Source organism: Lepeophtheirus salmonis, chromosome 1 (assembly GCF_016086655.4).
Source record: "Lepeophtheirus salmonis chromosome 1, UVic_Lsal_1.4, whole genome shotgun sequence".
Lineage (NCBI taxonomy): Eukaryota > Metazoa > Arthropoda > Copepoda > Siphonostomatoida > Caligidae > Lepeophtheirus > Lepeophtheirus salmonis.
In genome coordinates this window covers 16,662,779-16,806,922 of record NC_052131.2, presented here as the reverse complement: position 1 = coordinate 16,806,922, position 144,144 = coordinate 16,662,779, and the positions used below count along the sequence as shown (strand labels likewise).

The 144,144-nt window shown below is 31.6% G+C and overlaps 4 protein-coding genes and 1 long non-coding RNA gene across 8 annotated transcripts; 3 read left to right on the top strand and 2 right to left on the bottom strand.

Annotated features, from left to right (window-relative positions):
- Positions 1-34,273: 34,273 nt before the first annotated feature.
- On the bottom strand, positions 34,274-38,149 carry LOC121119112 (uncharacterized). The gene is made up of 3 exons (XM_071888547.1): positions 37,954-38,149; positions 37,833-37,892; positions 34,274-37,765 (listed from the first exon to the last, which is right to left on the bottom strand). Exons 1-3 carry the CDS (start codon positions 37,987-37,989, stop codon positions 34,439-34,441), a joined length of 3,423 nt encoding a protein of 1,140 aa, XP_071744648.1. The 5' UTR covers positions 37,990-38,149; the 3' UTR covers positions 34,274-34,438.
- Positions 38,150-43,092: 4,943 nt separating this feature from the next.
- On the top strand, positions 43,093-94,697 carry LOC121119098 (mite allergen Der p 3). Of its 2 annotated transcripts, none has more exons than XM_040713725.2 (6): positions 43,093-43,252; positions 93,331-93,537; positions 93,604-93,847; positions 93,899-94,167; positions 94,236-94,390; positions 94,444-94,697. In XM_040713725.2, exons 1-6 carry the CDS (start codon positions 43,186-43,188, stop codon positions 94,621-94,623), a joined length of 1,122 nt encoding a protein of 373 aa, XP_040569659.1. In that variant the 5' UTR covers positions 43,093-43,185; the 3' UTR covers positions 94,624-94,697. The 2 variants fall into 2 exon arrangements, with proteins under 2 accessions (XP_040569659.1, XP_040569653.1); XM_040713719.2 differs by lacking the exon at positions 43,093-43,252 and adding an exon at positions 91,545-91,857.
- Positions 45,341-47,418, top strand: LOC121119111 (uncharacterized). Its single transcript, XR_005864680.1, has 2 exons — positions 45,341-45,441; positions 46,379-47,418. It is a non-coding gene; the product is annotated as an uncharacterized lncRNA (long non-coding RNA).
- An 11,243-nt stretch (positions 94,698-105,940) lies between the features above and the next one.
- Positions 105,941-112,851, top strand: LOC121119088 (uncharacterized). Of its 3 annotated transcripts, XM_071888539.1 has the most exons (5): positions 105,941-109,159; positions 109,220-109,740; positions 110,359-111,047; positions 111,100-111,516; positions 112,007-112,851. In XM_071888539.1, the coding sequence occupies exons 4-5, from the start codon at positions 111,132-111,134 to the stop codon at positions 112,630-112,632; spliced, it is 1,011 nt and encodes a 336-aa protein (XP_071744640.1). In that variant the 5' UTR covers positions 105,941-109,159; positions 109,220-109,740; positions 110,359-111,047; positions 111,100-111,131; the 3' UTR covers positions 112,633-112,851. The 3 variants fall into 3 exon arrangements, with proteins under 3 accessions (XP_071744640.1, XP_071744638.1, XP_040569643.1); XM_071888537.1 differs by having other exon boundaries at positions 110,359-111,516; XM_040713709.2 differs by lacking the exons at positions 105,941-109,159; positions 109,220-109,740 and having other exon boundaries at positions 109,789-111,516.
- A 9,166-nt stretch (positions 112,852-122,017) lies between these two features.
- Positions 122,018-128,038, bottom strand: LOC121124174 (uncharacterized). The gene is made up of 2 exons (XM_040719340.2): positions 127,550-128,038; positions 122,018-122,491 (listed from the first exon to the last, which is right to left on the bottom strand). Exons 1-2 carry the CDS (start codon positions 127,847-127,849, stop codon positions 122,222-122,224), a joined length of 570 nt encoding a protein of 189 aa, XP_040575274.1. The 5' UTR covers positions 127,850-128,038; the 3' UTR covers positions 122,018-122,221.
- Between the last annotated feature and the right edge of the window lie 16,106 nt (positions 128,039-144,144).

Sequence of the window (144,144 nt, the reverse complement as noted above, 5' to 3'; positions counted from 1 at the left end):
ATAAATAAGAAAGAAATAGCAATAAATGTCTCTTGTAGACGTTGATAGGGTTTGCATGGAGAGAATATGTTGGAGAATGGATGATGATGATGATATTTGGAATGCATTGTGTTCCCATGAAATTTAAGTTCATTATATAGGTACTTATAAAATTATAAAAAAAAACCTTCTCTATTAATCCATAATGATACATTTGTTTACTTACACAACTACAATTCTAAATCTTGGCACTTTTACGACTCAGCTGATGGAAAATCAGCCTCTTATCGATGGATTATAATATAATAATCATTATGTATTTCAATTATATATCATCAATCTATAGTACAATATGATAAAGCCTACAAAAATGGTTATATCAAACAACAAAGTTGTTTCACGTGTTCAAAGTCATTGATCCCTAATATCATGTGACAGTTGAATCATGTCAATCATCGACTATATACAGAGTAGTGCACTACAATTGTAACAAACTTTGACCTCATCCAGATCCTGAAAAACAATTAAATTGGGATGAATTATGTTGGTTTTATTTAATAGCATTGATAGTAATACAACAATATTAAATCTCAATATGACCTCCATGGGCATCAACTCTCCCACAGAGTAACCATTTTTCTTCATAAAGAAAAAAAAGTCATTTTGCATAAACGGTATCAGAGTTGGTAATATTGATTTTACAGTCAAATTATGGTTTTAGCATTAGTAAATATTTTCAATACACACAGTTTTGAATAAAAAAGGTTTGCATTATCTTGCCTTGCTTGACAGTTTTCTCTTTGCTGCACTTTTTTAAAGGAATATACGCTTAGTAAAAACTTTTCTGAATTTCAAAACTTTTTTAGACTATGTGGGACCGATGGTATTACAAATATTCTAACTCTTACATGTAAATATTTTATTTTATATGAATTATGAATTTTAATCTTCCATAAACGGTCCCAGAGTTGATTTCAATTACCTGATCTGGATTAACAGCACCAATTTAAAGAAATTAAATGACGGGAAATCAAATGACAAATCACAACATTCTACTCTAATTAATTCTGGAGTTATTTGTGTTCAAGGAATTTTGAAAATTGCAAATGAGCAAAACACTACTTGATGAGTGATCGTGTTTCTCCATCATCCTGGCAACTGATTAAAAATGGAAAAAAACCCTGGAAATTTATTTTATTAGTCACGTAATCTCTTGTTTGGGGAGGAAAAACTCGATGCACTCTTCTGACTGAGGTAAAAGTTTTCCAATTGTAATGCACGATCCTGTTCACTAAAAACCTGTATGTCGAAGATTGAATATGAGAATCATGTTGACATTCAGTTCAAGAATTCAGTAAGTAGAAGGTACTATAGTAGATCAAATAAACTACTCCTCTATCCATAAATTTGATTAAAAATTGCTATACATGCATTTTTGTATGATAATCATAAAATACCCTTCATATTATGTTTTGATGTCTTTTGTAATATGCATATTTAAAATAAACAAATGTCAAATATTGAATTCTTTTTTGATGATTGACTTCCAGGTCAGTTCATTCTCCTCCTCTCGTTTGAAAACTCAAACCTAAGGCTTTAAAACAACCCCACTTTGAGCTTGAGTAGATGCCTTGTTGAATTAATATTTTTTCATTCACGCTAGATATCGATTTTTATGATACTACAAAGGGCGTCACTATATAAGTAGCTGTAATTGTCCGAGCACAGACACTTTTTCGAACAAAATTATGAATATATTTGAGGATGCTTCAACAGTTGGTTCAGACAGCTAATAAAAACTGTTGCATGAAAAATAATGACAACCTCTCAATAAATAAATTAAAAAGATGAAAAATGTTGAAAGAAGAGAGTTCTCCTCTTTATAATAGATATTTATTTTCTCCCCCCTCCAAATCATATAACAGGCAGCTGATATTAACAAGGATCTTAATTTAGTAATCCCATATGTATCACTCCCTCCTTCTTCCGTGCTTATTTTTTCTTTATATTAATGAGCAAATAGGAAGAAAATCCACACGAAAGAACAGTCTTTTCTTTTCTAATGTCTAAACTTAGTTATTTCATTAGAAAAATGGCATCTTTGCCTATAACTAGTGTTGTTGGAATCGTGGTTACAGAGAAAATTTGATTGGTTGAATGAGATTATAAAAAAAAAAAAAAAGAACATTGTTACCCTTGCATTTTGTAGACAACTTCTCCTCAGTACTTATGAGTCTCTAACAATGGAGGTACTGACGTGTGGAATTATGATTTGGCGATTAAGAGTATGTCTTGCCATTTTTGCGGGTTTTTTTGTGCCCATCTCCTTATTTACGGAAAGTAATCTGCCACTCTAAAAGCTCCCATCGCATCAACAACTTAAAAGTCTTCAAAAATTGCAAGATTCAAGTAGATGAAGATATAAAGTGTTATCACTGATACCTCCTCGTATTGTCTCATGCGGGAGAAGATCTTCGAAAAAAATTCCCGGAATTGATTTACATTACATGTGTTGATCATGAATTACATAGGATTTCAGATATGGTTCGACAAAAGTTTCCTCAAACAAACAAAATAATAAAAAAGATATTTTTGAATTCTGGAAGAAGAAAGAGAGTATTTACTACTTCATACGAAATTTCCCTTCCTCCATCACCAATTATAACAAGATAGGGGACTTGGTTAAAAGCAGTAGAGTACTACTACAATCACTTCGACTTCTTCAGAGATTATTTAAACAGACTTGATGAAGATTTGGGACCTAACATAAGAGCACAAGAAGTAATCAACAATGATTCCATACGAGAAGAAATCGTATTTATAATTTTTTTTTTTGGCAAATACCTTTTTCAATAACTACACTTGAGGAAAGATTCCCTTCCTTAGCTGCTTGACCATTGGAGAAAATCTGCGCAAAATACGATTCCCACAACCCTACCTATAACTCATGGCTGAGATACAGCAGTAAAGGCAAAGTTCGATTTTATTTTACAAAATTCATGTACAGACAATAAGTTAGATGTCAAATTTACTAACAAAAAAAATCCAGGCCTATTGATCGGTGTTTTTTCTGTTCAGCAATCAATTGTGATATGGTGATATTGTATCGCTGATCGCAGTATCGCAATCAGTCCTGATCTTTATATTGATATATCGCGACAGAACTAGTAAAAAAATAGTGATCCGATCAATTTGTACAAAATTAAATATTAGCTTATTTCCCTCTCTTCCTGAGGATACTCAAGAAAAAGCAAAACACTTCCTCCTAGAGGAGACCATCTTATTTTAAGATCAACCCTCTAGCCAGCTGTCTCATGATATACAGAAAGAGATTAATATCTTCACAAAAGTCCCAAAAGATGGATACGGTAAAGCAGGAAGTGGAAAGATACCTGGCTGATGATTAAGAAGGTCTGGAAATGATCTTGGCCTATCAAAACGGTATTTCAAAGATACAATGTCGTGCTTCCAAGTAGTGCCAGCAACGATTGTTTGTTATCCAAGGTCAAACAGATCCTAAGGAGGACTAAGCAGAGGCTGCGAGACGACAGCTTTGAGAAGTAGCTCCTCTGAATGTCAAATAAAGAGCTAGAAGAGAAATTATTTATATTACTCGCCGGCAGACTATGTTTTAGTTATTTTCTAGATATATTTTATTTTTGTATTATAATAAAATATTGTAATCAAATACATTTGAAAAGGCTTATAAATCGTTTATTTAAGTTAAAAAGGTATACATATATATATATTTAGGTTTAGTAATAGTGTTAAAAGAAGTTAAATATTTGAATATGCGCGAAATTAAATTGATCGGATCGCTGATCACAAATGGCTTTGATCGTGATATCACTATATTGCAGTGAATTTCAGATCGGATCGTAATTTTTTTCCAGAAAAAATGTACTCGTCAAATTTACTCACCACGAAAATTTTCAAGTTTATATGCGTATATTAAAAAGTTCCCTCTGCAATAACAGTGCCATCAATCAATTTATACCTATGTATATATGTTCAAACTACATTGTTATAACTACATTTAATATTTGGAATATTTTGAAACAAATTTCTTTAATTGTTTGGCTATAATAGATGTAAAAATATATTATAATTGTACAATGAAAGCAAATCAAAATGATTATCTCAAAATATAGTCTAGGCTACATTTCGTATTCATCGACATTATTCTGATAAATACTTTGGAGGCCCTGCAAATTTAAAATAAAGTAGGCTAAATTCATCGTCTCATTATAAGAATTAGAGATTGATGTATTTTATTTGAAAGACCATATCCGAGACATATTAAATCTCATAAATCAAATGAAGGCTCTGAACTATGGCTATCACTCTTGAATTTTCAAATTATCCCAGAAAATTGAATACACAGACTATTCAAAGACTTAAATAAGTTTATGAAATTTGTGGTGCAAAAGTTTTGAGACAATTATTGTGTCTGGTGGTAAGTGGAGTCATAGGGCTTCAGAATCAGAAACCCAAATGGTGAGACCTTCAAGAACTCTGTCAATGAGCAATGGGCTGTCATGTCAGAGCCCTACATTAAAATCACCCGAAACAAATTCCGTCGACGCCTGGAAGCCGTTATTGCTGCCAAAGGTTATCATATTAAATATGAAAGACCCTGAATATAATTATTATAAATTATATTAATAAAATGGTTTTGCATATTAAATGTATACAAAATTTTACATCATTTTTTTTTTACCATTTATTTCGGTACAACTTTAACAAAAAAAAAAAAAACATTCTACATCATTGTTCAATTCGTTCATTTTAATGGTATAATAACTTTTGCACGACCCGGTTTGTATATGTGATGTAAAAAATAATTTGGGCATTTCTTCTTTCTTGATTTTTGTTCAAGATTGTTTTTCCCTTAAATAATATATTCGATAAAAACTCGTGAATATATTTTTAATCTAGGTAAGAGCATATTTGTTGTGTAACATGCTTGAACATAAATAATCAATGTTGACCTTTTCAACAGTTTTTTATTTATTTAATCTATGTATATCATATTTTGGTTCACATCTTCTTCATTTTTCAAGCATATAATTCGATGATAATGAATTTTATTTTTATGAGTAACACGAGGATTTTTGCTCTTACTTAATCAATCCAAATAGTATTTAATATTGATTCATTCGTGGTATTTTTCCGTGAGGAGGCCCAAAAGGAATCACTTTAAACAAACCACCTTAATGAAATATTTGAGGTATTCCATTTCATTTATTGTTTATACTTTATAGTGCTTGTTATGGATATCATTATATTTTATATGTGCTGGGAATACAAAAAAAAAAAGTATGTAGGTATGTATTCGCCTTAAGAGTTCGACGCAAACGCCATCCCATAGAAATTGACTTGAACCTACAAATATCATCCTAGTTATCAGCCAGTAACTTCATCAACGATCCAATGATAGATTACGGTGTTACTTCGGGTTCATAAAAAGATACCATGTATTTTGTTGTTAGCTGTTGACGTTTCTGCTTCTTTCCTCCGAATCAGTGTTTTGAACCTTGATGGGTTGTGTTAAAGTTATCTCTTTTTAGGCTGTAAACACTTATCAACAGTGATAAATGAATAATCTTTGCATAGTTAGTTCTGTATCCCATTCTCATCAAAACTATCCACCCATTGTATTGATCTCTTGATTATCGCCTCCCTCCCTTGAAATATTGCCTTTTTATTCGTTCTTTCCGCTTACATGACTGTCAGTATTTTTAAGATCTTTTTTGGGCGATTTGACGCCGTTGCCACTAACCAATCACCCTTAGTGATTTTGTAGTCCCATTGCTGTTATACCATCTCCTCCACTCTGTTAAGTTATTTTTGTACGGACGGACAGAGGAAGAAGAGGCGCTCTGAAAGTGCAATATTTATTTTCCTTTGTTGAGTTGTTAGTGTCGAGTGAGGAGGATGTATCCATTCGATACGCAAACCACCATTGTCCATAAGAAGTGAAAGGGTTCCTAAACGCTGTTTTATGATTTTCGTTAAAGCTCAATATCCCAAGTCTACTGCAGCTCCTTTTAAAAATCGATCTACCACTGTCCGACCTCTAAGCATTTGCCATGTTTGCTAAAATGTTCATCATTGTTACCAGCCAGTAATGTGATCATCAATCAATCTTGACCATCAAGGATCCAATGCTAGGGGAAATAAATATATCGCGTCGACAACATGCTTGAATGATTCTCCTTCCGTCAAAAGAAAAAACCCTCAAAAACCATGACTTGAGTTGGATGTTTTGTCACATACATACCAGCAACATCACCTGATGATTATACTAGATTTCTATTATTAAACCTCTTATAGACTTGCTCAATAGTAAATATCTCTTTGTGCATATATTTAAAAAAAAGTAAATAATTTAATTGCATTGTGTGACCCGTTCCTCCATAAGAGTTTGTTGTCAACATTTGTCTCAGGACACGTACAAATTAATTCAAAGCAAGCTCCTTGAGCTGTTTTTATCCTCCAAACTTCAATTTTTCTCCCCATTTTTCTTATGATCATTGTTGGATCCTCTTTGATGGTCTCTGGACATATTTATGAAGAATATAAGTACTTCTTGAATGGATTACTAGAGTTGAGCAGTTTGTAATGAAAAAAAAGAGTAAGAGGAGAAAAGAAAAGAAGACATAAAGTACACCTGAATTAAGATCCTTGGTAATATTAGCTGCCTGTTATATTATTTTGGGAGAAGGAAATGAATTACTACTTTAAAGAGGAGAACCTCCTCCAGTTAAAATTGCATTATTTTAGGGGAAAATATTATTATCATTATTTAAATTCATGAATATTATTTTATTATACATTTTTAAAACAATTTATATCAAAGATAGGCAATAATGCATACTTCAGAGGAAAAGTTAAAACCACGACGACCTAGAGGTAGTTTTTTAATTTCAAACTAGGCTATTATCATCCACTACCTTGTTTTCTAATTATTTAACTCTAAGAACGACAACCTCTTCATGCTTTTCTCTACTTTTTATGCACTTTTTGGTAAGCTGACGGCCTAGATATCTACTTTTAAAATTTCAGCAATCTTTTTATTTGATCATTGTGCTACGATTAAATCAACTGTCGTCTTTGTTATGTTTGTGTCATCAGCTTGACTTAATTCAGGACAGGTCATTTGAAGACTGATAGCATAAGAATTTCAGTGGTATCAGCCAATTTTATAAATTTGTAGATAACATATAATTCAAAGCTAAAAAAAAAGTGACAATTAATATGTGTCACTCTGTAGATGTAATGACAAAAAAGCAGTTAATATTGACTCAATATCCTGTTGATTAAATGACCTTTTGGGTAGCTATCTTGACAATTACTTTACAGGACGTAAAATGTCCACTTAGTTAAATGTCAATCGATGAACTACTTTGTATAGAGGTGTACAAGTCATTTATAAAATTGGATATTCACTATCTTATAAAATTAACTTATCAAAAAGATTATTTAAAAGAAAAAAAAGAATCGGAAAGAAAAGAAAAAAACAACAACGTGGAGCATCCACAGAGATAAAAAAACATAGATTGATGATGTGAAGATGAAGTCGACACCGTTGTATTTGACCAAAACATTCAAATTGTAGTAGTAATAAATATGTTTGTTAACAGAATAGAGGGCGCTTCAAATATTTTTATGTTCAATATAAAATATTTTATAGAAGTATTGGATGATTCCATAAAAGATCATGACTGATTGATGTTTAATAATTATATTCTCTATTGTTTTGGTCAACTAAATTTCGGCTTCAAAAAATTTCCCTTGCTGTTGCTCATACTACAAAGCTCATATATGAAATCCGCGCCTCTCTGGTATTTACAAAAAACAATATAAAATCTGTAATTTTTCATATTTTTATTTCAAATAAAAAAACGAAGTCATTGGATGTTATGTTTCTTGAGGCTTAATCGATATAATTGCCGTCAGCCTCGATACGACCTCTGAAGCGGGAGGTGGTCTGAATGTCGAGGTTTCTTGGAACGGATGTGAAGTGTTTCTCGATAAAGGACACCAGATATGATTTAGTTGTATGGGAACGTCTATTGGTGCCTCAAGGTAGCTTCACACAAAATAATCCATCAGATTAAAATTGGGGGTTCTAGGAGACACATTTACTTGGTCACAAGGTCGCAGCAGATCTCTTCAAACCAGGTAATAAGCATGTCGGCGACATTTCCTGGTAAATATTCCTGATGCCACACCTAGGGGAAACCCCTAGACACCGGGGAGATCCAGAGGATTGCAGTCTGCTCCATCACTTGCTGGTAGATGTTGGTGTACACATAACTACGGTGCATCTTTGTTCCTCCTTAGTGAATCTCCGGCAGCTCCAAGTATATTTCTTCCATTGTGACGAAGTTAGATTGAATGAATGTGTTTTGCCTGTATATTACACGGGATTTAAAAAGAAAGTGATATGACGACGACATTTGATTCCAGGGTGACCCAAAGAGGGTGCAGATTTCATCTTCGAGCCCTTTATGTATTTTTGGTCTATGAGAACACCTCACTAAAAAAAATACAGTTCCTTTTGTAATGGCGTGATAAAAAGAGAAAAATCGAAAGATCATACTAAACAATTGAGGCATTGATATTAGTGCTGTGTTGGTCCTTATATACTCGGTCCAGTACAATCCAGTCCTAGAACTAGTCCTATTGGTTCTTAAGACTGTCGGTCCCTAGGTCTGTCCGAGGTGTATGAGATTTAGGACTGACATCCATTACTGAACTGGACCACCGAGACTGAACTAACACTAATTGATATATCTATATAACTCATTTTCAAAAAATGAAATTCTCATAATTACACATTTTAGACAGTCTTTCTATTGGATAACGCCTTAGCATAGTATTTGAAAACCTGTATAATAAACCCATTTATGACCCTTGTTATTTGATCACATAGAAATTAAATTCCTATATAAAAAAGATAAATTTGTACCAACAACCTAAGAAATAAATTACAAATATTATTTTGTAACTTTGAAAGGACTCTGGTTCTTCAAAAAGATGGGGCACTGACAAGAATAAATCAAAGAACAATAAGGATTAAATGTACTAGAATAAATGGTAATTGAGTACGTGCTTATAAATATATTTTGATTATATAAGGCATAGAATCGTAAAAAATAACAAAGCTCAATTATCAGATATCAATGGACAATAAATAATAATACAGTATTAAAATTATTATGAGCAAAGAGGTTTTGTGAGATTGAAGATTAATGTTGTTACGTAGATATTATTTGGCCTGAAAAATTATAGATTATGTAAAACGTACGTAACTGCAACATAAATTAATTAATTATCTTATATACTGATCATTCGGTATCTAAGGCTTCTTGATGAAATATCAATATATGAATGTATTTAAGATTAATAAATACGTTATATCAATGTTTGATCAAATTCCTCAATAAAATGGCTACCTAGGTATAGTATTTTAATGCTGGGAATTGATTTTTTTTTCATATATACAAATACAAGTAGTTAGTTATTAATCTTTCAAATAAAGGGTTGAATCTTTTTTTATAATGCTCATTAAACGACACATAAATGTTGATTTATTGTGTTGTTTAATATATTATGGGTACTTATTATGTGAAGATGACTGAAACCCTTTGTACCTAGTTTTTATCTATGTTTATTTTTTTTTTTTAAAGTGAGAAAGGGTTGTTCTTATTCTGCGATAATTATGCTTTTTAGTTCTAATTCTACTCGTTTTTGCAATACAAATATATTATACATTTATAATATGACTTTACGTGCCGTTGCTAATTTTATTTTTACCTACCCTGACTGTTTTTATAAGAACTAAAAGATATACCTAAATATAATGTTTAAAAATAGATATCAACATCTCAACTCTATTAATAGAACCAACACATTGTATTAGGTGGGTTTATACACTCTCCTTATCTCTTTGTCACTGTCCTAAAGTGAAAAAAGTTATAACATAAAGGTATTCAATGTTTGTATACCTAATACCAAAGCTAAACTGTCTCAGAATTTTAGCCACAATGGAACTTCAATTGAAAGACAGCATTTTCCCTGTATTTGTGTCAATTTGAGCTAATGTAGATAAATAAAATAGATGAGATGTTGAATTTGACAGAGTTTCATTGGGATTAAAGATTTTGATATTGGAAGGTAAGAAAATTCATTCATATTTCATATATTTGTGTACCGATTATTAAAATTAGAAATTGAGTATAAACAAGCTGTAGTTTAAGCTGGATCATTGATATTTAATAACAAACTGAATGAAACAAATACATTTACGGTAAAAATATCTATAAAATTTAGCTTATCGTAAATTACCAGCGATATTGTGAGGGTTGTTAGAGGAAAATACGAATGTACTAATTTGGTCGACCAATTAGTATTAAAATTCAAATTGGAGTAAAAACCTTAATTCATACATTAGCTTAAATTGACCCAAATACTGATAAAATACTGTTCCTCCACTAAAATTCGGTTTTGACTACATTCTGGAACACTCTAATTAACGTGGATAAATATAACTAACAAAAATAATCATTTTAGAATCTTGATGTCGTAAATTTCTATGAAGAAATTAAAATTTCTTTACCTTTTTGAACATATAGTGGTTTATATATAGAGGGCAAATAAGTTTGTTTTTGCACTGGTATGAATGACCTGAGTCCTCTATCTTTAAGATATTTTGATAATATATAAAAGAATCATAAAATAAATTGTTGGGGGGGAGCGGTGGAAATTATAAAAAGACTTCTAATGACTTATAGGCTTTGGAATGTTTTCCTTCTCCTCGGAGATATTCCAAATGTTTGGAAATGCTTATTATAAGTAATATTTATTTTTTTACTTTTCATAAAAACATGGTTTATCTATAACCCCCCCTAAAGATACACACCTAATAACTAGTGTTTGAATATTATAGGGGCTTTTTTTGTCATTAGATATTGTAGGATCTGAGAAATAGGGTAATTGTCTATTTGAAGTTCAAATTGAATCTGAATATATTTAGTTCTCCAATATAACATTAGATATACATACGTGGTAATTGGAAGACATCGTAGATGTTATGACCCCAATAAATATAAATTATGACACTGTTGTTATTTAAATACAAGTATTATTTTAGGAATATTCTATTTGAAATGTGATGTTGCTTTTAGACGATTTCCAATCCATATATTTTATGCATACGTCTAACTAAAGTACTTACAATTAAATATAGGATTTAATCGTATTTTACTTATTTCAAATGTAATATAATAATGTCGTGCTTTCGTCCGACACATAATATTCCTATTATCCACGCCCACGGGACACTTTTTTTTTTTTTAAATAAAAGAAATTGTATATGTTCTTTTCAGCTGTTTGATTAATTATTATAAGTTGACTCTTGTAGTGGGACATGAGTTGTGATGAAAATTGTGTGTATAATGGGCATGTTAAAAAAAAGAAACCAAAAATCAACATGGTAACCCTAACAATTTGAAGAATATTTTGGCCGATTTTGACAAAACACGCAACCAAACATATTCTATGACGTCACTATTACTAGAATTTTCAATTTGATGTATCTTACTGACTGATGGACAAGACAGTCACATTTTAATAAAAAAGGATACCAATCATATTCTATGATATCAATATTAAAACATCCGTCGTACACGCATTATGGTATAACCTTGTATATCTATTAATCTTGAGTTACAATCATCAGTGAGAAGGAAGGAGTGTGAGAAGGAAATAAACAAGGACATTGACAATAATTACTCCGATGTCGATCTCCTATTCTATTCTGAGTCCAACAAGGACTTACAATAATAACTCTGCAACAAATCCTCAAGGCTACTCTCCGTCTTTTATGAACACTCACATAAGTTCCATCATTGAAAATTATTTTGATAAAATTATAAATTCAATGTATATAATAATTTATAACTATTCTATAAATAATAATTATTAACAGTTGCTTATAGTAAACATACAGAATATGTTTTTGTAAATTTTTCCATTCTCTTTTGACAGTCGAGCTTGGGATTGGATAAAAAAGCTAGCCGCTCCTAAGATATCTCCCGAATAACTATCATAAAGTAGGTAACCAGGGCCATCACCACGGGAGAGTGTGGGTATGTGCAACATCCTCTCAGGGATACTTCATTCGGGAAATTTGATCGAAGTAAGCAAAGAAACATATCATTGTAAATATATTGTAGAAAAGACGGTGTTTATCGTGAAAATTTAAAATTAAAAAAAAATATATTTTCTAAAAAAGTTTAAATTTCTAACTCTCTCAAAGAAAAATCTTATGGAAGATAACTTACGTTAATTATGGAGACTGAATGGACGGATTCCATAACTGGGGGACACTAGAGTATCATTTTCCAGTTGATGATTAGAACTAGTGATTTGACATTCAAACATTTCGCTTAAAAAATTATGTAGATTTGTGATTTGCTCTTGTCAACCAATCATGGAATGTAATAACACCTTTAATATTTATAGAACCGAGTGATTAAGCATTTCCTCTTGATCATCATCATGGCGAACATGAACTCGATGACTCAGTTTGAGTGCTGGGGAGCTATTTTAGCTCTTTCTCAGTGTGGCAAAATATTGAGAAAAAATCAACCGTGACCTTGCTGTTTCCAGGTAGACTGTCTACCAGAAATTGGAGAAGGGGACTGCTAAATCTCTGAGAGCGTTAAACAACGCCCACCAAGGCCAGATGAGACTGTGGAGGGTGTGAAAGTTGCTATTGAGGAAAAAGAAGGGAAGACCACCATCAAGGGACTCTCACACGAGTTTGACAGGGATTGGATCACCATGATGAGATAGTTCAAGAGGATCTTTGCCTAAAGGTTGGATCGGATATACAAAAGTGCGATCTCGTCTTCTTTGAACCTGGTGAGAGGTTGACTTCAGCCAACTACATTACTTATTTGAGAAAAGTGTTATTCTTCTTGGCTAGGAGGATATACAGAGAAAACAGATAGTTGCAGAAGGACGGCTCCAGCTATTTTACATCAAAAATCACGCAAGAGTGTTGATGAAGGACGGCTCCAGCTATTATACATCAAAAATCACGCAAGAGTGTTGATGAAGGACGCTTCTGGCTTCTTCCCAAAGGAGTGTTGGCCTCCCCACAAAGCTGGTGCTGGACCAAAGGACTACGCCATATTTGGGCATTTAAGGGAATTTTGAGTGGGATCCATTTCAGGAGCAAAGCCCCCCTTAAAGGCTAGCATAGTTGCAACTTGAAAATGATCGGTTAGAAAATCAATCATTTGAACACAAGAATGTCTCATATACACCATAATAGCAGCACAAAATATATTTTGAAATGAGTATATATATATTAAATTGTATATATAAGTATTACGTTCAGTAAAAAGTTCTGAGCGTTCTTTGCTAGATGTTTTTAGTGAGCTATATTTTACAATTAATAAATTGCATAAAAAGAGATTTAAGTATGCTTAAAGGTTAAGTTCATTTACAGTTTTGTGTTTGGTGAAGTCAGTGTGTATTACAAATGGAAGTAAAAAAAAAGAGAAAATTCGATACATTCTTCAGTATCACTACGACTAAGGTGAAAAGACACAGCAGGCGGCCAAATAAATTTTGCTGTTTATGGACCCACTACAGTATCAAATAGAACAGCAAAGTGGTGGTTCAAACGACTCTGTTCTGATAGTATAGATATCGAAGATCAGGCACGCTCTGGTAAACCAATCATCGAATAATGGAAACCCTCGAGTTCTTAAGAAGAAACTTGATGTATAGGTCCCACACAAATTAATGCAAAAGAAACTTTGGGATCGAATTGATGTTTGCTACTCTTTGCTGAAACGTAACGAAGTCGATCCATTTTTGAAGTATCTAGTGATAAGAGATTAAAATGGGTCACATACATGAGCAACAGTCGAAAAAGATTGTGGTCAAAGAACGGCGAAGTGGCTCAAACGATCGCCAAGCCCAGATTAACAACCAAGAAGGTTATACTTTGTGTTTGGTGGGATTGGAATGAAGTCCTATACTATGGGCTGCTTCCATCATGCAATACATTCATTACGGACTCATATTGTAAAGAACTGAGCAGATTGAAGCAGGTGATCGATCAGAGGAGGCCAAAATTGGTCAATAGAAAGAGTATTTTATTACATCAAGACAACGCCAGGCCACACACATCTTTAACGACATGCCAGAAGCTCCAAGAGCTTGGATGGGAGGTTTAAACCCCTTTTGAAGCATTTATAAAATTTCCTTGATGTTACAAAACTGGCCACATGAGAGGCTTGTGAAAACTAGCTGTTCAAGTTTTTTATCAATAGGGAGGAAGACTTCTTTTATTGCGGAATTATAAAGTGGCTTTCAAAATAAACAAAATTTATCTAACAAAACAGCATATATTTGACCTAAATCGGACAATCCTAACAATGTTAATTTTATGGTCAAAATAAAGCGAAAAACGCTCAGAACTTCTTAGTTCACATATTACCTTTATTTAATAGTGTATGTTAAAAAAATTATATTATTATATGCTTCTCTATGTACTTTAATACAATCTTTTTCTATGTTTTAGCAATAGTCTGTCCCACCTTCCTCCACAACATTTTTTATTGAATTTTTTAACCTATTAACTTACAATATAGTTGCTGTAGAGGATTTTCAATGTGGTAAATTTTATATCTATTAATAAGTGATAATTATCGGAAATTTTTCAGGAAAACCAAAATAATCCTCGTACAAGAGTAGAGTCAACTCCTTCCTTGAGAGGAAATCTTCCTATCTATATGTAAAAATAGCACAATTCAACAAAACAAAATAAACTGAATTTCATTTCTTGACGCGCTGATCACAAATCTGTAATTAATTTTTCCGTATCAAATCTAGTTATTAAGAGCTTTCAATATGAATTTTTGGAGTATTATTACTAGTGTTGTGTCAGGCCTTATTTATTCAGTTCATCCTTAGGAGCTGATTTTATAAAAATAAATAAAGTTGAGTGACGTTAATTTACGACATTTATAAGTTTTTAGGATGATATGCATGATTCAGCTGGGTGGGACTGCAGCCTTCAATCCTAAATCCTAAGGAACGAGACGACATTAACTGTTACTCTTTTTATAGGTTTGAAACAACTTTTGAGCAAGAAAAAAATCCAAAACCCCCATTAAAATTAGTTATCTGCTAATTTCATTTATGTCCATATATTTTATATGCGATCATCAAATCTTGAGAAAATGTTATATAAATGTTAGAAAACCACTGTATTTTATGATTTTGGCTGTAGAAAATGAATTACTGAAAATGGATCCTTAACTTTTTCCGTAATCTTTCTTTCATACTGACAAAAAAACGGAGCTTATTATTTAATCAATAATACTAATCAGCAGTATTTTTTTTAGGTCGCCCGTTTTTTCTTGGAATTGGAAAACTGAAGAGTGTTCCTTGTAAGCCCTTGTTGGACTCAGAGTAGAGTTCAGGATTGACACTGGAGTTATATTTGCCTTTTGTATTTCCTTCTCACTCTCCCCCTTATCAAAGCTGCTTGTATCTGTTTTGTAGATAATTGTTCAAGCTTTAATATATCGAAATATGAATTAATTTAAACCACTTTTTATTTATTATTGAATAAATAACTGTTCAGATTTTAATGGACCACGATTACACACGATTTTTATTACTAGATATAGGAAACCTAAAATTTCAAAGTTCAATCAAATGATTTTTAGTAATTGAAGATTTAAAAATCAACAATTTTTTTGTCTATCATCTCTCATAGTTGTAGAAAATGATATTTTTTGGGAAACGATTTTAATTTTACACAAATAATTATGAACAATAGCTACATAGTCCAATACAATATTAAAAACCTATTTTTGTATATCGAAATGACATTTTTACATCGCTCAACGAAGCTGAACCTTAAATACCTCTTAATGTGTTCGCATTGGTTTGTTTATTCATAAGCCTTATTACTGAAAAATTAAAAAACGATTTCTGTAAAACTTTGTTGGAAGATTATATATCTTAACAATAAGAGGTCATTAAACTCGAGAGTTCAAAATCAAAGGTCAAAGTAACACAAAACGTTTAAACACATAATTCACAATAACTTTGGAACAAACTAAGATACTTAAATCAAGATTAAAACAATTTTAGGGGGAGGTTTTGCACGATAAACGGCGTTGACGTGTTCCGTTCATTTTTGAATGAATGAACGATGAATAGAAAAAAAAATATTGAACGGGGAAAAAAACGGCGTTCATTTTCTCTTTCATATTTATTTTTCCAAAGATTACTACAAATTTGTTTTTTGGTTATAGACAAGGTTAATAGAAATACAAGGTCATATTATAATGTTTTTCTGACTCATGTTTGACTTTCCAATATTGACGTCAAAGAGTATATACTTTTATAGTTAATCATATAATTTGTAGTATTATATGCTGATAATATCAATGTTACTATTGGTTAATATACTGTTGTTTTACTCTATGACGTCAAACTCTGTCTTTCTTGTCCAGAAATCGGTACGGTATATCAAATTGAAAATTCTGGCAAGTCCAATTACATGATGGTATATATGATTGTAATTCTATTAACCTTAGATTATGTCTATAATTATTATTATCTTTGAGGGTTCCTAAAATAAAATCCATATATATTGAAAAATTATAACTTTGTGTACAACTATATGTAAATTGATTACTTTTATTAAATATTTCACAACAGACCATTTGCAAATAAACGGACTAAAGAATTGTCGTGTATGAAATAGGTATTCTATTAACCTCATATTTCTAGTAATCTCTTCTAATGTGCGATATTTTATTATTATAATACAGTTCTGTTTTAACCCTTTAACATATTGTTTCTTTCTTTCCTTCAATCTCCTTTAAAATATTGTTATAGATTATTTTTGGTTCCTTTCTTCCGATCTTACAAAGCGGGCTGATAAAAGGGCTGAAAAATAAAGGACCCCGAATCTGTTAAAAATTAGAGGTTATAGCAAACATTTATCTTTAGTAATTATAATTTTTGGTATTTACAAAAGTGCTATATTATCAAGGCATTAATACCATTTCATATAAAGTTAAACTATAGCGTGTTACTCATTATGTAGAGGACCCCCGCCTTCCGAGGCCCTAAAATGCAAATATATATATTTATGTGACAGTAGAGATTGAAATCCAGTAGAATTATTTATTCTCCTGGTAGAGATTATGATCGTAATCTGTCATAGGATAGATTACGATCATGATTTCTCCTTAGAGAATCCATATTTCTACTAGTAGTTTTTTAGGGCTGTAGAGGGAGTCTTGCCTCTGGGCAGTCAGCCTTGGAGATGAGTGATGAATGATGACTAGTGATGGGGGAGAGACGGATGTGAATGACTTATGGTGTTTATGTATTAGAAATGACGTCATGATAAATAGTGAGTAGAAATTGAATTCAGTTCTTTTGATGATTCAGTTCTTTTAGTGAATCAGTTCTTTTGTTGGGTTGGTGACTTAAAAATTGTTCGTGTGTGTGTAAATTAGAGTGCACTCAAAGTAGCAAGCTAATGAACTACCGTGCAATTGACAAATATGTGCTTCTTCACTTGAATGTTTTGATAATAAATTAATAAACAAGTCAAAGCGGAACGAAATATTTGATTGAGGTTAAGTGATATATTCTATATATAGAAAACTTATGGTATAAACCAATGGATCATTCATGCAACTGAGTTGGTTCAGTACGTACAATAAAAAGAGTCGTTCAAAAGTACAAATTGATTGCGAACGACACAGTACTAGTCAAGGACTACTAGAAGAAATGTACTAGTACACAAACTCAAAGAGGCAAATATTATTTAAATGATTAACTATTACTAGCACGAATACGCTATCTTAAAAATGAAAAAGATTTTATTTATATTTAGCTTATTTCTGTTAACATTCTAAGCCTAAATAATTTACTAATAACTGTAATTATATAATAGGTAAATTAGAGGGTATGACTTTGCGTCATATTTTCAAAAACACAAAACTTCTTCAAATATTCAATGCTACTACCTCCCTCAGTAAAATTGTAATTTGTCCGAGAAGAGAATAAGAATATAATCTCTACTAGTAGAATTATTATCTGTCCTATGACAGATTACAATCATAATTTCTACTAGGAGAATCAACTGGATTTCAATCTCTACTGTGACATATATATATATTTAGAGAAAAATTTTAACAAGGGATCTATGTTTAATTTTAATACTATCTATGTAAATTAAAATTAAGAAAAGTTTGTGATTCTCTCTGACTGTTGAGTGTGGAGGACACATTTAGACGAATATGTGTTGTTAAAGCTCAGCGCCTCATATTAAAAAGAAAAGGAGATTACATTTTTGATCGTTAACCTAAAACTAATCTTGGAGAAAAAATCTAAAAAAAGAAAAAAATACCCATTTATTTTTTTAGTTCATATACAATACACACAGCCCAATATTTGATTGACATAGATAAATCAATTATAAGCATTATATTCAAATTTGGGGAATGAGTTAAAATACCCTAGAATTAGAACTACGTAGACTGCTATATATGCATATTTATACCCTTTTGCATGCGCTCAAACCAATTGTCGAAGCTCTTTTTCCACTCTGATTGAGACACCTCCAGAACATGGTTTTTAAACGCTCCAATAGCATCTTCTGGCGACGAAAATCGTTGACCATGCCTTTTTTTCTTGATAAAATACTTATATTGGTCCTGATATGGGCTTTCAAATAAATTTTGTTGGGATTGGTTTTTAGGATCCCTCTGGAGGAGAAGGGAACATCGAGATATTTGATGGTGTCATTTGGTTGATTTCAGTGCCTTTAATATAGATTTTATTTTCAAGGTTCATCAAGAATCTTTATAGATACTGGCGCCATGCATCTGCAGTCAAGTTAAATGCAACATAGTGAATAGGAATTAAGGTAATAAAGGCTATAAAAAGAGGTAGATAAGTAAAAAGTCTAAGGAAGGGGTTATTAGAAAGAGCTAAAAGTGTTTTTAGCTAAAAAGGATGATAAAAAAATAATTTAAAATTATAAGTTTATTCATAATAAGTTGGTTTTAATTAGAAGTTTAATTATAAGTGTATTAATTGGTGTGATGAGAAGGAGATTTGTTTTTGTTTTTGGCCATAATAGAGTTGCACACTATTACATTTATTATCATACTGTGATTAGATAAAAGCAAAAGGTCTGAGTTAGAGGTTATATAGTTTTATTTAATTCAGGGGTTTAGGTCTTGTTAAACAGTCCCTAAAGTACCGTTTTAAATGCACATGATTTGTCTCATCAACTACTCACGCTTTTTCGTTTTTAATGAAACTCAATAATGGTTCAAGATTTATATTTTCTCTAATACAGAGTGCGTCAGCGTAACTTCCTATATTATTATGCATGGAAATCAGGCTGTAGATGGATGGGAATAGTTTCATTCTAGGTGCAAGATTCTAAAGTCTTATAATACAGTAAGTCACTGTTATGCGTTTGAATATTGAGGAACGTGTGTTTATCGTCGAAAATAAATAATACCCAAAAATTGTTTTCCATAATATTTATAAAATTAAACTAATTACAATTTAGCTCCTGAGTTTTTATTCGTATTAATTGCTTCAATTTATATTATCCAAAAATTATTTTTTTCAATTTGTATTCATAATTTGATATTTTTGTAATTCTTTGAACGCAAAAAACTCTATGTATAGCAATGCTAAAAAGCTAAAATTGCTATCATCAGACTTTGTGTTATTCAAGAATTTTAAATATGTGTGTTTGGTCTAACTTAAGTAATATGAACTTGATTTATTCCTGAAAAACCCACCATTCTAAAGCTTTTGTACATAGAATTGACATTAACTAATTGTACATTCAACAACTAGTCAGTCACAATTTTATAATAAGATTTGTTTCCAATTAAATTTTGCATCTTTTGGTACTAATAAATAACCATTTACAACCTCTCAATGAAAAGTTATTTAAAGATTTAAAAAAAATCACAGGGTATTGAAATACAAAAGTTCGGTATATTCTATGGGGAACGTCATCTATCTGATATGAATCTCATAACTGTCAAAATAAAGCTTTTCTAATTTATAAAACTTGTTTTATTGCCTATTGGAAAAAGGAAGTTATGTTGCTACACCCTGTATTATATTTTCAATATTATATCAAATAATCAAATAGATGGGTATAAGCAACATTCATCTGTTCAATTTCTTGTTGCCTGTTTTTGTTACTTTAAAAAAATTCTTATTATTGCACGAGAATGTTGAAAATTCCAGTTATTTTTAGAAGAAGATAAACAAAATATTGGTAAACAATATATGTTCCACAAATTAATTTTAAATTAGGACTGATAAAGAATGTTTGAGCAATAGATGCAATAACAATAACATTTGAATAATAACAATAAATATATGCAACATAAGATTAAAATAAATACCTCACTTACAAGGGGGTTACCTCGTTAGAACAAAAATATTGAGTGTATTTCGTTGTAAGCTGCAATTTTATTAGAACAAGATGAGTCAACAATCAAATCGTATCGATTTATTAAATCTGTATTTATAATGACGTCATTAACAAAGCAAAAATAACTAACTAAAATACGACAACATACATAATTGGGAAGACACATACAAGCATATAACAAGAACCGAAACAAGAGCAAATAAGAATAAATTATAAGAAGCAATCCACCATTAAAAGTACAAACAGTCTCCATAGTTATGAAGACTTGGTTAACTACCCACTGATTTGGGGCCTACATTTCTGTTTCCTTGCGGAGTAAAAGTTGCGTAGTACAATGAAGATAACAACTTGTTACATCTTGTTGAAAACATAAGATATACTAACAAGGGATGGAACAACAAAAATAATTTCATACATTAGTCGTCAAAGCTACATGCACTAAATCAATCATAATTTTTTATTTCGAAATTTTGATATTCTGAAATTTTTTCCAGAAGTTAGGTCAATAATAAGGTTGGGAATAATTTGTAACCAATAAACATATATAAATGAGCCAATAAACTAGAAAATATATCGTTTAATAACATTAGACTTATTTTCAACATACTAAAAAATATTTATAATGTATCATTCAATTTTGTATTTACTTTCTAATCAAGTTTTTCCGCTTATTACTTGGCCTAAATTTTTCATGAATTCAGAGAATATATTCCGAGCAACCTGTTTGGCTTGTTACTGAAACTATGAACAAATATGCACTTTTATTTAATTTTATATTTATTATGTCTTCCCCTTCCATTTGCTGATTACTGGCAGCACCAAATAAAGATTGATTTCTTTCTGAAATTTTACTTAATTTTCAAAGGATATAGAAATTGCTTTTGAATAAAAATAAAATTTTGACACTATCCTATATAAGTCCTTTAAAACCAAAAATTAAAACCTCCTTCTTATAGGCTTACAACTATACATATTGACTAAATAATTTGTTTCTTTTGCAGGATGAAATCTTAGAATGAGCAGAAGAAATACAACTATTCCAAAATCGTCCCAAGCAGGAAAAACCCCCATCGAAATATGTACATATTTGAAGTATCGTATTAGCAGGTCTGCTATTTATAAGGCTAAAAAAAAGCCAACAAAGGGTTATCCATGTAAAGGTGCGAAGTACTCCATATTGTAAAGTAGGAATGCCAAAACTGATCAGAAAAACAAAGGAAAAACTCAGAAGAAATCACAAAAAAAGGAATAAAAAAACTGGCTTCAGCGGCCGGAGTAAGCTATAGTGTGATGCAAAATGCGATAAAAATGATCTGAACCTAATACCCAACAAGAAAAACAAGGCTGCAGAGACCGAAAGCCTGGAGAAAGGGAAACTAATTTTGGAGAAACTTAGAGATGGGAATCAGCCACCAATACTACGGACAGATGAAAAGTATTTCTCTGAAAAGGTTAGAACGTCGTTCTCTCTAGCACTAGGTACTGGACAAGGGAATAAGTATTAAATGGGGTTTTACCTTGACGTTGTATATTTCATGTATTCATTATTAGTCAATGATATAATATAATATAGTTGTGTAAATAAGATAATAATCAGTCGTCATCATTATTGGATTGGTTAAAACATAACCCTGTCCAGGCCGTGCATATATGCCAGGCCGTGCATATATGTAGTCCAGGCCGTGCCAGGACTACATATATGCCGTGAATAAAGACAACATCCCATTGACAGAGTTGTTGGAATCGTTGGAAAAGAGCGAATTTGAATGGTTGTAAGGGAATATTTAAAAAAAGGAATAAAAAACGTTGGTACCCTTGTATCTTCTAAACAACTTTTCTTCAGTAATGTACTGATCATAAACAAAGCAACTTCCCCTTACTGCTCTCTCACGATCATCCTGCCGAAGAAAACGTGCCTTTTTTATGGGTTTCTAACAAAGGAGGTACTGATGTGTGTCTTACCGTTTTTGCAGTTTCTCACGCACATCTCCTTATTTATGGCAAGTAATTCGCCACTTCAAAACCTCCCATCATTGTGTGGTCAATTTACAGATAAGTTGTAATCTTAAAAAATCACAATTGAGAAATCTTATAAGTATATTCGAAATTACCCGTTGGCCATCAAGTATGGTTTATGAATAAAGGTTTGTGTATGTCTGAAAGAAAACAGAGGAACCAGAAAGTTGAAGTTGTATTTGCGGGCGTGCTTGCGCAAAACACGATTCCCACAACCCCACCCATTGAATTGAAGGATGATATTTCAGAGATAGAAACCAGGTTCTGTGATGGTTTGGGGTTGGGTAACTTAATCTTTTGAAAAGGGTATTCTCTTCTTCATTGAAGAGCCAATCAATACGTTTATCTGAAGATACTGAAGAAAAAATTAGTAGTCTGGAGTGATGCCCCAATGGGAGAAGACGGAATAACTCTCCAACAAAATGGAGCCAAGTAGTATTATGTCAATCTTGTTCAGGAATGGTGTTAGAAGAATATGGGAGGGTATTGGCCAAAGGGATTCTAATCTCCTTTCCCTCCTGATTTAAACACAATGGGCATTGCAATATGTAGTATCTTGGAGAGTGAGGCTAGTTTTTCAGATAATACAAGTATTGAATCTCTAAAGGTAAAATTACTTATTTGTTGAAAAGAAATATCTTCAGAAACCATACGTACCTCAGGCTGTAAAGTTCATGTCAGATTAAGGCGTTTAGTGAATACAATAGGATGATATATTGAAAAACGAAATATAAATTATATTTCATTGCACTTTTCTTTATTTTTTTTCTCTGAATGCCTCATTTTTGGCAGTATTTACTGTCTTGTTATTTCAATAAGTATATGTTTACACATGGCTTGATCACCCTGTATAACATTTCCAAGGATGCAGAGATGTCAGCCACCTCTATTACATATATTATGGTATTCAGCATTAGAGGGTTTTTTTATTTTTGAAAGATAAGTAATCTTTTCGTTGGGCTATTTATCTTATTTTGTGTTTGATTGAAACTTACGTGAACATGCGTTGTTCTCCATTTTTTCATAACAAGATTACCTGTAGAAACCTGGCATTTTCACAAAAATTAAAATCACAAGGTTTAGTAAGTTTTTATTAGTGAAAAGCTCTTAAAGTTATATATTTGATATATTCAGGAGATCTCCTTTTATCAAGAAAACCCTGCAAGATCCATAATCACTTCTTATAATCAATTAAAACTCATGATCATTTCATTAAATACTAAGCAACGTACCAAAAGTGTAGAGTTTGACAAAAATAGCCCTTTTCTAAAATAACTATTTTGTTCCTAACGAATAAAATAATTTTGAACATGATTTATGATTGAACAAATATAAAATTTCCATTTCATATTTTCTCTGTATAGAGAATAATTTTCATATATATATTTTGTTTTGATAATAATTGATCTTTGATAAATTAAAATAATGAACTCCTTATATTTTTTTCTTTTCAAATATAACCCTTAAGGCTTTGATGTAAAAATTGTTTCCAACTTCATAGAGTTATATAACAAGTAGTTGCTATTCCATTATTAAGGAGATTGTTCTTGGTATTTGGGCCTAAGCCTATCAATAATCCTTTATTTCAATATGGTATAAAGTATGTTAACTGTTCCTTATAATATATAGATATATCAATATGTAATGTTGTAATTTGTTGATGAAATAAAAGTTTATTTGTATAATTAATCTTTTTTCAAACTCCCGAATGATCATTTTTGTTTCCACATAACTCATAACATGTTTTGAGCAAAGCTAGAAAATAAGTTAAGGAAATATGTTGTGTAAAAATGTGAAACATTTGAAATAAAAGATTTACAGAACTCGGGATGAGGATAATGCAAAATATGGAATATTCCATTGACGATGGATATATAAAGGGTATCATTTTTAGATTTTTTAATATAAATTACTAAAATATATATATAAAGATAGGACGGATCTTTAGTCGTAGATATTCCAGTATATTTCGTGTAGCCGAACTTTTGGTCCGACACCAAAATTAGACAAATACTTGTTTCAAATTTTATGAGTATTTTACCCAACGTTCGAACCTAAATAAAATATGATCTGTATTTAGGTTACGTTTTTTAAGATACCAAAACAATGACTAACTAAAGAACATAATTTTTAGTTATTATTATAACAAAATTGGATACGTCATTATGTTGATTGTATCACGCAGCCTATCCTCCTAAAATAAACAGAAAGTGGTCCAAAATCAGTTTGTAGTTAGTCAATTCTTCCTACTATTAAATTATTATTCAATATTAGTTGATAGTTTGGTCACATCATAATAAAAACTCATTTGGACCTAACACATCATTTACCTTTGTTGTATCATGTAATCTTTCATCCAAAAAGAAACCAAAAAAGGCCCGAAATCACCTGGTAGCTAGCCAAATAAATCAACCCTACAAACTATCTTTTAAGTATTCCAAGACTATTATTGTAATATTGTTTCTCCACAATTTTTAAGATGAATTAAATTTCTGTATTCCATATTAATATCATATATAGTATTTTATGTGATACTGTATTATAATATTGTATGGATGTGTTAAAAATTTGAAAAGGGGTTGTTAGATTGTTTATAGAGTGTCTCTTACCATAAATAACTCAATTATTAAAATTCATTAGCTATTCACTCGGAAATCCGGAGATTCCAGGTCGAAAATTGAATCTGTCTTCTCCTTGAATCGCACGTACTAAGAACTGGTTTCTTAAGACTGGCGTATTATATATGACGCACAGAGTTTGTTGATTATTTTCTCACTCAAATAGTGTCTTTCTACATTTAGGACTGTAGAGCTTGAATCACAGAACCTACACTTTCCTAGATGTGAATTGTACGAGGTTTATTGACCGGAAAGGAATGAGCATAACACACACATGACACTCTTTTCATAATTTATTAGCGACAATAAATTTTTTCCTCACATAAATATTGATTCCGTGAATCATTTGTACTATTTTTTCCAATAATGAATAGAAAAAAGTTCCACCTTCCTTAGAAGTTTTTAAAAATTTTCTTTGTCATCTGAAAGTGGGGATTTCTTACCCAAACTACTATACAAGTCGGCAGTTCATTACATCTTCTATTCATTAGGGGCTACAAATACTTAATTTCATAGAAACTAATAATATTTGTCAATTTATATATTTTTTCACTAATCAATAGAAAAATGTTCAAGCTTCCTTAAGTTTAGAAATTTTTTCCTTTATTAATTAGAATGGTCAATTTTGGCCCAAAATGTCGAAACCAATTCCAGGGTCATTTTAAGTTATTAAATAAAGCTGTATAATGCAAAATTTTTAAAAATTGTTGCAATGCCCATATAGTTTAAACTCTCTGAAACATAATTAGGGTAATTTTTTGGTAATGTCTGTAACCAAAAATCATCAAATTTATGATTTAAAAGATATACATATTTATGGCGTTTTATGCGTCACGAAACTTCTTATCGATCAGCTGTTCGAGCAACTTAATACTATGAAAAAAAAGAAGAAGATTAAAACACTCCCTCTTTTGTAACATTCCTATTTTGTATTAAGGCGGATTATTTCTATATGATAGCCAAAATTTATACATTGGAGGAATAAAATAACCCATGTACAATATATCTATATATCCGACGAGATATGAATAAGAAATGGTATTCATGTCATTTTAGAAACGGAATATAAGTATGTAATAACTTATTATTTTGTCTGTTTATCAAAAAGAATAAATTATGGGATTGCTATAAGACGAGGAAATCGACAGCTAACATCAAAATACACTGGTTAATTTTGTCTTTGCGTTGTAACACTGTGATTAATGTAATGAACACTTATTAGAAGACAAGAAATATCGACAGCTGACAAACAAATGCAGTGTACTTTTTTTGTGTGTTAGTGAGGTAACGCTGTGTTGAACTATTGTGCGATGCAACTGTTTATTTAGATGTTTCTCTAAGCACAAATCAAGAATAATAGAAATGCAACGTTCGATACAGATAGGTAATATAATATTTTATTAAAACTAGGATTAAGTACAAAAAAAAGCAGTAAAAGCTTATTAAGATCTGCGAAAGTTCGTGAACCTCAAGCCGGTTAGGGTCTCGGATCTTCTTGGCTAATGCAATTTTCCTTATTCCGTACCCGAGTTCTACGGATTTGGGTTCAAGATCCATCTTATTTCTGATTATTTTGACAGTCGAGGTTGAGATAGAATAAAAAATCTTGACGTGTTCATGGCGTTAACTTACTAACATAAAAATGTACACTGTTTTTTTGTATCACATTTTTAAATGTTTTACTTTTATTCCCAATTTTTATGCTCATTTTTGTTCCTTATAAATATTCTGAAGGTTGATTGATTTAATTCGAATTAACTTTTGGTGAGCTGATAATAATTCCAAAAATTTAATTAAGAGTAATTATATAGTTGGGAAAAGTTAGCCAACTACCAACTGATTTTGGGTCTTTATTTTTCTTGTTCCTTTTTGGAAGAGACATTGTGAAATACAATAGAGATAATTATGGGTTATCATTATTCCTCATAACTTGTGCGATTTTTCGTATTTGTTGAGAATTTACTTTTTAACTCAATGAAAAAATTGAATTAATAAAGGTTACGTAATTTGTTAAAGAGTAATACTCATAGCTGAAAGTAATATTATTCCCTGGTATGTTTAAAAAACCCCGAAAATTAGCGTCGTCACCCTGATCATTTAAAAAATGTTTTAGGGAAGAGCAACATAGCTGTCATGAGGTTTCATTAAATTATTTATGAACAGCTATAAGACGAGGCAAATAAACACAAACCAGACATAGCATTTTGCAATGACAGAGTCAGGAATTACTCCGACATCGATCCTCAATTTTACTCTGAGTCCGACAAGGACTTATATTCATAACTCCGCAACAATTTACACCAAAAATAGGCAAGAAGTCTTCCTTAAGGGGGAGATGTTAACATGTCCACGACTTATTAAATAATGAATAAAAAAGAAGAAAGATCATATGCATCAACCATTTTTCCTTTTCTAAATTTTAAAGTTATTTTTTCATTACAAACAGTAGTTTTGTATCAGTTCTTATTGAGGACAGCAGTGCCGTCTAGTTCAGTCTCAGTCCGGTCTTGTTTAGTCCAGTCCTACATATCATTCCTATAACTGATAAGTTTCTTTTCTAGATGGCGTTACTCCACTTTGTTTCTATTTTTTATCAGTTCTAGTATAGATAGTCCAAAGGACAGTCCCACGGACTGATAGGACCAATCTTAGGACTTGACTAGACTGGATCGAGGCCTGACACAACACTAATTATAATTCTATTTACCTACAACTCATCCACCCATCCTTTTGTTCCAAAATAATTGATTATGTGATATTTAAAACATTAAAAAAAGAACCTTTGGGTTAGTAACAATGATACAAAATGAAGAAAAAAATGAGAAGAAAATATATTGTGTCTTGTTTAAAAAATAAAAGGATATTTTGTATGATTCTTGGAACTCAAATATGGATTTGCAGTCCAATTATATGTGTCGTCAAAGACTATAAATAATTTGTAAATAGCTACGTATTTCTCAAAAACTCAAATATAATTTTTTGATGAGAAAGATTTCCTTATTATTTTTTATAACTTTAAATTAGTGTCGGATTGATCCTGGGATAGATTTTCTAATCAGTCTTTCACTCCTCACCTCTTTTTTTTATAGTTCCGAAATTTTTTACCATTCAACGGTACTAAGGACCAATTAGTCGGTCTTTCAATCTTACAGTTCTTCCTATCTTTTTATTTTTTTTCACACCTAGCAAGGATTGAAGGATATAAAAAATTAAAGAAAATACTGAATGATAGCTAGAACTTAAAATACACGTTCTAGTCACACATCTCCTACTTTGAACTTAAGGTATTTCGTCTCTTTGAAAGAGATTATGATTAAAATTCAACAACTGAATTGACAAAGTTCGTTACTGCGTTATTTAATCTGTTGTAGTTACCATAAAAGACCGATAGGGACTGGTCCTAGGGAAGACATATTTTATTAGGATCAGACTGATAGGACAGCAGTTCTTTTTAGTTCTTTTCGAGCGACCCAACACTACTATATGTACAAAATTACTCTTTTGAATGTACTATGAATGGATAATGTAATAGATTATTTTTAAAAGTTGTGTCATTCTTAAAATTTAATCAATTCAAATTTTAATTTTTGTATTGCTGTAATCCGGAGTGGACATCCAGGTTATGAAAAAAAACAAAAAAAAAACAACGTAAAATACATTAATTTCTTATAAGGTCTCATCAAATTTGAAGGATAAAGAAATAGGTCATGAAAAGGGTTGTTCTTATTCTAAACATACATGAACAGAGCGGTAGAAAGCTTAATTAAAAGTGTGAGAAAGGCTTTAAACAGAATTATGGACTATAAAAACGTCATGTTAACCCCAGATTAATGGTTTAAAATATTTTATGAAATAACGTAAATTCTAGGCCATTATTTCCTATTAGTTCAGCCAACCCTTTGTTTGTTGTACGGGGATGGAATTATATTTTACCAACTAGATGAATCCGAATCTAGTTATCTTTGTAAAAGCTTCCAACTCATTCAAGGAAAAACTAATATGTTCTTGAAATTATACATAAGATTTATGCCTCCTCAGTTAATAATGACGCCAAAATGGTTCAAAACGTTAAAAAAATTAAAAAAGTTTATTATGTGACGGAAAAGCGGGTATTGTCACAAAAAGTTATCATGATAAGATGGCTTAGTCAGAAAACTGAGGATCAAGACATCAACGATGTAATATGATCGCCCTACCGGGTGGTCCATTTAAATCTGCGCACTTTCACATTTAATAATTAATTAAGGCCGAGTGATTGAAATAAATTCATATTTCGATATATCAAAGCATAAATAATTAGTTACAAAACGAAACAAACTTGAGCCTCTAACTTACGTACAAGTCGAGAAAATGACGCTTGAACTATTTGGATTGCACGAATGGAAACAAAACAACCCAGGCCAATACCCTCCTGTCCATGAGGATCCATGCAAGATCTCGGGGTTTTACACAAGACTGTCGGGGGTGGAGAAGCCCCTTTTGCAACCAACAATGAAAGAAAACTATCTCCTCCGTTGCAAAACTCTTTTGAATCAGTCTTTTCAGTTCTTTTGAACTCTTTTTGACACTTTTGCCTGAAAGCCTTATTGGCCGCTAAGGGTGACTACATTAATGATTAAGAGAGCTCAGACAAACATCTATTTATAGAATTAGTTTTGTTGAAATTCTATCGTTATCAAAAGTTTGTATCGAGTTGAAGTTTAAAATTCTAAGTGTTCAGATTTTAATGGACCACTCTGTATGTCAAAATTATGTCTGTTGGCTACAAGAGAGGAATTATAAGAAGATAGTGTTCTTAAGAAAAGAACTTGAAGAACTTGTTAACTCTGTTAATTGCTATTTATTTCTATAAGTATTGGTATAGTTTTCAGTCTAATTACTATCAAGTGTATGACGTCATATTGTACTGATAAATCAAATGCAAATAATTTATCTGAAGAGGACTGGATTGACCTCACTCAAATAATTAGCCGGTTGATATCTATTTTCTCTCACATTCTTTGTAATATGAATAATAATAACAGTGTATTTAGTAATGTAGAAAATGTAGTTCAATTAAAAGTTTTAACAAACTTAATAAAATATATATACATAATTAAATCCGTTTTATTATAACAGTTACTAAAGGAGTAAAATGGGAGAAGTCCTAAAGATCAAGGTCCGTTTATTCTAGATTTACATAAGTTTGTATAAAAATCAAAGTCTTACAATATAATACCTTTTTTGAGTTTTTTGATAATAAGTAGAGTCAGTTGTTTTAAAGAATACAAGAGTCAATATATAAAAACTAATTAGAACAACTGAAAGGAATATTCACTGCATCTTTGTTTATTTCAATAAGGGAGCTGTACCACGTCGTTACATTTATTGTATCACGCAACTTCTCCTACAAAATTCTCAGAAAAAAAAGCTCTAAATCATCTAGTAGTTAGCCAAATAAGTCAATCATACCAACTGCTATTTGTATACTCGCAAACTATCACATTCATATGATTTCTTCACCATCTATAAAATAAATAACATATTATTAAAATCTACATAGTATTTTATTTGCTACTTTATTATGATATTGCTTCGTAATAATTTAAGCAATATGAGTAGATATGATTAATTATTATGTTATTTCTATGAAAAAATAGGCAAAATTTCTCAATAGAAATAATAAAATACCCAATATATATATACTTTATAAACGACGAAGGATCAACAAGAAATTATATTGCCGTTCTTTTGGAAACGGAGCATATATATAAAATAACTTAGTTGACAAGAGAATACATAGGGTATTTTTGGTTAGTAAGATAACGACGTGGTGCATGCCCCTGAATAATCTATTTTGTTAGTTTTCTGTTTCTTGTTGTAATTGCTCTCATATGTCATAATTTGTGAGCATTTTCACTATATGTTAAGATTTGAATAAGATATAAAAGCTGGTCTGTAAAAATGAATTCGCTCTTGCAGGCGTTTTGCATGTAACATACCGGAAGCACTGGGTTGTTTGGTTTTGTTAGTGAGCGCTCGAGTTACTAAAGTACTCATCAGTCATCCCGTCATATAGCATAAGTCTTACAAAACTAATTCATTATTTTTTAAATGATTGGATCCTTGAGGGCCGAGATTGTTTAATGATGACGTCTGTGAGACGGATTTTGTGTCCGATTTAGGACGGGATCAGATCAAGTGTTAACATTTAGGGAATTATACATCTATACTAAATTTATATTACCGGCAAAATTATAAATCAAATATCAACTATTCCAAATTTTGAGCCGAGTAGAACAAGTTGTAAGGGTATTTTGTCGAATATTCTTTTTTCTAAATTGAAAATAAATTTAACTAACTTTTTATGTGGGAACGTATTTGATAAATTCCTTCCTACATTTGTTTTTTATCATTGCTTACAGTATTTATAATAACGTAAGCTGACTAAAATATATAATATATATAAAAATTGAGATACCATCGGTCATATTTTAAATTACGCAAATATATAGCTTATTAAATGTTTATAAAAGAGTTTGATTTTATATAGGAAATCAAACCCCTATGTTTTAATTGTCAAAAATCAGGTTTAAAAAATAAAAAAATATATTCGGTTTTTTTTGCTCGTAATGTCGACCCTGTCGGTTTGTCCAAATTTAGTCAGTCACAAATAATTTTTCCAAATAATGACACTTAATAATTGGAATAAAGCAACTCTTTCTTGCCTTCGGAGAGTTCAGCATAGGTGAATTCCTTAATTTTAAAGAGTGGTTCATGATTAGTGATGTAAACAGTGTGTATTTTTTTGCATGAATGTTTTTTTATATTGCTATTCTGCAGAGTGATTTTTCTTTTCCTTAGCTATTGTCTTTAATATTTAACTCCTGAGTAGTGAACTTTCTTTCCTTTTTATATTATTTTATACTTGATTGAACATTCGTGTTTGCTCATAAACGACGGAGAGTAACCTTGAGGATTTGTTGAGAGGTTATAATTGAAAGCCTTTGTTGGACTCAAAGTAGAATTGGGTATGGACATCAGAGTAATTCTTACCGTTGTCCTTGTTTTGTTTTTATTTATCCCCCCGTAGCAGCTGTTTGTAACTGATTGATGTCCACGTTATGACAGCTAAGCTGGTCTCCTCCAAAACATTCTTCAAATTGTCAGGATTATCATGTTGACTTTTGGTTTTTTTTTTTTTACATGCCCAAAATAGACACCATTTTCATCAGAAGATATTACTGGAAATGGTTAGGGGAGAATGATGGGATTATTATTATTTAGTCGTGTTCTTGTTAAAATAAAAATTGTAAAGTAGGCTTTCTAAATTTCACTTCACCTACAAAAAAAATCAATTTTCTACAAAAATCAAAAGGCATTGATTTATTTAAATAAAAAATTATAATATCTATGTCAGTTGGAGTCAATGATAAAATGTATGTACCATGCGTTCGAAAAGGCTTTGACTACATATATGACGACACTTTAAGAAGTTTTGTAAAGTTTCGATCACTTTTTTCAATTGATATCAATTGAAGCTGGACTTCCTAATTAACGAAAATGTGATTTAATATTGTTATATATTAATTATTAATACAAATGGAAAAAGAAGTTGCCACATCGGTACGTGGCATTCATAGCAACTCTGACATTTTTAAGAGGGAACATGACAAAGTGAAAAAATTGTTAGAAGATGGGAAATCCCATTAAATCGGCCTAGAAGTGGTAGACCAATAAAATTCACCTTTGAGGCTGCGAAACATGTATTTGAGGTCAATCCAACCATGAACATGTCAGAGTTTACCAGGAAATTGAAGATGAGCAAGTCTAGAGTCTCATAGCTGTTCAATGTGCTGAAGGGAGATCTCCGAGGTATGTTGAAGGGCCTCTGATAACTCAAAAGCAAATGGATGTCCGTGTGGATCGCTGCAAGTGGATAATAAATGACTTTAAACACAATGATGATGCATGGCATCATAGCATCAACAGGTGACAAATTTTTAAAAGAACTACAAGACCTTTAAGAAGTCTGGAACGAAGTCGTGGGTATTCCAACAAAATGGTGCTTCACCAAACACGGTTCAAGCCTGGATGAGAAATTTTGCAAGAATTTCTGACCCAAAGACTTTTGACCTCCCCTCCTTTGGAATTTTCAATATGGTGGTATATTGAGTCCATAGCCTGTAAAGTCCACCACAGCAGCATCATTAACCTAATATCCTCTATAGAGTCCCCTTGAAGGAGGAAGATGTCCTGGACATACATTGCTAAAGATTGTTCTGCCTTCCGACCTCGTCTGGAGCCTGTAATTGAAGCTGATGGAAATAAAATTCTAAAATAATATTCTTTATAATGTGTAAATAAATAAGTATTTTTTAAGATTTTCATGTATAACCTCATTTTGATCTGTTGTGTATCGTCAATTGTAGCCGAATCAAAGTGGTACAATACTTTTCAAACACTCGGTATGTATGTGAGATATAAAATATTGATTTTCCTTTTGAGTTGCAATCCATTTATAGTCAATGATAATGATGGGAACCACTTTATGTGACCCCTATGATCTCATAAGAATCTATTTTTTTACTTGCGCTATAACTAATATCTAAGAAAGTATCAAAAGGTTCTAAAAGCCTAAATTTATTAGTTGTTATCCATATATTTCATGTTAGGACTCAAAAAGTAGGAAAAGACTATGCACAGTTACAATACTATTTGTTTATGTATCATTTACTTAAAGCTGCTGTTACTAAGACTCGGCAAATTTAAAAAATGTAGTCAGTGTGACAGTCCTTATTTTGGACTAAAGACCAAGTCCCGTCAAGTTCCGTCCTAATACTTATAAAGTTAGGTCCTTGATGACGCCACTCAACTTTTTTTAAATAAGTTCTAGTACTGACAGTCCGAAGGACTGCTTCCAAGACTGATAGTACCGGTCCTAAGACTAAACTGGATTGACACAACGCTAGTTATGGAAAACAATTTCAAAAATTAAATTTCAAGTATACCTGTACACTACAGGTACACTCCCAAAAATATAATCCTACTGACGCCCCTGATTATTGAGTGATTTTTTTTTCTGTTTCAAAATTTGGAGGTATAAATAAATGAGAAGAATGAAATAATAGACAGCAAAAAATTTTTTACATACATAATAAAAACCCTTTTATTATTCGATGAACTATAACATATTTTACAAATATAATATATGAATGATAATACCTATAAAATACAATCCCTCGAGGATCCAGGAAACCTAGGTATTACAAAATACAGATTTCGAAGAAATTATCGAGTGAGCCCTTTATCGGGCAAAGGGAATGGCGTACTGATAATTATAATTAGGCGTCTCAACAACAACGTTGTTATCTCCAGAAATTCCAAACAAGGAAGTTAATTTGTTTCCTCCTCCGGGCTTAGCAACAGAATTATTTGTTGAGGGACGAGAAGGTTTGGATGGTCTTGTAGGCCTAGGGGGTTGAGTAGGCTTGGGTGTAGCAGCTTGGTTTTTAAGAACATCAATATTGAATTGAATTGCTTCAATGATGACGGGTCTAAGAGCACTAAGAACTTGCTCAATGACGTATTCAACTCGGCTTGAAAAGATGGTGAACCGGGATTGGGTACGGAATATGGTTTGAATGGTTTGACGAATGAGGGGAGTCATTTTATTGATAACTGCTCTGACAATTTGCTGTTGGTTAACATTGTTGAGGTTTCTTAGACCCTTAAGCTCAGTGATCACAAAATTTTGTACTTCTCCATTCAATTGCTGAATCACAACTTGTACGAATTCTCCAATGAGAGCATCTTGAGACGCAAATTGTTGAAGTGCAATCTCAATGTATCTGATAATGATGCTTCGGAGACGAGATATAATTTCATCAACTAAGGCATTGAATCGAGATGGGGAAATAGATGAGAAACGAGAGTCAGACCTTTGTAAATTCTTCAAAGATGAGATAATGATAGGTCTGAGTCTCTCGATTATAAGATTAACTAATGATTGTGTGTCGGCATTGGCCAAAGATCCAGAATATCCTTGGAGTTCAGCATTGACTTCACCTTCAATTTGTCCTTCAACTTGGGAAACAACAGCTTGAATGAGTGGACCCTCAGCAGCTCCACTTTGTTCATTGATCTTTTTTAATCCAGATTCGATAGAAGCTATAATGATGGGTCTGAGTTTGATTAAGATTTTGGTGGTAAGGGACTCAATATCAGATTTGAATCCAGTAAACTTAGAGTTGCTGTTTACAGTACTTCTGATTACTTTAATGATTGATGGTCGAAGAGTGGTTAAAATAGCATCAGCTAAAACACTTACGTCATTTTGGGAATGAGCTCTGATTTCAGAAAGGACAGCAGATTGAATATCACGTTCCAATCTTTGAACAATGATTTCAACCAATTCAAGGGTTAAAGTTTCAATGTTGGATGAGCCAAAACCTGAAGAGGAACTGCTGGATGAGCCAAAGCCTGAAGATGAACCACTGGATGGACGGTTGGAACCAGATGATGGACGAGTTCCAAATCCAGAAGATGATCCAGAAGTGGTAGAAGTTGGCCTACTTGGTCTAGATCCAAAACCAGAAGATGAGCCAGAACCGAAAGATGTTGGTCTGCTTGAACCAGTTGATGGACGGTTAGATCCAGATGAGGGCCTGCTTGAACCAGATGATGGTCGGCTAGATCCAGATGATGGACGAGTTCCAAATCCAGAAGATGAGCTGGAACCAACGGAAGTTGGTCTGCTTGAACCAGTTGATGGGCGGCTTGATCCAGATGAGGGTCTGCTTGATCCAGAGGAGGGTCTGCTTGATCCAGATGATGGACGAGTACCAAATCCAGAAGATGATCCGGAAGCAGTAGAAGTTGGTCTACTTGGTTTAGATCCAAACCCAGAAGATGAGCCCGAACCGACAGAAGTTGGTCTGCTAGAATCAGTTGATGGACGGCTTGATCCAGATGAGGGTCTGCTAGATCCAGATGATGGACGAGTTCCAAATCCAGAAGATGAGCTGGAACCAACGGAAGTTGGTCTGCTTGAACCAGTTGATGGGCGGCTTGATCCAGATGAGGGTCTGCTTGATCCAGATGAGGGTCTGCTTGATCCAGATGATGGACGAGTACCAAATCCAGAGGATGATCCGGAAGTAGTAGAAGTTGGTCTACTTGGTTTAGATCCAAACCCAGAAGATGAGCCCGAACTGACAGAAGTTGGTCTGCTTGAACCAGTTGATGGACGGTTAGATCCAGATGTGGGTCTGTTTGAGGCAGATGATGGGCGGTTGGATCCAGATGAAGGTCTGCTTGAGCCAGATGATGGACGAGTACCAAATCCAGAAGATGAGCCGGAACCAACGGATGTTGGTTTGTTTGAACCAGATGATGGACGGTTGGATCCAGATGAAGGTCTACTTGAGCCAGATGATGGACGAGATCCAGAAGATGGACGAGATCCGGAAGATGGACGAGATCCAGAAGATGGACGAGATCCGGAAGATGGACGAGATCCAGAAGATGGACGAGATCCGGAAGATGGACGAGATCCAGAAGATGGACGATATCCGGAAGATGGACGAGATCCAGATGATGAGCTGGAACCAACGGAATTTGGTCTGCTTGAACCAGTTGATGGACGGTTGGATCCAGATGAGGGTCTGCTTGAACCTGTTGATGGACGGCTAGATCCAGATGAAGGTCTGCTTGAACCAGATGATGGACGGCTAGATCCAGATGAAGGTCTGCTTGAACCAGATGATGGTCGGCTGGATCCAGATGAAGGTCTGCTTGAACCTGTTGATGGACGGCTAGATCCAGATGAAGGTCTGCTTGAACCAGATGATGGACGGCTAGATCCAGATGAAGGTCTGTTTGAACCAGACGATGGACGGCTAGATCCAGATGAAGGTCTGTTTGAACCAGATGATGGCTTGCTAGATCCATAAGAGCTTCCAGTGGATGAAACTGATCCAATTGAGGATCCTCCGTGGTTTTGGCATTGAATTTTGGTTTGTTTACTAACAATTTCAACAATGAATGGTCTGAGTTGAGCAATGATTTGATCAATCAATATAGCAGAATTTTCTCCTTGTCCAGACAAATTACCGGTGGGTTTCTTTCCTGGCTTGTTCTTTCCAGAGTTGAAGCTAGTATTTCCTTGAATAGCAGATTCAACACCCTGAAGAATTGCAGGCTCAATTTGAAGAATAACATTGTCGACAACTTCATTCACATTCAAATTCAACCCCGAACTGGAGATGATTCTACGAACAGTAGTGGTAATGATGGGTCTAAGCTTCTTCACAATTGTTTGAACAAGATTGCTTGGAAGAAAGTTAGGAGCATTGACATTTGTTTTTCTCAAGACCAGTTCAATGGTTTTTGTAATTTCAATTTCAATTTCTTGAATGACTTGGGATACAATAACATTGATGTCTGAGGCTCCAGCATGGCCCGATGCATAGTCTTCGACGACTTGACGGGATTCAGTATATTCACCATTTCCTCCAATTTCGTACTTGATGGTTACAAGGGAGCCCAAGGGATCAATATACGAGTATTCACCTCCTCGCGCCGTTTGGACATTTGTGATAAATACACATCCCTTAGGAATTGTTGGAATGGGCTGTAATGAAGATATAAAAAAAAAAGTGATAGAGTGTATGTTTTTATAATCTTCTTTGTTTTCTTACTTCAGATCTTCCAAATGATGATCCACTGAGAGTAAGGATGAGAGAGAGAACAATAAATACCTAAAAAGAGTTGGAAATGATAAATGTTATTCCTCATTTGTGGTGGACTCCTGTTCCTCACCTTCATGATAAATATTAAGTTATTTGAATGTTTCATATATTGTTTTGGGCTCTAACCCAAGTCCAAAATGATTCCATAATCACTCATATTCTCACTGTATATATACTTTTTTGAACACGCGCAACCCGGTCAAAAAAGAAAAAAAAGGGGGGAAAGAAGAAGAAGATGGGTAGAATAGAAAAGTAAATCCGCAAACAAGGCGCTTCTTCATTCTTAGGTATTTTATGAGTTCGAGCAATGTATGTATTATTTTTTTGTTATTGTTAGTATTATCATTTTGCAAATACATACGAGTACATGGATCTCATGTGTCTAAAAATATAATTTTCATTTAAACAAGGAAAGATTGACAAAACAGGGATTTATGCACAGGGCTTCAAAAAGAAAGAGTCTCCCATCTACAAAAGTTCCATACTGTCAATATTAACATTTCTATAATTACTTTAATTTTCTGCAAATGAGCAAAGTTTCCTATTTTCCTCAATTTACGTTAGTATTCCCTTTGTATTCCTAAATACTATATAAAAAAATAGATCAGGTAAATATTTTGGCCATTCTTCCTGGATTAATAAGATGTGGGTAGAGGTGGATGGGGCACTACATTGGGGGATACTAGAAATATTATTATTTTGGGAAAAAGTAATTTGGTATTTTTATCTTCAATGCTTAATAAGAAGTGTTACAATCATCCAACTTCGGCCTAGTATTCCCCATTCGATAAATTGTTACCACCAACGAGTATCCAACTTCATAATGCCCTTTTTGTTGAAATCCTTGTCCCTATTGGCAAAAAACTCGCCCAAGCAATTTTCACAAGCCTCTTTTGAGGTAAAATTTGCATATATTTTGGCTATATACAGGAATAGATCGTTGTCACTTGGTGCCAGGTGCGGACTGTATGCATAAGAACTTCCTATCCGAGCTCTTGATCTTCTGGCACTACTTCAAAGATCTGTGCGACCTGGTGTTGTCTTGATGTTGTCTTGTTGTCTCCTAATTAACGACTGAACCAGCCAAGCGCCATACGGTGAAAAAAGTGCTTGTCGTATTATAAACTCACACTTTTTCAAGGTTTTATCGTAAGATCTGATGTGATCAATAATGAAAAAAGTATAACTTAGTTAATCAGCGGGAAATACGAAATTACGTTTCTCCCAACTCTGAGCAACATTTCCAATGTTTTTATTCTGAATAATTGTGGCAATTCTGATTATCTCATCGAAGTTCCCACGAGTGAGTTTAGTACGATATTTACATTCAGCATATTTATCCCAAATAAAGCAGACTTGCAGAACCATGTTGATCCGAACATGCCACAAACACAAAGAAGCTCAAATCTTGGTGGCAATCCAATCCAAAGTTATTTGGTAGAAGGTGATTACTTCAACATGTTCTTTAATTCATCATTTGATTCCAGGTCAATCAACTTGACTTGCAGTCCAGCAACACTTACATTGTTTAAAAATTGAAAAACTTTCTCATTCCATTCACCATTTGGCAGAGATGATAATGGGTACTTAACCAGTTAAAATACACCATCACAATCATCGAAAATTTGAAATCTTTGATCAAATTCTCTGATAAAACCATCGATAAATTGCTTATATTATAGTTATTTCATATTTTTTGCGGGCATAATTAAATGCACTCGCAGACCAGACTTGAGAATCCCTGGTCTAATCAAGACTAACTTTTTCCATCACTTTTACCCATTTCTGTCTCTCTCCTTGAGATTTGATGAGAACTTATTTTCTCTGTTTTTGCATCTCAAATGATCTGTTTTAAAACCCAGAACATTAATCCCGCATCTGTACCTAAATTAAAATCTAAAGTTTTATTAATGTTAAGAGTGTAACTGCTCTTAAAAAAACTATATTTACACCAATATATACAGATTGACTATTTAATAGTAAGATCAGTCGTGTCGCTTTTTTTTTTTTTTGGGGGGGGGTTGTACCCTTCCCCCCTAAAAGTTTCTTCAGCCCTCCCACCCCATTTTTTTTTAATAAAATCCTAAATATATTTGAAAGTTTGTTTTTAGTGTTATGAGACATAGAGTCCATAATGGTTGAACAAATCAGTCTGAAATTCAGCAAGTAGACGATTTAAATAACCAAGCACGATCCTAGGATATTTTGTTGGACTGCCTAGGTCATTATGACCCTGATTTTGACCGTCTCTTTCCTCTTTTCTACTTTATCTGTATTGTTCTACATTCCTCTCTTATTTCTCTTCCTCGACCCTCATTCTTTGTTTTTATTCCCCTCTATTCTCATAATTTTTGCTGTAAAGCCCCCCCCCATTCTTGAGAGCTAGCAACACCCTTGGCTAAGATAATACATTCATATGTTCGTAGTAAATTCAAGGAAGTAAATTTGTATATCAAGCTATATGCAGATGACTTAATCCATGGCTTGTAGACATTATACGAATAATATAGTTTGATGATGGTCAAAATGACCTTGTTGATGTTTATGTTTTTTGATTATTGTTAAATAAGATATTATTTTTGATTTGTGAAGGAATCCTTAGCTGCAAAATAGAAAGGGATGGAACAAGATAGATGTGACAAAGAATTGCATAAAGGATTATATGTACAACCATTGGTAGTATTTTGACAGGTCCATCATTTCCGAAACCCTGGATTAAAATGTACCTTATCTTAATCCCTCTAAGGTATCATTAGGATGACTTTTAACTTTTGTTGCCTATAAATACCTATTATAGTTAGTTTGAATATATTATGTGAATAAAAAAGAACAATTAATTTGATAAAATAAAACTTCCTGTGGGTCAATTCTTTTGAGCAGGATTTTGTATATATGAGTATGTATGGGTATATGTATCCCAGGATAAAAAACAAATTGACCTTCACATTCAAAATAAAGACATATACCTATATGTTTTAGCATAATATATTATGCTAAATGCAATAAATTTTACAAAAATTAGAATGAATCTAGGGGAAATACTTAGAATGAATTATGTGGTAGCAACGAATGCTTTTGTAGGTTCAATGTCTCATATATTTAGAGTTGTAAACCTTAAGTATTCTTTAGTGTGCTAGTTTTTTTTTTTTTGACAAACTCAATAATATTCTTTTTCATTCTCTCAAGCTGGTATCATTGTTCTTTAATTCTTGAAGAGAGAAAATCTAAGTATTGATTAACTATATATATATACCAGTGTGCTAAAAAAAACAAAAAAAAAACAGAGAGAAACTCTGAATATTTGTTGTGGAGTTATTTGACTGCAAATAACTCTGAGCAATCCCAGGCACTACCCTTGGTAAATTAATAAAATACAGTTTGCATCCTGGTCTATGAATGACTCGTTTTTAGCGTTCGTAGCATTAGCTCAGTGCGTCATATAAAAAAAGAAAAGTAAAGAGGAGTTCATATAAATATTAAAAAATAACAAATATGTCTTAAGATGAGGTCTAGCAAGGAGTGCGAGAAGAAAAAGGTCTTCACTTCATATTAAGAAAATAAAATTAAAGGAGATAACATATCAATATTATGAAAATAAGGATATCCGTCTTTTTGTCTGTTCATCGACACATAATAACTACGAGGAACTCCCCGTTAAAGATAGAGAGGGATCCACATTTTCTCAGATCTGAAAAGGTTAGGATCTTTAAACTCAAAAACTTGAGCATATTTTTGGTACTCAAACTTTCGGATCCAAATCCGAAAGTTTAGTTATGCAGAATTTTATGAACATTGTTCCCAAACCTAAGTTCAATAGGGTTCGGATAAAGGTTAAAAATTTACAATTAAAATCTGGAAGTTTTTTATTCTAATATTTTTAAACAATATATTCATTAAATTTTTTCAGAGGGAGAAAAAACTTGAACTAGGGTGACGTATAGTTATGACACCTTACATTACTAACTAAAGGGTCCTTTTTTTGGTGTGGAGGAGGCAGAGGAAGGCCTCAGAAAGGAGGATATTTCTCTACTATTTATCCTCCTGATTATGAGATTGGTCCTGTTATTAGTTGAAAAGTTGAAGAAGACGTAGAAATATTGACTTATAAATGAAGTAAGTAAATTCAAATTAGTTTAAGAATGATGAAGCCTTAACTCTTCGAAAAGAGGGAGGATAATAATTATTAATTGTTACACACATTGATCATTATGATTAACCCCTCAGTAATATTTAACAGTTAGCAACAAGAAAAATACAAAGGACAATATATTTTTTTTAAATTTTCATTTACCCTTTGATAGTCGAGGTTGTGAGTGGATATAATAGTTAGACTCTAAGGAAAGAGGCTATAGGCATATCAATGGAAAAAAAATTAACACATTGAATTCTGATATATGTTCAAAAAAATTTAATCTGCTCTATTAATATTTTCAATAATATAAGAGATGGAATTTTTGTCGAGAAAAATGACAGGCTCTTTATCTTCATTCGCTCTACAAAAGCTCCGTTCTTAGTCTTTATTTTTTTTATTCATTATTATTTCAACTTTGTTGTCACTTCTATCTTTAGAGACTCTTAGTAATAATAATTTCTCGTCGAAAACGGACATCCATCGTGGTATGGAGTACAGTGGCCCCATATGGCAAACAATATATATTTTTCATATTTTGGATGGGTTAAGATCAACAAATACATATAAAAGACTAAGATAATGTCATAAATCTATGAGGAGTATTTAAGAAACTCAATCTGCTTGAAACATAATAGAGCACCCGGACACATTACCAAAATTGTGTGGGAGTGGTGTGTGTCCAATTTAGAGATTTCTTTTGGCTTTCCTTTTCCTGATTGCAGCTCCTTAGACTTTTAGCTCTAAGGTATGGTAGAGATGAAGGGAAATCTTGTTCCAAGAATAAACAGTTACCACTTTATTGTAACTTCATAGACTGTTTGTCTCAAAGTAGGATATAGTTAATAATATTCAATATTTATGCAATGTGCAATAAATATAAGTAAGTACATTTTTTTGTAACTGCTATCCCAGAGCAGGTATGAACCGATTTCGATGAGACCGTAGTTTATAACAAGCCTGTATTCTAACTACATATTATGTACAATATGTAATACGACCCTCTAGATTAATTTAATGAATCTTAATTATTAAAGGACTTTTATTTCTATTTTTGCTAGAATAAGTGTTGTGAGACTACTTTATTAAGTAGACGCATCCATTTCGAGAAAAAAGAAGAGATGCTGGAGAATCTATATCCCTTTTTTAACATTACCGGATGGAGGGGACAATATGGAAGAAAAATTATTCCTCCTTAGTCTTTTTCATCTACTTAACTTCAATTTGGCTTTTAGAGAAGGTAAGAGGATATTTCAAATATTAACATATTAATTAGTGTTGTGTCGGTCCTTATTTAGCACCGAGGACCAAGGTCCAGTCCAGTTCCACTTGTCGGTCCTTGAAGAAGGTAAAATCAATCCCTCATGACGTCAATGAGGGTGTTTTTCCTTCTTTTTAAAAAAAAAAATTCAGTTATATAATAGAATAAATTTTGTAACGAAGTAACAATATAATATATTCGAATTATATTGTATTATAATATTTTTTACAACATATGTGCAATAATCTTAATACATATTTCGTATATCTTATTTGGCTTAACAAACCATCGATATTTGTATGAAAAATTCCAAGGACCGACAGTCTTAAGAATCGGTCTAAATGATCGACAGCAATAGAACCTACCCTAAGACCTGATCGGAGAGAATAAATAGGAATTGACATAACATTAAACATAAATCTACAGTAGAACACCAGACCGTTCATTATTCGACATATTCGGATTTTTGGAGTAAACTTGAGCAGTGAGAACGTATTAATCTGTTTTCAACTATTCTAAAGTGGAATATTTATTCAGAAATCGACTGCATCGCTTCATGAAGCTCAATTCATAACAAGTTAATTTTGAGTTAGAAGGCCTCTACCGTGGACTTTACCATATATTTATGGCTCAAACTAATAGCCCTGTTGAGAAAGTTAAACCAGATAGCAAATTGGAATAAGTTAAATGAATAATATTGACAAAAGAGTCATGAAGACAAGTTTTATTATGTCAGCATACCTAACGATAAAAGATGAGAGGAGCATCAACTTTGAATGCTCTATTAAAGCCCCAAAATGCAACGCTTAGCATTAAATGATATGATCAAATTGCTTTAATTTCATGACTTTAAAAAACACATAATATTTATATGTTTGTACAATAGACCAAACGGTGAATGAGTAAAAGGTCAAGGATAAATCCTGTCTATGTGTGTGACGGTGGACATTGTCTGAAAATAAGAAAGACATATTTTCACACAAATTGAAGTCGCTATTCATCTGCTTAAAAATGCATGTATTTCAATTCCTAGTTTTTATGATTTATGATTTAGGATCTACAGGAAACAATCAATTTTTTGGCAAAGAGGAATTGACACATGATGTTTTATTATTTTTCTTAATGGACAACTGAAATTTGTGATCAAGGTGATAAAGGCTTATAAAAATGCATTTTTTATTTTATTTTTGGTGTATATTTAGATATGGTAATGATTAAAAAAATATTTTCCCTTGAAATCCATAGTGTCCGTAGTGATGAGTAATTTTCTCAGAGTTGCCATATGTGTTTACATATGTTCCTATTAGTGATCTTCAACACAGCCTACCTATAATGCCACCGGTGTACTGACACATTAAAAACTGTAATATAGAGACCGTTCCACAGATATACGGCGCTAGCATCGCGGTAAAACTCAATAGGATTTTCAACAATAATTATGACTGAAAACATTATTAAGTGTGAAAAATAAAGGCTCAAAACAAAGTTTATATCATTAGAAAATGATGCCTTGGGATAATTTGAATTTCTTAACAGAAATGCAAAAAAAGATATTCCCTATAAGGACTATTTAATGTCCAAGAAGAGCAACTACGGAGCCCTTTGTTGAACCAAATCCTAAGAGGTTCTCAAATTTTAAAAACAAAGAGAAAATCGAATTTTGGTCAAAAAGTTCAAATGACTCCATAAAATTTACTTTGAGCTATGATTTTTAACATTTTCTCAAATTTTTGTATACGCAGACAAGTCGTACCAGACGTTAAACATCCCCCAACAAAAGAATACTGTACTTTATATAGTAACAAAATTGTATTTTACTATAAAAGTCTTCAAAGTTTTAAGGTAGCACCCCAACTATCCAAAACAAAATAAAAAACCTACGTACGCCCCTGAGAGTACATGTGAAATATCGATACTAAACTTTGGTACGAAAATATGGCGTTCGTTTCAAAAGTTGTATTGTATGTAACTGACAAACTCGCTTCATCATTTGTAAAATGTTCATAATGATTATATAGAAATAATCAAAGGTCAAGAAATAGTCTTTCATAGCCATATAAATGAACACTTTTGTATAAGCACTTAGTTAGTCCATATATACAGGGTTGATCTTATCTAGTGGTACACATACATATATGTATATGTATTTAAGTCATAAATAAATCCAGGTAAGTTTATTGAAACAATGCAAAAATACCTATATTTATACATTTGAATTAACCCCTATCAAAAAGAAGTGGATTCAATTTATAGTGTTCCAAATTGTCTGGTTTTTTATTAGTTGTTTTTTTAGATCTAAAAAAATACACATAAGAATTTTGAAGCTCATAGTTTTGTCACAAAGGTTTTCATTTACATATTTATTCTGGAATGCTGATTCATATTATACGTGGACCATTGAACACGGAATGCTTTGCATTTTGTTTTCCTTTACGACTGATTCCATGTAGATGGATTCTATTAATACAACAACTACAGAATATATGTCTTAAAAAGTATTTAATTTATTTAAAATAATTCTAAGACCTAGTGAGGGCTTCTTCATTCAAAGATAAAGCGTATATTTTATACCCTAGCTAAAAAAGGCCAGGGTTTTGATTTAAAAAAACCGCTTCTGCGTTTTGGGCTCATTGTATGTCTACCATAAGAATACTATAAATAGATATATAACCTATAGTATAGTTTTTTACTTGTGCTAATCTACTTGTAAATTTTTTCCACCCTCCTTAGCATGAACCATCAAATAAAAGCAGAGAGAGAGAGTGAGAATAAACGACAGACTGGGCCTCATGCAATAATTAAGTTTTAAGTAAATTCAATATTTCGTCAACTTTCTTTGTTGCTGTTCGTTTATTTTTATGTTTACGTATACTTATAGTAGACAGAGTTCATGAACCTTTCCTCCTGCCAAAAAAAGATATATAAAAAAAAAAAAGTCAAGAAACCGGCAGAAAACACACACACTGCAGCATGGTGATTTTTCTAAAAATGATGCGTAGAGATATTCGACTAAAAATCAAGAAAAGGAGAAATGTCCAAATTTATTTTGTACATCTGGGGAGCAAAACGTGGATTGTTAATTTTCTCATTAATGTTATGTTTCAGCCATCCTTTGTGCATAAACAAACTAATATACACATTTCGTCATTTCGCGTGAGCAAAAAGCTAAAAGGCAGTGCATCTCAGATCTCCTAGATGTTGAAGTTGAGGTGGCGGGGATTATGGACATTGTGAAATGTTCTAGAAGTCTGATTTTCAAGAAGAGCAATGATTGAGTAGAGCTCTCCAGGAAAGCAGGAAGAGGGGGGCATAATTTATTGAAGGAACCAGAGTTTCCGTCCAGCTTTGAGAAGAAGATCAAGGAAGACCCAACCAAATCTATGAATCGCCTCGACAACGACTTTTCCGTGGCTTCTAGAACCATCAAACGAGCCATGAAGGTTGAATTAAGATTTTTCTCATACACGAGAACCCTACACCACCTTTTAACTGGTCTTGAAGAACCTCCTGAGTTCGCGTTTTACTGCTCAAGCCTGTATATATAGACAACTATTTTATAGGCATATATCCCTCAATTATAGGCTTTGTATTCCAATTTTTGTGTTTTGGTAATATGCCCAAGAATGTTAACCATAGTTTAAAACCTTCATTTGATTTATGGCACTTAATTCGGCTCCGATATGGTCTGTCAAATAGAGTCCATCAATCATTACTCATTCTTTAATTGTGACATTGAATTTTACATATTAAGTCTTAAGTATGTCTCAATTGCTCATTGTCTCTAACGTTTGGTGTCAATATCCTATCAGGGTCAGCATGAATGCAGTACACATTATATTGTTCTATCATTTAACCTCCAAAATACATTTGATTTCACAATCTACAAACAAAAACATCACGGATTGTTTTCTAAAAAGAAAAGCCCTATAAAAACTATAAAACATTATAGACTATAAAATGGAGCCTCAGCCTAACTCTTGCTCGTTATTTGAGTTCTCCCGGTCTTATTGTTGGGTTTTTACTTGTGTTACTGTAAGTTTCTGAAACACTTTGTAAATCTGTGATGTATTCTAATTATTATTTAAATTGCGTATTATTCCATGTTCATTACTATCTTGTCTAAATAAACGACACATTTACATTTAGGGTATAAAGTATCTTTTTTAATCATATATTGATATTTTAAGCGTTTTGAAAGTTTGACAAACACTGGTATAGAGCCTTCATTTGATTTATGAGACTCTATGTCAACCTGATACGGAGTCTTACAAATTTCATTTATTATCTATTTTTAATTCTAACTACCCGACCTAGACTGTCAATTTTGGGGGAAAATCCCTCTAGCTTGTTTTTGTGTTGAGGGAGAGCATATGAACCCTAGGGATTGACTTCCGTATTTGTCCACAAATATGAAGTTACATCTATTATAAGACCGACCGACCAACTGAGGTATAAAAATTGAATATATAATATTAGGAGATGATGCGAAGGGGAATAATAAAAAGATACTACCTATACCGAAATAACCACAATAAACACACAAAAAATATCATGGCAAATTTTGTTTTCCCCTTTGACATTTAGAATTTTATGTATATTATTTTTATTCTTGTTTTTATTGTTAGTATTGTTGCCTGTTGGGAAGTGGAGGATTTTTAGGTAGATATGTATACCTACACATACATAGGCATACATGATGTGTACGAATCGGATAGGTTAGAAAAGTTGACCAGAGAGAGAGGGATTTCTCTCTCTCTTTCTTTTTTTGCGTTGCTTTAGGTTTTAGGGAATACTCAGGCGCTAGAGGTTAATAGCTTACACATCCTCTTTTTTCATCATCAGAGCGGGCAGATACAAAGTGTATATACATGTTAATAATAGCGATAAGTATACTAGGAATATAAATGATTCAACTTGGATATACAGAACTATAAAACATTAGGGCGGTTTTTTTTTGCACCTATGCAAAATTTAATTGACCTACAATGTCACCTTTAAGTATCACATTTGGTTCAGTGTTTGAGATGAGAAAGAAGCTCTTCATATTGACATTAAAGATTAAAAATACATTAATAATTATTTTTTTATTTATTTATTATAGACATTATTCTGACCTATAAAAAATAGTCATCAAGTTATTTTTCTATAGCTAATACCGTATGCAGTAAAACGAGAGAATAACTCAAGGAAATGTTGATCCTTTCTTTTCTGAAAATGTAGAAAAATGAGTTCAAATTGATTTTCTTTTTTTTGTTGAATAGGAAAATTAAAAAAAATAACTTGCAGAACACTTTTCTTAAGTTGAAAAAATGTCTTATCAAAATTAGGTTCTCCAAATTAACAAAAAAAATGTCTTCTTATTATCTGTATTTATTAAGTAAAGTATTTTTGAAAAGCAAACCACCCTAATACACATGTAGATATTATCTGTGACCTTTTGCAAGGACTGTCACATTCCCTCCCCCCAACTCGTCTTTTTTAAATGTAATTATATGGTATATTATTAGTATGTACATTAGTGTTGTCGCGATACTCATCAAAAAAATATATTTTGCATTCTTACTTGTTGCTTTATAAAAAAATAATTCGTTCTAAAAATTTGGGGGCAAAGTCATTGGTGGAACAATTTCTCATAAATCAATGGGTTCTAGGAAGTCTTATGACCGGTTCTGTAGCTCCTTGGCCCTGTCCTTGTAATTTTTCCTAAAAATGCTTTAAGACTCCATTGGTTCTAGGACACCTTGCAGAACGGACACATTACCGAGTAGACAGATTGTTGATTTACCCTTTTCCTGAAAAAAACATATATTTGATGATTATTAATTCTACAAACCTGCGAATCTAAATTTGAACGAGAGGTGTGGCATACATTATTCTTCTAGACGCCTTAAATCTTAAATTCCAGAGGGTCGAAGTCAGGCTGTAGGAGGCCCACACGAAGGTGGCCAGAAGTCAGCCATACTGTTCCTGCATAATTTTGGTTCTTCTTGGCTATATTGGGCCGTAATGGACGATGCCGTATGGAGATGGCCAGGGCCTTTCCACGTTTTTCTGCACTGACCTGTGTTGCCTTGTTTCCTGTTTTTCCAACATTTTACACTTATTGACATGGGATAAAAATATTGTTTCAACTATCGTTTGGTTACGTAATGAAACACTTTATAATTAAAAATGGCAGGATACAGCCGTAATTATATGATACTGCAAATTTTGGGTCCCCAGTCTGTAGGTTTAAATTATGTTAGTGTCATCTTTCAAACAGATGAACATGAAAGATAGATATACTTACTTGTTATTTATGTTGTCAAACAAAAAAAGAAGAACAAAAAGGCCTATAGATAAAACATGCAACCCTCTTTAAAAATTAAAGGTCAAAACGCTTTGGGATCTTCAACATCGTCATTTTATAGGTATGTGTACATATAATATATCTCAAATATACCAACTTAACCGCTAAATATAGAATATTAGGAACAGTCCTCATAGAATGTTGTTTCAAAAGAAAACCTGTCCATATATCACAACCACAATTTTGCAATTTAAAGGATCTAATGGCACAGTAATATATTTTATGTGCTTGAATCAAGGACAGATTTATGTCCCTTGTCAGTAAAGAATAACATTTCTCTCTGATCAAACGTGAAAAGTTTTTTTTTATTATACAGAAATTATACGTTAATATGTGTAATGATTATCTAATTTATTTCCTTCTTAGACTCATGATATTTGGAATTTCCGTCTGATCAAAACGATTTGTGAATGGGACAAAAAAAAAAGAAGAGAGGCATAAAATATATATTTATTTAATGAATTTTTTTGTTTTGTTTCATAGCCTCATAAAAATTCATAAATAGGATTGATCGAATGTAAAAGGTCATGGGATTAGGAGAATTAATCAAATATCTCAATTTTTTGTTAAATAGTATTCGGATTGCGATTAAAGATAAGACATTTTCTCGGATCTGGGTTGGTTCAATCTTTAAACGTAAATATTTGAGTAAAATGGGGTTACCCAAACTTTTAGATCCAGATCCGAAAATAAACTTAGACGGATACTCCTCTCGAATTTTTTGAGTACTTTACACAAAGTTCGAACATTAATAAAATAGAATCAAGATTACGGTTACATTTTTACTGATTCTGAAACATGCATAACCCAATATTATTATTATTATTAGAATAGGATTATTTGTTTATTATTACAACGTCGTTACCTATATTGTATCTTGCAACCTCTCCTCCAAACAGAAAAAAAAACCAAAAATCATTTAGTAGTCAGCCAATTCTTACAAGTACGGAATTATTATTCAATAATATATCCAAATTGTTCAAGGCTTAATAAGATCTCATTTGAATCCAACCAATCAACTTTCAGAACATTGATTAGAGGTAAAGAAGAAGAGATATTACCGGATGCCAATCAAATAAAGTCTACATTTTTGTCGACTTTATGGTAACGCCTTGTGGAATAACCACAGGTTACTTCGCTAACACAAAAATATATAATGTATTTTGTTGTGATCTGTAGATGATTCTGCTTTTTTTTCTAATCAATATTATCAACATTTATTTGTTGAATTAGAATTAAATTCTTTTAAGCAGTTACCCAATTATTCCACACTTATTTTTGAAGAAAAGATAGAGTCTTACAATAAAGATAGATATTTTTGTTTTTTATTAATAGGATTATGCAATCCTATAAGCTTTTTAATATCCAAAAAAATCCATTGGATCTTTTTCAAATCTTTTCTGATAATACAAATTTAGTGGTACCCTACCCGGGTATTATATCTGATTGCAATGAATGAGTTGCTATTATTTAAAGAGTCCTGCTCTTTCAAGGGATCCAATATCCCCGTTATACTCGTCTTTTAATTTTACTTACAAAAACATTCATGAATTGAGTCTTTCAAAAAGGTCATCTTTTTACATATGTTTATAAAATATATCTGATTATACCTAGTTATATTTTCAAAAAGGTAATGGAACATAATACCTTTGTAGATTTGCAATTTGGAGGATGTCATTTTTCAAAACATATAATGAATTTTCCTCGAGATGACCTACATAATCTAAATGTTCAATTATTGTTCATATAATACAGGATGAGTATTTGGCAAGGTTGTGCCCTTGTCTATCTAGTGGTTCAAGCAGTTCCAGCGGTTCATGAACCGCTGGAACTGGAATCGAGACCGCAATATATCTCGGTTCTTGTGCTTTTGTTCCTGTATAGAATATATAAAGAAAATACAATATAAATATACTATAAAAATAAATTAGGTTTAATCAACAAGTTAATCTTATGAGTTTCTTATTTGCAATTTCAACGTTTTCCAAAGATTTTTTTACCTCGCCAGGGTGATATAGTTGTATCTGAGTTCCAAATAGCTAAATATTTCCTATGGATATGGAAAAGTGGTTTTAGGCACCAGAAACTGTAAATAAAAGAGGGAAGGGGTGAGGTAGATTAAGGATCCAGGCCCGCTACTAAGCATGTTGGGCCCTAAAAATAATAACTCCCTTCACTACATTATTAGTTAAGGCCTCCTTTATGCGAAACATGTTTCTATGTATGTGTAGACTGAAAGCAATCCTCAATTCTCCCCCCCCCCTAGACTCCCATCACGGCCCTCAATTTTAAAACCCATGTATTAAGCAACCTTGGTTTTCGGGTACCCTGAGGAAAATTTGGGGCAGTACACCCTCTGTGTATAAGGTAGCTGTGGCTCTGTTTGTGTCAAATATCATTTCCTGGAACCGTATTTTCTAGCGGAATTCTTTGTTTTAAGTGTCTGTTAGCATTTTTTTTTTTTTTTAATTTTTAAATGTCGTTTTTTTCAATACGAACTACTCAACTCTAATTATAACATATAAGAAGGATTCATTGATGCCTAGAAACACGGCGGTGGTTTAGTTTAAAGCCCCTTGGGGCCCAGTACTTTACCTGGAAAACCTCAGGATCGGAGTGTATTTTTGGATATTAGAAGGGGTCCATGATACTCAAGGAAGCGACTGGGGTTGATTTTTTTTTTACTATTGAATAGTTTGATTGTCAAAATATAATGTAATAGTAATGTAATGATGTTGCTTCACGATGATATTACCCAACTCCATTTTATTTCAAAATGATATTGGACTCACTGATTTTATTAGGCAACGATAATAAGGCAACAATTTTGTCCAAAACCTTTTTTTCGAATCATCATGTTACCGAACACCCAAAAATGTACAGTGGAGGTCTCAAAGGATGAAATTCGTCTTATCTTACATTCTAACTACCCCAAAAGGAAAAATGCGTAGAAAGCGAATAAGACAACTTTTGATGTTTGTCTTGCACAACAGTGGTTCGAGGAATCCCCCCCCTCCGCTCCATTCTGCCCTCAACTCTAAACGGCTCGACTGTTAGAAACAGTCGGTCAGGTAGAAACGTACAATATTGGTGAATATGCGACAACAAGGCCTTATTCAAAACAACGCCAGGCAGCACACATCTTTGATGATACATCAGGAGCTCCGAGACCTCAGATAGGAAGTTTGGACTCCGTCTGGACCTAGTACCAAGTGAATACCTTCGGCTCTTGTCTAAGGCCAACATGCTCGGGGGTACAAATTTTGCCTTCATAGAGGCCTGTGAAAATTGGTTTTCCGAGTTTTTCCAACTGGTACAAGGGATTCCACAAAAAGGGCATTAGGAAGTTGGATTCTTGTTGGCAACAAGTATTCGAACAGAACGGGGTATACTTGACTAATATAAGATGATTGTAATACTTCTTATAAAACATTGCAATTATGCAAAAAATAGGAAATTACTGTTCCTCAATAAAAAATACATATATATTACAAAACTAAGGATTGAGGAATAGATTTATGTTTAACAGTAAGGTTTAAGTACTTTTATTTGTTTTTCTAATTTTGACATTAAATAGATCACTATTCATTTAATGTTAATGAAAAAGGGGGTTTCATTGTTATAAAGCTAACCTGTTTTATCCTCCAAAATGTCCAAAATCAACCATTCTCACGTCACGTGAAAACGCTCTAAAGCTATTTTATCAAAATAAAGTTTATATAGTATTATATAAATCAGTATATTACGAGTTCAATCATTAAAAAAACCATTGCAATAAGCCCTTCCACTTTTCATTATATAAAATCCCTCAGTTACCTGACTCACTCTTTCCTATATAAAAAAACTATCTTCAGCATTTAGGGGATTTCCTGATTTTATTATTTTTCCCAGAAAGTAAATGGTTGGAATGTCATGCAGGCAGAAATAAAGGTTTTAAGTAATTTATCATCATATGAGTTCCCTAATTTGATTATCCATAAAAACATATAAATCTACCTATAATTATCTTTAGGACAATTAAGGGTGTAAAATTGAAAAAAATCGAATATTTGTGTGTCCGCTGTGGATTTATTTCTCTTTATCAATATTCTGAACGTTGATAAATGGATCTCAAAACTAGCTCTTGTTCTTTAATTATAAATAAATAATAGGTTAACAGTTGGTAACAATTGGGTAGCTACCAACTGATTTCTAGACTTTGTTCTTTCTCTTTTTGAGGAAATGTTGTGAGAAGCAATATGAATAACATATTAAATTTAAACGTACCCCTCCTTCAAAAGAAAGGGTTAGAAATCTCATGTTAGTTTGAAAAAAAGTTATTGATGAGTCATGAGTGTGTCTAAATTTGAACATATATAATTGACATCATACGAAGTTTAAAATGTTTCATAAACGTGTATACCCTAGAGAGGTTGGTGTACGGGCTAGTTGTCACACACTCCATATTGAGAATCAATCGCATCAAGTATCAAATTTTTTCCTCAATGTATAAATTTTCATTTTTTAAATTTCTTGATTTTTTAGAAATTAGAAAAACTGTTAAAATGGAAAAAAAAATCGATAATATAAACGAAACATCGGTTCATGATTTAAAATAGATAATTTTTGGATGGCAATCTTCATCAAAATCAGTTTGAAAGGATTATTTAATACTGTACAGGAAAAAAACGTTCTCGGACCGGAACACATCTCAAAACTAATACATATGTCCCCGTACAATCTAAGCCTGACAACACATCATCGACATCATTAAAGTTCACCTTTTAATCGCACCAAAATATTGAAACCATAGTCTATGCAGAATCAATTGATTATAAAAATTTGAAAGCTGATTCAATTTCATGCCTCTTAAATTTGAATATTGCCGGATTATATTCCATGTTTATAAAAATGCATGTCTACTGACAAATTAAATAATATCAATCTATTTTTATTTAAATAAATCACTTCTTGGATCAATACACAATTTGATAAACGCTCATCGACGTAGATTTTACTAATAATTTAAGTAAATGTTATGCACAAAAAATAGCGTGATACTAATTCGATGTAAAGGCTATTCCCCCCCCCCTATATAATTAAATTATATGATTAGTAAGAGATATATTTAACATATCAACCTATAAACCAATATAACTCGCTTATTATACAGGTGTGCGCGTCTAAAACTGAACACTCCTTTAAATTTTACGCCATGCACATAATCGTGATTTTATTGAGTTGAAACCGATTTATACTTCGAGGCAAGGGTCTTGACTAGTTATAAACAAAACTCCAGCAAAATCTAAATAGAAACAGTGAAACAACAGCCGATAATGTGGAGAGACGTCGAGTCGCAATTTTGGAACTTTCCGGGTGGGGGACCATGGGCCGACTAGTTAAGAAAGATCTTGGCCTTAAGGTCTACAAGAGAACCCCTCGTCAAGCCCTCAAGCCTGTAGACAATGAAAAACGCCTAAAATTTAAAGGAGTGTTCCGTTTTAGACGCGCACACCTGTATATATTACATTCTTTCTCTGGCTTTCTTCATCAGTTGACTCTTTCTGATTTAAAAACCACTGACTCAACATATTTATGAGTTAGGACATACATGAAGTGTTGTACCGGTCCTTCATTATTCGGTCCAGTCTAGCCCAGTCATAGGAACAATCCTACATATTAGTCGGTTAGAGAGGTTTGATTTTCAAACTTTTATCGAATTTCAATTGGGCGGTATTGCAGAAAAGTTGTCATATGGTACGAAAATTGCATTTACCCATGAAGTTACCTTTAGGTAGAACACCTCGATCAAATTATGAAAAAAGGCAAAAACTCTTTACTTAGTTGACTATAACTATTGAGAATACATTTTATCCAGGATAAAACAGTTTGGATAGATAACTTTCTTACCTATAATAAGTTATTAAAAAGTTTTTTTTTTCTAAGGTTGTCTTATTGAGCAAAAAAAAAAAAAAAAAGTTAGGAAATTTGATGATCCGCTTATAGAGCGCATCTTTTGCTTACATTTTCAGAGAGGAAAGAAGCAAGTTTTGTTAATGAAATTTTGCATATGTTATTTCCTTACCGAGATCCCAAGTTTCCCGAAATAGCCGAAATCGAAATTCGAAAAAAGTTGAAGAATAAACCGTCCTACTGTCGATCCTTGGGACTGTCAGTGCTGAAACTGATTAAAAGAAGAAAAAATAAAGATGAATGACGTCATCAAGAACCGAAATTTATAAGTTTTTAGGACTGAACTGGATCTGACCGTGACTGCACTGGACGGGACTGCAGGCTTCAAGTCTACTCCAAGTCCAACAAGCACTTACAATTAGAACTCCCGAGCAATCCCTCATTGTTGTTCTTCGCCTTTCATGAGCACAGGCACTTGTTATTACTTTATACTTGGATGTTCAAGAATTAAATTCTGATCAGATTATCTTCTAAAAGAAAAGCCGCCCACATTCTAGGAAATGTTTTATGCACTTCTAATCATATACTTTTTTTATATGTATGAGCCATTTTAAGATCTCCACATCCCTAAAACACTTCAAACTTCGTATGATGTCATTTTACAGAATTTTACAATTTAGAAAAACACATGACGTCATCAACCATTCCACTATACAAATCGGGGGGTGGGACATTTATGAATCAAATTTGTCTTTGTGACTGATCTTGATCGATTTTCTATTAAAGATGGAATTTGTTCAATCATTACTTTAATTATAATGATTTCAGACAAAAATCCAAACACCAATTGGTACCTCATTGGACTCTTGACTGTATGCTGATGGAATGTATATATGTACATCGTGTCATGTTTTATTTAAGACTATATCATTTAACATGCATTTTTTCATTCAAAAAAACAAAAAAACACAATATGAGAGATATATTACTTTGTTTTGATGCAAGAACATTGTTGACCCACACTTTCATATCCAACAATAACCTAAATTCTTTGCCACACACAAAAAAAAAACATCTCTGTGCAAGAACTAAATAATAAACTACGGCAAATTTATGTCCAAAAAATAACTATTATTACCACATTAAAAAAATACGATAAGCAATATAAATTTGGATTCGTTTATTGTGTTTGTCATTTTCTTAATTAAAGGAGGTTACCTGGCACAAAAGTAATAAACAGTATAAATTTAAGCTAAATTATCTTATCAATTTCGCTAAAAGTTTTTTTATTATCAAGTGGATCATCGAAATTTTTCTTCTCTACTCTTGTAAAACGTAGACTGTTAAATAGTGTTAAATTTCTCAATATATAGGAGTGTTGAAAGTTTCAATGGTATTATCTTTCTCAGTAAAACTGTAATTTGTCCTAGGAAAGAATAGGGTTGTAATCTCTACTAGTAGAATGATTGATTCTCCTATGACAGATTACGATCATGATGTCACCTAGAAAAATCAATCAACGATTCTACTGGATCTCAATCTCTACTGTGTCATATATATATAGATGTTTTTTTTTGTTTGAAGGGGGGGTTGCTATTAAAAAAATGCAAAAATTTAATTTATTTGAAAAAATAAATTAAAAAATTTAATTTAAAATATCTAATTTTTTGGAAAAAGAAATTCAAAATTTTTACAGCTATTCACAAAAATTAAAATTTCACCATCCAAAAAAAAAAAAGTTTCAAAAAATTTCAAATGCTAAATTTTTTGGACAAAAATTTATACCTATTCACAGAAAATTAATTTTTGTGGAAAAATATTAGAAAAATTAAATATTTAGGGGGAAAAAATGATGTTGAGGTGGTAAGGATTATGAACATGGTGCAGTGCTTCAGGACTCTGGTTTTCAAGGTGGGCAAGGTTAAAAATAATGGAGAAGACCTCTCTAAGGTCACTAAGTCGGGTGGCTCGAGAGGTAAAGAGGCAGAGAGACATTTCCCGCTTCCTCGCCAGATTTGAACCTGCTGGGTTTGCTACTTGGGGTGCCTTTGAGAGGGAAACCAAAAAAACTCCACATCCAAATGTGGACTCACTGAAGGCTGCATATTGGATGCGTGAGACAACTTGTCTGAGGAGCTTGTCATCATTTCCTGCAGGGCCTTCTGGTCACGTATATAGGCCGTGATTGGTATTGATATTCAATGACAAAGTTTGGAAAGGGCTTGTTTACAAACTTTTTTTTTTTTTTAATTATTGAAAATAAAAATATTAAAATATTTCTACAGTATCCTCTACAATTCACGTTTTGCTGCCCAACCCTGTATATTGATTGGAAATTCAAAATAGAACATTTTAATTGCTTATCACGAAAATTATTTTTGTCCTTAAAGAGCAGTCTTACTAATACTATGCGCCATGTTCCCAGGCACTGAATTTCAAAAAAATTTAGAGTTAAGATTTTTTATAAAATATAAGTTGAAAAAAAAGTAGATTTAAAAGAAACAAACAATAATTTTACATATTGTTGAAGCTAAAAAAGTTTAATTTAGGGAGACGCCAGCCCTTCCAGCCCAGCCTCTGTGAATACCCTTACAAGATTATCGATAATTCAACATTTTTTGTCAAATCTCTTATTTTTAAGATTTAAAAAATAGTTTTTGTAGTCGAAAATGATAAATATGTATAGTACAGTTATTTTTTTGTTATAAAGGAACTCTGGATAATAATACATTTTACACTTGGTATCAAAAAACTAGATTTGATTGTTAAAAATGAAGAATCATAACAAATTATTCACGTGTACTACGCGCTAGCACAAGGGTATGTTTAGTTACTTGCGAAATCATCAAGACTAAAATATCCATAAATGAGGCAAGTTAGAGTAATATTGTTCTGATATTATTGCAAGATATACTTCTTATCTACAATACTTAATTTTGCATAAATCCTGCATCCCTATTTAACTCAATAATTTTATATTTCTCTATTTTGCAGATTTTCAAATCAAAACGCGTACATGAAATACCTTTTTTCGCACATTTGAGCCTTATTTTCTTGTTTAAAAGAATAAAATGAAAATAAAAATATCCTACCATACCAAATTCCAAACTTTTGTCATAACTAATATCTGTTAGGTACAAGTACATGTTGTATTTTCTACCTGCATTAATTATTGAATTACAAAATTGATTATTCTAATTACCAACTATTAGGGCTGCCGCTAAATGCAATAAATAGATTGATTGCGCGATATTTTTTTGACGGCTACAATAAATTACATCCGTACGCTTCAAAATAACTTGATACGAATTTTTTAAATCTGGTGTTGGTATTTGTTGCTCGAAATCTGCAAGACCAAAGAAGCTACAGATTTGCATATGACCTGTTTGAGGCATCCGCTTGTAGTCATTTTTTTTGTTGTTAGTTTGCACTTTTTGTACAATGGTCCTAATGTTTTGGCTGTATGTTTAGTGTTTAAATTGTATTTATGTAATTATATAATCATCATATAAGTTGAAAATGGTGTTGAAACGGGAATATCATCGCTTATCTCAATAGTTTCTGGGGCAATTAATCGCACAGAAAAATGTGTTATCGTAACAGTCCTACACTTATATTATTATTTCATTTTGATCTATCCAAGTTACAAGGTTATTATGTATTTATGAGTAATATAACTGTGGGCATTTGAGCTCTCTAATGTACCACAGAATACTTATATTTCTACTAAAACAGTCAAAAATGATTCTATTGATAAATCGATTATCCAATGAATATTCAATTACTCCATGATTCTCATGTTCAAAATTGCAATTTGTACACAATATATATATAATCATAGTGGTCAAACCCACCCAAAAAGGGACTAGCCACTCCATTGCTGGTATTTATAAGTAAGATTTAAAGAAAAAAATATTGGCACGCCCAATGGTTCTGATTACCTTTTAATGTGTCACGGTTTAAAAAAGTTTGAGAAGAATTATTCCAGAACTTCCATTTGCTTCATTGAATTGGTACTCTCCAGTAGTTTACTAGCCAAAGGATTTCCTTCTCATTTACAGAGTGTGGAACAAAAATTTATATTGCCATTTAATTAAGATTTTATCCGCGTTGTATTATGAACTGAACGACAGCTGAAAACAAAAATAAACAAGTTTTGTTTTTATCCCCAGTCTCTAATTGTAAAAATGTTGAAGCAACTACAAAAAAGGCAACGCGTCTGCGATACCCTCAGTACCGGTGTCAGTTCTAAGAAGGCTGCAAAGACCATTGGTATCTCCATCCGGACTCTCTATAACATCAAAAAGCCTATGAAAGATGGTTATAGTATGACATCACGTTACGCCATGGATATAGCCTTCATTGCCAAAACCTGCCAATCTGTTTGCCGGGCTGTGTAGTCTGTTATTTCTTGTGAAGATGGACATATTGAATAAAAAAATATAGATAAATATAGTATTTAGAAATATCACAAATTACTTTTGAGTTGTTCTTATTGAACCCAAAACAATCACGCTTTTCGTAATTTAGTAATGCTACAATACGTTTTAAGTAAGATTTAAAAAATGTATTCATTGGTACGCCCAATGATTTTGATTACCTTATAGAAAAAATGTTTGAATAGCATTATTCACAACTTCTATTTACTTCTATGAATGGATATTCTCCTGTACTGACAAACCAAATGAGTTTCTTCTCATTCATATGCTCTTAGCGTGGACAATCATCCTCTTAGTGCTAAAATTGTACAAGGAACTGTAATTACCCCACTTTAGTTTAGTATTTCTTTCAATGATCCATAATTTTTAGTTGGTTCATAAAATCGTTTAATTGAGCGACTCAAACCTTGTGTACAAAAACGAAACAACGAAATTATCGGTGAAGCTTTGTACTTTACATAAAGTTTAAATAAGTATATAATTTAAACTAATCTACAATATCTTTGAAAATTAAATCTTTGAGGCATAATAATATGCTTGATCACAGATGTTACAGACTGTGAAATATAAGTCATTTTAGTACGGATGGATAGAATTATTTTCAAGTTCATAGTTACCCTAATTTACATTTATAATGGACTAATCTATCAACTTTATATCACTACACTTCTTTATTTGAAGATGCTACAACTAAAAAGGCTGTTTCATAATATACTTTTTGAATATATGGATCAGAGAAAATACATACAGGTAGAGCAAGAAAGTTGTTATTGAGGAGGATGTTATCAACTCGAGATGACGTCAGCTGTTGTCGGGGCATTTATGATAAAATGATATCTTTTTTTCTCTCTTTCTCTTTTCTTGATTTTCAAAGAATATAAAAATATAAGTATAGCGGGGGATACATCAGTTGACGTGATCCTAAGCACTAGTACCTTCAAGCAATCTATATTTATTTATTTATAGTAGAGATGAACATATGTAAAGAAGGGATTTTTCTAGAGAAAAAATGGTTGTGCGTGTACTCTTTTTTCTTTCTTGTTCATTAGATTAGTTGGTTGATAGAAATAAATGACAATTCGTGGAAGAAACTAAATGTAATTCACACATCATTTGAAGATAAATCCTTCTTGCCTGCTTTTGTGTAGACAAGTTAAATATATAAATAAATACAGGATGTTTAATAATTATTGATGTCTATTTTTAACAATTTTGAGGGTTCTAATAAAATTTATTTGGCCGTTACGGAGGAAGTTGATATTTCATTTTTTCATTGGCTCAAAAAAAAAAAAAATATTCCAACCTAATTCATAGGTTTTTAATAATGTATAATATATGCATATCGGTTTACAATATATATTGTTAATCAAATATTCATCAAAATGTTACTTTTTTCGTCTTTAAGAGCTCATAACTACAATTTGGATTGAGTTACAAAACCAAAATTACATTACTAAAATTGTCTACTGTCAACAACAAACTTACAAAATTTTAGTCAAATCCATTGCTTCCTAAAAATTTATCATGGCTAAAAACTCCTGAGCTTAACAAAGAACCCCCTTTTTTTATTAAATTTTTTTTTTTTTTTAATTATTTTTTATTCAATTATATTCATAATACTTCAAGTCATTGCTTAGCTTGAACAATTATTTTCTCATGAAGAAGCATTGTAAAATTAAAACACAAAATTGGTTTTGATCCCTTGCTTTGGAAATGACAAAAGTAGTATTGTTCCACTTAGAATAATAACTCACAAACTAAAGAGTAGTTTTTCATGAAATTTTGACGACTGTGTTTTAAGGTGGATATTTATTGAAAATGAGATGAATTAAAATAATAATTATAACTTAATCAATTTGTGGAGCCCAGTATTTTTCTGCCCATGCGTTATTTGTATTGTCTTCCAATTACAAAAAAATAAACCACATAACATCATTTTCAGGCGTTTTCCCTCAATATACTGAATTTTTTTTTAGAGAAGTTCATTTTGATACATACGATTGTGTGTAAATTTAAATTAATTTAAATTTTGAATAACTTGTCAGTTAGCATTTCACAACTTAATTGTTGTAGATTTAATTAATTTAAGTTCACTTTAAAAAAAAAAAAAAAACATATTTATAGAGCATTTTCATTGACTTCATTATTGTATAATAATAGAAGGTGAGGGAATCATAAGGTCAATTCATAATTAACAAAATAAAATGAAGAAATTTCGAAGAAATTGTTCAAACCTCATCAAATGTCTTTGAAATAAATAAAAAATAACTCCTATAGAAATATTTACAACATAATTATTTGTAAATATATTGTTTTTAATGAAACAGTAATATTTCAATGAAATATTTATATATGATTAATAGGTTCAAAAAACCTATCGAATGGCTTTATTTTTTAATCCATTTTATTTGATATCGATTTGGGGAAATAACTGTAGGACAGTTAATTTAAGAGAAATGTCAGAACTTAGTATTGTAATTGATAATTTATTGTCTAGTCTATATAAATATGATTGTGGAACGAAATAATAACATATCTGTAGATTTGACATTTTTGTAGCGAAGTAAAGAGTACAAGGAGAAGGTATGAGGGATACTTATAGTACTACTCTATTAAGACCCTTGTTAATATCAGCTGCCTACTATATGATTTTGGAGGTTAAAAATGAATAACAGCAAAAATAAGGAGAAACTTTTTCATTGAAAATACCATTAGTAGAGTGAAAATGTTATAGTACTTTATATTTAATTTCATATACACTTATTTTTAAAACAATTTACACCAAAAATTCGTAGGAATTCTTCTTTAAGAGGGAGATGTTAACATGCCCACGGCTTATTAAATAATGAACAAAGAAGAAAAAGAGCACACGCAAAAACCGTTTTTTCTTTTCTAATTTATGAAGGTAGTCTTTTCATTACAAATATGTCAACTCTACACATTTATAATACATACAGAGTTGTGACCCAAAACTTGTTGCATAATTTAATTATATTTTCATACCCTTATTTTTAATTACGGGGCTTCATTACACAACCAAACAACAGCTGTGACATCAATAAACAAGTTTTGTTTTGATCCCATGTCTCTCAATATACAAAGAAAAGGGAAAGGGCAACGCGTGAGTGATCTCCTCTGCACCAGTGTCAGAAGCTGCAGAGACCGTTAACATCATCATCTGGACTGCTACAACATCAATTGTTTTGACAACAAAAATAACAAATAATTATATTTTTTTTTCCATGATCTTTTTTGAAAGATGTCACCTACATCATTTATAACTTCAGAGTGAGGACCCAAAACTACCAGTATCATTTAATTATAATTGTATCCCAATCATTTTTAAATAAGAGGTTTCATATTTCAACCGAACGAAAAATAAATAAAAATAGACAAGTTTTTTGTCTTGGAGTTGATTAAGTAAAATTAAACATGATAGTATTACATTTAAGAATGTTTGTCTCACTTCTCATTGATTTATTCTGAGCTACCATCATGACAGCGTGGCACACCACTGCTGCAGCCTTCATTGGGAAGGTCTGGCAATCTCTGCGCGAGCGTGTCGAGGCTGATATTGTTTGTGAAGGAAAACATAGGCCCGCCTGGTCAAGAAAGGCAATAAATTGTTACTTGGTTAAAACATAATGGTCAACAGCCTGTGTTATCCCTTACCAAATTTGGATAAAATATAGTGGCAATAGATAAAGAATCCAGGCCCCCTTCGAGTAGCAGTGGATGAGGAAAAGTAAATATATTGTAAAATTTAATTCGGTCATGTCCAAAGGGTTTTAGAAAAAGTGTTGCTCCACCTTTATCTCCAAGTTGGAGCCCTGATAGCAGCCAAAGGAAATCATTTTGAAAAATAGAAAGATATATCAATAAAATACGACAGGATCCAAATTAATCTGAGATATCTCTGTTTAAACTTCCTATAACTTCATTGAACTTGAAAAAACATATGATGTCATTTTATAAGCAATTTATCTGTAAAATCGGTCTAAACCGATATTTTTTGGATTGAAATAGGCATAATTTTTCCTTTGAACCAATGTAGAACGAACTTTTCCTATGGACCAATCTAGACAGAATTATTATATGAGACTGGTGCAGACCGGGCTTTTTCGTTGGACCGAATAAGATCTGTCCAACAAAAAATTATAACGGTCTCAGATCGGTCTAGGATTTCTAGACCGAAACCCAACACTAGTAACTTCCCTTCGAACAGAATATCCTTAATGAATCAAAGTATTATTTAAAATTATCATTTATTTTAAAAGGCGGTGCTCCTGGTTATTCCACTCTGCCTTTCACCTCTAACACAAAAATTTACACAATATTTGGTTTTCTTCTGTCGCTGTTTCTCCTTCTTTTCCTCAAAGCAGTGTTCTTATTAATAAATGAACAATTCTCAACTATTTTTGAATAAAAATTCCCTAGTTCAAAGAATTACTAGTGTTGAGACTTGATCCAACGCCGCTTTTTTGATTCGGTCTCATCCTTGTATATTATGAGAGACTTAATTTCTTTTTTTTTATTGTTCAAACGTCACTGATGTTTTCATTATAATAAACAAAAAACTTACATCGATTAAAAATTTGTAAATAACCTTGAAAATCTTAAAAGTACACGTTATGTTCTAGAAAAAATACTGTATACATATTCAGAAAAACTCGGAATCTATCAATCCATATATTACAATATGAAATCATAACCATAAAACTAAAATAAATAACAATTTGTTATTTTAATATGATTTTAATTTGACAATTGCTAAGGCCTATGATTATTCTTACTACTTTAAAATCAAATTGTTCCTTTAGACCCGTCCAAACCAATCTTTTCCTTCGGACCGGTCCAGACTGATTTTTTCCTTTGGACCGATTTCGACCAAACTTTTTGAAGGACCGAATTAGTTCTGTTCAACAAGATCATTACAGTATCAGACCACTCTAGGAACTCCAGTCTGAAAGCCTATAAATTTAACTGCCAACTGATTTTGGCCACTCTTTACTGTTTCTTTTCGAAGGAGAGGATGCGAGATACAATTAAGGTATCGACGGGTCCAATAACAATAATTCAAATAATAACTAATGGACATGCTCTAATAGTAATAACTAATACTGTACCCATTCTTATTTAGAACCGAAGACGGCAGTCCCTTCCAGTTCAGTCTTGGTTCGGTCTAGTTCAGTCCTGCATATCCATTCTAAAAAATTATATAGTTCTGTGATCGAACAAATAAGGAACAACACATCACTAATGGTACGGATAAACATATGTCAATCTACTCATTATCTCATCATCTTAGTGATGTAGCTAATAAAGATTCTCGTTTAAGATGGAGTTTTTAGTTTTGAGATTGCAGGAAAATTTGAGTGTTATCTAGGGATCCTGGAAGAATCCCAAGAAATCCTTACTATCTCAACATAAATTTCTTTTTATATCAAGAAATTGAATAATGTATAAGGATAGTGGTATGTGACAGTGTGACATAGGCACATCCTCTTTATATAGGTGATAAAATCAATTTTAACCAACACAGAACTAGTAATAACATTGGGTTACTCATTGTTTCAGAATTACTAAAAATGTAATCATAATCTAGATCCTATTTTATTAAAATCCAAACTTCGGATAAAATCCTTATAAAATTTTATGTTTCAGATCTCAAATATTTACGTTTAAAGATTTGAACCGACCTAGATACGAGATATGTCCTATCTCTAAATATTATATTGATCCATGATAACTAGTGACTAATGAGAAATAGTCCCCTTAAATTCATATTAAAAGGTTGCATATATTTTTGAAATTAGTTTAAGTTCCGTTATAATACTATGAAATACATTAAGTCAAAACAAGAGTGGTCTCCGATATATGATTTTCCTGGACTCACAATCAGCTCTCAGTTACTCATCGTTTGTTGAATGATTTGTTTCGTCTATACATTCAATTAAAAGCAGAAAATGCCAAAAAGTTTGCCTTTGTAATTCTAAATAACATACGTAACTTGTCTTTTCAAGGCTCTTGTCCTTGAACTCTGGCTTTTTACATTTATAGCATGAAGCAAACCAGATTTTTTTTTTTTTTTACAAAAATAAAATGATTGCCATATTTGATGCATTAACCTTTAAGTGACTTCTTAATCATTTCGAGTTATTTAACCACTTTTGTTATTCATAGAGTATTTTTATTCTTCGAACTATTTATAATATTTAATTGCTGACCCTTAGTAATGTGAAGTCAAGATGTCTACCTCTTTATGAGAATTGTCATGCGTATGATGATACCCATTGTTCAATTTTTAATCTTTTAATACAATTAAGGACATATATATTAAATGGGGGATCTAACCCTGGGCTACTCCAGGACAACTACCCCCTTGTCCTTTTATTATACATTTTTTAATTTATTAATATAAAAATCCAAAAGCTACGTAATACCTTTTTTGAGTTCATAATAGGTAGAATCAGCTGCTTTAACCCTTTACCCCCTGAATTTTATCTAATTTTAATTGAAAATTCTCATTTGTATAAACTTATATAGACATCAGGATATAATATAAATCAAGAAACATCAAAAATATTTTTTTATAAGAACAATGTATTAACAAGACTTTGAAATCTACTTGGTCACATATTCAAAAAAAGTCAATATGTATATCTATGTAGCATGGCTTTGAAAGTACATTCGGCCGAATGACTATAATAATAACACTAGGAATTCATAAAAAATATTAAAAATACTCTAAACATAGAAAAATATATATAATTTCCTTCAAAACATATTCCTTATATTGATCATAAACTAACTTTTATCACAATTAGGTAGAAGATATAGACTTCGAAGTTAATGCTAAACTTGTCAAAGTCAAAGAATATTCCCTTTTTATTTATTTATGTTGTTGTTGATTGTAATTTTGGGCTATCTGCTATTACCTTTGATCCCTTTAGTAGTTACTATAAAAGTTTCCCCAACTATGGAACTATTATTTAATAACTCCCCGGAATTGTTCAAAGTACCATAGCAAGAGCTCATTCGAAATTAACCAATCAATCTTCAGAACTCTGATATGAGAAAAGAAATCAGAGAATCAACAGCTTAAGGCAAAAACATTGTATTTTTTTGGTGTTCGTAAAGTAATGTCGTGTATAATATACATATTATAGTTTTTGTCAATTGTCAATTTTTTTGCTTATATTTCTTCATCGTTTTATGACCCTTTATTGGTTGAATAAGCTATTGTTAGATTGCAAGATCCGATAAAAGTAACTACGCGGAACGATTCAGAAACTGTGAAATAAATGGGATATTATTCACCAGGGAAATTTGTAAAAGAAAGAGGAATAAAAGAGAGAAAAAAGATATTCAGAATGGATTAGAGGTTTTGTTGAATGTTACCTAAATAAAACTTCCGATATTTTTGTAAAATTTCCCCCCCTTGTTTTTATGTAAATTTTACCATGGCTTGAGTAATACTTTCTTATTATCTCTTGCTCCAGCAATTAGTATAATGTATATAACAGTTACATAATCAGCGATAATATATTGATTCATTATTTTTACACGATAAATAAACACAGTAGTATGAAGAAAAACAAGGTGTTAGTTTAAAAGATTTCGTAAACATACAATAATATTGCAAGCTCTTTTAAAGTAGGTATTTAATTATAACTGTTCATTATTAATTTTATTTTATATGAACTGTTTTTTAAGGCAAGATACAATGCAATTTTTTTTGTTGAGCCATTATATATTTTTTGGCTAAATGCTGACTCATTATAGTAATTTGAAAACCTTCAAAGAAAATAAATAAAAATAATTTATTTGTGTGTTATTTTAGCAAAAAAATAAGAAATAATATAATGTAAAAACATTACTTAAACGGCAAATTCGTGGTTATTAACTCAATACACAAAGTATTCATATGTGGGTATCAATTGATGATATTAGAACATTGCACTGTAGACGACTCCAATCCTTTTATTAATTACACAGATTTTGAATATATCTTTATCACAAATCAATTAAGAAAGTGCTGTTTTTAAAGTAAATGCACCTAGCAAATAACCGGATGTTGATTAAGATCTCATTCGTATTCCACCCACACAGTCCCTATTTATGTACAACGTGTTTATCACCCAATAAATCAATTAGTTTTTATCAGCTTGTGTACACTAATAAATTATTCATCGACTAACCAAATTTAAATTATATTATGGATATTTACATGTTTAATTAATTAGATTTATAAAACTAAATAAAATATATATTTTTCATTCTTACATTATATATCAGTAATTACAGAACCCATTTTTCCTCAATTATGTAGCAAGAACAACTTTCATATGCCATAAAAGATACAAGGATGATGCATAGATCGGAAACTTAATCGTTATATTTATTATAGATAATAATATAGACCTTCTCAAAGGAATAAAACAAGAGGTGAAACGCAACCTGTTAGCTTGAGTAGATTCATGGTCCATGATAAATCTTTTTCCCACAAAATGAGTCTCTTTTTACGATATACAATGATAGAATAATCTATATTATCAAAGAATGTCTGTCTGTTTGTGTATTTGTGTACCAGATAAGGACTCATTTTGAACAACGAGCTTATTTAAAGAAGATCTCTTTATATAAGACATCTTCTTATTGAGTAAACAAGGTTTCTCTGTATATATGTCTGTCTGTTTGAAAAAACAGTAACGCGGTGCAATATGTGTAGTGTTCCCTGATGTATATCATAAACATATTTTGATCATAGAAATAATAATGTAGTCCTATTAATGAAGGTTGGATAGTTAGTTATAGAGTCATATTCAAGCATACTCGATGTCCATTTTGGAAAAATATAGTTCAGGGGGTCTTCGTTTCATTATTTGATTTAACACTATATTTGGTGTTTACTGTCAATTTTTCCGTTTTCAATCCTCTTATCAGTGTTTTGAACTTTGCTTGGTTGAACTGGAATGAATTCTTTTGAAGGTACTGTGAACAATTACCAACAATTATTGTAAATAATTCCGTAGTTTGGAAGAATTGGCTAATGACTGGCCTATATTATAGTCAGGGCTTGAAAGTTGGCCTATTCGTTACCCTAGAAACCACAAGCATTGGATCATTTTTAGACTATTGTAGAGATACTTTTGTTTTAAAAAATATTGTGAAATTTGTCTTTTAAAGTTATATTTTACATGAAAAATCAATCACCTTTGTATTTTTTTTTTTTTTTTTTCAATATATATTCTATGTCAGACGTTGACACAAGATAATACTTATGATTTGAACTCAACATTTTCAGCCAAAAGGGCTAGATACAGGCCACACTGGACTAGCCCGACTCGTTTTTACTAGCCATGGGGTAGCAGGCTAGAATGGCTATCGAGGCTTGGTTATAGCTCTGGTTCTACCCAAAAAAGAAAACATGAAGTATTCTTGTTTTAAAGAAGGATTTTGTGACTCGTGTAGTTAATAATATTTTCATTCCTTTGACAATATTAATTCGAGTATTTTGACTTCTAGATACACTTTCCTTACAAATTCTCGGATCCTTATTTTCTTTCTCAGAGATTTTATGGGACTATCATCAAGGACGTATATATTATTAATTTTTTTTCAACTGATAAGAACAAGTCATTTTTGATTTTATGAACCACAGTCATAAAGTAAAGGAAATAAATAGTATTTTTGAAGTGTTATCAAGATTTCTTAATGATGGAAATTACTTATAAAATAACCTTGGACGTGTTCATATAACTTATCACTAGGTATACATCTATCTACATAAGTACATATATATATTTATGTATTTTTAAGACTCTTAAAAAACCATTTTCCATTTACTCCAACCTATTTATTTCTATATAAAGACTGCACACTTTAAATTAATAGGTACGTATGAGTATACTAGTGATGAAACTTGTTTCAAGATCGATTCTTTTTCCAATTCGGTCTTCAGCAATTTTTTTAGACCGATATTTCGGTCCACATGGCGACCGAAGACCCAAGTTCAATTGTTTTTTCTGTCTCAATATATAGATCTATTTTTTTTGGTCTCAATCTATGGACCGATTTTATCCCCTCTCCTTATTTATAGAAATTCTATTCAAAAGCAAACTTTTAATGATAGATAACTAGCAGAAAATGCCCACGTTGCATGTCTGAATAAAGGGGAATATAAACAAAGAATGAGGGTAGAAGAAAAGAGACAGATATATATATAACATATTTAGAAAGAAAGAAGCGAAAGGAAGTTTTTTTCTCTATCTTTTCATAAGTTAAAAACACTCTCTTGGTGATCTCGGAGGCCCAAAAAGTTAATAGGAATATCCTTAGTTATTTTATACGTACACTTTCTAAATTTCAGACTAATTAGTTCATCCGTTTTGGATTCCATGAGCTACAACTATGTAAACAGTATATACTTGTAAATACATGCATTTGTTATCTTTTATATTAAAATACTAGGGGTTGTACTCGGAATTCGCCCGATTAATTAGGCGTCGAACAACAAACAATCTTTGCTTTTATAATGCAGGGATGTGCAGGTAAATTGGGATATTTTTTAAAGCACTATAACTTTAAATATATATTAAGCCTCCAAAGTCTGCTACTCAATTATTGAGGCCCTGAAGACCTCCTTTAACAAGCAGTGGAGGATCATGAAACGTTGCCAATGTGTGCAAGGGGTTGCAAAGGCGGTTGGAGGCTGTCATTGAGGCAGATGGTGGCCAGATTCATAATCAAAATGCATTGTTATAGTAAAAAATAAAATTTTCTTTGTCCAACATCATTCTGATCAATTATGAGTATTTTAATGACTACTTTGAGGGATGTTTCTGTACTTTTCTAGACCGGGTATATGTACATATAAAAGGATCTTACAATACATTTAGTATACGGTATTGATGATCACACAAAACAGTTTTCGTAAATTATGTTCCACAGATTAATCTAACCATTACCTAGACTTATTTTAATCGTGGTTATAAGCGTAATTCAACAGTTTAGGTAGTCAATAACAAATATATTTTAAGTCGCATTGGTGCTTATTAATATGAATGTATATTAATGATAATAACTAGAAAAATAACCTTAATCTGGTGAAGAAATTTTAAATTTTAATGTTTAATTATATTTTTGTAAATGAATCTTCACCAGAAAATTTTTAATTCTATTTTTTATAAATTACTTGCTGTCTAAATAAAGGGTTAAAAAAAGTTTTTAGACGGCTAAGTAATTCCAAGCTATCCCAAGTACTCCCACTAGTCTTAAAAAAATCAAACAAAGATAATTCATAAAATGAATTTGGATTATGAGGATACATTGAAGAAAAATCAACACATTTCTAGTTTTGTGTTTTTCCTCGGACATTCCGAATCTCCTGTCCTTTCTGCATAAGTAAACATTAATAAACATTTCTCAAAACTTTCATCATGAGTGAGCAAGTAGATAAAAGCAGTGGATCACTGACCTTCTGGATGCTAAAATTGAAGTGGCAAAGATTATGGACATTGTGAAGTGCTCCAGGACCCTCATTTTCAAGATAGCCAAGATGAAAAAGGATGGAACATACCTCTCAAGGAAAGAAGGAAGTAGGGTACACAACTTGAAAAGGGATTCTGAGTTTCTGGGCATATGAAGAAGAAGATCAAGGAGGACCCCACAAAATCTATGAATCGACTCTCACGCCACCTGTTGACGAACACTCTGCAGAGGTGCAAAAAAGTTCGTGCGTTGATCAAGGGAAATTGATCCACAGAAAATTTTCTTTGACGAGAATATTTTCACCGTGGACCAGGTCTACAACCGTCGGAACTTTTTGCTTCCTGTATGTCAAAATGTATGAAAAACAGTAAATGGGTGTATGGTATAAAATTATCCTTGATACACATCATTTACATCATTTGAACTAAGAAATAACAATGTAGTTGTATTAAGGAAATTTTGCAGGCGTTGGCAATATGAATGTATAAAAGGAGCTCTGTTTCGGTTTGTTTTTGTTATAACATTTCCAGTAAATATATACTTAGACTTGAATAACATACAGGGATGTTAAAATGAATTAACTCTTGTAGGTGTTTTGTATGTAGCATTAGTTTTTTTTTATTAGGGAACACTCTAGACACTAAAGTAACCATCAGTCATTACATCACATTATTATGATTTTTTTTTTACCAAACTCATATTATTCTTGAGGACATATGACTTGTTTTAAGTTTTAAATTCTTACATTTCAGTGTGATCATGAAAAACAGAGAGTAACAATGAAGATTTCAGGGGTGAGTTTTCTTCAATATTATTAAAGCAAAATTTGTATTTTAGCCCATGCATAATTATCCAGCCAACATCGAGTACAGCCACTAGTATTTTGATATAAACAGATCCAAAACAGAATTATAAATATATATAAATCTGTTTATATCGTTGTAGCTTATAGAATCCAAAACGGTAAGACTGATCAATCAGAAATTTAGAAAGTATAAATAACCAAGTATGTATATTACTATGAACTTTATTTCTATATCTCTCTTCTTATTCTGTTCATTTCTTCATCCCTTTCTCTTGAAGTCCATTTTCTCTTTCTTTCTTTTTTCTAGAGAATATTTAGCAATGTAGTTTTCATTGAGGAGATTGTTATCTACTCGAAATGACGTGCCCTGTTGTCAGGGTATTTATGTTCAATAACCTTTAACTTTTTTTCCTTCTTTTTTCTTGATTTTCAAAGAATACATAAGTATGGGCACCTCTGCTTATTAGTGTTGGATAGATCCTAGGAGGGATTTCTTAGAAGTTAATTTCAAAAATATTAAACATCCTTCTGGGTCCAGAGTACACTTTTTTGGAGATCAAAATATTTTCACACTACTTATAGCATATCTATCAGTATGCATCATGTAACACGCCAATTTTGGAAACTATAATGCATTTTTAACTAGGTGGATTCATAGCACTGATCAAATTCCTTGTTAATCAACGTATGAATAAATTTATATATCATATTAAATTACGTAATTATATATCTGAGGAAGCGTCATAAAGTCCCCAACGGATCATAAGATATCACGTAGAATAACTCTTTACTTAGTATTAGAGTTGGATTCAGATATTACTCGAACTTGAAAAATACTCGAGATAAGTAAAGACGGTTTTTTTTTGTAAATGACTTAAATTCGTCCAAAATATCTTTTGAAAAACTCGACAACGTTTGAGCTCGAACCATGGAAACTCGAAATATTTATATGAATTTCGAGTAACTAGTCATTGGTTTTTGATATCAAGGAATATGTAGTTATTCCTCGATATCGAAAATTATTCCTGGGAAAAACAAATTCATAAATAACTATTCAAAATAAAGGAGTCAGATAATACAAAAATTACAAATACTTTTTATGTAACTATTTATAGAAAAGGATAAAATGGTGGCATAACCTACAAATTATAACAATTATACAGGTTATTACTAAAGAAGGGATGTGCAAAAAGAAAAAAAACTATGCATAGTGATTAAAAAAGGAAAACCAGTTGATGAATGGCACTTTTTCTTTTTGTTCATTATTTAATTGGTCGTGGGAGTAGTAGCATCTCCCTCTGAAAGAAGAATTATCTCCTATCTTTGGGGTAAATTGAGTTAAAAAGGAATTGTAAAATAAATATTTATGTATATAATCATAACAATTTCGCGGCACTAATGCAATTTTATAAGGAAGAAGGTACTCCTCGTTCTATCAGTAATTCATTTGCTCCCCCTGAATCATATAATAGGCAACTGGTATTAACAAGGGTCTTTATTCAGTAGTACCATATATATCGCTCCTGCATTCTCCTTGTGTCTTACAAGAATCCCATATCTAGTTCTAAGGCCTGCCACACTCTTAGAATTTATAACTACGCAGGCCAAGGACCACGGAGTAGTTTTATGTTACAAACATAATTAAAATTTCATTTCCTTCGGAGTTATTTCTTGATACCAAACTCAAACCTGGTTTTAGAAACTCGAAGTTACTCGAATATAACACGACTCGAATAATTAAAATCTTGAAATCGAACGAACTCGATAATTTTAATTTAGAAACTCAAAGTTTAATAAGAGTATCATTGCGTTACTCGAATTCAACACGACTTGAATAATTAAAATCTTGATCTTTGGTAATTAAGGATGAAAGTAAAAGGGTGCATCGTAGTCGTAGGTTCTTGGAAATACCTACATTCGATTCTATTGAGAAATAGGTATGTACTAACAATAGACAAATTGGAAAACACTCATTTTAGAGGTCATACTTATGATAGAATTTTGTATCAAATTATTTGTTTTTTGGGGGGATGAGCTTGAATTTGATGGTAAAATCAGTGTAAAAATAAGGAAAAGCAATGTTTTTCAATATTTTTACGTTTCAATAAACATATCTTTGGGGCCCGACTTGCACAAAATTTTGACAAAAAAATATTTTTTATTTCTTCACGAGTTCTATATTCCAAGGGGAAAAATGTATTTACGTTAGTTACTTCCTTCAATTTTAATTTAACCATGCAAATTTTATGTAAATCTAAAATAAAAACATTAAAAATCATTGATTTTCCTTAGTCTTACATTAATTATATCATCAAATTCAAACTCTTCACAAAATATACAACTTGATGCCAAAATCATACTTCTATCATAAGTATTACCTCTAAAACCAGTTATTGAAGATTTTAAATATGTGAGAGCCACCTAGTGGTTAAGATTTTAAAAAGGGTCCTATCCCACTAATTGGTTGGCCTATTTTAATTTTTTTTTTTTTTTGAAATTTTAGTTTAACTCCATGCATGCCATTTTTAAATATTTTTTCACATTATTCAACCATGGGTATATTGCATTTATTAAAATATAAATGAAAGACACATAGATATTATCTCTGGTACTTAGTCTGTCCATGGAACTTAGAAATGCGTTTTATTTTATTTAACAAATGATATAATTTGTTTATTTGAAGAAAAAAATAACCAAATTAATTTCTGCTTTAAAGCACAAACTATCTCTATGAAAGACTTAACTCAAACATACATATAGAGCCCAACATCAACTCCATTGGGTTGGAAAACCACAATGACTACTACTAAGAATGATGTTTTAAATAAAAGTCCAAACATCTTTACTCATTTTGTAAATACCATTAAAATTATTCTTTAGCAATTAACGATATTTTGTATGCACATATGTCGTTTTTTTAGGGGTTCCGTCATTGTGAGGGATTTATGAACATGTGCATTCCCTCATGATGGAGAAAAATCAAGTATTTGCATTAGAATGTACATCCAGAGGTTTGGAAATACGTACCTATAAAAATCTACATATGTCTACACTTCTCATAGCTAATCAAATATTACTTCAAGCGTCATTAAGATATTTTTAATGGCCTTTGAGGCAGGAGTCATTGAATTTATCTAAATATCTCTATATATTCATACGTGTTTATACTTTATTTAGAGGAAGTGTCTAATTTCTATAGACATTAATAAATGTTTATTTATGGCTTAGCTTGGTTTGAGTTGAATGTGATTTTTAATAAATCCAACAATATTTAGATTAGTTGACATTCCTTAAATATATTTTATGACACAAAATCAACGGTTATGGCTTAATTAATGTGTAACCCATTAGCAAATATGTTTTTTGAACCATACTTTGCTTATATTAAAATTCAAATATATTTACATAAATAGATTATTATACCGACATATTATAGACATAAGTGGGAAAAAGACTGAAAGCCATTTCGAGTCTCAATTCTTTGCTCAAAAGTCATAGTCCTTGAATATTTTTAAAGAGTCAAGTTACAGTCCTGATATTTATTTTGATCTCGTTCAGATAGAGATGGGATGGGTCTTAAATCTGGATCCGAAGTACTCAGGTACGGTATAAGTAAATTTTTAACATCCAAAAAGATCTGAGACCCGAGCAGAGTTCAATCAATTTCTTCACACTACTCATATTTTCAGACAGGGAGAATTATCCTTAGGAGAATAAGGACAGAAAAGGGCTGATTTATGGCGATATAATTCCGAATTTGCTGCACCTTGCTCGCATTTAAAATCGCCAAAACTAATTTGTGGGTACAACATAGTGAGTACAATGCTCCTGGAACGTCTCTCTTGATCCTTCCTTGCAGACCATTGATGTTAGATGACAGGCTATTAGTAGTGGCATAAGTTCGGCCACCAATATCTTCCTTTTTCAGACAAGTGCATTGAGTCTCTGATATGTAATTTTTTCCTCTTATCTTAGTATTTATTAATTATGCCCATAATTTGTTCAGTGTGTTTATTTACTACTTTTAGACTTGGACCTTCCTATTTGTGCACCTCTCAGTTGCATCGTTAACATTGATTGGTTGGATAGGAATTACTTCTTGTTAAGTTGTGAACAATTATCAACTATTATTGAATTATAATTCAATACTTTGAAGAATTGACGAACTACCAAGTGATTTTGAGTCTTCTTTCTGTTTCTTCTACGAGGATAGTTTGTGAGTTTCAATATAGGCAATGACGTGTTATATGTTATAATTTAAAAAAATCCTGAAAAAATCTTAAACTTGTTCTAATAGTAATGACTTTGAGTTAGTCATTTTTTCGGCAACAGTAATCAAACCATGAGTCTTTGATTGTTAGATCAATTTGAGTTCCAATTTTTCAAAATAAGTCCAAGTCCCTACCTATACTAATAAGTAAAAATCAGAGTTTATCAGAGATGATGACATGAACTTGAAATTAGAGCTCAAAATCAGCAAAGACTACATACTTTACTGGCCTTGAGACCATTTTAGAACATATATTCTTACAGTCATTTCAAGTTGTTATACTATATCTCAAATACTCAATAAAGTACTTTTTAAATATGATAAATAAAATATGATACTTAAAATTTAGGGTTGGTTGTAGCTATTACTTTTGATTCATTAGACAGAACAAATTTATATTATGCTTAAACCAACAAAGAAATGGACTTGAGAGGAGCTAAAAATATAGTTAAAGACTTGGACTCGAGTTGGGATACTAAAAGTTTGTATTTAACTTGGGTTGAAAATATAGATACTTTATCAATAATTTACATATGTGGTGTGTCAACATAAAAACAATCTTGAACCAAAGTCAAGAAAAAGAGAAAACCTCAATTTATAAATATCAATTCATATATACATACAGTCCAACATTTCAAAGACTTATTTGAGTCACTTATAAGATTTGTATTCAAAATTGTAGTATATTTTAAGATACCCAAGAATTTTAGCTACACTTCAGAATCTTTATTTGGTTTAAGAGACTTATATTGGGCCGTATGGCCTTTTAAATAAAATATTTTGATTTCTTATTCTTTTATTGTGATGATCAATTTTAGCTACCTCAATTTGCGACACACCTAAATGGTTAATAAGAGCAATTTGTTGTAAGAGAAATTGACGATAATTAATCTAAGAGTACAAATATAATCCACTCTCAATTTTGAGAAAAATCATTCTAGCCTCTTTTTTTTTTGACGGGCCATAAATATGCTTAAAAATTCGTTCTACTTATTTGGTGCATTCTATAGTGTGTATATTTAAATAGATACATGATTAAACAGGGAGTATGCACAATGTACGCAACCAGTAAAAAGATGTGTCTGTGATAAAGTCATTTATGGAAAAACAATGGTTGTTTTACAATCCATTAAATGACCTTATTTGTAATACTATAGGTATTAAAATCCAAAAAATGAATTGTAAAAGGTTTTAAAATTGCTTTAATCATGAAGATAATTTTGGTAATAGGACATGATCAAACAAAAAAAAAGAAGTATTTTTTGGAAGCTATTGTAATAAACCAATAAGTAAACAACCTACTCAAAAACAATAATGAACGAAAGGTGGTGCCCCAACCATTGGATATCCAAACTAATTTTAATAAGTAAACAACGCTCATGCCCCATTTTCAATAACATGAACAATTCAAAAGAGGAGTATTTTAACCTATTCAAGATTTAGATACATCCGTGTAAATCGATTTATTGGAACTGTGAATCTTTGCAATTCCAATTTTTCATGCAAAAAAAAAGTTTATTTATTCATTGTCAGTTATTGCATAAGCATTATCAGGTTCTGAAAACGGGGTGTGGTGGTATATTCCATATTTAAATATTTGGTTTCCTGATATGTGTTCATATTGTTGTAATTTTGGAACTTATATTATATTGATATGATAATTAATCTAGGGGAATATATTTATTCAAATGTATGTACTTTTACCATTAAGGGCAGCTTGATATTGATTTTGATTTTATTCAGTTAAATATTTAAATAAATTTAAAAAATATATACTCTTATTTACAAGATGAAAAAAAAAATAAGAGTAATCCAGAAAAACATGACTAGCTAGTTTATTTTTGAAATTATGCCATTTAAAATTCGTACATATAATTTCAATTTAATTTTCTGTAACATATAAAAATGCCATTCAAAATGGCATCAACATGCCTTCACATTTACCGTAAGACGATGACGGTAGTACGGACAACTTCATGATCAATTTGGTTCCATGCCTTGGCCAGCGAAGCCTTTAGGCTCTCAAAATTCTAATGAGGCTTTGCACATGCCTTTGTCTCAAGAAATGACCACAAAAATTAGTTCTTAGGATTTAAATCCGGGGAGTTTGGGCAAAAAGTTTGAAAAATTCAATGTGAGCCAGTTCTGCTTGATAGTGGAGTCGTGTGAGAAGAATCCATCTTGCTAGAATGTCCAAGGCTTGTTCCCAAACTCTTACTCGCCCAGAACTTCACACGAGCCTCAAGAACGTCCTCCAGGTAGCTCTTGTCATTTACTTTTACACCAGAAGGAATAACAAAGAACTGTATCCTTCCCCTTTTTCAAATACCTGTTCAAACTAAGATCACGCAGAGCTTTGTGATCTGTAAACACGTTATGCATCACTTTTCCAATCCTTGCTCCATACACTGTCATTCTGGCCGTTGAAGGATTCTTCTTGTCTGTTAAGACAAGGCTTGATAGTGTCCCCATTTTATTTTTTTTATCTCATCGCGATCTAGATTCAATCTTTTTTTTATTGTGGCCACAGAATAAACATTTGCTGGAACTATTTTACGTAATGAAAAACTATTAGGTCCTACTTCAAAAGGTTCTACCCCTTCTGTGGTCCTTAGTCGAGGTTCAGATGGATCCCTTGTCATTCCTTCTTATCTTCTCCTTATACCTTTGGCGTCCATTTTGATCAAATTTGAAATGTAACAAATATTTCTATATATAAATTTCTTAATTATTTCCATAATTAAGGGAAGATAAGTAAAAAAATACAGGGCGTTAATACACTAAATTTACATTTTTATTTCTATATCTAGTGTCGATTTGTCTAAATACATATTATCCTATTAATAGTGCTCTAAACTTTGATTGGTTAAACTTAAATTAACTGTCCATCATCCTCCATTACTTTCCAGGTGTACTTGGAAACCGTTAGTTTTAATTCATATTTAAATGTGTAAAGTTTTCTATTTTCAAGCGTATTTTGCTCCTCTTTCAACGGAAATTACCGATTTATCTTCTTTATTCTATATCTAGAATTATAGCAGTTATTAACTGCTATTTAATACTAGTGGCAGTGATTTTAGGAAAAAATGGCATATGAAAAATTGGCAAGATAAGAAATGGCAGGAAAAACATGGAAAAGTGTCTTATAGGAAAAAATGCCATGATTCTTTTAAACTGAGTTAATACAAATCACCAACAATAATATATGTACATATATTAAGATAAAAGAAAAATAGACAAGCAAGACAGTAATTCGAATGGAAGAAGTGGTAGTCACTTAATTTTCCCTTATCAATAATAATAACCATTGGACATATTGCATTATTCAAATTGAATAAGACTCATGGATTGATGGACAAGTATTAGAAAAATATATAGAGAAATATAAAGCACCTGAAATTTTTGAGGGCTGGAATCTCCGTCCTTCTATTCCTCAAGGATTTCACTTATTTTGGGCGGGTCCATGGAAGGAGTCCACTCTACTTCCTTATGAAGCTGAGTAGTTTTCCTCGGATGAATTTTAATCCCGTCATCCCTCGTGGAAAACCTCTTGAGAGGGATAATCAAGTTAAAAGTATCTTCCTTGGATTCCCTCGATCTTCTTTTAGGCCTAACTAATGGAGAAGTCCTCTTCTTCCTATCTTAATGATTGAAGAATGATCTTAGGCCTTAGCAATTGTCAAATTAAAAGCAGATTTAAATTTCTAAAATTTGTTTCTCTTATAATTATTCAATTTTTTGAATGTGTTGTTTTTATATATTTTAGTTTAATCACTTGATATTATTGTAGTACCTACATTTAAGCAATTGTAATTAACATATCGTATTTTATATTTAACATCCAGAGCTTTATATCCGAATCTCAAAGTGAATGGATCCCGTCATAGTTTCAACCCTTGAATATACATATTCATTGTCATTTATAAATGAATAAATTCCTACCCTTGGAAGGAATCCACTTTACTTTAGCTTGGCTTCTTAAGATAAATTTTCATCCCATCATCATCATCCCCCTATATATCTCAGCAATTGATCATCTCTTATTGAGGATAAAGAATCTTGAATCTCTTCTTTTGTTCTAATTCTTAGAGAACATGGATGTATTTCTCTCCTTAATGAATGAAGATCGATTTAAGCAAATAAAAATCATAACTAAGTTAATAATTAGCCATATCCAGTTTCTTATTTGGGTAATATTTAAGTATATTTAAAATATTTGTCCTTGGAAGAGGGGGAATAACATTGAGCAAATCAACATGTACTTTTTTATCACAAGTTAATAGATTTAACATTTATATATTAGTAAATCCTCTTTAGCATTTATATTTTGATTTAATTGCTATATAAAGACAAGAATATCTTTGATAAACTAATAGTTACACAAAATATTATTTTGAAAAAGTACAGATATTTTAATATATTTTTACTATACAGTATACATCTTCCAAAATAGAATAGCAGTGTTTGAAAGAGGGGGAAAAATGGCTTGACATTGACTAAATCAATATGATTTTTTTATGACTGGCTTTTGACTATCCTAGATATACAGCATTGATGATCCAAGTTCCTTGAGTGACTACGTAATGCAGTCTGGTTCGTTCTCTTTGAACTGGAAGGAAGGTTTATGAAGAGATGAAGACCATCTCTCTTTTCCAATTTCAGATTGTTCAAGCTGTTTCCAACGACTCGACTCGACCTCGGAGTGGTTTGTCGCACTAGAGCCATCTACTTCTTCTTCTGACACGTCCTGGGTCATAACGAAGTGGAAATCATTCCTCTTGCTTAATATTATGCTAATGCTTGTTTGTCAATCCATGAGTAACGGGATAATAAAGTGATTAGGACTTCTTCCATTCAAACCACTGTCGTGTTTCTTTATTTTTCTTTAATCTTAATATATATTATATGTGTGATAGGTAACAGTTTAAAAGAATCTTACAATTTTCCCAATTAGATAATTTTCCTTTATTTCCTTCTCAATTTTTTCCTTGCAATTTATTTCCTGACACCGCAGTAGTACCTGATATTCCCTTGAGAAATTACGCATCAACTAACAGACAAATTCTGCAATATTTTTTTTGCATAAAAACAAATATTTCGCTCAATTCATTCAAATTATATACACTCACCAAATACTCAAATTGTATCGGAAAATTGTCCTTTAGAAAATTGCCCGGTGAAGATTGCCCTCGAGAAAATTCACATAGAGGAACATTGCCCAGGGGAAAAAATTAAAAATGATTCTAAGAAATTAATTGTATTATTTTAAGTAGGAATTTATAAAATATAGATATTTGTATTAACAAAATTATAATTATTACAATTTTATTTTTATTTACCATTTACTCCTAGGATAAGATAAATTATTTCAAACATACGTAGAATCCATAAGAAAAATATTAAATGTCGTAAAAACACAGAGAAAATGAGGGGTTCCTTGGATATATTGGCGGTGGTTTTGTAGAATCCAGGGGTACCCCAAATAGCCCATGAAACCCGAGGGATCAAACTATTTTTTGCTATTAGAGGATATATTGGATTAATTGGCGGTAGTTTTTAGGAATCTGAGGGCAGAGGGTATTCAATCCTAATTTAAGAGGGTCTAAGCTAAATCCTCTCTTATCAATACTCTTGATCCATTTCTTAGAAGATTGAATTGAATTTAAAAAATTGCAAGATAATTGTGTTGCAATAGTATTACTCATACTTTGAGGTACTCCCTGGGGGATGGAACAAACAAATATGTCTAGATATTTGTCATAAATAGTATTAAGCGAATTTATTATGTGTTACTATTCAATATATGAAGTTCGAGCAAAATATGGGCAATTTTCCAACCTTACAATTTTACTCTATGGTAATTTTCTAAAGGGCAATCTTCCACAGCCAATTATCCCCAGGGCAGGTTTCCTAGTACCCTCATGGTCACATAATGAAATGCCCTGATTTCCATAATGGCGCATTTTTTTAGATTAAAATAAGCATGAGTGGATAGTGTTATAAATACCCACGAATGTACATACATCCAGACAATCCTTGCTTTATTCATATAGCGATTATTCTTTCCAGTGCAGTTTTTGTAAAAAAAAAATAATGATTAATTATTGCATTTTAAATGGCATTGGGTATTGAAATTAAATAAAGATAACACAAAAAAGGAAATAATGACTGCAAAACCTAATTTTATTAATAATTTTTGATACGCTCATCCAATTTTGCATTCCCCCCATACTTACTATAAAAGTTAAAGACTATAGCTGAATTATGTTTACAGATGTTTCAAAAACTCAGGAAAGTATTCCCGTTAGAAGTTGTAGGAAAAGTCACGGAGGGTTAAGCTATACACCATTTTTGGCTTTTATACACAGGTGGGGACTTGGACTCGAGACTTGTGACTCTACTACATCACACAATTAAAGACTCACGACTTGACTTCGAAGCGAGTCATTTTAATTTTTTCACTCAACACATATTTTTCGGTGGATTTACTTGAAAATCGGCTTGAATTGTACATATTAATGTTGAGAAAGAGCTTATTTGATTTATCCGCCTCAATCATTAATCACGGCATGAATCTGGGCCTGTTCTTTAGGCCCAGATCAACGAGATTGTTCCTTTGCAAGTTGGTCATTTTCTATCAGATGGAGGCAATCAGAGAGTCCTTGAGGGTATGAAAAGTTCAATTGTTTTAGATTTAACGTATCCCCTGACAAAATAATATATCACATTGAGATCATGACTGCTGGGGGCCATATTTCCTTCCCAATGGAGGCATAGCAGCGCTCACACAGCCACTTCAGCCACCTTTTAATGGCATGAAAAGGTGGTGAGTCTTGTTACCGGTCTGGATTGGGACAACAGGTCACATTTGAGACCTCACGATTAGAAATCTCTATTTTGTTGAAGACATAAATCATGGCACAGTTCCTCTCCTGTAAAGTCGATCTTCTTTATATCTGGAGTAGATTTTGCTATGATGCCCATAATTTCACTAAAATTTGTTGATGCAACAAATTTTCTGTTGGCCAAAAAGAAACGCCAACACTCAGCTGGATCATAACAAAATCGTCGGTGCTTGCCTTCACCAATTTGATCTTATCGCCTTGCACACTTTTAGGTTGCTCACTTTTTGTAGTAAAGGTTGATATATATGCAAATACGTACTTAAAAAATACAATGTGAATAAAATACATAAACTTGGTTGTATTATTATTCATGTCTGCAAACATACTTTAATTGCCCCAAGTCATATATATGGATTTTTTTCCTTTGAATAAACTGTCTCACTACTTACTCTGCAGGCAAATGGAAAATAAAACTTAATTAATTGTCTTTTAATGCATTTACTTGGAGACGAAAACATTCTATTTTTATTTTTAATGAGGAAAACCTTAACAAATTACTATAAATATCTTACTACGTGCATTGAAGAAAGAGCATAGTTGCAATGAGGACGGTTAATTCGTGCAAAAAATCAGAGGTAGTGATGCAATTTTTCCAACTAAATGATCACGTAGAAGCGTATCTATTATTTAACAAGCATGCAGTGTATTCAATCCATTTAAGCTTAAAAATAAGTGTGGAGTAAGTCTTTCATTATCACTACTTAATAAACGACCATTAAATCTATCCATTTTTGAATCATTATATATTAATTACAAAAAATATTATTTATCATAGGCATAGAGATAGGATGGGCCTTGGACCCGGTTATGATATAAGTATACTTGTATTATCTGTAAAGATTAGAGACCTGAACTTTTGCGGATCATAATAAACATCCAAGAGATTTTCTGGATTTTAAATAGCAATAATTTAATACTTAATCCTATTTTTTTAAAAACAATATATTATCTATAGCTAATGTAGCATCTCTATTTATTTTGATTAGTGCTTGGAGGCACATCTATATTAACTAAACAGTTGCGTGGATATTTCACACAGTGGTACTTCACTAACACAAAAATGTATACATTATTCGGTTGTCAGCTGTTTATGTTTTACTTCTTTTCCTCAAATCAGTCTTGGTGGATTAGTTAAATACGAATTAGTTCGCAGAAGACTTTGAACGTTATCAACTATTATTGTAGAATAATTCCATAGTAGGAAAAATTGGTAAACGACCACCTGATTTTGGACCTTTTTTGTGTTTATTTTTGGAGGAGAGGTTGCAACGTTATTATAGAAATACTTAGTTATGTAACCCTTTCATATTTTTCCCTGGACTACTTTTTTGGAATTGTTAATCTGAAGAAGGAATGTTCTTTTCCTCAACTTTTGTTATTCTTATTTAACTTCTGAGTAATGGACTTCCTTTCCTGCTACATTCGATGATATTCAAAACCTGATTGAACATTTGTGTGTGCAAATAAAAGACAGAGAGTAGTCTTGAGAATTTCTTGTGGAGCTATAATTGTAAGTCTTTGTTGGACTCAGAGTAGAATTGAGATTGACATCGGAGTAATTCTTGCCCTATGTCCTTGTTTATTTCCTTCTCCCCCTCCTCCATCGTCACAACTGATTGCGACTGATCTAATAAAACGTCTTGAACAGGAACACGGCACTCCTGCACAAAAATTCTTCAAATTATAAGGCTTACAATGTTGATTTTCGGTTTCTCTTATTTAACATGCCCAGAATACACACGCCTTTCATCACTAGCAATAATTCTAATAATTATGTTCTAATAGTAATATCATTGGGTTATTCATTATTTCATCATCAGCAATCAGTAAAAATGAAACCACAATCCTTACTTTATTTATTTGTATCCCAACAAAAATCGATATTAGTATCCGTCTACTTTTGGTTTCAGATCTTATTCCGAATGTTCAGATGCATGAAATTTATTTACCTTTAAAGATACGAGCCGACCCAGATCCGTTCTATCTTTACAAAGGCATACTATTAAGAAGATAAGCATGTCTGCTTTCATTAAACTACATTTTTCAATATTTGAAGCTCTCAAATTAATTGCTCATTAAAAATATATATATATATACACTTTTATTAATGCAGATGGTAAATGGTATCTATGGTACAGATAAAAATGGATATATACATAGACCGACCCTACTTATTAGTTAGGTTTGAGTATCTAAAATAAAGGGATGCATATATTGATGAATTGTGCACAAAAAAAAAGTTATTTAGTCATTATATGTAGTTGAATCTATTTGAGTACATATATACATATATTTGGTTCTACAAAAGTGGTTCTAGACTTATTACATATTATATATAATGTATGTGAATGGCACGAATAGTTCACATAAGCCTTGATGGATGATTCTTCCGTATTCAAAAAGACCATGAACTTGCTCACCCTGTCAATTTCATCATCATCAAATAACAATTTACTTGTTCTCTGTTGAAACAAAAGATTGGACTGTAATCCAGTATCTACAGGAATGTATATATTGAAATATATACATGAATAGAGGTGAATAAAATATATCCAAGAAAGTAAGAGCGGCTTTTTGTACTTTGGCAATCTAAACAAAGTTCAGTTTTTTTAATTTTCCAAAGCTGTTATCCTTGTTATTTTGTTTTTAAAGACAGAACATCTAAGCATGAAGTAACACATTGGATGGGCTTAACACATAAATTTTGCTATTTTTTAAATTTACCTCATTTTCAGTGTGTTCCAACCTTCAAAAACTGCTGTCAAAATTTCCTGACAATCTGTTACTTAGTTTGTCAGTTATTATACTAATTTTGACGACACTACTATTGTTATTTCTAAAACAATGGATCAAAAACAATCTCTAATTTTTTAATTTTACACTGTTTCTTGATTGAAAAAAATACCATTCAAGCTAAGCAAAAAATATATATAATAATAATTAAAAGAAATAAACAATTTTCAACGTAAAAAAAAAAGATGTTTTTTGTTAAGCTAGGAAATTTTTTAGACCATATGTTAATAACTAGTGCGTGTGCTCATGGAATTCATAAAGTAATACTGAGGGTTTGTTGTGGAGTGATAAGGGTAAGACCATGTTGATACTTGGGGCATAATTGAGGATTGACATCGGAGTAACTCCATTCTATATGCCCTTGCCATATACGAAGTGGGATTTGTTGTTTATTTTCCTCCTCTCACAGCTCCCTGTAGCTGATCTAATAAAATGTAATGAGAGCTGAGCTACTCTCCTACCAAATATTCTTCGAATTGTCAGGATTAACACGCTTATTTCTTATTTTTTTATATCTCCCTCCATGTGTCTCTCCTCAATCCCTGACCTCAACCCCCTCATCCAAATTTGAATTCGCTCCAAGCTACCGTAATGAGACCCTTGTACGCTATGTATATAGCCTCGATTGCCAAAACCTGCCAATCTGCTCAGTGGCGAGTAGGCTGTTATTGTTTGTAAAGGAGGACATATAAAATAAAAAATATATCTAAATATAGTATTTAAATATATAACAAATTGTTTTTGAGTTTTCTTTTCTTGATTCCATAGAAAATCACTTTTTTGGAAATTTAATCATGATTTTGCAAGTCTAGGTCCCTACTCTGTATATCCAGACTCAACTTTAAGAAAAAATCATTCTAGCGGATTTTTTACATTTTTTTAAGTTCCTTATACATGGAGTTACAACATACCAGATTGTCTCCTAGTATAAACTCTTCTTATGGAAAAAAAAAAACCCTACAGAAAATGAAGCATCAATCATCTTACAAACACTTCTTTCAAATACAATTAACCTTCCAATTTATATCCTTCTTTTGTCTTCCTTCAAAAACCATTCATGGCACCAATGTAATTATTCCGGTAATAATAATGTTTCTTCCTCCAACTGACTGACTGACTGACAGTTGATTATTATATCTACATCTTCCCTATTTTTTATTTCATTTAAATGCAAATGCGACTACGATGCTGATTAATAGAATAACCAATGAAACTGCCAAAAAATATTCATATGAATAAATGATTTAATCAATACACATTTATGTTTAAAGTATTTTATTGCTCCCAGAGTTATGTTGATGTTTTAAGTCAATCGCTTAAATGCATTGTTATGACTGCCTTTCTCATAGTGAAGGGTTATAACATCTACATATCTACGTAGAAAAGATGTATAAGTCAATACGAAAAAATGCATTTAATGTGTACATATGTAGGCTGAAAAATATGGAGATAGGTAATCATTTGACTCATCATGTTTCAGAGTGCAGTGGATGGGTGTTTACGTTGCAAAGTTACATACATGACCTAAGATTGACATTTTCGGACTCTAATATAAAGATAGCACGGGTCTTGTATCCAGATCTGGTGTAACTGTGTACGACATAAATGTATTAACGGGAAAGATCCGAGACCCGAACCTGCTTCGCATACTATAACTTTTATACATCATAAAAAATATTTTTCACATCTTAAAAAGCGTATAGTATTGCTTATTACCTAATCCTGTTAAATAAAAAATAAGGATGTTTTCTATATCGAAATTAGAATTTTTATTTAAACTGATTAGTGTTTGTAGCCACATCTACATTAACAGTTGCATCCCGTAGTTATTCGAGACGGTTGTGCAAATTCGTTGTTATTAAGTAGTGAATAATTATCAACTATTATTGAAGAACAATTCCATAGTTGGAAGGATTGGTTACAACTGATTTTGGAACTTTTTTCTGTTTCTTTTTGGGTGAAAGGTTGTGAGATACAATAAAAGATATGGCAAGTCTACTGTTCAATGTTGTTATAACATTCATTCTAATATTTACCAATAATTATGTTCTAATAGTAAAAACATTGAATTATTCATTGTCTCGGCATAAGTTAAAATGTAACTTTAATCTGGATTTGATTTTATTATGGTCCGAACTTTGTGTAAAATTCTTATAAAATTTGAGACAAGCATCCATATAATTTTGGTTCTGTATCTGGATCCAAACGTTTTGGTAGCCATGATTTACTGGAATATTTATGTCTATAGATTTGAACCGACCCAGATAGAAGAAAATATGGATCAGTCCTATCTTTACTCTGATATGAGGGGACCTTTAAAAAAATAGTGGGTCTTTTCAATTTTTTCCAATAATAATAAAGGTCCTTTTTGATACATTACTTTCAATCAAAAGCCATTTGTGAGATGGTGATGTTTTGTTTTTAATAGCCTTTTTGGATCCATCCTGTGCTAGCTGTGCTTTGGCCTCAAGGCTCCTATTTTGAAATAAACAAAGATGAAGTGTATTTTCCTGTCAGCTAATCTCATTAATTTTCATAAGTTGACTCATGTATGATTCATGACAGTTGCAAGACTATTAGAACAAGATTAAGGAACAGGAAAATCGTAGGGCAAATACAGACGATGTATTAGGTACATTAAGTAAATCCCTCTCTTTCACTTTTGTGTGACGTCATTGCCCGAATTTGTTTGAATAAATGTAAAACATCAAAAATTACGAATGTAGTCATTTTTAAATTTGTTTATTCTATTGATTAAATTTTAGTACAAACTGAAAATTGTTGCTAATTAATCTTGATAAACTAACATTGAACAGGTGATTACGTATTATGAACTAAAAAATATTTTTTAGGGATATGATTTCGATTTTTATATATATTTATATCAATCAAGGGCCTTCGTTTAGAATTTTTGTAATTTCAAAATCAGTCATTGGTAAGATTATCAATTCAATGTATATATTCATTAATAACTTAAAATGATAATGAACAGTTGAAATCACGAAAAATGTATGTTTAGAGGGTATAAAAAGCTAGTCGTGCCTGTCATCCGCTCCTAGAGTGCTTTTAAAGATATTGAAGCCGGTGATGTCTTTTTTGAGAGGGGAAGTCTAGATTTCATGCTGTATCTATTTAGAGGATCTTGTGTTCAATGGAAGTTCCTTGTTGAAACGAGATCATCAACTTGTCTTAATGGTCACATATTGTCCTTCTTGGGGGTTTAAGTTAACTGTGATAGGAGTACGTTTATCTCCCTTCATGATCTTTATTGCATCTGGGTCTACAATGGGATACTGCTTCCTTGATGGGAGTGCATCAAAAGTTTGCTAAACTGTGTTGATATTAGTTTAATGACGGGTTTTTTTAGAAAGTAATATTTATATCTATTTAAAAAGTCATTTTCTGTAAGAAAAAGATTTTATTTTTTCAAAAAGCCTTTTCATATCATTTTTATTTAACGACACAACCAAAATAATCAAAAATCCATTGTAAAGTTCTATATTTCCGACTTTGATACTCCATGAGGAGTGCATACAGATTCAATACATGGAGTGTTGAGCAAAAGCAAGATACATTTTTTGAAGCCAAAAGTTAGTTGACCACAACAATAAAAAATATAGTTATTATATATTAATCCCTCCAGATCCTGTATAGAATTATTCTGTATTTCTATAAAAACTGAAGAGTTTTATAAATAAAACTATAATTAAATGTAAAATACAGTCAGGATCAGTCATAAAAATATTTGAAGCGCCCTCTATGTTATTAAAGTACCTATTTAGTACTACTACAATTTGTTATTTTTGTCAACTACGACGGTGTAAACTTGGTTGGTAATATGAAGAAGGAATTTTCTATTCCTAAGCTGTTGTTATTATTTAACTCCTGAGTAATGAACTTCTTTTCCTACTACATTTAATTATATTAAATACCTGATGTAAGATTTGTGCATGTTTATATAACATGGAGAGTAACCATAGGATTTGTTTTATCTAGTTATAATTGTTAGTCTTTGTTGGACTCAAAGTAGAATTGGGTATCGACATCAGAGTACTTCTTGCCAATGTCCTTGTTTATTTCCTTTTCTCTCTCCTCGTTTTTCATAGCTGGTTGCAGCTCATGATAATGAAATGTCCAAGCTGCTCTCCTCCAAAACATTCTTCAAATTGTTAGGGTTACCATGTTGATTTTCGCTTTTTTGAACATGTCAATTTTCATCACGAGTCATACTCCCCCCCCCCTCCCCCCGCCTCTCTCCCCGTTGCAACGGTCCTGTTAACATACCATCTCTTTTGACTATATTTTATTACATCACACTTCCATTTGGAATTTCAAATCCACTATTTATTGTTTTTTTCATTTTAAAGAAACTTTTATTTAAGTTTTATAAATGGTTCAAATAGATATTTCGTGACAAAGAAAAAATGACGTAGCCGATAGCATTGAATTGATATTTTTTTTTAGGAAACCAATTATAATAATCAGTTAAGTATCTCTAAACCTCAGTCCCCTTATCTTTTTAAAAGAATCAAAATTACTACTTTTAAGTGGAAACCTCTAATAATATAATGCGTATTTTTTTGTGTATGTGCCTTTCATTAACGGATGTATTTTTATTAAATGTGTTATGACTTTGTTTCAGACGATCGTCTCCAGTGTATAATCATCATTGACTTGATAATTTTCCCTTTATTAATGAATAAATGTAATAATTGTTCCTTTAAAAAATAGAAAAAAGTTACAAACATATAATTAGATTAGAAATAACTATTTGAAAATCCTCAAAAGATGATATCGTTTCTTTCTATACCATTTCTTTAAATATAAGTCCCCTTGTTTATTAACAAACGAAACCACTTTGTATGTCGGTTCATTGTTCTATGTGCTCATATATTATACAACTATAACATGGGTATTGAACAGCAAACAAAGGTTGATACCATGATTCGATTAGACAGAACTCTTAGTTAATTGATATAATCAGTAGTGCACCACCAAACTAATACATGATGTACACGCAATGAAATCCCATCTCCTAAAGGGTGCCATACTTTTTGTACGCAGAATAATTATTTTATCATGAAGAATTGCTATCATTTGATGGATCTTGGAGCCCATGGACTACAAATTACATATTATATAATTATTTTACTTGATACTGAATAGTATGCTTTTAAAGAAAATTATTATATTAAAAAAGATCTTTTTTATTTTTCGTTATTACGGACCTGCACCTTTTTGGTTTAAAAAATTTGAATAAAAGCGCGCCTTAAATTATAATATAGAATGTACATATAAAGATAAGCGAATTAACGGTCCCCCGTTCAGTTTAAGTGTCCCATTTTGTGTTGATCTCAAGAAGGATTCATAGAGTTCATTTACTAGTTACCTAAACATACATACATCAGATACTTCAGATTAAATCGAGAAATATATAATATGTGTTTGTGAGGACTCAAAAACAATGTGGCATCGGATCCCTTTGACATATTTTCAAAGTGAACTATAGTTATGGATAAAAGAACTTTACTTTTGAGTACGTTGCTGCTTATACAGATCTCCAATCAGGGAATAACCGGACGCTATCGACGACGGAAGGACTATTTATCCCCACTCAATCTCGTAGGAACACAAATAGGTTTGTTTGTTTATGCTTTGGAGCATCTTATAGGATTTGGAGGATACAATAAGGTTTTGTTTTTATTCTTTTGTTTGACTCTAATAAAATACGAAGGGTTAAATTTTTTGAATCCCAAGGTAAGACAATTCTATTTATGAATTCCATTGTCTACCTCCTATAATTAATTATAATTATGGAGTTTCTAAAAAACAAACCTATAGATTAATAATATACATTACCTAAAAGTCATATTTATGTATAAATTTGTGTATCTACAGAGCCATATATTACCCATAAAAGGAAACTTAAACAGTTTTCATCTCTTTAAAAGAGATACCTATACAATTGATATGGAGATGATAAAGAAAAATGCCCCACCAAAAAATGATAATACTTATTATTATAAATAATATCTGATGAATACTTTATTGTTATTACGAAAGGCCCTCGACAAGGTGATTCATATCGAATGATGATGTTAGTAGAGTACGATGCCAAAATATTTATATAATAAAACTTGTTGACAAACTTCTATTTTCGTTATTGTAATTCTATAATTATTTATGTATATTCCTTCCATTTGCTACTATAGGATTGATTGATAAGAAATCAATATAGGTATGCATACACCTTAAAATTATGCTTATCACGGGAATTAATTAATTAAGCAATGTATCTATATTCTTACTGTTGGATTAATTGATTAAATGGTTATGTGAAGTAACGTCAGAAATTCAAATTTGTATACAAAATTAACAATCTCCACAGATGAGTGGAGTTAATATGACTTTGTGCATTTTCTTTACACGTGAATAAGTAAGTCAAGATGACATTACGATGCACCGTCTAGCTCTCTATCTACAAAACACTCAGATTTATTGTAAAATATAATAAATATCTTAAAAAATGTTGATATCATACTTTTTAAGAGTGGGTAGTGAGTCATGGAGAAGAATATAAATGTCCATTTGTATGACTGATTGATTTAGGAGAGAAATGCGTTCGAAGTCATCCTTGTAAAAAAAAAAAAATTAATGGATGCAGTTTAGAATATTGATCAACGACCAAAAAGAAAAAACAACCACCCACTCTGATGGACAATCACAAAGAATGCTTTGTAATCCAAAATCGACTTTTCATACCTAAAAAAATAATAGTAATGCTGTACTCGTGAGATTTTCAAGATGGTATTACCTTGTAAATAGTACCTAGACGGATAAAGAGGATTCATGCTAGTATGCAGTGTCCCTAGCTGTATTTATCGGTAGAGGGATCTAAAACGACTCCCACTCAAACACATACCTTCCATAATTATGATCATTAACACAATCCTAAGACCTTAGGGCTCCTCTAATAATAATAATAATATAAATGCTCTTTAGAATGTTGGGTCGTCGCCCACTTTACCATAGTTGAAAAAATACTCAAAATCTACCTATGTTGTAATTTTATTTTAGATAGAGTAGTTTGATTTTTTGTTTTATTTTCTAGATCTCTATAAAAGCTGCTCCGTTGGTGATTCCAAAGGAAGATGCGTATTCTCACTCTCTTGTCTTCATTCAGGAGGAACTCATCTGGGGGTCTGTCGAGAAAATTTTCTCTTTGGTAGCTGCTGCAAATTAAAATTCAATCAGCAAAATCTTATAGAAGAAAATGAAGTTGAGGCTATTTTAAATGAGGAGGACTCATCTCTACTACGTAATGTGAAATCCAGTTGATTTAGATTTTAAATATTATAGTTGTCTAACTTATATCCTCATTTAGCCACTGCGACTTGTGGTATGCGTTTTAATGACTTTACAACTCCAGAAGAAGATCTCACATCACGTCGTTTGTTCAACTCGAGACCACAATCTCGCCTCATCGGAGGAGAACCCGCACTATTTGGAGCATGGCCATGGCAAATATCTCTTCGCATCATTGCTTCTGATGAATCCAGTAATCATCGTTGTGGAGCAGTTCTCATTTCCGAATCCTGGGCTATCACAGCAGCCCATTGTGTCCATTAGTAAGTAACGACAGCGTGGGTTCTGAACTATTTAACTCTAAATGCTTGTAGTTATGAAATGGAGGAAATCCTTCTAAGAATGGGAGATTACAATAGAGTCGAAGAGGATGAACCATTGCCACATATGGATCGCCGTCCGTCAAAGATCATTGAGCACCCCAAATATAATCCAAGAAATTTTGAAAATGATATAGCTCTAATGCATTTCAAAAAGCCAGTTCCCTTCTTACCACATATTCGGTCAATTTGTTTACCAGAACAAGGCGAGGACGTTGTCGGAAAAACAGGCTATGTAACTGGATGGGGAGAGATTTATGAAGGTTAACAGTCTATGCATATTATCGGAAATGACATAGAAATATAAACGACTTCAATATTTACATTACAGAGGGACCAAGGCCAAGGATCCTACACGAAGTGGATATTCCTATTTTCGGCCATAAGAGATGTACGGATCTTTTTACAAAAGCAGATCTAGATGAATTAGTCACTGATGTATTTATATGTGCTGGAGAGGAGGAGGGAGGGAAGGACGCTTGTGAGGTAAACTCAAAGGTGTAATATGTACAATTATTATACGAACTTTTATCTTCTAGGGTGACTCTGGGGGCCCCTTAGTGTTCAAATCCAAAAAAAGAGGTCAATGGGTCCTAGCAGGAATCACAAGTTGGGGACGAGGCTGTGGAGAAAAGTATCAGCCGGGTGTATACACCCGAGTTCCTATTTATGTGGAATGGGTATTAGAGACTATTAAGAATTTCGGAAAGATTCGATGATTTCCAATATGTTTTACATTTTTGAGTTTGGACGAAATATCAGTTCTATTATTATATTAAATTATGAAAATGAAGTGGCAAAAGTATTTGTGTAGTCTCTCATAATAGGAAATTACGAAACTTTATAGGTGTGAAAGTGAACGCAACCTCTTCATTTCTATTCTAGGAGAAAGAGAGAGAGAAAAAAAAGTTAATATTATTTTCTTTGAGAAATACGGAAATTTATGGTTCCATGAATCGATGAGTAATAAACAAGAACTAACTCTTTGTTTTTAAGAAAGAATCGCCTCATTGAATTCTGTAAAGGAAATGAACGAGTGAAATATTATGACCATCCTATTACTCCTCTTTTTTCAAAACGCCTACAAACAAAAATTAATACTACTACTATAGATTAGTAGATGGCGCTTTGTTTCAGTCAAAAAAAAATCATAATGGCGATAATATATTTATTTTTGATCGAGGTGTTCGCATGAAGCACATGGATAAAGAGGGAGAAAAAAAGGAAGGATAATCAAATAAAGGAGAGGAAATTTTCTTCTCCATTTTATTTGTTTGATAGGCGGAAAAATAAAGAGATTTCCTCTCATAAAAGAAAACCGTATAAAATTTCAATAAAAATAATAATATCTTATAATATTATATAAATCAAATATCGAATACAAATCTTTAAAGAAAGATTTGAATTTTTATTTCTTTTTTTATGTATTTAAACACGAATTTATGATGTATGGAAGACTGTTCCCCCTCCAGCTTCCCTTCTCTATCCTTCCTAAGACCAGCTGATGCAATACCACAAAAGAAAGAACTGTTAAATTAGACGTCAGGACTGACAGTTGGAGGTCCGCCTTTTTCTTGAGCTTGTTTTAGGGGGATTCGTCACTGTGATTAAGGGTTTAATTCATTGAGTAGACGTCATTAAGGCTTTAAAAAGTAGTGTGATATTGTTGTAAGGAAATTTGTGCATAATATACCTTTTTAAAGGGATTTCTTTTATCTGGTATGTAACTTAGGGTGATCAACTGTTCTCTTTTAACTGGACATGACATCTTTTTGCACTATGTCCGGAGCCTTTGGTGATTTTTTAGATATAAATTTATGATGCGACCGGTATAATTAGTTGTATGTAGATTGAAAATGAACAAGAATCAGCCCATTATTGGTCAAATTATGAAGTTGTAACTCAGAAACTATTTTTTTGGCATATTTAAGGTTTAAATGATATTTTTTTGGTCAATTAGATTATATTTGCCCTGCATTAATACAATGCTCCATGAGGGAGTTTACAATATATTTTCAGGACTCTTTGAATGAAACGGGGTAACCTCAAATGATGCTACCAAGTTTAAGGAACCACTTATATGCTGAAAATGTGATTTTCTTGCTATTTATTCCCTGTTCAGCTCTACAAATATTCTCAAATCCCAAGCCTATCAATAGGCAAAGGTGGTGCATATACAAATCCGATAAGTCTCCAAAAATATCATGATGTAATTTGTAATGACTGGTCAATAGAGCGTTTTCACGGGCCTAAACAACCAAGTTTTATAACAATCCAACCCCTTTTTAATTAATATTAAGAAAAATAATGAACTACTGGATTTTAAAAGTGGGACCAACAAATAGAAGGACTTAAACCTTACTGTCTGTAAAGATTTTATCGTTCAGTTCCCTTGTTTTATTATTTATATGAACTTAATATGTATTAAAAATATATTATTAAATTATTGTAAAATCTTATTTCCGTTTTGTAGATACAAAGTAAGAATTAAAATGGAAACAAATAAGATATTTTTCCATTACTATCCTACTTTTTTTTTGTACAAATTATACAAATCTAATCATGGGTCTAATCAGGGATTTTCAGCACGTATTTATTCGCTTTAATTCAAGTATCAGTGTTTGTCATTGACATCAAGTAGTATTCAATACAGGTGTAAAGTCTTTTTTTTTATTCATAAAGCCATTTAATGGTATTTCAACAAGATTCATTGGAAATTTGCCCATTTTATTTAATAAAAATATCAACTTTCAGTCTCCAAAATTGCAACTCTGTCAGTTTTGATGCAATTTATGACGTCTGTGAATACGCTCTATAACGGGTTAGATATATTCATCTCATAATAATATCTCCTACCCTAACATCGACACTATCTTTTTTGGATAGCAAATATGGGCAACCTAATGTTACTACATATAACATACATCCATACATAACATGGCCTATTGAATTATTGATTTTGGACGTGAATCCTCTTTGAAGAGTAGGACATATTATATATATTTCTTGGCCAAGTGACACTACCCTTTTCCTCTTCAACCCTCTCTTGATGCGGTGGTCAATTCTACTTTGTACATATTTATGAGAGTTGATTTATTTTTGTTCCTCCCACTAGTAGTATGTGGTGTTTTTTTTTATCTATATAAATGAGACATTGGAACGAAGTCTGTTCCATAGAGTATGAATGTAGGAACGACCCCTTTGTTCATCCCCTTATCCTTACAGAACAGCACATTTAGAACGTTTTCTTCAGAGGAGGTATCAATCAAGACAATCTATTCAAATATAAAGTTGCAATGACTGTAATATTTTGCTGTTGGTAATTGCAGCCTAAATCAAGCATGTTTTTTTTTTGTTTTTTTACACCATCAGCTTGTAATTAAATACTGGACATCCTTGCCTACAAGATTAGGAAGTTTAGCGTCAAAATGGCGTTTCATGTTGTTGGACTTCATCGATTCGACAGATATAATTTTAATGCAATTGTCACATTGTGACTTTTCAATTCCTTCTTCAACTATAAAAGTAAACCCATACTTAAAAAATCCCTCAGTACATTTTATTTTTCTATTACTCGTCCCTCGATTCATTATCATATGCAATCTGAAATTTTACAATTTTTTGTTTTGGTTAGTTGATTATTATAATTAGAGAATGTTAATGTTTATTGGAGAATAAACAACAAGGACTTTGGTATCATATAACAACTTTTTAGAGGGCCTTAGGTGACCCCACATAAATTGTCAGGCGACCTTAGTTTTGGGATTCGTGACCCAAAGGTTGCGAACCACTGCTCTAATGCCCAGTAAAAATGCTCTAGAGAGCAAATTGCATCATGATGAAAAGCGACACCATTTTGGGGGAACATATTTCTAATACATATTGAAATCTGATGAATTAATAATAAAGCAAAATATGTTTGATAGAAAGAAATGATTTAAGTCTTCCTATTCGTCAGTACCATTTTGATCTTTTCACTATTTTCCTAAATATTATTTTTTTTATACAACTTGGTTGTTTACACTCGCAATATGACCGAAATCCTTTCATTTATAGCAACTTTTTTTAAAGGTATTTGTACCCAAAAATTATGTACATTATTTGATATCAAAGAATGAAGCCAGGCATCATAATTGCTAATAATATGATTGAATTACACCCATAAATACTTATTTTGAATCATATCATATCTTGAGTGAGTTTAATCACTGGCTCATATATAATTTTGATAGTATGAACAAATATGTTCAACTACATAAATACTCGGAGTTAAAATGCGTATTCGAATTATGGTTATTCATACATCTTTGGGGTGTGTTTATTTGTTAATTGGCGGCTTATAATTATAGGGTGATCATATTTTGATTTTTTTTTCAATAGAATATATGTGTCAGTATTAAGGGGGGTTAAAATATTAAATAACTGTTATTCTTGTTAATAATCTTCTTCTTTTTTTTTTAAATTCCTCTGAAAAATAGTCTTATTGACCATTCCATTATGGATTGTGGTTTGTAAACCACTCATTTGATTGATATATAAGTCTCCAAATTTGTACACATGTGGCTTGTCAATACAAAAGGAAGCTAGACTGATTTTTATCAAAATTGAGTCGAATTTCATGTCGATTATTTGAGGAATTATCGTGAATTTCGATAAACAAACTATTCTTATTAACCGTTTGAGTGCACTACAAATTGCACTTAAAGTAGCCAAAATTGATTGTCACAATAAGATAATTAGAAATTGACAGATTGCATTTGAAATGCCATATTAGGGACCAATATAAGTATAATAAATCAAGTGAAGGTGCTCAACTAAAGTTATAATTATTAGGTATCTTAAAAGGTATGCCCTCTAACTCTGAAAGGTAGCAACGAATATTCGGTATTCATAATATAGAACCTCTATTGGAACACAAATCATCCGAAATTTACGTATGTGCTTCCAACGGGGCACGGACATAACGTCGAAAGACAAAACTTTGAAGAACAAAAAATCGAAAATACAAATTTTTTCGAATGATATTTTGAAACACAAAAAATATATAGAACAAAGAAAATGCAAAAAAAAACCTAGAGATCTGAGGGCCTTATAAAATTACAACCAATTAATGTATATTTACATTTTAAAAAGTTCACAACATAATGAACTTTTTGTGTGGGGGTGCAGTTGAGCAACACACCCAATGATCCTCTTGCAACACAAGAAACCAGAGGATGTAAAGGATACGGTAGGAATTCAAAAAAAAAAAAAATAACTAAGTATATCTTGTTTATAATTGTTTACATCGGATCATACGATATAACATTGTAAAGGTATGAGTGTATACTACACACACTTATTGGACAGTATTGCGCTTGGTTGGTTCATTCGTGAATTATCGTGCGTCGAGTATGGAAGTCTCAACAGAGGAAATTCGCCATATTTTACTTGTTTACTACTTGAAAGGGTAAAACGCGTCAAAAGCTACTAAGAAAATTTGCAATGTAGACGGGGCCATACACTTTGGTTCGTGCTGCACAAAAGTGGTTCGAGCGATTTTTCTTCCTTTCTCAATTTTACTCTCTACTATCAACAACTCGAACGCTTGTAGCTGGTGATCGAGCAGAAGTGGTTAGCATTGGTGAATAGGAGACAACACGACATCATGAAGACAACAGTATATCGTTGATGACGCTCCGGGAGCTCTGACGAGAAGTTTTTATGGATCTACCCTACAGTCCTGACCTGGCACAAATGACTACTACCTGTTCTCGTCTATGGCCTACGCACTTGGGGGTACAAATTTGCACTTAAAAAAGGCATGTGAAAAATAGTTCTCTGAGTTTTTTACTAATATTTTCTTATAAAGAATTGAAATGAAGCAAAAAATACGAAATTACTTTTTCTTCAACCTATTTTAATGCACTTTTACTACTAATAAAACTATAAATTTTTCAAAGCCAGTTTCATTTTTATTTTAAAATTATTTAGTTAAATATTTAAATAGTACTTATACACTCCTGACCTATGTAATATATGAAAAAATATTACCCCTTATTTTAATTATCATATCAAACATTATAGCAATATCAATGCATATGGGAGAACCACCACAGAAAATCCATTTAAAAAATCGTATTTGTTGTTAAATATATACAAGAATGTATTAGAGCAAAGAAATCAATGTATTAAGTAGGTCATGAGACCATTTCCAAATAGGTGTAATATTTTATATTCAATTAATTTAATCTAAACAAACCATAAGAGAAATATATATTTATTTTTTTAAACAAAATGAAATCCAAGGTATTTAAATACATATTTACGATCAATAAAAGAAACAGATGAATGTGTCAAAATAAAAGCAACTTACTACATATTGACAGGAGTGAAACAAGTCTTACACATCATCATTGTTAAGAAACTTCTTAATGTATCTTATTTTTGATCAAAATAGAGATTTGTACATACATATATCTAACAACAGGTTTGATTTCTAACTTCATCCTCGATTTTTCTTTCTCAATATACAATGTAGATCTCCAAGTAATTCTTGACAAAAACAATACCTAGTAGCGTTAAATAAGGATATTGTTTTAGTTTGATGAACATGAAAAAAAAAAAACAATATTCAAGACGTCATCAGACATCTACTTTTCTTATCCTTATGAGAAGAGAATATGAAACCGGACTGAATTTTGATACTAGGTCCTAAATTAGGAGGGAGACAATCTCAAAAAGCTAATTGCTAATAAGATCAGAAATGGCATTTTCAGTCAAACTGACCACTACAGAGTTGAGATCCAAAACTTTGCAATATCATTTAATTACAATTTTAACCCCGTTATTTTAATTATGAGGTGTCATTATACAGCTAAACAGCAGCTGAAGCAACAATTAAACAGCAACAAAAGAGGCAATCTCCTCTGCGCTGGGGTGAGTGCCCAGAAGGATTCAGAGACAATGGTCATCTCCATCCTGACTGTCTATAACAACTTGAGCCCCACCCTGAGTCACACTGGTCAAGAAGTCTTCAATGACTATCATATTGTGTCCTCAACTTCCCGTATTCCTGGAGAGGCTCTCACCGCTGTTAAAGAGCGTTTTGAACATACAAACAAGCTCAACAGAGCAATTCACAATCTCTACGACCTCCTTTATCGTGTGATGGACGCAGAGAAGATCTGCATTCTGTTGTTTGTTGACGTATCACAGCCAATAATGCAGCGTATGGAAGCTAATGAAATTCGAAACAATTTCTTTTTAATTGCACAACATTGATTGCATGTACTAATGGCTTGTGTTTTGTCGGTCCTTATTTATAAGGGAAGACTAGAGTCCCATTCAGTTTTACAACTTACTCACTTCGGTCTTTGATGACGTCACACAACTCTATTTCATCTTCCTTTTAATCAGTTCTAATATTCAAGAACTAAATGCTCTAAATGGCGCTGTACAATTTGCTTAGAAACACTGTAATGAGGCTTAAGTAGTTTAAATTCATCACTCTCTAGAATTTGAATACCCTTTGACCAATATTCTTAGCCAGCCATCAATACAAATATACCTAGTATGTATTAATATATAATGCTGTATATAGACGTTCTTTCTATGGACATGTCAATGTTTGACGTGAGGCACTTCCTATTCAGAATTTCGTTTTTATTTTTATTTTATAATTTATTGAAAAAAAAGGAAAGGGTTTTTTTGCCACTCACCTGTCTTCGTATTTCGACTTTGTCGTAAATATAAAACGACAGTAATAATAACAATAATCATACAACAAATCATTTGTCATTTCCCTCGTGATGAAACCACCACCACTATAAATAAATAAATATAATATAAAGAGCGGTCCTTCACATACAATACATACATACAAGACCTTATAATAATGGATCTCAAATGTCAATATAAACATTTATTTTTATGAGACAAACATAATTATATATTGCGTTGGTATAGGTAGGTATACGAACAAGAATTTTCTATTTATGTCATCGATTTGAAAAAAATAAATAGTGTGATATAGAGTTTTATTTTTTTGCCCTTCCTTTTATTCGGTTGAATGATCCTAGATATTCTGTATACCTCACATCCTTCACTTTAATGTATGAGACGCTTTCATTTATAAAGAAAATAGGGGTGCCAAAATACGTTGGTAATTAGTAGTAATTTGTATTTAAAGAAAAATTCAGTTTTATTAAAATGATTTAAAACAATTAGTGTTGTTTTATATTTATCATAATTTATTCATTAATTTTTGTATATTATATCGACAAATCCAGATTTTATTCCGGTTTATTTTTGTGTTTGATCAGTATTGGTAGTTTAAAAATACAAAAAGACTTTGACATTAAAAGTTGAAGTGAATTTGAAGTTGGCAAGATCTGTTGGAGTCTTGTTGGATGGATGCGTCTCATCATTACCACCAATGATCATCCAACATTTTCCATAAATGGAGGATCAGGATATTGCAATTTGTCATAATCGGTTTCCCCTTCATATCTATACATAGGTAGTTTTACCTACCAAAAGGGAGCCTAATGAAGAAGGGTTTTTGCAGGTCAATTTTCCTTCGAATAATATAATCAAAGAATCATCAGAACCTGTTGTGCTGTCTAACTAGAATCCAAAACAGAGTATAGTGATCAATTTTTCCGAATAAACTCATGTGAGCAATTCACACAAGTTCATGCACACAAATCCTAATCAGCCGATTCTTCCAACATATGGATTTAAAAAAAAAAAAAAAATCACTAAATGTTGATAATTATTTAAAGCTTAACAAGTGTATATTCGAAATTAACTGATCAACAATCAAAATACTGATCAGGACCGTCTGCATAGGTTAGGCTAGAGGTGCTTGAAATCCCTCTCAAGTTCACGTCCCTCCATTTGAGAACCATTTATGAATATCCTTATGAACAACTTTAGGGGGCATTTACAAGATATGTACGCAAGTTTTTTTGCCGTCTTTCCTTCCCCTATGCTCGAATTGAGCACAGATTTCTTATTTTTAATTTTAAAAGTCCACCTATATACGGGGTTTTAACAACCCATTGTCTCTGATGACAGAGCCCAAATGATTTTTTGGGCGACAAAATACTCAGTAGGTGCAAATTGAAGTGTTATAACGTACTACTGAATTATTTTGTTTAAAAAATATACCTATAAATTTGTTTGAGCATTGAAGCAGCTGCCTTTTCTGAGAAAAAGTACATAAATCATCAAAAAAAAAAACTAATTTCTTTGCAAATGATGAAAAAGCACACAGCCTTTCCTCATGAATGATTTGAAAGGTGTGTTGAGCATTTGCCAGAGAAAGAGCGATATAAATTGAATGATTGCTATTTTTTATATATTGGGAACACCCCTTCCTACTATTTTGCTTCTTCAAAAACAGTAAAAATGTAATATCTTATTATCATATTTTGATTTTTCGACATGTTTGAGTGAGATACTTTTTTGAGAGATTTTGCATAGAAGAGGCAGTAAAGAACCCCCCAAAAACGTATCATTTGACTTATATGAATAGATAATAATTATAAAGGATGATTGAGAAAAAAGGCTTTACAACAGGGCTTTTAAATGAGGGAATCGGGAATTTAGACTTTGTTAAAAAACGACATTCATAAATAATTTTGTATAATATCTAGTACATATATACAGGAATGAATAATTGTTTTTTATAATAAAAAAGTCCTTAAATTTATTAATTAAAAAAATAGATGACACTTGAGATTCTAAAATCTGTGAAAAGGTTGAAAACGGCTTCCCTTTTTATTAATATTGAAAAGTTGTGAGGCATAAAGCCTTGTTTCATTACAATGGCGTGGAAGTTTTACATTTTTTACAAGTATGACTAGTACTCCAACCTTAAATATGCAGTACCAGTTGGGCTGAGCGAGTTCAGAAACTCAAAGGGATAACAGAATGTATCCTCAGCTTCAATAATATTGTGAATATAATAATATTTCTTCTGTTCTCCAGTTACCATAAGCTGATGGTTGTGTATATGAACATCACCACTTTGGGGAGTTAAAATAACATTATCACTAACTTTTTAAGACATTTTTATTTATTTTTTCTTAAACTATTTCATAGGGCATGAGCAAACTGATGAGAAAAGTTTCCAGAGCGCTTTCTATAAGAGTAAAATACCTATATTTCATATTAAATAATATTATAAGTCAGGGAGTTGTATTATTTTGCTGCAAGACTCTCTGTCACTTTGTTTAGAAACTAATATACATAAGTAAAAAAATACCCATGCTTAATTATTATTTAATTGACATTTTCCTCTATTAATAAACCCCTGGGCCCTCTGTACTTACAAATCTGAGAGGGGCACATTTACAAATAAATGTATCTGAAGTTTGATCACAATTCTGCAGTCTTAGTATTTAAAAAAAATATATTTATTTATTTATTTTTCAATGAAGGGGGAAGCACGGCACCCTAGTGTTCCTCCGTAGTTACAATACTGGCCTGGACTGTTTGAGACACCATTTGTATCTATTTGCGTGTTGATGGTGAATTATATTAATAAAGTGGTCTTTAAATGAAAAACTGTATAAAAAACTAACCTAGACTGAAGGGGAAATTGAACAGTAAATGTAAACAGATTCCATAAAATCATTTTTTTCTGACACACGTATCCACTTAGTTTTCCAGCAGTTACATTCACAAAACTCCATGCCTATTATTGGCAAAAAAAAAAAAAAAAGTAAGGAGATTATTAGGACATATAAAAAAACAATTTATTTTGATTATCTCGTTATTAATAAAGCAAAGTTTATTTGTATATATAAATATGTGAAAAATAGTGATGTATATCATCAACATATTTTGATCTCAGAAATAACAATGTAGTGATATTGATTCAATATTGGAGGCGTGTGCATGTAGCATCAAGTTTGTAACACTGCTTTTGTTTCTATGTAAAAATGAATTATTTTTAGTGAGTGCTCTAAAGACTAAAGTATTCATCAGTCCTCCAATGATATTATTATTTGGGGTTTTTTTTCTTTCAAACTCTTATTATTATTCATTTATTCTTGAGGTGAGAAAACGCATGAATTGATATAAGTATCGAGTAGTTACGTGGTGTTACGCTCATTAAAAAGGGGGAATAACACCCCGGGTTTTTTTGGGAGTTATTTTCCTTAATATTAGAGCAAAATTGGTCTTTTAGCCGACACCTAATTACTCCAGGCAATGCTGGATGCTACTGCTAGTTTTAAATAAATTCATGGCTGAATTCAGCTTATTCCTGTAGAGTTGAGTGGTTTAATTATTAGTAGCATTGAGCCAACATTTTAACAGGATCTCCCAAGGAAAATAATAATTCCTTCCAATACCCATTTACTATTGTAAATATTACAATTACCCGTAAAACTCCATGTCTATAAATAAGAGCCACGGACAATCACTTAAGTGGTCGAAGTTGACCAAGAAAACCCTTATTTTTCTCCCGTTTGTAACTTGTTCCAGGAGTGGTAGTAAGGAAAATCTTTGTATCAACTCTCCAGGTTAGACGACGTAAAATATTATACAAAATGAAGCCTTCGGTGAATTTCTTTAAATACATCCCTACAATGCAGGAACCTTCTTTTAGTTAGTAATAAATAATGATTCATTCTTTTAGACTTAATTTTAAACGCCTTGTCACATATCCGTACATTTATAGGATTTATATAAAGTTCCAGAAAATTATTTAAAAAGAGGACTTATTTTAAATAACAACAATCAATGCTTCTCATATCATTCATATCCCTCCACACCCCTCCATGAGAAACCCCATCCCTCATTAAACGCAGAGGATTAAGGCGAATGGTTTTAATGGTGGTGGAGTTTAAAAGGGATGATGTTAAATGAGAAAGGGATCATCATCATGATAATGATGATGAAGATTTGACCACCCATCCTCCCACACACATAGAAGTATATTTTTCTGACATTAAGTAATAATGAAATGAGAGATTAATGGTCAAAGAAAGAGAGAGGAAAAAAAGAGGAGCATCTTTCATAAACTGACTTTCCTCTTTTCTTCTCTTCTCTTCTTAGTTGTTTTCCTCTTCCATCTTGTTTTCTATGTAAAGAGGGAAAGTGCTGCGTGAGTGTTGTTCGCCATCATCTCCTCTTTGCACATTGAAGAGAGGATCAAGATGACTACTGACGAGGATGTTGATGATAGTACGTAGTAAAATGAAATATAGAGCCTGTCAATATTATTATTATTATGTGAGATATTATTGAAACAAATTGATTCTTCTACACGACTTCTTCTTCTTTTTTTCTTCTTCTTCCGTCAAGCCTCCGCAGCGCATTCCCTTCTATGGAGAATAATCATATATTTGAAAAGCGACGAAGCGTCAATAAAGAGCGTCAATTCTTCTTAACTGGGGTGAAAAATAATTTTCTATTTTCACACGGGGAAAGAAGACGTTTTGAGTTGTCTTATACTTATAAGTCTCATATCAAAGTAAAGAGAGAAGGAAATGCAATAAAAAGGACACTACATACAATGACCTTTTTGCAATAGATATGTACGTTAAAAAATTAGGGTGATCAACCATGCTGATTTACTCGGATATTTCATCTTCTTATCATCATATCTTGGAGCCTTTTTGTGTCTCCACGATAAATAAAAGTCAAATTAAGAATAATTATTTTTCCTTTTTATTTAAAAAAACACGATTCTAAATAAACAAGAATTAAAATGAATGAATATTTAAGGGAAGCTCAATTTTTAGATTTGACAATAGATTAACAATCCAATCATCTAAGAAGGTCTAAGGTGTCTTCTTTTTTTTGGAAATCAAAATATGGTCACACTATAATACACACTCATACCACATTTCAAAATTATAATGTCATATATTTATTTAGTTCCTCATAAGGGATTGTGTAAAATGAATCTTGAATAAAGCTTAAGTAGCCATCAAATTGGTCTTAATGACATTTAAATGAGTGTTCTCCTGATGCAAATATTTTTCCCCGGCTCTGGTACGTAAATAGTATCGATATTTCGATACTTATTTGGTAAAAAAATCTACTAAAAATGTCGGTAGGGGGCAATACTTAGCCTTATAGTGCCTTTCACAAGTTGTTGTTTTTTTACTTCATGTAAGGACAAATATGACGTAATAGCGGCATAATCACTGTTTTGTTATTGAAAGACTTGGTTTGAGTGAATATGGATGAATCGCATTTAATAGTCACGAAAAAGACTACTACTGAAAAAATATTGATTAGAGGTTCCGTTCTTAATAGAACTTCCTACTGGGTATAGCACACACTTATTTATCTTTGCTAAAAAATGCATGCTATACGCGGTAAGTGACTTTTTCAAAGGTTTGTTATCACACTGAAAGGATCAGTTCCAATACCTTTTGTATTGTCTTTTTTTAATTCTTCGATACCCCTGTAACACTCTACTACCAACCTAAATTAGAAAATTGCTATATCTGACATTAAAAAAAAATATTTTTTTTTTTGCCTTTTTGATATGTAAAGAATGTAAATTTTCAAGGGGAGATGCATTTATATATTTTAACAGTTATTTTACATTATTATTTTAAGCAGAAGACCATAATTGCAATACACACACAAATATTTGTACATTGGAAGAATAGCTAGATAGGGCATTTATCCATGAATAGCTTGATTGAAAATAGGGTACTAATCACATGACCCATGACCTATCTCATATTGTTTTCTTATGATTTGTGGGATATCTTGAGATTGGTTGACCTTGACATGCAACGATTTGGAGGAGAAAGTTCATGATAGTAAATTTAGAAAGGAGAACAAGCCTTGTTAATATATTAGGACTGGTCAAGAGTCAATTGGGTAGAATTCTATTATTGATCTAACTTAACGTTGTATGCCAACGGTAAATATGAAAAAAAAACAGGCAACCTACAAGTACAAATAGTTGTATTTTTAAATAAAACATATTTCTTGTTAATGATCTCATTTTCTACTATTAGCTTAGTAAAATATCCCAGAAAAATGTTGATATTTTTTATAAACATTTTTGTGTGGGTAAACACACTATATATATATTAGTTAGGATTTCCATTGGAAGTTTGGTATCAATAATGATAACAACCCCACCAACAATTCCACAGTATGGAACCACTATCCCAAACTAACTATATTAGGATCTACATCAGGAGAGCCAAACGTACAAACCACACTCTGACTTGGTCCAATTGGAGATTCTATCTAATCTTGTGCGAAAACTCTGCATTATTAAGATATTTAAAATTCTCAATTTTTTTTTTTTTGGCATACCTACCTCTGGTGAAGCTATAAATAATTTGTAATTTCCTTTTCAAAAATGTCATTTATAAAACGTTGTAAGAGTTAATTTATTAAGGGTCTGACATCCTTGCGGTTATATCATGCATAATGAAGCCCGATGGGCATAATGAGTCTCTGATAATAATTTGGATATTACACTTGCTAAGATATAAATTTCAGTGGGATCCAAACCTGGGAGGGGATGAAGGATAATGTCCTCTCCTTTACTCCTCTCACATTTTGCTATAAATAGAACCAGTGAGCAGTTATGCATTAGCTATTCCTAATTCTTATTTCTTAAACTAATTAATTTGTTCAAAAATTAAGAGAGGTTCAAAATGAGATAAACTAAATGTTATATTTCATTATACAAATTCTATCACCGTGTTTTTGTTTAAATGTTTAAACCTATTGAATGATCCGTAGGGTTGAGCTTCAATATTAATCTAAACAACGATTGTGAGAGACAACGAGAAAGGATAATTTATCAAAAGTGGTACTCCATTTTCTAGTCATTTGACTCATATATCAAATAAATATTTTTGGGATGAGGCTAAGCCTTTTAACAGGGAATCTTTGATTACTGAAGAAGGATGGACGTGGATGAGGGAGGCCAGCTAAAACTGGTTTTTGAAAGCAGTTTTGTACAAGAATGGCATTATCTCGTCAAAATTGGTAATATTCAATAACTGAATAAATATTTATTGCTGTCAAAATTAGAAATACATTGTTCAAAAATGGTGAGACAGCAGAAATTAATGCAGTCAAGAAAATAAAAACCATTTTATTTTTAAGAAAGGGTCATAAAAAAATTTGACTTTTATAAAACAGTATTTAATTTTTTTTTTTTTTTTCATTAAATTGTATAAAAAATTGTAAAATTTTATAAGGTTTTTTTCTTCTCTCCCACAGAAAAATCCTAGTCACAGCCCTAACCTCCAAGTGTGTCTTTATCAAAATGTAAGTATATTGTATTAATGTTGAGAATCAACCAAGATCTATTTTTTTTCTTTTTTTCAGTTTGGTCTTAAGTGATTCTTCCTAGAACGAACTGTACGGATATTTCAATCCAAACCACGGTTTGAAACAATGGGTACATATTTTAATCCATGACCGATAATTTTACAGTGAAAATTTTCGCCGCTGGTGAGTTTGCCTAGGGGAGATTTTGCTGCATGACATATTAGTCACTTTTTTCATTCTAACTTTACTGTTGTATTTCGATCAGATTAATAATATATCTAGGAGAAAAGGAAAATAGTGATGAAATAAGTAATAAACAATATTTAATGAAGAAACTGTGTACTGTTTATACTGAGATGATGAGTCTATTTCTATATTTTGAGTAAAGTTCGAACCAATAATACAAAAACATAAAAAGGGCGGCAAATATGTCATGCAGTAAAATATCTTTAAGACAAAATTAACACCTGCAGAAATGTAGGTGGAAAAATTACCGGCTGCAAAATGTTCTCGGCAAAATTACCTAGAAATATTTAAATCATGGACCAGAATTCAAAGCGTGGATCGAAATTTAAATGGTACACTGAAATTTCCTTTTCTAATAAAGTTATCTATTTTTTACTTTATTTTTTTTATATAAATTTATTCTCTAAAAAAGTCATTTTTTTGTAGACTGAATTTTACTACAAGATTGATATCAATAGAAGTTCAAATTAGTTTAGAATTATAGCAATCTCAGACTATTCTTGGATTTCTAGTATGAAACCACACATATTTAATATGTTTACTGTTGTGTAAAACCTTATTTAGGACTGAAGACTGACGTCCCTTCCAGATTTAGTCTCGGTCTGGTCCAGTTCAGCCCTAAAAACTTATTGAGTTTTGTTCTTGATGACGTCAATTAAATTTATTTATTCTTATTTTAATCAGTTCTAATACGGACCGTTTTAAGGACTGACAGACTAAAAGAACGGTCCCAAGACCAATAGGAGCTGTCCTAGGACTAGACTGAACTGGACCAAATAAATTAGGTCCGACTCAACACTAGTTTTCATATCTTTGTCAAGTATTACATAGTATCTCAATATGACAACCTTTTGTTCAAATGATACATATATTTTGTTAAAAAAGGAATGATTCTAAACAATCTTTTTTTCTCCTTCTCCATTATACAACTTTTTTTTATCCAACCAAAGGCATTGATGATGTAAAAATGCTCACACGCTTCAGAAAATTGCTGTTTCACAAGAAGTGAATTCGTTTGTACAAATATGTATACATCTCTATGTCTGTATAGGAGTAAACAGGACTTTGAATTATCATTCTGGTTTATAGTATGTATCAATTATGAATGATTGATGAAGCCCTTAAAAGGTTTTTGGGGCGTTTTTCGATTCTTCTCTCATGTCCATATAAAAGATATCAAATTATGATGGAGGGTTGAATCCTCGTCATTTTTTTAGGAGATTGATATTCTTAGGCGCACGGGTTGTTGTTTGTGAGATCATAGAACTAACCTGAGTTGAATGGCAAGAGAAGGATTCTAATGAGCTGGGAAGAAAGCAGTCTCTGGAAAGATATATTTATATATATGCAATTGAGGTATGCCTTGGATTTTTAGGAGATAGAGGGACATTCTCTGCCAGTGGCTGCTGTGGGCAGAGATTTTGTTCGTATAAAAAAAATTACATCGCTATTTTACGACAAAGTAAACTATATAAATACTTTGTGGGAGGAGGCTGTAAGCCTCCTCCTCGACCAATCAATGGGAGGAATGGAAATGAGGGGGAAGCTTTCACGTCCTGGATATGAAAGAAAAAAAAGTTAACGCTCTCCTTTCCCTCCTCCCACGGCTATTCTCTCTCCTCTTTCAAATAAAGAATATGTGAGTGAAAATAATAGCCTCCATTCCTGTCTATTTTTGTTATTATTAGTAGTAGTTGAGTGACAAAGTGCTAACCTCACTGGGATGAATCCCAACCATCATAAACTCAGTAGTAATAGTCCACATCATTCTCACCATGTTGAAGCGGCGTCTCTCTATAAAGACTATTTGGACAAAGCCACTTCTCGATTCTCCATTGAGGCTCTTCTCTCAAGGAGTCCACCCCGCTCACCACAAAGAACCGGAGGGGATCTGGATCATCTCTTCTTTCCACTCTTGGATCCTTCCACGTCACTTCTGAGTCGATTAAGTGGGAGTGGAGGAACTCCTTATGGTGGTGGAGGTCTATGGACTCAAATGTTGGCGGCAGCTGCTGCTGCATCCGCATCTTCAGGTCCATCCAATCCTCCATTATTTACACACTCGCCCTCTCCTTCCTCCTCTGTGAAAGGGATGGACAAGGAGTCATGTAAGTACTTTGAAAATCTGATACAATAAACACGTTAAAAATGCTTTAAGATGTATTTAATTTTGATAGTTGTGGTAATTTAATAAGTAGTCAATTATGTAGGAGAGGATTGCGTTTATTTATTATATAAAAAAAATCGTCACTTTGAATATTTACCCCTTCCGATATAATATTTCATATAAATCAAAAGTTGAATCCATTTGTAGGGGGAATCAAGAAGGCTTTGTACATTTTGAAAAATAATAAAAGCTTGATTGTTGTACATAGTACGACATGCATTGATGTATTCCATAGTAGGGATATCAAATTATGAAACCTGTATACTTTTAATCCTTTTAGTGGGATCATTATTATTATAAATGCATGGTCCTCAATTGTCTGTCACTATGGAATAGTTTATCCATTTCCGTTTTTTTAACGACTTTCAATACAAATAATGATAACCTATGATTATGACTGTATACTTAGATATTTTTCTTCTCAAAATTAGATTCCCGATCCGAGGCACTCATCTCAAGTGACGAGGATGAAGAGGAAGGTTCCAGCTCAGATCTAGACAATAGTCTAAAAGAGCATCCTTTTGATATCGTCCAGAGTCGCCAAGGAAGAAACGGAGATGGAGGAGGGAATCCATCCGTGAATTCCAAGTCTAGACGCCGACGCACGGCATTTACCTCTGAACAGCTCCTTGAGCTCGAAAAGGAATTTCACTCCAAAAAGTATCTAAGCCTTTCAGAGCGCTCTAGCATAGCGCATAATCTACGCCTCTCGGAAGTACAAGTTAAAATTTGGTTTCAAAACCGAAGAGCGAAATGGAAAAGGGTCAAAGCGGGGGTGCACTCTGGGGCTGGAAGCAACGGGATTTCTTCTCCAACGTCGTCATCAACAGCAACCCCCGGAGGAAGTGAGAGCAACGGAGGGAAGTGCTCTCCGTCCAAAATAGTTGTTCCCATACCTGTTCATGTTAGTCGACAATTTGCAATGAGAAATCAAAATTACACGGGTCCAACATCTCGACTTGGTGAGTCGGGAACTCTACCCCTGGGGTTTCCTCCAAGTGGATCGTCACTCAAGCTGGATCCATCGATTCCATCCTCTTTCACAAACGTTAAATAAACCACCCCTTCCTTCACGAAACCTCTTCATCTCTTTTTACATAGTACATACTTTTTGTCTATTTCTCTTCATCTTTTGCCCCCCTACTAATTTTGTGAACGGCAACGTAGGTGTGCCAAGAGGAGTCTTAATTCCAGATAATGATGATGATCAAATACATAATATATAGATTTGTAAATTAATGAAAATTCAAATAATAAAGTAGATGTTTAAAAAAAACCACAGATTGTAAGAGATAGTTAGGGAGTAAGTATCCCATATGGTTGCTATTTGATTCATAAAAAGAGTACCTTCATGGCGGGGGATTTGAGAACCAACTCTTAATTTCATTAAGAGTCATATTCTTTATCATCTCATAAATGTCTGATTTATAGTATATGTATAAATACATCTTTTTAAAAGTGAGAATAATCTCACTTTTAAAAGTCTTTTGGATCAGCATGTATTCTGATTTTCTCTCACATTCCGCCATGAGATAAAGGGTAGAGAGAAAAATCACATTTATTTAATAACTCTTTAGCATATGGTAAGTGTAAAAATAGATTTATATATGTTCCTCCTGGTGAGGTGGTAAGTTATGAAGATGAGGAGAGCAGGTGGCTCTAAATTAAAATACTGATTTTTTTTGGATTTTTTGTATTCTGACGTATTGGGACATGAAATAAAGATTGCCAAAGGTCAACACTTGAAGTAGAAAAAAAAACCTCATCCTTCTATTTTGTGTAAAATGAGCCAAAAATACTTTTTTTTAATATCCACACATTAAAAAAAGAGTAACTTTCTCCCTCTCCCCCAATCTCCTTTCTAAAAAAAAAAAAAAAAGACAAGCCATTAAGTAAGAGTTGCGTGACTGAACTATCGTCCATAAATGAACATATATTGTATAATATAATGTATCAAACTTGTTTACACCTTTGAATCGACGTTATATGACGTAAATTTTCTATATATTTGAGCATTATGCTGTCGTTTAGTTATTCTTTCTCTTATTGTCCATCCACGCCTACCAATGACATCAAATCTTCATATAAAACTTATTCTTCCGATATGTAAAAACAAAAAAATCCATAAATGAGAATGGTAGTCCGGACAATATGAATAATTTTTCGGGAAGAGGACAGCTTTGCTGTCATTACAATAAAGGTAACGACTTTTACAACTTCTAAATATATATACATACTTTTAACGAGAAGTAAGTATATTATTTGAGATATAAGTAAAGTAATATGAGTTTAATTCGTTACTCAAAAAAAAATTGAAATGACTAATAAAAAGATGACGGATCCATATTTTCTCGGATTCAGGTCGGTGAATGGCTAACTCAATAATATTCTTATTCGAACATAATTGGGATTTTTTTTAAAAAGAATTATTCTTATAATTACATTGGACATGTCGTTACTTTCATTGTATCTTGCAACCTATCATTCTAAAAGAAACAAAAAAAAAGACAAAATCACTTGGTGCCTAGCCAATATTTCCAATAGTAAATATATAATTCAATAATATATTTTAGGAGCACTGGTTAGAGTAAAAGTATAAGAAGCTTCGACAGCTAACAACTAAATAAAGTGTATATTTTTTTGTTTGTGAGGACCTCTCCAACACAAAAATGTACAGTCTTATCAGCTCTCAATTTTTTTGATTATTTTTCCTAATTCGTATATTGAACGTTGATGGGTTGGTCTATATTTAAGTATTTTTAAACTGTAAACAATTCTCAACAATCATTGTACAATAATTCCATAGCTGGGAAGAATTGGCTAACCATCAACTGATTTTTAACCCCTGTGTGTATTTTTTCGAGGGGGGGGAGTTGTATGATACAATAAAGTTAAAGACGAGTGAGTATGACCGTGTAAAATAACCATGAGATGCAACTGTTTGTGTAGATGTGGCTCTAAGCAATAATCAATACAATAGAAATGCTACATTTGATATAGAAGATATCATTTTTAAATAACTTGGATTAAGTATTAAGTAATATAAGCTTTTTAAGATTTGGAAATCCCCTCGGATCTTTTTTATGACCCGTAAATTTTGGGTACCCGAAGCCGCATCAGGTCTTGGATCTCGATTTTTTTCAGATGATACAAGTTTATTTATAGTCCAACAGTCCGATCCAGGTCCTAGATATGTCCTATCTATCTAGAGTCAACGGGTTATCTGAGAAAAGGTTGTTTATAAGCGTATTTTTATTATATGAGGTGTTGACTGTATTTATATATATATACTATATATATGTCGTCTGCCTTTATTTATATTCATGAATTTATATAAAAAAAGTCCCTTTATAGGATGTAAAAAAGTAAATACCCAAGGTAAAAAGATTTAGGGTACTTTCGCCTTAAACTATTTTGCCTCAGGATATTTTACCTTTAAGTATATTAATTTTCTCATTACAGCCATTTTTCATCAAGGATGTTTCACATTATATATATATACATATTTATTATTTGGTTCCTTAATGTTAATATATGTATAAACAAAAAAGATAATATAAATATAATAATAATAAAGTCCTGGGCAATTACCTAAAGATACATAAAAAACATTATAGTTTAAATTGAGTGCCTCGGAGTTGAACCATTTCTACTATAAATATGCATGGAGAACAGATTCATCAAATAAAACAAAATTTCCATATTAAACGTAATATAAAAATTAAAACGATAAAATAGACTACTATGGCAAGCTTTTCCTAAAATTCTTGATCATTCTGTTAAAAACTCTTCCCTTGTTGGATCCCATAGATAGAATAAACTTGATCACTTCAAATGCTGTGAACCATGTATCTATTCTTGTTGGAATTTTGAACAATAAGGCCACATATCTCGCTGATGATCGCAACGATGACTTGATTTTACTCTTCCAGTCTTCAGGGAGACTCAATCGTCCCCTATGTAGATCACATAGTATATCCTTCTCACCTTCAAAATTAGACAATGCCATTTTCAAATGCCAAAGGTATGGTATAATATAAAAACCTGAACTCCTCTCAAGAGGAAACTTGAATCTCCAGTCATTGAATAGATCTAAGGAGTGAATATCATGCCTGGCTAAAATGCCCTTGCTAATAGCGTGTTCATCAAAAATAGATGGATCCTTTAATTTCCTAAAGAAAACTTCTTACTCAGATGTTTCTGAATAATATCTACAGTTGAGCCGTCATTTAAGTCCAGATAACTCGTTGTCGAGCCGCACCAAGCTTGAGACAGTATTGTGATTATATTATTGGTAAGATTGGTTCCCATCATAAGCCCTTTATATGTTCTGGCGATGGATTCTCCGACATGTCTACAAAATATTTACAGTAAATTTGCGGAAAGACAATTTATTAATGGGCTATGCCTCCCCCAAATTCAATTTGAGTCTTTTTATGACCTTTATGTAGTGTTAAAAGAAAAGTCTACCAAGTCATACCTCTTCCTCCATATTCACCATTTCTGCAACTAAAGGACTTGCTGTTGCTTCATAAATTAAAACAATAATAACACGAGTATTGTATAAGAGTATTCTTCTTTGTATATACACCCTCCTCCAGAGGTTTATGTTTTGATCTACTGAAGACTATGGTTCCAGTTATCTTCCTGGATACCATTACTCTCCCATGTGATGACTAATATATCAATCTTCTGTTTTATATTCCAGCTCCCAACTTTAAGCTCTCAAACAGGACTTCATGAACCGATAGGCATAATTATAGTTTTACTCAAATTCAACTCCAGACTCTTCCTAAACTTTCAAAATAAATTTAATATTACTTCCAGCCTCTTTATTAATTGAGCCCCTGAGTTTGCTTTCCCTGTCATAGTAACATCATCTACTTATAAGTCAATCAGATGCTTATCTCCCTCAAAACATACTCCAAGCCCGCCATACTCTTTTGAAATCTCTACTACAAGCTCCTGCATTGCAGCAATAAAAAGAAATGGAACAGAAGGAAATCCCTGCCTACAGCTTTTATTCAATTTAACTGGTTTACTCTCCACTCCAACTATATAAATACTATACGTGCCCTTATATAGTAGTGCCCGAACTGGATTAAAAAACCTCTTTGGAAGCAAACCCCAGATCGTTCTAACAATTTGACGATGAGAAATCGAATCAAAAGCTTTATAAAAATCAAGACCTTTTTTTTTTTAAATGTTAAATCAAAATATGATATATTTATAACTATAAAAAGAAGTTAATGGCTGTGTTATGTTAGAATAATGATGGTATTGTGCCTCAAAATTTCAAACCATACTATTAAAATCTCAATTAGTAATAAGTTTGAAACAGAGACAAAATAGGTAATATATCGAAAAGGACAATAAAATTAGTCAAAGACGACAGCGATTCGACTGGAAGAAGTGAATACCACTTCTTCCAGTCTCCGTTATCAATTAGCATTCAACATGGAGAATTATTATTAGGAACAAGTATAATATGATGCAAGAGCAGTGATTTATTGATCGCTATGATCCAAGATATGTCAGAAGAAGAGGCAGCTGTCTGTTAATTATGAGCTGACCTTTGAGTGCTTCCTCGAATCCTTTCAGTGGTTTTCTTCACTACAACTACTCGTACATCGTTCCTTATTTATTTGGTCCAGTCCAGTCTTAAAACCGGTCCTTTTTATTCATTTTGATATTGGTCATTTGAAATATAATTAGAAATGTCTTCTTTAAGAAATAAATTAAACATAAAAAGGACCTCATTTTTTTTCTTATGCATAAATACATGTGATGGAATTTAATGAAGATTTATGGAAAGTTTGTCTATTTTATGTAGTAAAAATATCAATTTTGAGCCCCAAGATGGCGTCTCCTTTAATTATAATACAATTTATGGTGTTATTGAAAACGCTTTATAATTATTTGATTATTTTAAATATTTAACCTACCAATCAATTGGAAGGATTTGTGTAAAGCAATACACCGCTTGGTCAATATAATTGCTTCAGATGTAAAATCATTTTAGTAACCTGCAAGATATTAATGTTTTAATGAATTACTTCTTCGTGTTTTTATCATTCAAACGTATTTGTAAAGAAAAGACACTACGAGAGACGACATATCTGCGTCCAGAGATCACAAGATGCCCATATTTTTATGGCATTCCCTCAGGCGTAGTTTTAACACTCACGGCAATTTCTATAATATAATCATCACTGACCATTGTATAGTGTACATGTTATTAATATCTTGGATGCCGAAAAGATTGGTAGAGCTCGTAAAAATATGAAAGCAAAAGATGAAAGTCAAAAATTATATCAGGCATGGGAACTGAAAGATCCTCAAATTAAAAGGTTTCAATGATACCTTGCCAGAACAATGCTGGCCTACTTTTTTAGAATTGGTTTTCTGAAGAATGAATTTTCTCTTCCTTAGCTGTTGTCATTAGTATTTAACTCCCGAGTAGTAAACTTATTTTCCTAGCTCATTCAATTATATTCAAAACCTGATTATACATGCATGATTACTCATAAAAGAAAGAGAGTAGCCTTGATGATTTATTGAGGAGTTATAATTGTGAGTCCTTGTTGAACTAAGAGTAGAATGGAGGATTGACATGAGAGTAATTATTGACGATGTCCTTGTATATTTCATTCTCACTCTCCTCCTTTGTAACTGTTGATTGTAGCTGATCTCATTAAACTTTATCACAGCTAAGCTGCTCTCCTCCAAAACATTCTTCAAATTGTCAGGCTTACCATGTTGATTTTTTTAACATACCCAAAATACAATTGATACTCATCACTTATCATCATTTGCTCCATAATACAAAAAGTTGAGAACCCATATCCTAATATATACGCCAATGAGTTAAAATCCGTGGATAATCAATGTATTTATGGATAGTAGAGCAAACGTTGTTTATCTGAATATGAGTAACGGGATGGTATGATGATGATGGTGTGAAAAACATCATTTAGTAGAAAATATCATTATACACGACCCAAACAAGTTATTTAATGCTATATATTTATTTGTTTAGTTAGTTAAATATTGAGGTTGTCTACAAAACACGACTACATAATATATAGGCAGGTTTGGTATTGAATGAGACCTTGGGATTTCCTTATACTTGCATCAAGTCTTCAAGTGTGCATAAAAACATGACGCTGCATAAATGAAGAAGACCAGACTCAAATATATGTATTCATATTTTTTTTTTTTTTTTGATAATTATACTCGACTGTAGAGATAGGATAGGTCATGAATCCGGATCCGAAGTACATGAATACGATATAAGTAAACTTGTATTAACACGAAAAGATCAAAGACCCGAAATCGAACCTTTTACAGGTACTATGAAAGATCTGAGGGGTTTTTCGGATCTTAAAAAGCTGATAGTTTTGCTTAATCCTAGTTTAAAAAAAAGATATTACCTGTATTGAACGTAGCATCTCATTTATTGTGATTAGTACTTGGAGTAATATATACATAAACAGTTGCATCGCACACGTCATTACCTTTACTGAACAACGTAACCTCTCATTTGAAAAGAAACAGAAACAAGGTGCAAAGTCAGTTGGTAGTTAGCCAATTTCTCCCAACAACATTGATTAGAAGAAAAGAAATAGAAAAATCAATAGTTGACAACAAACTCACTGTATATTTTGTTGTTATCGTGATAATGCAGTGCCCGTGGTTATTTGGTTGTCATCCGTCGAAGAGTTTTTCTTCTTTAACACTAATCAGTATTCTTAATATTGATTGGTTGGATTCGAGTAATTTCTTATTAAGCTGTGAACAATTATCAACTATTATTCAATAATAATTCCATAGTTGAAAGAAATGACTAACTACCAACATATTTTGGGTATTCTTTCAACTTTTTTAAGGAGAGGTTACGAGTTAGCTTATAAGTAAGGACTTGTCCAATGTTACATAGCAAAAATTATAATACTAACTAATAATTATTTTCTAATACTAATAACATTGGGTCAATCATTGTTTCGGAATCAGTAATTAGTAAAAATGTAAACGTAATCTGGATCCTATTTTATAAAGGTCCGAATTTCATGGTAAAATGATCATAAAACAAGTATCCGTCCAATTTTAGTTTCAGATCTCAATCCAAAAGTTTGGGTACCCAAATATTTACATCCAAAGATCCAAACCGACCCGAATGCGAAAAAATGAAGTTCTTTCCTATCTTTACTCATCTATTGCAATTCATGTTTTGAGTAACTCTTCTTATTATCTAATGAGCAGGCTAAAAGATCTTTGACTTCTCCTCGTGATAATGGAAGATCAGCAGAACATTGATTTTGAACGTAGATTAAAACTGTCAGTTATAATACATACATATGTAGAGGTTTGATAATGCTTTCCTTCCCTTACAAACAATTAACAAACGATCCTTTGTTCTTATTCTACATAATGCTATGAATAATTGATTCTATTCCAAATACTTAGCTTAAAATTTGAAGTCCCTTACATTGTGGGAGTATATATTTTCAATAAGGACTTCCTTGAATTTTTTAAAGGTAAATCAAGCTATTAATTATGACACTTCATATAAATGTATATTTATATATTATGACTCAGTTGTGCTATTTTTGCACAAATTTGCCATAAAATAAGTATCTATGAGGAATATAAAAAATGTGCAGGCTGCGGCAACATAACTTCCTTTTTATCATGCAGGATAATCGGACTGTAGAAGTAATGTGGGGGAGGGGGGGGGGCAAATTAGAGAAAGATTCTTAAGTTTTCTTGGAAATACAGTAATTATGCTCTATAACGGAATAATATTTTTATTCAAGAACTTTCCGGATTAGAGAATTTCCGCAAGTGGGAATTCGAGGTTGCAAAACCAAATATATTTTGCCAAACAAATGTACCGATTTTTTTACATTTTATTTTATTTACTTAGAAAATACATAAATGCTTATTAATTAGAGTACATAGAGGTGCCATAAATTGGCCATGGTAAACTATTAATTATTTTCTAAGGCCAATAGAAAAAAATAAGAGCCTATACTAGTTTGCTTAGATTTACTTTTGAGGGATGCCTGCAGATGGTTAGCTAACTCGAGGAAGTCGGCCCTTTGATCCTGAGGGATATTGCATGAATCATTAGCATATAGCAATATCTTTGATGCCATCTCCATCACTTCCTTGCTGGATGGGGGCTCCACTGGCTCCTCTTTAGTAAGCTCTTCATTTCATTCTGTACTTGTACCTAACTCTCAATTTTTCTAAATTTTAAGCAATTTTCTAAATAAACTTTATGTGTCCACTTTATATAAATTTTGTAAAAATTGCTTCTGTATCACATTATCTGAATTAATAAGTTGATGCCAAACTAGATACATCGCTATGTCTTGTTTATGTATATCATGTGGCGTTTCTAAATGTCCATATGTACTTAAAATTACTCTTCTGGCAAGACTTCATTTCCGTATGTCGAATGTGTTTTTGACATTTTGTAACTCAAAATCCTTCTAGATTACGGATAAAAGGAATTTTTGTTGTACGGAACAAAAAAGAAGTGAAATAATTTAATACAAGAAAGTATCTTCCATGTAACGGAATTTCTGTTTGCGATAATACTGTAGTATGTAATATTTACTATACAGTAAGTAACATTCATACGTTGGAGTAATGAGGAACGTAAGTTTCCTGTCGAAAATAAATATTGGCAGAAGATATTTTAACGGAATATTTTATCAAATTAAACATTTAAAAATTTAACTTCAGAGTTTTTATAGGTACCAATAATAAAAGTCCGTTAATTGCTTCAATGTCTTATATACAAAAACGAATATTTCAATTAATTTTCATAATTTGAAATTTGCTAAGTTCTTTGAAAGTAGATAACTTTATGGATCCTAATTCTAAATAGTCATAATTGATACTATGAGATTTGCTGTATCCAGGATTCATAAATTAGTACGTTTTGTCGATATCGAGTAATTGATAGCGGACTTACTCCGGAAAAGCTGGCCTTTTTAAGACCTTTGCAGAATCGCTAATAACTATTTACGTTATCAACTAATAATCCATAACTAAAAATAAAATATATTGCCATTTATATATTGCATCTTTTTGTAAAAATATTATTTATTTTTAATCTCTCAAGGTAAAATTATTTAAAGAGATATTAAAAAATGAGAACTTCTTTGGGTTTAAAAATACCGAAATTCATTTTGTGGAAAATAGAGGACGTCACTTACCCTTCAAAACTGTGCAAAATAAAACTTTAAATGTGCACTATCATTATGAAACAAAAGTTAAACATTTTTTCACATTTATAAAACTAGTTTTATTACCTTTTGAAAAAAGGATCTATGTTGTTGCATCCTGTAAAAATTAATAATATAGAAACTTCAAAAATTAAAGATTTACATATATATCATGATAAATAAATAAAAATGCTCAGTGCAGTATGTATAATAAAATATACTATTGCGATAAACACAATTGTAGAGGATATTATAATTAATATATAATCATTACAAATTTTTATAAGGAAATTCATAATAAAGAAACAAAGGTTCCGTGACTATATAATCAAAACTTCCGACATTTTTTGATAAAAATGATCATTTACCGGATATCATATTTAGTTTAATACATACATAAATTTAATATTAATAACTGCATTTAATGATCAAGTACATGGAAGCTCCCCAGAAAAGCTTTCGGGGATATGATTTTATTCCCGAACTCTTGGAGTGATCATCTTGGTAGAGATACTCAAGATTATACAATGGAGGCTCTGTTGTTTTTGGAGACACATCATAGAATATCCCACGCCCCACATACGCATGCCCATAGTCTGCTCTAAAGTGTGCACTCCAAATAGATATCCATCGGAGATCCCATGTACGAACTCCATCCGGCATTTGCAATGTGACATTCTGTGTAAAAAAACATGTAACTACTTTAATTTAGATCAAATGAATTATGTTTAACGAGAAATGTTTTGCTCAAAATAAATTCACTCAAAACTAATATTACGTATTCATTGCTCCCTCAATTATTTGCCCATAAAAAAGAACAAATCTGCATCGTAACAAATGTATACATTGTATATCTATCTAGTACAACATATTCTCTATTAATTGAGGAACTCATCATTTATATTATTTTGAAAATATTACAGAATGCTTCAATATCACTACTCAGTAACAATATAAGCTATTATATAACATTTTATATAAGCAATGAATAAGTAAAGCTTAGCCAAATATATACAAGACTGAGAACAAGAGTAGAGGGCGTTTTACGTGACGTCAAAATTTTCATGTCGTCCATTTAAGGGTAATAGTGAACTATTATTGGATGTCAAAATGGGACCAACAAACAAAAGAACTAAATCCTAACTCTCTATAAAAAATTTATCGCTCAATCCCCATATTTGTTATTATTATATCTATGATCCTAAAATATATTATAAAAATGTTGTTAGATCGTAATAGAATCTAATTCCCGTTATTTAGATACAAATTAACTATTACAATAGAAAAAATTAGATATTTTTCCAAATTATCCTACTTTTCTCGTACCTAATCCATCAAAAAAAAAAAATTGTACAAATCTAGCCATTTTTAAGGATTTTTTGAGTACATATTACTTATATGATTTAATTCAAATATCATTCTTTATTATTGGCATCTTGCAGTATTCAATGCTCGTGTTAAGACTTTTTTTAATCGTATATACATTTATGGAGTTTTGTAAATTGAAATATATATTTAAAATTTGTGCATTTTATGTAGTACAAATATCAACTCTGACCCCCCAAAATGGTGTCTCCTTCAATTATGATACAATTTATTATGTCCGTTGAACAATTTTTTGCTATACGCACTGTATTTTTTTTAATAGAAAGTTATTTTGTGAACGTTTCTTTAAATTGATATTTAAAGAATAAAAGGGTTCATAATAGATTATAAATTTTTTTAGCCTAGTCCCCAAATGTAAGTATGGATCTCATAACTCCATATTAATAAGCCATAAGTCTTGAATAATTAATCTAAGAAAATATTCATATCCGCAAGATGGTGCAAAAAACTCGAGTCTATTTGACAAGCAATCAATTAAACATCACTCAAATTTCTTTATTAAATTATTTATATTATTTTTTTTTTTGTGAAAAATTATAATATGCAGGGGCGTCCGTTGGATTAAATAATTATTTATATATTGTTTGGGGGGAGGGGAAATCTAAACATTTTTTTTTTTTAATTTCAAAAATCCATAGCTATTCACAGAAGATCATTTTTTTTTTTGGAAAAAAATTACGAAAATCCATAGCTATTCACAAAAGATTACAGTTTTTGAAAAAAAATCCAATAGCAAATTTTTTGCTTTGCTGCATAGACGGAAAAACGAAAGACGGGAAAAAATTCTAGTAAAAAGCAATAATTCATTAATTTGAGGGGGGGGCAATATCCCTCAAGCACACACCCTCCGGACGCTTATATGGGGTTATCTTAACAACCACATAGTAATATTCATTTTATTTCTCAACCTTTCCTCAAAAAATAGAAAGGAAAAAAATAAGAAATTTCATATCCCACAAGGACAATGGACAGTGATACTGACTGATGCATAAAACATGTCCTGTCTGTATGTAAAAATAAAAGATTCCGAAAATAAACATTGTAATCCTGTCAATTTGAAGAATGCTTTGAAGGAGAGCAGCTTAGCTGTCATGAAGTTCTATTAGATCAGCTACAAGCAGTCGTGAGGGGAAGAAAATAAACACAAAACCTACTCTGTATACAAAAAGGATATATAGGGTGGAATTAATCTGATGTCGATCTTTCCTTCCACTCCGAGTTCATCAAGGTCCTCACTCTTACAACTAGTGATGAAAATTGTGTGTATTTTGGCCATGTTAAAAAAAAACTGAAAATCAACATGGTAACCCTCACAATTTGAAGAATGCCTTGAAGGAGAGCCACTTAGCTGTCATGACGTTTCATTAGATTAGATTAGTTACAAGCAGCTGTGACAAGGGAGGAGAAGGAAATAAACAAGGATATTGAGAAGAATTACTCCGATTTCGATCCTCAATTCTAACAAGAGCTTACAATTATAACTCTGTAATAAATCCTCCAGGTTACTCTACGTCTTTTATAAGCTCACACAAATGTTAAATTCGGGTGTTGTATATAATTGTGTGTAGTAGAATAGGAAGTTCCCCCATCAGGAATTATAAAAATAATTATAACAGGATAGGAAAAGAAAACTCCCTCTTGAAGTTATCATATACATAACAGCGCATGTAAAGATGTAGTAGCTCAACGGACAACGAGCTCAGATTTTTTTTTCTCTTGAACTCAATGTGAGTAGGTTCGCGTCTTGGTCGTTCCTAGAGAAGGAAATATTCTTATTGTATGTGGACTTAAAAGACAATTACTAGGTCAGATGGATTAATTCTAATATTATAATATTTACTTATATTTAATCAGTGCAACTCCATCTGACTAATTACGGGAATTTATTTTTAAATACACCAAAGGTAAGTGTGTCAGTGTAACATTTGATTTTTTTTTTTTTCATCATACAAGGAAATAATTTATCATCGATAAATGCAACATATTGATCTCTGGCATGGCTTTGAATTAAATCAGTTTTGTTTTCGTTGCACGCAACTTTAATTTACTGGGGTTTGCTATGGAGATATGCATATATAGCAATTAAGACCTATAAAATAAATTCAATCTTTTGATAAATGCATAAACGATGGAATTAATTTGATTGTATTTTTAAGCACGTTTGACGCTCATTGAATTACTTATGTCTTATATAATATATAAAGTTTATCAGTCTGTATTTCTGTTTATGTGTTGAATGAAAACTCATTTTTAACAACAAGCTCATTAAACAGAAAAATAAGAGGGAAGTACATATATAAAATTAAAAAAATGCAGAGATCTCAGCCAAGCAGTGTTCCAGAGACTAAAGTACTCCCTGCCTCATCAGATTAAATATAAATAAGCTCTGAATCATTCATTAAGTCAAATTATTTAATGTCAGATCATCTACACAAGCACAAATATATTGCTTGAATCTATTATAGATCCTCTGCAAGCATAAGGTCTTTTTATTTTCAACCATCTTAGTGACAAAGATCATTGAATATGCATTTTTAAACATACCTCTAAAAAATAATCTTAATTATACTGTTAGAACATATGTTCATTATAATATGCATTCTATAACAATATGCTTTAATAGGCCATAAAAAAACTAAAAAATATATATAATCCGCAAGGTGCTGTGAGAGTCTGTAGTTTGAGGACATAACATAAATTTTTCAATGCACCTTTAATGTGAACAACATACTTATATTTAATATTAAATAATGTAAAGAAAAGTGTACCTGCTTTTCTGATTATGTATCAGACGAGGACTCATTTTTAACAATTAACAATAAAAAATCAGGGATGTGACTTTAGATGAGCTTAACGAAGGAGTGTGTGTAGGTAAACCACAGACAATTAGCGCTTTAGAGACTAAAGTACTCCCTGGCTTATCATAATAGTTAAAAAAACGTGCCAAGCTGTTGTTATTATTCTTGAGGAGAGAACCTCTGAGTATGGAGTAACTACATGTGAGTATGTTCGTAAAAAACAGAGAGTACCACTCAGCATATGTTGGGTACTTTTCTTCTATATTATTAAATCATAGTGTGTCTGTTTGTTGACACCTAATTACTCTGAGTAATGCCTTGTACTAACCAATACTATTAAATATTTAAATTGTTCTTTGACTACAAATCTTCTTAATATATTTATTAATACAACAAAATTTCACTACTGGGTATTCATGACAAGATTTAGTTTTGCTTCTTTCAATCTAAATCATGTTACCATGAGATACTATTTAAGTATTCACTGCGTTGATACAATTTGACTGGATTTATTGCAACAACTGCTGCCGTATTTCTAAACACCCAGGAACACTTATAATAAAATACAATACATCTTGGCCTACAAGTTATGTAGGTGAACTGCTGGAATCCGAGGCAAGTTAAATTTGTTCGCCGCACCTTCCTTGAGCATCAAAAAACCCTTTTAAAATCACAGAATACGGCCCCATAATGTAACAATATTTAAATAAATTTTTTAAATCCAAAGTATTCCAATTTAAGACTCCAAACTTACTCACGTGTTTAAAAATTGTTTCTTTTATTGTATTTATCAATGTTTTTATGTAGAACTACCTATGGATTTTCAAAGCTTTCCTTTGTTTTTATTAAACGTTAAAGATGAAGCTATCAAAAGGAGTTAGCCTTGGACAACCCGTGGGCTGAGGTAAATTATAGAATATTAGTGGGGTTTCTTGGTGCTTAGAAACACGGCGGAGGTGGAGTTTAAACTGTCTTGAGAACCAGCACTTCACCTGTACAACCTGAGGGCCAGGGTTTATTTCGGGATATTAGAAGGGTTCCTTGATGGTCAGGTAAGCGGAGGCAGATACATTTAACTTGCCTTGGGGTCCAGTAGTTCACCTACACAACCCGTGGGCCAGGATGTACTATAGCATATTAGAAGGGTTCTATCCTGCCATGTTTCTTCATCATTCAATCGTTTTATCATCCGAATATAATATAAATTGAATAATAAACTAAATTGCAGACGATAATATTGTCTTGCAATGAAATTACTAACAATCATATTGTTTCACAATGATATTACACACAAATATTTGACCACAATTTTTTTTACTACAATCATTTTACAGTGAACCAGTGGCTATGTGTGAGTGTGCTCATGAAAAACGGAGTTAACACAAAGAGTTTGTTGGGGAGTTATATTCAATATTATTAAAGCAAAATGTATATTTTCGTCCACTCTTATATCGAGTACTACCACTAGAATGTAATGATGTAACAAATACTAGTATAAGTGAATAACGAAGCAAAAATATTTATTTATATGTGATGCATACAAAAATCTCACCTGATTCTTAAATTGAAGGAGTGTGGCATAGGGATTTCCCTTTGGATAATCCACCTTCATTCCATACTTGGATCCTGGTTGTCCCCACTGCCCAACATAAAAAAAACTCTCTAATCCATTTCCATCAAAGTTAAAGTGTTCGATCCTCAATCTAGATTTATCCACAACAGAAACGTTCCCTGAGACAAATACTCCTCTTTGCTGTGGCTCCAAACGAACTTTTTGAATCCCTTTAACAGATACAAATAATAGTAGAGGCCCAGCAATGAACGACATTAATTGATAGCTGAAGGTCTTCATGTTTCTCCTAACCTTGTTTCTTCGTTGATCTCACGGCTTGAATTAAGGGAAACACATTACGTGTTGTTTTTATTTGATAGGAATTTTTTTTTTCTACTAGAAAGGCAAAAATAGGATAGATTTCAAGATAAGGTAAAATGTGAATAAATAAAAAAAACTAAGTACGAACAACAACCATATTATTACTCAGTTCACGAAAAAAAATCAGATAATTTTTTTATAGGATAGAGTGAAACTCTATACACACTCGCTGTAGAATACTTTTTTTTAGTTCCGTCATATGAGCGTTTTGACATTTATAAATTCCCTGAGTATCTATGGATGTATGGAACATGAATTGGTTCCTTCGTTATGCATCAATAATAGATAGCTTCATTATTCAAGAAGAAACGAATAAAGGACATCTATGCAAAAAAATATTTACATATTATCATAAAATAAAGGAATATGGTCCACCACTTTTAAATTAAATATGAGCCCGTTAGAGTTAACAGGAATTTAATTGAGGCCTTTTTACAAAAAAAAATATTTTGATACTAGGAAAGACTGGGAACGATAGCAACTATTGCAAAATTTTCTTAGCTCAATCCATATTAATAAAGCAAAGTTTGTATGAATGTATGTATGGAAACCAGTCACTATATATAATGCATGCAGGAGTTTGCATGTAGCATCGAACGTGTATTATACAGCTGTACTGTATATAATACTTCCCGATGAAAATCATGTACATATTTTTGATCTAAGAAATAACAATGTAGTCGTATTAATGAAATATTGCAGGCGTTTTGCATGTAGCATTGACTATGTAGCGCTGTTTCTGTTTTTATTACTCTCTTATGGTATATATATCATCATTAAAGAAGGGATCTATCGAAAGAAAAAACTAAGTTTAGCGATTAAAAAAAGAAAAACGGTTGTTGGGTGTGTTCTTTCTTCTTTTTTTTCATTATTTAATATGTCGTCTATGTGTTTATTCCTCCCTCTGAAGTAAGCATTCTCGCTTATCTCTGGTATAAATTGTTTTAAAATATATAATATCATATATATATATATGAACTTAAATATTATTATAGTCTTTTCCAAGCACTAACTCTATTTTAAATGTTCTCCTCTTTATATCAATAATTCATTTTCTTCTTCCTTTATATAATAAGCAACTGATATGAACGAGGCTCTTAATTCAGTAAGACAGATTTTTGAGGACAGAACACGTTATATGAATTGATATATATATTTAGTAGTTACGTGTGACTGTCCTTATGAAAAACAAAGAGTAACACAGATGATTTTTGTGGAGATATTTTGGATATTATTATAACGAAAATTTGTATTTTAGCCGACGCCTAATTATTTCGGGATATGCCGGGTACTACCGGTGGTGTATCAATTTTAACTTGCTTTATTATTCAAGAAGGAACAAACGATAGAGATTTATGCAAAAAAAAAAAAATATATATATATATATCATAAAAGAAAGGAACACTTCTACATAAAATATGAGCCCATTGCAATCAACATTGATTTAACTGAGGCCTATTTATGTACAAAAACAAAATTAAATTGTTTTGATTCCAAGGAAGATTTAGAACTAATTCAAAATTTTCACGGCAATTGCTTAATTTATAACACAATCACAATTTTTTTAATCAGACATTTTAGTCACCTTTTGTGTAAGATATTAAATGAAAAAGGATTTGGAAGTGTAAAGTAATTATTGGAGGGAGCAACATTTTTGAAATAGTCAGTTTTTCATCATTTTTAATTATATTAATCTCAAATTGTTTGGGAAATCGGCTAATATAATTTATTAAAATTATTGACAGTCTCATTATGAAGAAATTTGAGATATTGTAATGCTCGGTAAAAAGGTGTCAGTTGATACAAGTGTTGGGATGGAACTCGGGATACATTATCATCCTGAACTTTATCATATAGGTCGTTCCTAAAATCATATAACATGCAGCGGATATTAACAATGCTCTTAATTCAGTAATACCATATGTCTCGCTCCCGCCTTCTCCTTGAGCTCTTACACAAATCCCATATATATGTAGAGTTGTGTAGTATGTAATGAAGAAACTACTTTTAAAAATAAAAAAAGGTTTTTGCGTGTGGTCTTTATTCTTGTTTGTGGTGTTAACGTCTCCTCAGAAATAAGCGTTATTTGGTGTAAATTTTATTAAAAAAATGCATATTAGAATAAATAGATATGAATTTAAATATTTATATAATATTTTCCCTCTACTTATGCTACTATAAATGTAGAAGGTTCTCTTTATAATAGTAATTCATTTCCCCCCTCCAAAATCATAAACCAGGCAGCTGATATTAATAAGGGTCTAAATATGTCTTCTCCTCGCATTTTTTTTTTTTTTACATTACAAGAAAAATAACTATAGTTATAATATATTTTAAGCAATAATTCAATACATAGATTAGTGTAGTTATTAATTCCATAAAAATATTTGATATTCTAATTTTCTTTCATTATGTTTTAAAACTCGATTATTCAACTATTACAATCATACCCACTAAATGTTGCAACTGTTTCCGGAGCCAGGAACACTTTCAACATTTGACAAGTCGTATTACAATATTATTTTTGCAAAAAAACTACTAACTAGTATACTTTTAAAATAAATTCAATAAATAATAGGCAGATTTTGTGTTAAATTTTGACACATCTAATACAAACCAGCTCCCAGTAATTTATCACATGCTATAAAAGCAATTTTTTATTCGCTCATTATTTAATTTTAAGTATTACCTGTTCGTTGTCTTCATACCTTAACTATTTTTCTGCAAAAAAAACCTTTTAAAATACATATATCTTACATCTAACGGTATGTGCATAATATGTATGTTTGCGGAACAAGGAAATAGTTTAGATAAACAAATATAAACATTGAGCCGTAAATAAGGCTTGTATTTGTTATTTTTGACATCATTTTGCAATAACTGTGATTGCATCTACATAATTTAGATGTTCCTAGTTTTAATCTCGTAAAGTGAATAATTTGATGGATAGCTCGACTGTATGCTATTGAAGTCTAATGTATTAATTATTAATAACTAATTGTGGAAAAAGTAACATACATCAGGATAAGATTCAACACTTTTCTCCTAAATGATTTTGAATCATCAGATGGATTTATTTATTTAATGAATGAACGAGGGTAGTCCCAGAAGTACACGGCTTGACAAAGAAAGGGCTGTAGTTATTTAATAAAAAAAATCACAGTTTTAGAAAGTACACAATCTCTAAAGTAAGTAACTTTTTGAAGTATGAAGGGCCACGTTGTTTAGTAATTCTTTGGGAGTCATCGATAATGAGCTCGTCAGTGAATTTGTTAAAATAGAAAAAAATGGTCAATGTTATTTGAAAGGCTGTCCCCAATCAATATAAAAGATACATTCTTCTCTGTATGAGTCTTTTCCTTAGTTCACAAAAATAAGTTTTGGGAAGCTGAGTTTAAAGAGGTCGTACGAGCTACTAAGACATATATCACAGTATTTGACTAAATGAGATGACGACTCCAGAAATTGTAAAGAAAATCTAATGGTGGATCGTCGAATGAAAATGGGAAAGCCAGCAGACATTCAAGGGCCTTCAAAAAGTCTGATTTATTTATTATTCATAGCAATTGTGAAAAATGGAGTATTTTTAATTAAATAAATCAGCATAAGGTACAAAACTCTCTAACTCGCAAATGATCTTAAATTAGATGGATAGATTTATTTACTGAATGTACGAAGCCGTCGCAGAAGTAACTGGACTGACTAAGACATGGTTATTATTGTATGTATTTTATACAAATGCCATCGTCTTGTATTGTCCCTGGGTGCTCGAGAGGAGGATCATTTTGATTCCCTTCAAATAAAGGTAAATGTCTTAAATGGTGGATTTAGAAGATTTTTGAGTGCCAAGAGAAAATCTAGCTTCCGTAGTAGGGAAAAAATATTGGCATTTGAAACGAGATGCAGTCCCATTTCTTTTTCCATTGTCACAAGTAAGTAAAAATCCAGTTGACCATTGATCGTTTGATCAATATTGAAAATGGAGTAAGTTTAAGGTCCTCAGATCTTCCTAAGAAATTTTGATTTATAAACCCATACTTTTTTAAAGAATGTTAACCTAATTAATATCGATGACAACAGCATGATCATGATTCTTGATCAATAATTGGATATATTAGAGGAGGTAAAGACACATAAACATCAACGAAGGTATTCTAACTCCAACAATAGACGAAAATGATCAATCAGATCCGTTGACCACAAAGGATCAATATGTTTAAACTACTTCTAACAAAGAACAACTCCTTCTACCTATGTTCTCGATCCAAATCTCTGTTAATAATTCATCAGAAAGATGAATAAAATACTAAATATGCTGCAATATTCTATCAAAGGATACTAAAGTTACATTTTAAATCAGGATCTATGGTTTCGTAAAAGAAAAATGATAAAAAACATTTTTACTTATATAACCTTATTCATATTTTTTTTTTTTAATTTGTCTGTAATTCCAAAGGACGAGTTATTCGTCAAATTAATGAAGTTATGCCAAAACAACAATGGTATTGAGATTAGCATTATGTTTAAAATGCGCTGTACGTCAGTTGGAAAAGACTTCGAACATGGTTGAACTTTATGTATTATCAATTTAAGAAAATTCATCTGTTCTCGCCCAATGACATCATAGACCTCTACATGCCTTATGTCGAAATTATCAAATACGAGAATGATCTTTATCTTATCAATTTATAATCAAATATTTAAAAGAACTGTAGTAATCCTCATCATCACTTTCCTCATGCACTTCATCTTCCTAAATTATGAAACTGTATGCGTAGTAGAAAAATCACTATTTTTTACTGATTTTGAATAATATTATAATATTCAAACAAGGGATAAAATAAACTTCAATCAAATAATTCGGAATTAGCCACAATCAATGGATTTTAAAATAAATAATTGCAATTAAACTCCTAACTTAATCAAAACAATTATAAGGTAAATACTAAATAAATAAATTGAAATGGATTTCAGAATATAAAATATACTTAAAAAGCCCATATGAATATCATCATGTATGTATTAAATATTCACATAAAAAAGAAAAGTCGAAGTGATAAGAATCAGTTCTGAGTATCTAATTCAAAAATGCTAGAAGAATTACAAGAAAATATTAAAACTTAGTTATTTCTTTCCATTGCATAAGAGATCAAAGGCCTCCAATAAACATACTAGTATTTAGATTTCTATAAATTTTATGAAGATAAATTCTGTATAGATGTTGACTGTTATCGTTGTCTTTATTTAGGAGCTAGAATGTAATCATTCATTATTAAAAATTATCTTGACTTTCATGAGAAGAAATGATGGTCCCTTTCCTCAACTTCATGAGGATGAGTAATTCATGAATGGAATATATTTGTATTATCTTGAAAGATCCTGATTCAAAAGGATGATAGCTCCTCGTTATCTTGGTGAGTCAGTCCTTGCTCACTAAAAAAACAGATTCCGAGCATTTAATTTATTTGACTTTAGCATCGAAATGAGGGAGGCAGTCCATACTCATCTAAAAAGTATTTCCGAAGTAAAAAAAAAAGGCCATTTTCTTGTTGCTTAACCTTTTAATAGTAACATTGACTAATAGATGGTCTAGTTTAATGGATTTAAATCCAAATTGTAATTTAAGAACTACTAGCGAGAAGGACTTCATACGGTTCTTATTTCTTTAAAAGAGTAGATTCTTTAAATTAACTTCTTGGGTTGTCCAACTCATATTTTGAAGAACCACTATGAGTCAAGAATACTTTTAATTTCATTATCACTTAATAAAATCACATCCGTAAAGTCTTAAATAATAATAAGGAATTTTGTCAATAGGTCACTCAACTTCGTCAGAAGTCTTTGTCTAGCTAGTATTCTTTGGCCGGATAATCATAATTATTATTCAAGGAGGTTTTTTTCTTTTTCTGTAATGTGGCACTACTCACTGGTGATGTGTTTACAAATGAAAATAAGTAAACAACGCACATTCCCTATTGACCATGGGGAAATACTGTTTATGGTGGCCGGTTTGTGGCCATTTTGTGAAGTAAGATGTAAAAAAAAAAAAATTACAGCACTTTTTTAAAAAGTATAATGTAATTATTGTAATTCCATGATTAGTTGGTGAATGTGTAGTAACAAGAGAAAATTCAAATACCCCCGGTTCTTTTAGTCTTCAATAGTTAAGTAATATTTATAGCTCAATCAAAATGAAATAGCATCAATTAATAGTTGTTAAATCAAATGATTGATTTTATAGTGATATAAAATGTTATGTAACTCTTGCAATTTCCTTACATCTTTTAAATGATATAAATTGACATTATCCAGCTGCTACACGATTTAAATTTATTCATCCGTGAACTATGAAATTGCTAGTGAATATATATGTTGTGTTCAAGTTACAATGTCTATAGAAGTTCTAACTTATATAATACTAGCGTTAGTACCCGGTATTGCCGTTCAGTTCCGTATATACAGTTCACCTTGAATAAATGTGCACATCTTATTTCAAAAAATGAATATAGAGTTGTATTAAACGGTATGTACAAATGAATTAGACCTCACAGACGTTAAGGAGTTCATGAGTCTCTTGACAAACAAACTACTTGGGTCATTTCAACATATTAATATTTTTATTCTTGAGGAGAGTAAACCTAAGTTATTGGGGAGCAATGTGTGACTGTGATGATGAAATATGAAGAGACCCCAAATAAATCTGGGTAATGCGAGAGACTATCGATAGTATGAAATAAAGAATGTGTCGTTAGACAATGTTTAGCAACGAATGTGTGTAGGTAAACGAAAGTATCAGTGAGTGCTCTAGGAACTAAGGTACTCACTCCTTGGCTCATCATATCATTTTTTTTTTTTTTTTTAAATTATAAAGCCGTAATTATATTATTTCACTCTTGAGCAGAGAAAATCAAAGTATTTGTTAGAGAGTTATGTTCTATATTATTAATATAAAGTTTGTCTGTTAGTCGACACTTAATTACTCTGAGCAATGTCGGGTAGTACTGCTAGTACTAAGTAATATTATCACTAAGGGATTTGTATTATTTAGCCGCAATATGGCACCATTCTCTGCCGCTTTGGATACAAACTAATCAAAACAAACAACGCTCATGCCCCATTGTAATATCTTATAATTTATATGTAGGAATAATTAGAAGGCAAGAACTACTCTATAGTTTTTACATATTATTTATGATGAGTATTTCTTGATTTGTGTAGTACCTTAGAAACTATCCCCAAATTAAAAATAAATTAACTTATGACTAGAAAAGAGCTCCTCCGTTTTAATCTGAAAATGACTTTTATCTAGCTTAATTTTACTATGTCATTATGACATACAATGTATTACTGCTGAAAAAATTAATCAAAATTGACCATTAAAGCAAATCTTTTGATGTTGTAATATTAAGTTTATTCTTTAAGTTTAGCTATAATATTGAAAAAAATAGTTCATTTAACTTGATTTTGTATAATAAGACACATTTTGAAGGAACTGTATTTATTACATTTTTGGACACTGGAATTTTATTTATGAATTTCCTCTATGAAGTTATTACGCTTCGAAATATGGCTCTGAATAGAAATTATACACTTAAAATGGGATTTAAAAAAAGATTTTAAGGGCCCAACCCTATTATAGTTGAAGATTTTAATGGACATTCTCGTGTTCTATGGACTAAATAACAATAATAAAAGTGGATTATAGCTGGTGGGTGAAAATACTGTTGCATAGTGATAATGGATCTGTTTAACCCATATTTATTTTAAAATACAAGTATACATATTATGTAAAAACATAAATAAAAAAAAAATACATATTAATGTACAAGAAAGACCCGTTTTCAGATTGTTAAACATACTGTTTCCGCTCTGGTGGAGAAGTGGAATTGATTAAGGAGACTGAGAATTGTTGCAACTGGCTCTTGTTTGTGAACTTTGTTTCGAGATTTTTGATACAAACTTATTTTGAGTGATAAAAGGAGGATCAATATTTTTGTTTTAATATAGGTTAAGTTACGCATCGTCGGACACATCGGAGAGGTTTTTACGTTCATGTACTTTATATAGACATCGTGTGTTATATTTGAGATTTTTTAAATAAACACATTGACAAATATGTTATTAAGAAATTGGTATCAGAAGATTTGCATTAAAACATCGAATAAAGAGGTTATTAATTATTTAAAAACTCAATCAAAAAATGCACAAAATTAATAAATTTGGATAAGTTTGAAATTTTTATTTTTTATTTGGGACGTTATTCGAATCATGTTTCTTAATTTCCGACACATTAAAATAGTAAAAGTATAGAAAAAGTTTATACATACGAGTGCAAATGCTGCTTTGAATATTTATTTTTTGGGTGGATTAAATTCAAAATACAACCTACCTACTCTTGTACGAAGAGGGATCCCTAATTATTTGGAAATCCTTGTGATAAAGGATCTCATATTTTTTTTATGAGGACGAAAAGAGGGAGGAACAGACATACAGTACAAAAATTAGAAAGATAAATTAGAAACAGAAACCTCCTTTAACCTTTAGTCGTATTAATATAATTTATAAAGAATCATATCCGTGTTTCCAACTCCGTCTCGGGAAGAAATATAATGGACCCCAGTTCTATGATATGATTCCATGGATACCTTCAATATCGGATTTTTTTTTTAAATCTCTACCAGATTCTAAGTATAGCCAAGTATCGTATGGAGTATCTTTAAGTCCTAGTCGCTTCACTTCAACTCATGGACCTTGGGAAATTATCAACTTTTCAAAGATGTGCTATCATTCTTGGGTCTTGTTTGCTCTTACCGTCAACTCCAGTTGTTCAGAGATTATAAATGTACTAGAGAGAGTACTTTGCATTGGTTGGAGTTATTGTGCGTCGATGAACTTTGCTTTAAAAATGTAGATTTGGCGTATCAATACTCCCTTTTTTTTTAATTTCAATGTAATGCACTATACTTCAGCTACACACGCTCGTTGCCAAACCTACTATACAGTCATATTCATCATTTTTTAAATTTTATATATATGATCTGTCAAGACAAAATCAAGCTAGAATGAATTTTCTCAAAATTAAGTAGGGATTAAATTTATATTAATGGACAAATTATTTTTATTTACTCTTTGTGTATACCGCAAATTGTCTTAAAATAGCCTAAGTTAATTATAATAATAAAAGAATGATAAATTGAACGATTTGATCTGAAAGAACATATCAGGGCCAGTATAAATCTTTTAAATCAAACAAAGGTTTTAAACTATAGTTTAAATTCTTGGGTATTTTAACTCATTTCACAAATTTGAATAGACTTTCTACTGGAATAGGCTTGCCCGGGACATTAATAAATTTAAATTAATTAAGAATCCTTCTACTTAATATAAAACCAAAAATAAAGACCGCCCAATTTTAAGAATTATTCTCACTACATCTTGATATGTATCTTTGCTCACTTTTTTTATAAGGAAATAGAGTAGGTTTGCCCAAAGTTCCCCGAGAAAGGAAGAAATTAAAATTAATTCTGAACTCTTTTTTTTTTTTTTTTTTTTAAAGGGGAGGTTTAGAGAAGAAAAAATATTCAAGTTGAACTATCGTTTTCTCAACTTTTCTAATATTTGTCAAAAATCCATTCTGGGGCTTCTGAAGGCAATGGTCCAGTTTATAATGAGTAAGACTTTATAGCTTAAATTTATTTGATATTTTTGTTGAAATGGTATTATTACCCTGATAGTATAGGACTTCTAAAAATATCAATGATTATAATTACTAAAAGGAAACTTCTACTTATTAACAGATTGGGACTCTCTTCTTTAAAAAAATCAACTTTTTAATCAGTCAGTTAAATAAGATCGGAAGTAAGGGAACCCAAAATAATCTATGACATTATTTAAAATTTTAAAAACCTTATCTATTCCACCCTACTTGGTCTTAACATCACTGCCTCTAACCTATCATTCCGGGGCACCAACAAATTGCAACATTAGATATTTACAAGTATTCCCATGAATGTTTTTGATTTTTCACTATATTCATGATCATGTCGTCATAAATAAAATGCAAATTTTATAAAGATATTAGAAATGAATAGGAATGTAGAAAATTGAGCTCTAATCTAACCTAGAATACTTATTTCAGACACGACAATTCCATAGTGTAGTAATTTATAAATGTTGTACTGTGAGATATATCATCAAAAGTTATCAATTTAAATAGTAATTGATAATTGTACACACAAAATTAGATCTATAATTTTTCAATATATGTTTATTTTATTTTAGGCACCCTAAAACATAATAATAGTTAGGCATGGATACGGGTAATAACCTTACAAGTAGACTCGTACCCGGAAATCAATGAAAAATATACCCATAAAAAAGGGTACTTGGTGTGTAAAAACTCTTCACGGGTAATATTTGATCAAAATAATCTAGGTATTTCTTTTCTGAGGCGAGTGCCCGTTTAACTTTTTTATGTTTGAAAACTGTAGCATATCCTTTTGTAGACAATGAAATAAGAGCTATTTGTTTAAAATAACGCAACCTCGCATATTTTATTCTGTGTATTATATGATTACAACTCCAAGGTATATTTACTTTTTGTTGTAGTCCATAGAAATATTTTTACCAATGTATTTTCATTTGATTAATAAAAATAAGCCTTGCCTAACTATATATTATTTTATGATATCAAGTGTGATCCTTTTTCAACTTGTCAAGGCATGGAGCTGGATAGACCTGGAAGTAGTATGGAAGAATTATTTGATTATTATGAATGGAGTCCAGATGATGATTTTATTGAACAAAGCCTCCCAATGCAATCATCAAAGGATAATGAAAGTTAGTACTATTCGTCTTTATTATTGAATAATTATTCATAGACGTCTATAAATCCATAGATGAACCAACAACTATAGAGAACAAATTGAGTTCTTTTTTTGGAGTAGTAGCCCCGAAGTGGGGATGTTGTATAAAGATTTTTTACAAGAACCAAGATGGACAAAAAAGTGGTTTGTAATTTATGCAAAAAAAAAAAAAAAATTGTAATAATAACAGCTTCTGAGTTTAGTACCTCTAATATGGTAAAACATCTAAAGTTTATTCATCTTGCGTAGTTTAGTAAAGAGTCTAACAAGCATCCTAATATATCAGAATACATGTGTCGTGTCACAAAGTCAACCAATCCTCGAAAAAAGTAATTAGACAATCTTGTTTTGGAAATGATTATCTCTTATGTTGAAGTTTCTGGATTCCAAAATTTCGCCGCCAATCTTAATCGAGGATACGTTTTGCCTAATAGAAAGACACTTAGTAATAAATTGCTCCCTCTTAAGTTATACAAATTGAAAACTCCTCTCATGGGTGAATTAGCAACAGCAGAACAGATTTCCCTCACTAAGATATTTGGACTTCGTGTAACAATACCGCCTATATTATTTTGACCGCACAATTCATCAATCTTATACGAAACCCAGATCAAAGTCGTTCTTGTCTTCAGCAAAGGTGTGCCTTGTAATAAAATGTCGGTTTTCCAAAATATATCAGAACCATATATATTAGAACCAATTGCAACAGTTTAAAATTATTGCCTTACATCGTTTACAACGTTTAACTCTTAGTGTTATTAACTCTGCAGTTATTTGGGTTCAAACAACTTTTTAAATATCAAATTATGAAAATGAATTTAAAACTATTTTTTTGAATATAAGAGATTGAAGAAGCAATTAACTGATTTTCATAAATCCCATCATTAAAAACTCAGGTACTAGATTTTGATTAATTTATTTTTTATGAAATAATACGTCGAACCATTTTCGGCAATAATTATTTGCGACGGCAAACGTACGTTCCTCACTACTCCCACGCAAGAATTTGACATACTGTATTTCCAATACAAATTTAGAATCTTGCTTCTAGAATGAAACCAAGTTCACTCCTTTACTATTTCCATATTTCTTATTGCCATTAAGTATAAAAAAAGAAATTATATTTTACGATCTCCATAAAATAATTAAGAAAATAAAATATTATTCTTCATTTCTCACTCAAAATATATGATTTAGCAGAGGGGTCCGCCAAAATTATATATATATATTTATTTTTTTTAGAAGGGAGGCTTGATTTTGAATTTTTGTTATAAAAAATTTAAAATTTTGTGGAAAGAAAATAAATTATTATGAATTTTTTTGGAAAAAAAAAAATCAAAATCAACAGCGATTAACAAAAAAATTTCAAATATATAATTTTAAAAAGAATATTAAATATTTAATTTTCTCGTAAAAAGAGAAAAATACTCCATATAGGGAGGGCTACAGCCCCTCCAGTCCTTCCCTGCAGATGTTCCTGTTTAACAGTTGCAATTGTTCCTGTATGGAGACGGTCGCAAAATTTGACAAGTCGTATTCAATTGCTAATGGAAGAAAAAGTACTGAATATTATAATTTCCTAATGAATAGATTCAAATAATAACACTCAAATGTTAGAATGTTATGTTATGTTTAAGAAATCAAATCAAAATAATGTATTACAGCTCTCCTCGGCCAACACTATTCAGGGGCGTCCGCAGGATGATTTTTTTTTTTTTTCTGGGTGGGGAGTGGAATTAGTATTCGGATTTTTTTTTTTTTAATTCTAAAATTAAATTTTTTGGAAAAAAATTGCAAAGATCCATAGCTATTCCAAAAAACTGGAAAAAATTTCTAAACCCTACAGTTCATCACAATAAAATTAAATTTTTTGGAAAAAAATTTGAAAAATTTAATTTAATTTTCCGAAAAAAATATTCAATTTTCTCGTAAAAAGCAAAAATTCCTTTATTTCTTTTTTGAGGGGGGGAGATACGGCCCTCCAGTCCACCACCTGCGGACGCCCTGCTGTTATTGGCCTTCCTAATGTGGTGTTAGTCTTTATTTGTTTGGTCCAATTCAGTCTGATTACTGTTCCTATCAGTCCTTGGGACAAGTCCTTATGAAAACGTCGTTCCTTCGGACTATCTGAACTAAAAAATAGGAATAAAGTTGAGTGACGTCATCAAGGAACTAATAAGTCTTAGGACTGGACTGGAACAATACTGGCATTGAGGTCTATTTCGTTTTGTGTTCATCTGTATAAAATAAATATTTTTCTAAATGAAATAAAAGATTTTTGGCTTTTTGGACAAGTGTTTTTTTTTTTTTTTTTTAATCATACTTCGATAAGTGTATGATGAACATATCTTCATACGTATTAAAGCTTCAATTATCACAAACAAATCATTTATCGATTTAAGTAGATATATAAACAACTAATAGCTTCCCTTAAGCAACTATTGAGAATTAGTTTTTTTGGCAAACTTTATGTGGAATAAGTAATAAGTATTTACGCATGAAAAAAATATTATCTGAAAGCATTATTGGAACATATTGGATATTTATAACTGAGTTATAAATCGTATTAGATATTAGTCATTACTGGAATTGAGAAATGGCCTGGTGTTATGTAAAACAGAAAAGTAGCCAAAAATTGAAAAGGCAAAAAGAACCCCTTCTAATATTTTATAATACACCCTCGCTTACTGGTAGTGTAGATGAACTGTTGGTCATCAAGGCAGGTTAAATTTATCTGCGACCACCTCCCTTGCACACCATGAAATTGTTTTGTAATGAAATCACTCACTATCATATTGCTTACAATGATGTTGCTTCACGATTATATTTTTCCCAACGATTTTGTCCGCAACCTTTTTACCGGAATCATTTTACCGTCAACTTTTATATACTCGGATTGAGTGTATATTTTATTTGATGCGCGATTACATTTTACAATTCCGTCTAAATTTATATTTAAAAAATAGGCATTGTTCTTTCTCTCTTAGATTTACTAATTTACTATAAAAAATTAATATATTTCATGTCATATATGTAAAACAATTATCGAAATGAAGAGTTTATATGACTTTAAATATACTTTGTTTGTAGGGAGTGAAAGCCATGGGATACACCATGGTTTTCTAGATAATATGTTATATAATATATAGATGAGCGGAAATTTTAAAAGTCAACGAAACCTAAGAAGCTCTTCTTTTCTATTAATAATAAATATTTTTACAATAATAAAAACTTTTTATTATACAATTTCTATAGAACACAACCAACAAGAAGCTCCCACATATTTTAGCTAGATTAAAATTTTTATTATCAAAGTGAAAGTATAAAAGAATAAGAAGCTTAATTAATTCTATCATTTTCCTTCATTTTAAATAGTATATAGTTTATTATAAATTGTGAATAAATTTTTAAAGGATCTCGAATCATGGTACTAGTTTGATCATATCAATTAATTGAAAATTTGTAGATCAAATTTGAAAGTTTAAAAGAAGTTATTCCCGTTCTTGTGATAAAATTTTACTGTAAAATGATTGCTGTAAAAGGGTTGCTGACAAAATCCCAGCAGATCACCTATACAACCTGTGAGCCAGGATGTATTATAGCATATTAGATGGGTTCCTTTGTGCTTAGGAACGCAGCGATGCTGGAGTTTAAAATGCCTTAGCCCATCATTTCACCTGTACAGCCTGAGGGCCGGGGTGTATTTTGTGATATTAGAAGGATTTCTTGATACTCAAGAAAGCAGTGGAGGATAAATTTAACTTGCCTCGGGGCCCAGCAATTCACTTACATAGCCCGTGAGTCAGGGGGCGTATTATAGCATATTAGAAGGGTACTATCCTGTCTTATCTTTCGAATATAATATAAATTGGAACAAAATTGCAGAAGATAATATTGCTTCACAATGATATTACGCACTACGATTTTGTTTTACAATGATAATGTACACAATAGCTTTACGACACAACGATTTTAAGATGAAACGAGATTACCCCCAACGATTTTGTCTGCAACCTTTTTACAACAATCATTTCACTTTTCTTTTTTTTTTCAATTCATTTTGTAGATGTATGTTGTAGTGACTAGTATATTCTTTGGTCAATCCCTAGTATTATTTTAAGTTTAAAAAAAAGTCGTGTCCTATTAATCCTGGAGTTAGAAAGACCCATTCCAAATAGTAATGCATTAGTTTAGTGTTTTTTTATCTTCCTTGCATAAAAGTATTCTCCAAGGATGGGTATGTCCTCCACCATATTAAAAGAAATACATTTACCTTTTCCGGAGCAAAATTCGACATTTTGAATAACACATGACGCCAATGAAGTAAAGATTTGATGCTGTTCAAAAACTTACTTCTTTACATTTTACGATTCAAAAAACATATAAATAATGGCATTATTAGAAGTTCAAAGCATCACAACAGTTATAAAAAATAACCTTTGATTAACTAAATAAAAAAGGTGACCTTTAGAGGTTTAGTAGATAGTGACCATCCATATAGTATAGTAATGTATGGATACACTAACAAGCGATGGAATATGAGTAATAAACAAATAGATTAGTTGTCATAACAAATATAACTACCCAAACTAAATAGATCATAAAAATTTGTATATTTTGGTTACCTTTTTGAGAATTTAGATCAATAATAAGGTCGACAAGAATTTGCTACAAATATAAATGACTGGAGAAAATAGGGGGAAAAATTAATAGAGAAGGTCTTATTAAATTATATTAGACTTACTTTTACTATATTAAAAAAAATGTATAATGAACAATTGAATTTGTATATATTTCTTTGAATCTGCAGTATTATCTAAGTAAAGTTAGCAAATCTTAGCTTATTACTTTGCCGAAATTGAATCCTCTTTTCTATACCAAAATTTCCCATAAATGCAGAAACATTTTCCTAGCAATGATGTTAACTTTGTTAGGGAAACTATGACCAAACTTGCTTTCCTCTTTGATATTATATTTAGTAATGGGACGATTAAAAAAAAATCCCGATGGCAATTCTGTATTCGATTCAAACATTTATAACAATACTAACGGTCTTTGGACATTTTTGCTTACTTAAATTAATCAGCGGTTAGAGTGTAATTAGTACCCTTGCCCACTTTAAGGTCAAACAATGTTACAGTACTACTAGCAAGTCTAACGCGTAAGCCGGTACAGTACAATGGTCATAGTGTAGAAACGCTAGGTACAGTCCTAGATATGAGACAATATGAACTATATTTATAAAACTTATTGTTTCACCAACGTGTGTTTACGTTCAGTTTAAATTCGATTTGTTTTTTGTCAGTTTTCAAGTACATTTTAACCATAAAATACTTTATAAAATGATCT

Excerpts from the sequence above, each read along its gene's own strand:
- LOC121119098 (XM_040713719.2), top strand. The coding sequence starts at position 91,731 with ATGGATAAAAGAACTTTACTTTTGAGTACGTTGCTGCTTATACAGATC. Across the intron at positions 93,848-93,898 it reads GCAGCCCATTGTGTCCATTA|TTATGAAATGGAGGAAATCC; the intron begins GTAAGTAACGAC and ends AAATGCTTGTAG. Across the intron at positions 94,391-94,443 it reads GAGGGAAGGACGCTTGTGAG|GGTGACTCTGGGGGCCCCTT; the intron begins GTAAACTCAAAG and ends TTTATCTTCTAG.
- LOC121119088 (XM_071888539.1), top strand. The coding sequence starts at position 111,132 with ATGAATCCCAACCATCATAAACTCAGTAGTAATAGTCCACATCATTCT. Across the intron at positions 111,517-112,006 it reads AGGGATGGACAAGGAGTCAT|ATTCCCGATCCGAGGCACTC; the intron begins GTAAGTACTTTG and ends TCTCAAAATTAG.
- LOC121124174 (XM_040719340.2), bottom strand. The coding sequence starts at position 127,849 with ATGAAGACCTTCAGCTATCAATTAATGTCGTTCATTGCTGGGCCTCTA. Across the intron at positions 122,492-127,549 it reads TCCTTCAATTTAAGAATCAG|AATGTCACATTGCAAATGCC; the intron begins GTGAGATTTTTG and ends TTTTTTACACAG.
- LOC121119112 (XM_071888547.1), bottom strand. The coding sequence starts at position 37,989 with ATGAAACATTCAAATAACTTAATATTTATCATGAAG. Across the intron at positions 37,893-37,953 it reads ACTTAATATTTATCATGAAG|GTATTTATTGTTCTCTCTCT; the intron begins GTGAGGAACAGG and ends AACTCTTTTTAG. Across the intron at positions 37,766-37,832 it reads CATCATTTGGAAGATCTGAA|CCCATTCCAACAATTCCTAA; the intron begins GTAAGAAAACAA and ends TCTTCATTACAG.